Source organism: Heteronotia binoei, chromosome 1 (genome assembly GCF_032191835.1).
Source record: "Heteronotia binoei isolate CCM8104 ecotype False Entrance Well chromosome 1, APGP_CSIRO_Hbin_v1, whole genome shotgun sequence".
NCBI lineage: Eukaryota > Metazoa > Chordata > Lepidosauria > Squamata > Gekkonidae > Heteronotia > Heteronotia binoei.
The window spans coordinates 226305264-226412932 of NC_083223.1; the positions used below are offsets into that span (position 1 = coordinate 226305264).

General features: G+C 43.6%; 1 protein-coding gene across 1 annotated transcript; it reads left to right on the top strand.

The window, feature by feature from the left end:
• The first annotated feature begins 6671 nt into the window (after window positions 1-6671).
• On the top strand, window positions 6672-100947 carry ACSS1 (acyl-CoA synthetase short chain family member 1). Its single transcript, XM_060248854.1, has 14 exons — window positions 6672-7020; window positions 25517-25613; window positions 33906-34105; window positions 40062-40237; window positions 43653-43805; window positions 62226-62373; window positions 64124-64261; window positions 72300-72392; window positions 83651-83763; window positions 90250-90376; window positions 93034-93161; window positions 94103-94166; window positions 95436-95554; window positions 99757-100947. Exons 1-14 carry the CDS (start codon window positions 6672-6674, stop codon window positions 99931-99933), a joined length of 2082 nt encoding a protein of 693 aa, XP_060104837.1. The 3' UTR covers window positions 99934-100947.
• The last annotated feature ends 6722 nt before the right edge of the window (window positions 100948-107669 follow it).

Below are 107669 nucleotides of genomic sequence, written 5' to 3' on the forward strand. Positions count from 1 at the left end.
ATAAATTTTGTTCCAGATGACACAAAATTATTCAGGGTGGTGAAAACAAATGACCATACAGAGCTCCAGGAAAATCTCCACAAATTTGGTTAGTAGGTAACAATATGGCAGATGTTTAATGTTTTAAGGTGATGCACATTGTAACTATAAATCCCAGCTAATGTGGTCTGAAGTTGCTGAGGGGAAAAGACCTTACTAGATAGGTCAATGAAAGTGTCAAGCCAGTGTGCTGCAGTAGTGAAAAAGGCAAACTCTATGTTGGAAAGGAGCTGAAAATAAAATAGCTGATATTATAATGCCCCTATATAGATCTATTGTGTTTTCTCATTTGGAATACTATGTGCAGTTCTGGTCAAAAAGGACATTGCACAACTGGGAAAAGTACAGAAGATGGCATCTGGAGCATCTTCCCTATGAAGAAAGGTAGAAGAATCTGGGACTTTTCAGTTTAAAAAAGAACTAAAGGAGGACATGATAGAGATTGATAAAGCTATGCACAGGGCAGAGAGAGAGTGAGTTGCCAAAGAAAACTTTTTCCCCCTCTCCCAAAAGGCTAGAACTTGAGGGCATTAAATGAAGCTGATAGGCAATAGATTTAGGAGATGTTGAAAATGAGGCATTTGCTGCTAGAAGTTGTAGAGATGGCGACATAGCTTTAAAAAAGGGTTTTAAAAGGGTTTTGACAGATTGATGGCAGAAGTGGTCACCAGCCTTGGTAACTAAAGGGAACTTGCATATTCAGATACAGTAAACCTCCGTATCCCATCAGGGGAAGACCCTGGCCTCTATGCCCTGTTGTTGTGTCCAGGTTGGCCACTATGTGAGACAGGATGCAAACTACAAGGACCACTGGTCTGATGCAGTAGGGCTCTTCCTATGTTCTTAGTTAGGAGTACCAAGAAGACTAAAGCCATTAGCAGACAAGCTGATTCAGGTGAAAGAAAGCCTATTTCAGGAGTATGATGGAAGGGGGACCTTTTGATATGCTCACTGAAAACTACAGAAACATATCACTTTACATTTGGACTCATTGACCAACAAGGCTCAGTGTACACCAGGGTGGGGAAATGCTGTCAGCATTTTAGGCTGCAATAAGAGAAAGGAGGTAAGACATGCTTCATAAGCAATAACCTATCTGTGGAAAAGGGGGGGAGGGGGGTGGGCTCCCTCTTGGGTATCCTGCCCCCCCCCTGGGAAAGTGTATGCGCAATACATAGCCTCTCCTTTCCCGGTGTAGTGAACACCACGTGGTCACTGTCCGGCTATGCCTGGCAGATGGTCACTGCAATGGCCTCTCCTGCATTACTGCATCTGTGGCAACACCTTCCAGCTGGTCCCCCCCGTTTCTCACAGAGTTTGCCACGTCATGGTGCGACCGAATGTCCGGCGGTATAACTGGATGGGCAGGCTGGGCTCACCAACCTCGCCAGCCAAGAGAAGGAAAACTCTAACATCAAACCCGGGCAGATAGAGCTCGTTAATGTATCACCTACCACCTGGAGGACTCGCTGCCGGCATCCTGGCTTACTGGGCCATGGCAGATGACCCCAAGGTGAAAGGGTGGAGCCAGTACCGCGCACACTGGGCTTCACCTAAAAATTCCTCTGCGTAGGCCTGAAGGGCATATCGACATCCACAACCCACAACACACCAAGTCCTGCAGCGATGGGCAAGGGGCGAAACGGCAGGTGGAAGATGCCACTGGAAGCCGCAGTCCCGATCCTGCATGTAGGCGGTTCAGGGTATTGGTCGCCTGATGCTGACCTGGAGCCGAAAGCATTTTTCGGAAGCACTAGGGACAGCACTGCTTGCTCCGCACGGAGAGGGGCCTAGAAAAGGTAGCCTAAACAAAGCTCGTCTCCCCCACCCCAGTTGGCTAGCCGCGGTCAACGGGCATCCTTACTTGTGGTCAAAAAATAACAACAAAGAAAAGGCATGCACCTGCCTCACAAAGTGTGCAAAGACTAAAGCTTGCGTGTTGGAACATCAGAACCATGCTTGACACAGTAGACAGTGGTCGCCCTGAATGACGCTCTGCTCTAGTTGCCCACGAACTTCTCAGGTTGAATACTGACATAGCAGCTCTCAGTGAGGTCCGTTTCCCTGAGGAAGGTAGTCTTCAAGAACACGGTGCTGGCTATACCCTCTACTGGTTGGGTAAGTCAAAGGCTGAGAGCCGCCTTTCTGACGTTGGCTTCATGGTCAGGAACTCCATTGCCTCCAAACTCGAAAACCTGCCAACAGGTCACTCAGATCGCATCGTGTCCATGCGCCTCCCACTTCAAAACAAGCAGCATGCAACACTCTTCAGTGTGTATGCCCCAACCCTTCAAGCAGATCCTGCAGAAAAGAACAAGGTCTATGCTGATCTACGCAACCTCGTACGGAAGACCTCTACAGAGGACAAGGTGATCATCCTTGGCGACTTCAATGCCAGAGTAGGTAAAGACTCGGAAGCCTGGAAAGGAGTACTTGGCAAACACGGCATTGGCAACTGCAATGATAATGGGCGCCTCCTGCTAGAATTCTGCACGGAGCACCAGCTCACCATCACCAACACTATCTTTCAACAGAAGAACAGCCTGAAGAGAACCTGGATGCACCCACGGTCCAAGCACTGGCACCTTATCGACTACATTCTGGTGCGCCAGAGAGACCTTCGATATGTCTTACACACCCGAGTAATGCCCAGTGCGGAATGTCATACGGATCATTGTCTTGTACGCTGCAATCTCTGTCTTCACTTTAAACCCACACCCAGGAGAGGAGGTATCCCTCGGAGGAAGTTTCAGGTTGGCAGCCTTCAGTCAGCCGAAGTTAAAGCTGCCTTCCAGGCAAAACTCCAGTCAAGAATTGAGGACCTCAGTTGCCCCACAGACCCTTCTCCAGAAGCACTCTGGGAACACCTAAAAACTACCATCCTGTTGATCTCTGAAGAAGTCCTCGGGTTCTCCACAAGGAAGAACAAGGACTGGTTTGACGAGAACAATCAAAAGATCCAAGAATTACTAGCGAAAAAGAGATCTGCCTACCAAGCACATCTTGCTCACCCCTCCTGTCCCGGCAAAAAAGCAATCTTTCGCGCTGCATGTAGCAACCTCCAGCGCAAGCTTCGAGACATTAAGAACGAGTGGTGGACCAAGCTTGCAGAGAGAACCCAGCTGTATGCAGACACTGGTGATTTAAGAGGGTTCTACGAAGCCCTGAAGGCAGTATATGGCCCATCATATCAGGCTCAGAGTCCCTTGCGTAGTGCAGATGGCCAAGTGCTCCTCACAGACAAGGCATCCATACTGAACCGGTGGTCGGAGTATTTTCAGGCTCTCTTCAGTGCCAACCGCGTAGTTCAAGATTCAGCAATCCACCTCACCCCACTTTAACCAGTGAAAACAGTTGGATGAGATCCGCACCCTAGAAGAGACTGTTAAAGCCATCAAGCAACTGAAAAGTGGCAAGGCAGCGGGAGTTGATGGAATCCCACCAGAGATCTGGAAGCATGGGGGCACAGTACTACATAGCACACTTCACAAAGTACTTGTCACCTGCTGGGAACAAGGCAAACTACCACAGGACTTTCGCGATGCAATCATCATCACTCTACATAAGAACAAAGGGGAAAAGTCAGACTGCTCCAACTACCGGGGGATAACCCTGCTCTCCATCGCAGGCAAAATCCTTGCCAGAATACTCCTGAACAGACTGGTGCCCACCATTGCAGAAGAACTCCTCCCAGAGAGCCAGTGCGGCTTCAGAGCTAACAGGAGCACCACCGACATGGTATTTGTTCTCAGGCAGCTCCAAGAGAAATGCAGGGAACAGAACAAGGGTCTATATGTGACTTTTGTTGACCTTACCAAAGCTTTTGATACCGTTAGCAGGAAAGGCCTGTGGCAAATCTTGGAACGTTTAGGATGTCCCCCAAGGTTCCTCAGCATGATCATCCAGCTACATGAAGACCAGCGAGGCCAAGTCAGACACTGCAACGACCTCTCGGAGCCATTCCCAATAGGCACAGGTGTAAAGCAAGGCTGCGTTCTCGCGCCAACTCTCTTTACGATCTTCTTTAGCATGATGCTTCAAAGAGCTGCAGTAGATCTAGATGATGACGATGGTGTCTATATCATCACTCTGGAGAGCCAGTTTGGTGTAGTGGTTAAGTGTGTGGACTCTTATCTGGGAGAACCGGGTTTGATTCCCCACTCCTCCACTTGCACCTGCTGGAATGGCCTTGGGTCAGCCATAGCTCTGGCAGAGGTTGTCCTTGAAAGGGCAGCTGCTGTGAGAGCCCTCTCTAGCCCCACCCACCTCACAGGGTGTCTGTTGTGGGGGAGGAAGGTAAAGGAGATTGTAAGCCGCTCTGAGACTCTTCGGAGTGGAGGGCGGGATATAAATCCAATATCTTCTTCTTCTTCTACATTCGCTATCGCACCGATGGCAGCCTGTTCAACCTGAGGCGACTAAAGGCTCACGCCAAGACAATGGAAAAACTTATCCGAGAGCTACTGTTTGCTGATGATGCTGCACTCGTCTCCCACTCGGTATCAGCTCTGCAGCACATGACGTCCTGCTTTGCAGAGGCTGCCAAGCTATTCGGCCTAGAAGTTAGTCTGAAGAAGATAGAAGTTCTCCACCAGCCTGCACCCTAGGAAGATTATCACCCTCCCTGCATCACTGTGGGTGAATCAGTTCTGAAGACAGTCCAGCAGTTCAGCTACCTGGGGTGCATCATCTCCTCAGATGCCAAGATCGACAAGGAGATTGACAACAGGCTGGCAAAGGCAAACCGTGCATTGGCCGACTGCACAAAAGAGTGTGGAGCAACAAGCATCTGAAAAAAGGCACAAAGATCAATGTTTACAAAGCGGTTGTGATGACAACCCTCATCTACGGCTCCGAATTGTGGGTTTTATACCGTCATCACCTGCGACTCCTTGAGCGCTTTCATCAGCGCTGCCTTCGCACCATCCTCAACATCCACTGGAGTGACTTTGTGACCAACACTGAAGTCCTCAAGCAGGCGGAGGTTACAAGCATCGAGGCAGTGCTGTTGAAGACGCAGCTGCGCTGGGCAGGGAATATTTCTAGGATGGAAAACCATCGCCTTCTCAAGATTGCTCTGTATGGCGAACTTTCCACCGGCCATCGAAATAGAGGGGCACCAAAGAAGAGGTACAAGAACTCCTTGAAGAAATCCCTTGGCACCTGTCGCATCAACCATCACCAGTGGTCTGACCTAGCCTCAGATCGCAAAGCATGGAGGCACACCATCCACCAGGCTGTCTCTTCCTTTGAGAACGCACGCATAGCTGGTCTTGAGGACAAAAGGAGATTGAGGAAGAATCGCACTGCTACAGCACCAACCCCAAATCAGACTTTTCCCTGCAGCCACTGTGGCCGGATCTGCCTGTCCCGCATTGGTCTTGTCAGCCACCAGCGAGCCTGCAGCAGACGTGGACTACTGCACCCTTCTTAAATCTTCGTTCGCGAAGTCAAGCCGAGAGATCTGTGGAAAAACTCTGATGTAATTATGGAGGAAGTTGCACTAAATTCTACAGCAGTAGTGTGAAGTAAAAACTTGCAGCAATTGGGGCAACTGCTCCCACTGCCCTAAGAACCCTGTGCCATTGGTGGGATCCCAATTGGCAAAACTGCAGAAAGGAAAGTGTTAAATCCCACCCACTTTCTGGCTCCGATCCTAATTAGGCCGTACACAACAATTTTTTCTTTCTTTCTTTTTTAAAAAAAAGGCAAAATACATTAATAATTTGCAATCCTGGGAGGGAAAAAACCTGGATCTATTTTCAAAACGCTTTAACCTTAGCACACACGCACATTTCCTCTGTAGTGAAACTCCTCGCACTGAGGCTTTTAAAACACTGCATTACGTGAAATTTTCTGCAGTAAATTTTTCCTCATCAGGCACAAACCTAACTTTTCTTCTTACCTCGCATTTTCAGAAATCCGAGCAGAGTAAGAAGACTAGTTTGTGCCCGGTGAGGAAAAACCTACTGCGGAAATTTTCCCATAACGCGGTTTTAATAACGTCAAATGCCTGTAGTGAAATACTTACTGCAGAAACGCTACACGCTTGTTTGGCCTCTCCTGCTGTTTTGCTTCCTTTGTACGCGTGTTTATGTTTCCCCTCCCTTTTATTTTGCGTATATGCACATAAGTGTTAGTCACGCCAACAGTATTGTTGCGGTAAGAAGAAAAAAACCTGACGGATGGCCTGGACACACAGGTGCTGCTGTGAACGGGGCTGAGTGGGTATTTTCAAGACGCAGTCTTAAAAACCATTCTTCTTTTGAAGCCTCAAAACGCAACAAGTAATAAGAAAAAGGCAGCTGGGGATTTCTGTTTAAAAGGGAGGGGGAAGGCCAGAGCAAAGCCATGCTCTACAGCACTTAAACATTCCAGAGCTCTTTTTCGTAACCGCCGGCAGGCAGCCTCTGTGGGGCAACTCAACCGCCGCTTCCCTTCCCTCAGCTCCCTCCAGTGAGCCGAAGCGCGCCAACAGCAGGGCGCGGCAGAGCGCAGGGCCCGCCTCAGAGGAGCCGCCTCAGCCTCAGCCACAGCCAGCAGTTGCCAAGACACTTCGCGTTCTGGGAGGCCGAGGCGGCGCTCTCGCCCTGCCCCAGGTCTTCGTAGAAGGACTTCTCTGCGACAGCCTGATGGCAACACCGACGGTGCGGACGTGCCTCCTGCGTGCCCTGAACACACAGTCCCGGCGGAGATTCTGTAGCCAGCGTCGGCCAAGCGGATGCTGGCCGCCTTCCTTTGCCCGCCTCGCCAGCAGTAGCAGCAGCAAGGGCGGAGAGTGCCGAGGCCGGCCGAGCGCCCCCTGCCTGCAGGGGGACTACTGGGAGTTGCAGGAGCGGGCGCTCAGAGAGCCTGGGCTCTTCTGGGGGGCGCTGGCGCGGGAGACGCTGCTGTGGGACACCCCGCACCACACCGACTGCGAGTGGGACTTCGCTAGGGGCCACGTCCGCTGGTTCCTGGGCGGCCGCTTAAATGTGGCGGGTAAGAAACGCCCCTTTCCTTGGCTGAGTGAGGGGCGAGAAGCGTCCTGACGACCCCTCGACAAACACCTTCTCTCTTCACACTTCCCCCCTTCTAGTTCCCCATCTTTCAGGCGTCTTGCCGTGCTGTCCTAAGTGGGGTTACACCCGTCTAATTGAAGTCAGTGGGCGCTGTAAACTACAGGGCGTAGTAAACACAGTTACAGCATAGATACAGCCGCAGTAAAGGAAGTGCAAGAATTTGAAAGTGAAAAGTGGCTTGACTTTGTCTAATTTCTGGGAAGTCCTATCCAATTTATGTGGAAACCTTGCCCTCAAAGCTCAGATATCTCATGTGTGCTGAATGATATGCTGGTTACTTTCTAGCAAAGACTGCTCCATTGCTGCCACCCTCCCTGCAGAATTATATTAAAAGGATGTGAAAAATGCACAAGTAAAAAGGTTGTTTCTAATGTTACATTAGTTTAGTTTAGAAAATGCCACAAATCTTGATGCTGTCTCCCCCGCCCCCCCAGAGAAACTGTAAGGAGTGCTCATCCTGTCTAAAAAGTGGCAGCATGTCGCAGTTACAAAAGTATTTGTACGTGTTATGTCTCATTTTATACAAATTGCTGCAGTTATGGAATGCTTTCATTCCCTGGATGAGTGAGAGGGTCGTTTACTTTAGCAAGCTCAGGGTGGGCGCACAAAACATAATGGAATAAAAAGCTGAGGTCCAGGTCATGGGTTCTGTTTCTGTGCTTGAAAGCAGAGTACATGTTTTAAAGGCATGTTCTGTCAATGCCTTCTAGCTAAAAGCATCTCAAATAGCAGGACCTCTCGATCTCCCCCCCTCCCCATTCATTCATTCATTCATTCATTCATTCATTCATTCATTCATTCATTCATTCATTCATTATGGCCTTAAAACCAGCATACAGTTTAATCCCTCCAGATCTTTTTCTGACAGAAATTTATGGAGAGGTGCTGAGTTAGTCCATCCGATAGACTGGCATTATAACACATCTGCCATATACAAGCTAGTGTGATCTTATAGCTAGCATAAGGCATGCTGGATATAAGGTTCAAATCTGTGTTCAAATATAAACTTTTAATATGGGAAGTTACTGTCTTTCATGACTTTTATGTTGCTTTCCCTTGTACAATTAATATGCAGTTAGTTATTCCTTTTGGTAGATCCATATATTCGTCTTCTAAGTGTATTTGCAAGGAAAGTATATTTTTATGTCCTCAGTCAAGAGTTCATTAGCTTCAAAGGTGTGGGGGAGAATAAAATGTATTCCACCTTTTGAAAAGTGGCAGGAATTTGAAATTTTAGTCGGGGGGGAAATAAGTTACAGACTATTATGTGGCTGCTTCTGCAGCGTTTATGCATGTTCTTAAAGTATATTTTGTATTAGGTACAAATACAGTCAACAAATTAGTTTACCTTTTATCTTGACATCAGGTTTAAGCGCTTTCCAGTACTCCTCCAATTAGGCACATTGTTTTATTTTATTTTATCAGATTTATATCCCACCCTCCCCTAACGGGCTCAGGGTGGCTAACGACAGTTAAAAACCACATAGAATACTTAAAAACAATATACAATAAAATCAATTCTACACATTTTAACCATAAAATCCAAAATGCATGTTGGTGTTTCTCAATATCTATATTTGTTCAGTGGGACTGTCAGTGCTGTGGGACATTTGCTACCTCCCCTTAACTACTGAAGGCAAGCTTAAATAGTTCGGTCTTACAGGTCTGGCCGCGGAACTGTGGCATGTTTTCAGGGAGGGCATTCCACAGACCGGGGGCTATTGTTGAGAATGGTCTGGTTCTAGTGGTGGACAATCGAACTTCTTTCAGTCCAGGAATCTGGAGATTTTGGGACCCTGAACATAGTGCTCTCTAGGGCACATATGGGAAAAGGTGGTCCCGAAGGTAGACAGGTCCCAGGCCATATAGGGCTTTAAAAGTTTTAACCAGCACCTTGAAATGAATCCGGAATGCCACAGGCAACCAGCACGGGCCTTTTCAGTTGCGGCACCTGCACTGTGGAACCAGCTTCCAGAGGAAGTGCGGGCCCTGCGGAACCTTGACCAGTTCCGCAGGGCCTGCAAGACCGCCCTTTTTAGACAAGCCTATAATGACATCGACTGCTGAGTTGCCTGGTACAAAGAACCGCCATCTATAATATTATCTAAACTAGCAGAACCAGCAGCAGAACAGTCTTATTGCTGCCAGATATATATATACATATAGTGTAACTTAAATTATGCATTTTTAATTTAACTAACTGGTTTTTATATGTTTAATTTTAATTGTTAAATCTAAAGTTTTATTATTTATGTTAACGTATGAGCTGTTGTTAGCCGCCCTGAGCCGCCTAGGCGGGGAGGGCGGGATAGAAATAAAAGCTATTATTATTATTACGTTTCCAGTGCAGGTTGGATGTGCTCCCGTACAGGTAGCTCCAACAATAACCTGGCTGTTGCGTTTTGTACCAGTTGCAGCCTCCGGAATTGAGTCAAGGGCAGCCCCATGTAGAGGGCGTTAAAGTAGTCTATTCTTGAGGTGACCGTTGCATGGATCACTGTTGCTAAGTCGTTACGCTCCAGGTATGGAACCAACTGGCTTATCTGCCTAAGATGAAAAAATGCAGATTTGGCAGTGGCTGCTACCTGAGCCTCTATTGTTAATGAAGGCTCCAGGAGCACCCCTAAGCTCTTAATCCTCGATGCTGGCACCAGTGGCATCCATCAAAGGATGGCAAAGGGATCTCTCTACCCAGGCCGCCGCGACTATGGCACAGGACCTCTGTCTTCACTGGATTCAATTTCAGTCAAATCTCCCTGAGCCATTTCACTATGGCTTGCAATGCCAGGTCCAGATTTTCTGGGGTGCAGCCAGCCCGGCCCCCCATCAATAGATAGAGCTGGGTGTCATCTGCATACTGGTGACAACCCAGCCCATATCTCCGGACAATCTGGGCAAGGGGGTGCATATAGATGTTAAACAACATCGGGGAGTAAACCGGCCCCTGAGGCATGCCACACACAAGTGGGTGTCTCTGGGATGATTGCTCCCCTATTGCTCCCCTTTGTCCCCGGCCTTGGAGAAAAGAGGTAAGCCATTGAAGGGCAGACCCCTGAATCCCCACGTCGGTGAGGTGGCGGGACAGTAGCTGATGGTCGACTGTGTCAAATGCAGCCAACAGGTCTAACAACATCAGCACTGCCAAGCCGCCCCGATCCAGATGTCTCAAAAGAATGGATCTAGCATGGAAGCGTCATCCAAAACCCCCTGTAACTGTGCTACCACTGCCCTCTCAATGACTTTACCCAAAAAGGGCAAGTTCGACACCGGCCGGTAGTTTGCCAATATGGCCGGGTCCAAAGATGGTTTTTTGAGGAGAGGGCGAACCACCGCCTCTTTAAGGGGCATGGGAAAGGTTCCTTCAGTCAAGGACCTGTTGATAATCTCCTGCAATGGGATTCGCAGTTCCGGTCGGCAAGCACGCACCAGCCAGGATGGACACGGATCCAAACTGCAGGTAGTGGGACGCATGGTACAGAAGACCGTCAATTTCCCCCATGCTGAGTGGAATGAAATGATCCAGGATCAAACCAGAAGACATGCTCGGAGCCTCGAGTTTGCTTACTGTATCAGAATTAGCCGGGAGGTTGTAGCAGAACGACAGGACCTAATCTGTGAAAAAATCTGCAAAGGCCTCACAGCCAATCTCCAATTCTCTATCATTTGGTTTGCTCTGTGGCAAGCTTGTAAGGGTCCAAATTGTACTAAATAATTGGGCCGGGTGAGAATTCTCAGACGCAATCTGGGTTGCAAAGTAAAGTTTCTTTACGGCCTTGACTGCCAACTCATAGGACTTCATAAACAGCCTATTAGATGTTCTGGTCGCCTCGCCGCAAGCATGCCACCATCGCCTCTCGAGTCGCCTAGAACATTGTTCTAAGTTCATAGTTATTTTTTAAAAAGAGTTCATTAGCTTCATCATCATAGTTCTTTTTTGCCATTTGATGATTCCTCTTAAAGCTGCAGTCCTGCAGTCCTAAGCTCTGCTCATGACTGGAGTTCGATCCCTGGCGGAAGCTGAGTTTTCAGGTAGCCGGCTCGGGGTTGACTCAGCCTTCCATCCTTCCGAGGTCAGTAAAATGAGTACCCAGCTTGCTGGGGGGGAAAGTGTAGATGACTGGGGAAGGCAATGGCAAACAACCCCATAAAAAGTCTGCCGTGAAAATGTTGTGAAAGCAACGTCACCCCAGAGTCGGAAACGACTGGTGCTTGCACAGGGGACCTTTCCTTTCCTAATTTTAATGCTGTTTTTTTGACTTGATGCTGCTTGCTTTGGACTCATAGAGGTAACAATAAAATATTATAAATAAGTAAAAAATGAATTTCCTCAATACGCGAACAGCAACTATGTCACTATTATGTCACTATAAAGCAATACTTTATTCTCAACTTGCATTTTTGGAATGACATGTGAGTTGTGGTTGCACAAGTGCCACAGGACACCTTTTAAGTAATATCTGTGAAAATCCCAGTGATTTGCAATATAATCAGGGCTTTTTCTGAGCAGGAACGCACAGGAACGCAGTTACGGTTGGCTTGGTGTCAGCGGGTGTGGCCTAATATGCACATGAGTCCTTGCTAGGCTTTTTCTACAAAAGCCCTGTGTGGAACATTGGTGATGTCAGGGGGTGTAGCCTAATATGCAAATGAGTTCCTGCTGGGCTTTTTCTATGAAAAAAGCCCTGAATATAATATTTCCCTTCAGTGCCTATGGCATGCATTCATCTATGTAGTGATATTAGCATACATGGTGATTTACAAACTGATATAAGCGAAAGGCAAATTTCTGTGCCATATTATTTAGAATTAATTTTAGATGTTTTGGGAAGAGAGGAAAATAGGGAGAAGAAAGAGGGAAAGCAGTGGGATGAATATGAGCAAAAGGAGATGTATAAGATTAGCTTAGATGCTGGCATCATTTAGATGCCATGATCAGCTGTGGTTAATAAACTTTGGTTTGATCTAACCCTTTTAGCCATGTTGTCCAAATGAAGATGGCCAAGGTGCCAATCTAGGTTTTGTCACTGATTTGTTAACTTGATTTTCTGTGCTAACTCTGTGCTAATAAGTGGCTTAATGTGATATTTGAATTCACAAACCAGCTTGTTGAGCAGCATCACCCCTTGTGGTTGCCTGCTTGCAGGCACAGTAGTACAAATGAATGAACTTTCTAGTTGAGTAATGTGAGAGTATTCAAGAAGCAGAGAAACCAGGCTTTACAAACAAATGGGAATGCCATTTAACAGTAATCCATCACCATTTCAGAAACTATATGAAATGTATATAGTTAGTATAATTACTAACAAATGTATAGCTATTCTAGTAGTTAGTGTTAGATGCCTGAAGTGAGAGGCAGATCAGGCTGAGTACAGTTGTGCAAATCAGGAGTTCAGGCAACCAGACACAAAGTTGAAGGGCACAGCTAAAACAATGTATGTTTAGGTTAGACCAGAAGTCAGAATCTTTGGGGGCCAGTCCAAGGTTTAGTAGTCAAAGCATTTTATTGTTGTAGCCATAGGTCATAACAACCCAGCAAACCCCCTGAAGTATGCAGTTTACTTCTAGCCAGGGCTTTTTTGGTAGAAAAAGCCCAACAGGAACTCATTTGCATATTAGGTCACACCCCCTGTCACCAAGCCAGCTGGAACTGCGTTCCTGCTAAAAAAACCAACGCTCTGCTTCTAGCCATAAAAATTAAAACATTAAAAATACATAGCAAAATACAGTACTATGAACAAGATTTAAAACATAGATAATAAAACAATGTGACACAATGAGACTATAACTTGGCCAAAATTCTTGTATGGGTGGCTGTAGTTATCTTCTTCCTTATTTTTATTGCTAAAAAAATGAGAGTAGCCACCTTAAGGGTAACATCTGGAATGACATTAGCCAATAAAAATTTAATACATCCCTCTTCTGATATAAACTTTGTGAGAAATTGATTCATCAGTTTATTTTGAATGGGTCCATAAAATGGACAGGATAGAATACGATGAACAATATCTTCTATCTGATTGGTACCACAGGAACAAAGATGTTGATCCATGGATATTTTTTTAAATCTACCGTGAAGGTATAAGGAAGGCATGGTTTGTAAATGGGCTTTGGTAAATGCCTTTCTTAGAGGGGCACTTGAGAGGTCAGCTAAATAGTGGGAAAAGGATTTATTTTTCTTGAACTGGGGATACCAGACAGAGAATTTAGATTGACAGATCAGATTGATGTCACGAAGGTTTAGTAGAAACATGCTTGGGGGAAAGAAAGTAAACCAACCAATCTAAAACTTCCAAAGGGAGTTTAGAGTTCTAGTATGGGGCAAAAATTAGACACATCAAGTACACTTTTGTCTATATTGATGTTTTTAACTTTGGGCCCCTTACTAGAATTCTAAACTTCCTTTGGAGCTTTTTGCACTATATATTTATAGAGGGGTGTTATGATACTGGCTGATTTGTTTTCAGTCCCCTTCCTAATAATCCCCAGCATAGCATTTGCCCTTTTTATTGACGTCACACACTGAGTCAACATCTTCAGTGAGTTATCTATCACAACTCCCAAGATCTCTCTCCTAGTCAGCTACTGCCAGTTTGGACCCCATAAATGTATATTTATAGTTAGAATTTTTTTCTCCAATGGGCATTACTTTGCGCTTGCCCATTTTGAACCTCATTTGTTATGTTGATGCCCATTCTCCCAACCTTAACAGATCTCTCAGGAATGTATCACAGTCCTCCCTGGGTCTCATCCCCTGAACAACTTAGTGTCATCTGCAAACTTATTTACTTCACTGCTTACTTCCAACTCCAAATCATTAATGAATAAGTAAAAAGCACTGGGCCCAATACCAAGCCCTGTGGTACCCCAGTGTTTACCACTTTCCACTGTGAAAACTGTCCATTTATACTCACTCTCTGTTTTGAGAGTGTTAATCCACAAGAGGACTCTTGATAAAGTTCCTCATCAAAGGCTCCTTAGTAAACTCAGCAGCCATGGGATAAGAGGACTTGTCTGCTGAATTTACTAAGGAGCCTTTGATGAGGAACTTTATCAAAAGCTTTCTGGAAGTCTAGGTAAACAGCATCTACTGGGTCACCCTTGTCCATAAGTTTGTTCACCCTGTCAAAGAATTCTAAAAGGTTAATGAGACAAGATCTTCCCTTACAGAATCCATGCTGATTCTTCCTCAGTAGCTTTTGTTCATCAAAAGTCAACAAGGAAGACTAATAAAGTTTAATTCTGGGTATAAGTGAGAACTGAATGTGTACTGAGATAAGAACCCAATATCTCCGTTAAGCTCTGAGGATTCCATTATCCTGAGTGTTGTAATAACTTTTAATTCAGCAGCCTCTCATTCCAGTCTGTTTCTGAAATTCCTTTGCAATACAAGTTATTACAACACTTAGGACAATGGGACTTCCCAAGGCTACAGAGATATTGGGTTCTTACCTCAGTCAGTCCTCACTTATCTCCAGAATTAAAACTTTGCAGCTCTTAAACTTGCTGCAAGCCTTTTCCACCAAAAAGCTTGCTGCAAGTTTTAGCCCTAAAACTTTCCTTTTTTTTAAATTAGCAACTGTTCAAAAAATAACAAAGAGAGAATGAAGTTTTAAATCCACTGTGACTCATAAGGTAAATTCCTTTAATTCTTCCCAAGGGAGATAGTGTCCCAAAGTCCATGTTAGCTGTTGCTGCAGTGTCTTTCACCACCACAACAAAAGGGATGCCTTACCTGATCTATATATTCAGAAAAAGCATCAACTACAATCATTCTTGGATGAACTAGTGCATAATATAGGTTAGCAGTAACATGATTGATGCTACTGCAGTTGACTGTCAGAACTTGTATCTTTGCTGCTGGTCCTCTATAAGGTGACCAATGCTGTATGGTAGTTTTATTGTGGCTTGGAGCTGTATTGTTACTGAACCAAACTGACTCCATGTTGTAACCTTTGCTTAACCCAGAGTGCCTGAATAGTAATTAACCTTGCCCCACTGGTATCCAAAATATTTGGGGCTGTAGAATGAATTATGTCTTGTCGCTGCACATTCTCACACTGGGACCCTTTGAAGCCGAACAGCATGGCCTTCGGAGTAGGGAGGCATCCTCTCTACTGATAGTGATGGTGAGAAGACAGCTGCGCCCTACAATGTGAATTGTGGCTTTGTGAGATGTTTGCTTTACGTGTATAAAATCAAGCTGATGCTGGCTCTCGCCATTACTGTTATCTTGCCTTTTCCAGCACCTAGTTCTCTTCAATAAAATCCTAGCTTTGTAACTAAGTATGGGATCCGTTTGACGTTCTTGAGTTCTGACATTATAACAGTAATCCCATTGTTCATGGCTTATCTGTACTGGAGGCTTGGCTCGATGGCGGCAAAAGTACCAGACGACGGAGAGCCCACCACCCCATCGGAGGACCCGCCGCTCGACCCAAACGTGACGGGGGTCCGACGCAAAATTAAGGTTCCAGCGCCCTTCTCGGTCGACGCCGCCTTCCCGGCCCCGCGAACCTGGAGCCCGCGGAAGTCCACGGCAGCAATCGACGCCGCGGAGCAGCGGTATCGAAGCATGTTGGGCGAAGGAGGGGCAGGAGACGACGACGAGGGCCAGGCGGAGGGCACGGAGCCCCGAGGGGGGGAAGACCCGATCCGGACCCTCCGCAACGAATTATTCGATTGGGTGCGGGAAATCCACGGCGATGTGCACCGTTCCCGCGTGACGATGGCCGAGGAGATGCAGCAGAACCTGGGCGCTATCCACGACCAGCTCCGCACTTTGCAAACCGCGGTCCTGGGGATACCGTATGGAGTGTTGCCACTGGGGCAACCGCCTGTCGCCCCGCCGGCCCCCGCCCCGCAGGCTCCAGCTGCCCCGGCGCCGCCGGCCCCAGCGGCCCCAGCGGCCCCGGCACCTCCGGCTCCGCCGGCTCCGGCCGCCCCGGCACCGCCGGCGCCGCCCGCACCAGGGGCCCCGGCCGCCCCGGCGCCGCCTGCACTACCCGGTCCGATCCCGCCGGCCCTACCGGGCCCAGCACCGCCGCCTGGGGTGCCGCGAGCGCCAGGAGGGGCCGAGGGACGGGGAAGAGAGCTGAAGATTACGTTCGATGGGAATCCGGAGGACGTGGAATACTTTACTATTCAGTGCGACACGTTTTTCACCCACTGGGGCGCCGACTACCCTACCGAGGCCAGCCGAGTGTACCACATCGCGTCTCGACTGAGAGGGGCGGCCCGCAAATGGTATGTGGGGCTTTTCATGGGAAGAAAGCCCGAATTAGCTACCGTGGCAGGGTTCCTGCACGCGATGCTCCGCCAGTATGGAGATCCCTTGCGGGAGGAGAAGGCGGTCGCGGCCCTCCAACGCATCGAACAGGGCAACCGCTCCACCCGCGAGTACGCCACCGAATTCCTGGGGTACTGTGCGGCAGCGAGGGGATGGAACGAGGTCATGAAATACACCGCGTTCATCAACGGGTTGAATCCGAGCATCCTCGACCGCTGTTACAGTCAGGGAAGGCCCGACACGCTGGTCGGCTGGATCCAACTGGCCGGGGAAGTGGAGACCAACCTCCAACACGTGGGGATGAGGAGACAGCAACTAGCGAGGAAGGGAGCCAAACACACCCCAACTAAATCTGAAGGGAAGAAGGCTCCGACGACCTCCACCCCGTCTCCCGCCCGCAAGTGCTTCCAATGCGGGGACCCAAATCATCTTGCTGCTAACTGCCCTGGGAAAGCGGGATCCACACCACCCACGGCGCGGCCAACCACCCCGGGCCCGAAGAAGAAGAAGAGCAGCCGATCGAAGGAGCCCAGTCGGGGCTCCGTCGCCACTTCCTTGGCGACTGACGAGGATTTTACCACCAGCCTGGCGGCAGTCGAAGAATCGACCGAGGAGTCGGACGATACCGAGTCGGCGGGAAACGACAGCGACCTGCTTTAATGGGTGCCGCAAAGCAGGTCCAACAACAGCCGGCACTCCTCACGGTGAGAGCAACTGGGGGTTTACTTTTTATGGCCGTCACCCTCCTTAACCCGAACCTAAAGAGATTCATGCACGCCCGAGCGCTAATCGACTCAGGGTGTAACAGGGACTTGATCACCCCCCGCCTAGTTGAGGCGCTGGGATTAGCCACTTCGCCCCTGCCACAACCGATGCAGTTCCAGCAAATGGACGGGGGGCCCATGAGAGGGGAACCATGTACTTTAGAAACTCAGGCGGTCCCGGTAGGGACTGAGGAGCATTGGGGAATTGAGACTTTCGTAATCGCCCCCTCCTGCTCTTTCGACGTGGTAGTAGGCTCAGCTTGGCTCGCCCGCCACCAACCCGACATAAGGTGGGAGGAACAGCTCGTCCGGTTCCCGGATTGGAGGTGCGAGCATCACCACTGGCGCCCCGAGTGGGGGCCGCACGCTCCCCCCCAAAACATGCGGGCGTGCCTCACACTCGAGGAAGTCGCCTCCATCCCCAAGGAGTACCGAGACTTAAAGCTGGCATTTAGCGAGAAGGAAGCGGATGAGCTACCGCCCCACCGCCCTACAGACTGTGCCATTGAGCTAATCCCAGGGCAGCAGCTTCCCAAAGCGAAACTGTACTCCATGGGTTGGGCGGAGAAAGCTGAACTCCGAAAGTTTTTGGACAAAAATCTAAAGCGTGGCTTTATTCGACCCGCCACAGCTCCCCATGCCGCCCCTGTCCTGTTCCGAAAGAAGAAGGACGGGTCTCTTAGGCTTTGCACAGATTTTCGTGCGATAAACGGGATTTCCATGTCCAACGCCTACCCGATCCCGTTGATAAAGGACTTATTAAACACCGTAGCAAAGGGGAAAGTATTTACCAAACTCGACCTCCGAGACGCATACTTCCGCGTCCGCATCAAAGAGGGGGACGAGTGGAAGACAGCCTTCAACACCCCACTGGGACAATTTGAGTACCTTGTCATGCCGTTTGGGCTACAGGGAGCCCCGGGTGTTTTTATGAACTTTATTAATGAAGTGCTGCGGGACTTCCTGTTCAAGGGGGTGGTGGTGTACCTTGATGACATCATTATCTATTCACAAGATCTAAAGTCTCATGTGCCTTTGGTCAGAAAAGTGTTAAGCACCCTTTGTAAACACAAACTGTATGCCAAATTGTCAAAATGTGAATTCCACAAGACCGAACTGGATTACTTAGGCTTCCGGGTGTCGGGGGAGGGATTGTCCATGGACCCCGCAAAGGTCCAAGCGGTGTTAGACTGGGAACCCCCTCGAACCCGCAAGCAGTTACAAAGTTTTATCGGGTTCGCTAATTTTTACCGCGACTTCATAAAGGGGTTCGCCACGGTCATGCTCCCTCTTACAGAACTCCTCAAAACTAAAGGGAAGGGTGACGAGGCTAAAAAACCCGGCGCACGCCTAACGTGGACGCCTGACTGTCAAAAAGCTTTCACTGAGCTAAAACGCCTCTTCACCTCCGAACCCGTGCTGGCTCATCCCGACGAACTTAAGCCCTTTGTGGTCCAATGCGACGCCTCCGACGCCGCTGTAGGAGCCATATTAATGCAGAGGGGAGAAAATGGGGTGCTCCGACCCTGTGCCTATATTTCCAGGAAATTTTCCAATGAACAAAGAAACTGGTCGGTCTGGGACAAAGAGGCATTTGCAGTCATGTTTGCCTTAAAAACCTGGCGCTCCTGGCTTGAAGGAGCGAGAGTCCCCTTCGAAATCTGGACCGATCACAAAAACCTGGAAGCCCTCACTGGGCGTCGCAAAATGACTGCAAAACAGATCCGGTGGGCAGGCTTCTTTGCTAAGTTTGATTTTGTGTTGAAACACATCCCGGGCTCAAAGAACTTTTTAGCGGACGCCCTCTCCCGCCTGCCCCAACACGACAGTCTCAGGGAGGAGGTGGTGGACTCACTAATTTCCCCCTCAGCCATCGCGGGGGGGGGTCACCACCCGCTCCGGTAAACAGACCAACCCACCGGACTTAGAATTACTTTCTCGGTTCCTCTCAGAGTACAAACAAGAAACTGACCGCCCCCCTAACTTGGTCAAGGCCGAGAACGGGCTCTGGTTACATAATGAAAAAATCTATGTGCCCGATCCCCTCAGGAAGGAGGTTTTGGACCGCTGCCACTCAAGTCGCTTGGCCGGCCACTTTGGCTATGTCAAAACACTCAACTTGCTCACCCGCCAATTTTGGTGGCCGAAAATGAAAAAAGATGTTTCAGAATTTGTACTCTCATGTCCCACTTGCCTCATGGCAAAACGAAGGGGGGGCAAACCTCCGGGCCACCTGGTTCCCCTCCCTACAGCCACCCGACCTTGGTCGGTAGTCTCCATGGACTTCATTGTAGAGCTCCCGCCCTCACAGGGCAAGACAGTCATCTTGGTCGTAGTCGACACCTTTTCAAAGCAGGCTCACTTCATTCCTTGCAAACAGTTACCTACAGCCAAAAAACTTGCCCAGCTCTTTTTCACTCACATTGTACGCCTACACTCATTCCCAGACAAGGTCATTAGTGACCGCGGAACGCAGTTCGTTGCCAACTTCTGGCGGGAGTTCTGCAAACTAGCTGGCATTGAGCAAGGACTGAGTTCTGCCTACCACCCCCAGTCGGACGGACAGACGGAGAGGGTTAATGGCCTTCTAGAACAATACCTCCGCTGTTTCATTAATTTCCAACAGTCCAACTGGGTAGATCTCCTCCCCTTTGCAGAATACGGCTACAACAATAGCCTCCATAGCTCAACCAAAACCTCCCCTTTTCAAATCATCAATGGCTACGAGGGCAAGCCGTTCCCTACGCTCGCCCTCCCAGCCAGCCCATCCCAGCCAACATCATGCCAACAATGGTGGGAGGGACTTCGTGAAGGCTGGAAGGGAATTCAGGAAAACCTGGAGGAAGCGAAAAAAGCCTACAAAAAACAGTTTGACAAAAAACACTCTCCGGAGTGGGATCTGAAGGTGGGGGATACAGTTTTCCTGTCGACAAAGAACCTTCCCCTTCCCCAGTCCTGCCGCAAACTTGCACTGAAGTTCCTAGGACCTTTCAAAATCAAAAGGGTGATAAATAAAGTAACGGTAGAACTCGAACTACCCAAATCACTAAGTAAGATCCATCCTGTTTTTCATTGCAGCTTGCTTCGGAAAGACCCTGGTGCTACGTCCTTCCATCCCAGGGCCCCACCGCCCCCTCCGACGACAGTGAGGGGTCAGAGTCACCATGAAGTCCAGGAGATCCTGGACTCCAGAGTCAAACGGGGGAAACTGTATTATTTGATCAGGTGGAAACACTTCCCCCCGAGCTGTGACGAGTGGGTCGAGTCTCAGAATGTAGTGGCACCGCAACTGCTGAAAAAGTTTCACCTACTGTACCCGCACAAGCCCAAGGCCGGCCCCGCGGGAGGGGGCGCTTAGGGGGGGCAGTATGTCAGAACTTGTATCTTTGCTGCTGGTCCTCTATAAGGTGACCAATGCTGTATGGTAGTTTTATTGTGGCTTGGAGCTGTATTGTTACTGAACCAAACTGACTCCATGTTGTAACCTTTGCTTAACCCAGAGTGCCTGAATAGTAATTAACCTTGCCCCACTGGTATCCAAAATATTTGGGGCTGTAGAATGAATTATGTCTTGTCTCTGCACATTCTCACACTGGGACCCTTTGAAGCCGAACAGCATGGCCTTCGGAGTAGGGAGGCATCCTCTCTACTGATAGTGATGGTGAGAAGACAGCTGCGCCCTACAATGTGAATTGTGGCTTTGTGAGATGTTTGCTTTACGTGTATAAAATCAAGCTGATGCTGGCTCTCGCCATTACTGTTATCTTGCCTTTTCCAGCACCTAGTTCTCTTCAATAAAATCCTAGCTTTGTAACTAAGTATGGGATCCGTTTGACGTTCTTGAGTTCTGACATTGACATAACACTAGAATTGTATGTTCTGTATGACTAGCCCTAGACAATGCTCGGCTTCCTTCATTATAATTATCTTGAACTTAAACTGGAAAAAGCTACAGTGAAATAATAGGGTGACATTTTCCAGAAATGCCGCACGGTCATTTGCATTTTCTGCCTTTACAAGTTAATATTCTACAGGGCAGGTGCCCTAAATAATTACACATAGGTGGTTTATTATGAGAATCCATTGGAACAAAGTAACCACATTGAAAGTCATTGGTCATGACCTAGTGCAGCAGTCAGTGCTGCTGGCAACTTTCATTTGGTTTAATGGAGCTTGTGGTGGATCACTGCCTCATGGATATATTTTTGTTAATATTCACAATTGTTTTAGTCCCACTTAAAAATGTAAGAAGAGCCCTGCTGGATCAGACCAATAGTCCATCCAGTTCAGCATCCTGTCTCACACAGTGGCCAACCAGTTCCTTGGGAGGGCCAACACCAGGGCATAAAGGCTGAGACCTTTCCCTAACATTTCTTCCTGGCTCTGGGATTCAGAGGTTTAGTGCCTCTGAAGGTGAAGGTCCCCCTCAGTCACCATGGCTAGTAGCTATTGATAGATTTATCCTTCATGAATCTGTCTAATTAAAACTTTGTATTCCTGTGGCCATCACTACATCTTCTTGTAGCAAATTGCACATTTTAATCACTCTTTATGTAAAGTAGTATTTTCTATAACACAATCCAGTGCACACTGAAGTGGGCCAATATTTGGCAGATTCTAGTGGACCTTATGTATAAGTTAATGACAGTGAAAGGGCAGAGTAAAAACTGTACTATAAATAACTTATGCCACTTTTCATAAACAGTTTGATTTATGAAAAGCTGGTACAGATAGCTTCTTAAAACATAGTTTAGCTAAAAGAGAATTGCATATGAAAATCCTTTATAAGCAAGTCTTTGATTTCATTGTACAAAATAATATCGTTAAAACCATTTAAAAGTTAAAAATTTGGGGAATAAAAAGTTAGTGGAGCCAGTTTGACTGCGTGGCCATGTAGAAGATGTATATAAACGTTTTAAGGTATTTTGAACAATGAGTGTGGCTTGAATGATTAAAGGAATTCACTGCCACTGTTGTTTACTGAAGTTTTTTTTTTGTTAAGAGCAGCCTATGTGGAATCATAGACCTCACTCAGAAAATATTCATTGCAACTTTCCCATAGAAGTAATGCATGTTTTATAAACTTGAACTTGAACTACTTGTAATAGAGACTTTCTTAGGAAAATTTAAAGAAAGGATTGTCTGGCAAGCATATTATATTTCTAGAGCTCAAGTTCATATTTACAGAACAGCCTTTCGGTGGGAAAAATATTCATAGATATTATGTAGCTGCAGACGGGTGAATTACATGATATCATGCTGCAGAATCTGATGGTCAAACTTCAGTCATGATTTTATACCTATAGAGAAAATTTTTGAAAAAATTCGCAGCTTTCCCACCCCATGTTGTGATAAAGCTGGGCTTCTTAGTACGGGGGTTTTCCAAACTCAGTAAATACTAGGGAGAACAACCAGCAGCGTGATAGGTGGGGGAAAACCCACACAGTTAAGAAACCAAACTACATCAAGTTGGTGTGGAAAAGCTCTAGAGCAGTGGTGTCAAGCATGTGGCCCAGGGGCCGAATCAGGCCCCCAAGCAACTGGCTGTTGTCTGCTTCCACCTCCCTCTCTCTTGCTTCCTTCTACATCACAGCTTGCTTTGCCAGGCTTGCTCAGTTGCCCAGGAGCTACAGAGCAAAGTCTCCATTTTCTCCATTGACTGAGGCTCCTCTCTTGTTGAGGAAGAGGAGAGGAATAGCTTGCTTTGCCAGGCTCTCTCAATTGCACAGCAGAGCTATTGAGTCAAGCCTTTCTTCCTTTTACTGGCTGAGGCTACTCCCTCTCCTGGTCCCCTGGGGAAGGAAGGAAAGAGCCAGAACTTCTTTTGCCCAGTTCCATGCCCAGCACGGGAGAGTTACAAAGAAAGCACCATTAAAACCAACAAGCACTAATGTTTTAAACATGTTTTTAAAAATCTTTGTCTGTGTCCTCTATAAAGTTTATATCTCTGCTACCTGGCATTACAGGACAAAGTCTCATTTATGTCAGATCCGGCCCTCATGAGTTCAGCATCCCTGTTCTAGAGTAATTCTGCTATGCTTAGAAACTGAAAGGGAATTGCATATGTCTTTCTATACTGACAGGGCAGAACTTCCTTCAAGGTGCTATTTACACTGCTTTTCTTCAACAAAGTATTCAGAATGCTTCTTTCACATGATCTGCATGACTTTCCTTTCCATCCTTGTACAAATTTTGTTCTTCCATTGTCTGTTTGCATTCCTCTGCCTCTGTTTTGCGATGGACTCTTATATTTTTCAAATGGTAAATACCCGGGCTTGAATTCAGCAGGAGCTCACAGGAGCACAGCTCCTGAACCTCCAGCCAGGGTCTGCATGCAGTGGAGAGTTCTCTCCCGGCTGCACACAGATCTCAAGACATATGCAAATGAGATATGTTACTGAGCTCCTGCACCTTTTCCCCTACAAAACGACCCCTGGTAAATACATTAGGTCGTTGTATTGTAGTTGAGACTTTCTGAGGAAAATTAATAAAAAGGTTTGTCTGGCAAGCACATTATAGAGCTCAAGTTCATGTTTTTTTAGTGGGAAAAATGGGGGGTTTAGCCATCTTCTGGGCATGGAGCAGGGGTAAGTGGGGGCATAGGGAAAAGGCATTTGTGAATTCCCTGCATTGTGCAGGGATTGGACTAGATGACCCTGGACATCCCTTCCAACTTTATGATTCTGTGATTAGGTAGATGTTATTGCTGCCATTTTTACTTCTGGATAACAGAATTTTAGTTTTTGGGGTTTAGAATGGTAGATGTTCTTGTAAACTGCAAAGGACATCAACAAACCTTTACTGGAAGCTGGTCAGTTTTGGATATATGTTTGTATTGTATTGACATAATATATGTTTGCTGAATCTAATGGAGTTATGCTGATGTTTAGCTGAGAACTCATGTATGGGTTCTTATTGCCTGTACAATGCAATCTAATTTATTTTAATGAATATTGAAATATTGGAAACATCTGGATTATCAGTTTAGATCAGTGGTTCCCAGTATTGTGCCCATGGGTGCTGTGGTGCCTGCCAGCACCTTTGCTGGGACCTGACAAGTATTTTTAGAAAGTGGAAGGGGCCAGGGGCTTTTCTCCAGCAAAGTTTCCAATTGGCCATTGGTGATTTGAATGTGCAGATTTTTAAAAACTGTTGCTTTGGCAGCAGCACATGACTCTTCATTGTGTGACTGTAGGTGAAGCAGAGAAATAACGAGGTCCGCACAGACTTACTGGTTTAAAGTGAGGTTTACCTTATGGTACCATAAGCAGAACCCAGTCGGGCATGGGCCCCCAGAATGACTGTGTTAAAATCATTCTGCATACAGCCAGTTTTATTCACACAGAAAACAAGCAGGCAGGCACCCAGGCTTATCTGATTCAACATTCCCCACCCTCTTGCAACTCCTTTTAGTACTTTTCCGTTCCTCCTGTCTCATTCCTTTATCAACTCCAGCAAGAAGCTTCTCAATGAGGCCCCTTTGTCTTATCCTAATACACATCTGTGAACACACACCCACTGAAGACGGTCTGTGTTTCTAATGGCAGTTTTACAACAGACTCCTCTGTTTGAAGACAAAACATATTTTTACTCAATATGACAAATATTATTATTGAGGTATTAATTATTCAGGGGCTCTCCTTCATAGGTAGCCTGCAGCAGCCATTTTGTAGCTTCCTGCAGCTGCCATAAGTTCCATGTCCTACAGCAGCTATTTTTGTGACTATACATAGCATATGGTGTTAGAATTCCAAAGGTGCCCATAGATTTAAGGTTAAGGACTCCTGGTTTAGATGAATAGGACTGCTATTTATTCAGGGTCATGTTATAACCGGGTGATTATAGCTGTACAGCAACTTCTGAACATCCATGCTAGGACAGTAACAATTTTACTGGGTGAAATGCCAAGCATCAATTCAAGCAGCCAAAAGCAAACTTTCCAAACAATAAATAGTTGTGATTATATAACTCCTTCCTAATGATTTACTATCATTCTGATCCAGAAAGGAGATCTGTGCTTGGAAGGAGCTCTACTCATAGATTCTCTTTCTGCATTGAGAACTATGCATATAGATTTGTTGTGCATCTGGATTCAGATGCTTCCCACCTTCAGTGTTCCATGTTTGGATGGGCATGTACTTGCTCCATCTGTCAGTTTGGAATATGCATCCCCATGCACAGAGTCACAAGTTAATACCTTGCTGGCTTTGGCTAGATCTGGATTGGGCCTATGTGTTTAAAAATGTATACGTTTAAAAAAAATGATATTGCTTTTTTCTAACAGCACACCATAATTAATGCATTAGACAGTTTACCTCATTAACATATGAGATGCTATGATTTCTTTATGATTTGTTTATATATAGTTAATTGCTTGGACCAGCATGCACATCATTCTCCAAACAGAGTGGCTTTGATCTGGGAAAAAGATGAGCCTGGCACTGAAGAGAAAATTACTTACAGGTATTGTATTGTGCTCTCACTTTACTTCAGAAAGCATCTTGTAAAGCAACTGGTCATACTTATTGCCAGGTAAATTGTGTAAATTTGTTCACCTTTCTTGAAAATGGCCAGGCTAGAGAACATAACATAATTTAGAAACAGTGAAAGTACAACAAATGTTTTAGCAGTGTAGTTCCTAAAATTATATTTGAGGATTGTTCTTTCCAGTAAGGTCTGCCATCAATACCCCCTTGTCTATGGCATCTTCAGCAAGAGTCTGGGCTCAAGTTTGTACAGTGGCTGCCTCATTCCTCTGAACAATTTCCTGGAAGGGGTTAGGGCCCTCCCCTATCTATTTTTCAGTGAAACTGTTAGGGAGAATTTTGTGGACATCCTGGATAAAAGGAGGCATATAGTGTTTTTATTTATCATTTATTCATTTACATTATTTGTACTTTCTCAAAGAGACCCAAGGCAGATTACATGATGTAAATCAATGGAATCAATTGGATAATACACCTAATAAGGACTAGGAATTGCATTAGCACCAGGAGAAGGAATTGCAGGATTTTTAAACCCAGCTGTTGTGTGAGCAAAACATAAGCATTAAATGTGACTTGTTCAACAATGTGGAGCATGGTATTACATCAGAAGAAACAGAGTGCATTTTCCTGGACCAATGAGTTATCATGTAGCCCTGTTTCTTTTATAGGAAATTCCCACCTGAATGATTCTGTTTTACATAATTTGTGTAATGCCAAGAGTTTAGGAGTCTTCTTGACCTCCACAGGCAAGTCGTTCTACAGGGCCACTCCAAAGAAGGCACATATATGGGCAGCTGTTGATTTTGCCTATCTGCAGAACAGCACCTGCACTGCTCAGATGAGTGAAATTGTCATGAGCAGACATAGATGGAGAAGTTGTTTTGCAGATATGACAGTCCAAGACCTTGAAACATTTTGTATATAATAGCCAATACCATGAATCAATAACTGATGGTCAGCCAGTGGAGTGATTGTAGAGTGCATGAGCTACGCATACTCCTGATGATAACCAAGCTATCAAGGTTTTTAAATACTTTGTTACCTGCTTTGAGGTTCTTGGGGAAAAGGTGAGCATGTAAATATTTCAAATAGAGATGGTGAAGTTGAACCTAAAATGCTGGTCTAATGGTGGGCTCTTTTAACCCCTTAATCTGCTCCCTTTCTGGAGAGATGGGAAGCAAGTGGTGTCATGGGTCAGTCAGGGCTCAGCAATAGTTAGGACTCCTCAGGAGAAGAAGACTCCTCAGGAGGAGATGAACTCTGTGTAGCTAGTCTTGAGTTGACAGGAGAAGCTGAAGAGTAGGAAAAGGAGCTGCAGGCTTGTCAGGATTTACAGCCAACAGCTAGTGCAGAGCCACTGACATCCTCCAGCCCTGATTCAGTGGGTGAACCTCAGCTGGCTGTTCCCAGCCCAACAGTATCACCCACACTCTTAGAGTGCCACAGGTGGAGGCTGAGAACAGAGCTGCAGACAAGATGGCAAAATGCATATCTCCTGGTCGGATGCCTGCTGCTTGCTGATAACAAAGTTGAATAGTTTTAGGATTGCTTCTGAGCAGCTGGCTGCAAACATGACTCTTAGGCATGAGGCTATAAAAATCAACCAGAAAAGGCTGTTGTGTGTGGATGCAACATGTATGATAGATGCTAAGCCAATGCCTTGCCTGATTTCGAGACCCCTGACCTTGAACTGAACAACTCTGCCTTGCTTGACTTCTGGACCCTGGACTAAATGACCCTGCCTTGCCTGACTTCTGGCATCTGATAATTGGAGCCTGCAAGCCAGTACAGGTTGCTGGATAAGGGTCATACTAGGGGATACTTTATCAGGAGATACTCCTATTGTTGGAAATTTTATTAAGAGGGCTTCTTGATTGTTTTATCTGATGGCTGGGTATTATCTTCGAGATCTGTTACGCATTCTAAGATGTTTGCTAATGTCTCACAAATGCTTACCATCCTGATCTCATGGAGTCACAAGACAAGACCCTAGATTGTATAGTTTTTTATGGGGTTCAGATTGCCTCCCCATGCAGTATCATTTTATTTTATTTCGTCATGGATTGCTGACAGAGTCTGGAACTGATCAAGAGAGACTCTCTCCTGTACCTTGGTAGTGTTTAATTGTCCTGGGCTTATTGGGATTGGGGGTAATGCATTACTTGATATCCTTCTTGGAGGTTGCTGGGTATCTTGGCTTCCATTGTCCTATCCTCTCTGGGATTTGATTTTTCCTTGTTGACAGCAACAATATGGGATGTTAGTTTATTTTCTTATTTGATATTTTGTTAAGTATTTTAAGGTAAGAAAAATATTGAGAAAAAAATTAATAGAGGAAATGTATGTTTTGTTTCTAAGGGACATTGGAAAGTGTTGTTATAAATGAGAAAACCCCCCCAAACATTTCATTTCCACAATCTGCATGTATTCAAATATGATATAGGGTTTCATCCAGAAGATAGGTTGTGTCTGTTTTACAAAGAAAGCATGGGATTTACAACTGAAATTGAAGTCTAATATGTTAGTGTAGGAGTGTGCGTTTGGATGTACCTGAGCAAAAAATCTACCTGAAAAATAACTTACTAGTATTTATGTGAAACAAGAATGTATTGCATTCAGTGACTGTGATTTAATTTTATGTGAAGTATGATCCATTGGCTTTCTTGTGCTTATTTCAAACGCTTGTTCATTCTTCCATTTAACTAGTGGTAAGAATATGAGAGAACATAAGAATATAAGAGAAGCCTTATTGGATCAGGCCAATGACCCATTCAGTCTAACACTCTGTGCCACACAGTGGCAAACTCCGCCCCCCAGGTGCCATCAGGAGGTCTATCAGTGGGGCCAGGACACTAGAAGCCCTCCCACTGTTGCCCCTTCCAAGTATCAAGAATACAGAGCATAGTTAGCCCCAGACAGAGAGTTCCAACAATACGCTGTGGCTAATAGCCACTGATGGACCTCTGCTCCATATGTTTATCCAGTCCCCTCTTTTTTGTGGTGTGGTGACCAGAATTGTACACAGTACTCCAAATGAGGCTGCACCATTGATTTATACAGAGGCATTGAGATACTGCCAGGGGACCCCCCAGGGGGCGACAGGGGCATGACACATACCATTTGCAGATAGGTAGAAGTCCTATCTAGAGCACTAAGATATACTGAAGGGAACTGAAGATACCTTGTTTATTCTTAGTAAGAGGTCAAATGTCTTATGTGCAAGGTTATCTAAAACAGGACAGAAGCATGCAAGGTATTCTTGGATACATTTTTTGCAGAAGGAAGCAATATGAATTCCCTAAATATAGTAGTAAATAAATAAATTCTATGTCTGTTTTTATAGCATGATTTTAATAATGCCTGTCATTTAATCAACCCAAGTGTTATAAAACAAGTTGATTTCTCTGAGGAGTTGACTTTACACTCAGCTGTTGCTAGTCAGATGGCAGTTATCAGAGACATTGTGTGAGAGAACAAGTAGGTGACCAGTAAGATAAAACAAGTTTGTTTCAGGTGTGGAAGGAGAAAATCAAGGTAAGTCTACATTCCCTAACAAAAAAGCTAGAGGTAAATAATCAGAACATGTGACTTTTGATTATTTGTTGCGTCTAAACACATATGTTTGAGTGCTTGAAAAGTACATAATCTTTATTTCCTACTTATGTCATCTGGGGAAATATAAGAGGATGGTGGGGAGGTGATTGCCTATTATTATTTTGAATTCAATATGGAGGGAGGTGGTTCATATAGGATTCCATTGGGAGGCACTTGTGGTGATTTGTTGCAAGGCATCATCTAAATACATAGGCAAACACTTTCTCATACTCTTATCCAGTCCCAGAAACACAGGTTGTGTTTCCAGACACCATTTTACTGCAGTGACAGAACTTGGTATAAGTGACCCAGTGGCCACTGAAGTGATTAAGGCTGGTGATGTCTCAGGTGTTGATAGTTAGCAAGTCTGGTGGTATTTTAGACATGTGGTATTTCAGTCATGTGATGCCGGATTTCCTGTTTGTTGAAGTTTGTAACTGCTTCTGAGCATTTAGGTTGCAGCAGCAACTGGGGCTATATTTCCGGTTCTTGTGCAGTGCAGTGCCAAAACAGATGTGATTCTGAACATTCTGCAAATGGGGCTCCTAGAGTGCTCTCTCTCCTCCTCCTGTTTTCTCTGCAGCCCACCCTGTCTTTCTCTTTGTGATTGAGGAGATGTGATTGTGATTGAGGAGATGTTGAATGGGAAAGGTAGGCAGAAAAGGCAGCCAAAGTTTACTACAGTGTTTAGAGATCAAAGATTTCAGGTTTTCACGGCTGGTAACATCATTAGGGTTTGTAGAATCTTTCGGGATCAAGTGCCGTGTTCTACTGGAGAAAGTTTTCCTTCCAGACGTTTTGTTCTCAGCTGCGGAGAACATCCTTAGTGGCGTTGCAGCCGGAGCAGGCGAAGGTCTGAGCGAAGGTCTGAGCGCCGGAGCAGGCGAAGGTCGGAGAAGGTCTGAGTGCCTGCTCCGGCTGCAATGCCACTGAGGATGTTCACCGCAGCTGAGAACGAAACGTCTGGAAGGAAAACTTTCTCCAGTAGAACACGGCACTTGATCCCGAAAGATTCTACAAACCCTAATAGTGTTTAGAGAGTTACTTTTCAGGCTCAGAAAGACCTGTGCTGAAAGTTAACATTAGCTACCAAAGTTTTAAAAACTGTGTAGCATAGCAATTGTTTTGCCTTAAGAGGCTCTAAAATGTTGAAAAAGCTAGCATCTGTTCTCTCTGCTAAATGAAAATAGCCTCATCTGGCAATCAGTCAGAATGGAGAAAAACCAGTAATGCCTGTGGAGGAATGTTCAGTTGACAACCCATCTGTTATTGGACCTTCACTTGGGCTTTGTTTTTGTAAACAGCAGATGAAGTGATAAACCTGTGCCTATGGTATTGTCAAGGGGGTAGGCAGGGCAGAACCAGACTCTAGCCATGTCCCCTAAAGGCAGGGAAGATGTGCCTGCCATGAAAAGTGGTCCTTTGAAAACATATCCAACTCACAACTGAACAGTGACACCAGACATCCTAGGAATCCCCCCCATCCCTGGCCCAAAGGATGTTTGGCTTGCCTCGACCAGGGCCAGGGCCTTTTCAGCCTTGGCCCCAGCCTGGTGGAATCAGCTCCCTGTGGAGATCCAGGCCCTACCTGATTTGTTGCCATTTCGTAGGGCCTGAAAGATGGAGCTGTTCTGCCGGGCTTTTGGTTGAGGCAGCGGGCATCCTTATTTCCATCTGCTTGGCTTCCCTTGCCTGCCATGATGCTAAATTATTTTATCTTAATTTATTATTTAATCTCTGCTGTACTGATATACAGAATGTGCCCAATGAGAACCACCGCCTTTGATATATGTGTTGTTGTATTGTATTTTATGGTTTTAGCTTGTAGTTTTTCATTGTTTTAACTCTTGTTGTGATCTGCTCTGAGCCTGCTTACAGGAAAAGGCAGAATACAAATTAACATAAATAAATAAATAATCAGACAACTGCTTTTTTGGCAACTGGGTAACATCCAGGAAGCAGGTACTCTTCTTTGATGCAATAGCAGATTCGGGGAAGAGGAAAAGCCAGAATTCATTCTCTTATTTTTTCTTCATCAGAGACCGGAGGTGGAGAGAACTGATGTTTATTAATCTCCAGTTTGGGATTGAAGTTCTTCTGGAATTTCAGTTGACTTCCAGACTACAAATATCAGTTTCCTTGAAGGAAATGGTGGCTTCCTAGGGTGGACTGTATAGCATCACATCTCCAGTGAGCTCCTAGCATTGTCAGCTGAGCACTAGCAACCAGCAGGAGACCCTGGGGGTGGGACAACAAAACAGGTGTTGCTCCAGTGCTGCAACATCACTTCCTATGTATACTGCAGCAGGGTGATACTCTAGCATTCACCCCAAATTCCACGGGTTTGTTAATTTTTTAAGAAGTTGAATAATTGACTGTTTCATAGAGCTGTTTTAACTTACCATAGTTAAGTAAATGCAAAATCTGTACACATTAGATTTTTAATCTAAGCAAGAAAGCATGCTTCCAATAAAGTATTATTTTGTATATTTGGACTGAACCAGTGTCTCTAAAGCTATGAATGTTGATAAAATGACCTTGCTCAGTTCCACAGGGCCTGTAAGACAACCCTCTTCCGGTTAGCCTACGCCTGACTGGGAAATAAATGTAGCTTATTAGACTTCTGTGACTCATATGGTATAGATTTAATGTTAAAATTTTAAGGTTTTTAGGTTTTTAAATGTTTTAACTTTTAAATGTAATAATTTTGAACTCTGTTTTATTGTTTTATTGTTTGTTGTGAGCCGCCCTGAGCCACTTTGTGGGAAGGGCGGGATATAAGTTATAGAATGAATGAATGAATAAATAAATAAATAAAAAAATCAAATATGTCAGACGTCCCCAACCTTTTCACACTGTGGACACCTTTGGAATTCTGACACAATGTGGTGGGTGCAACTGTAAAATAGCTGCTACAGAAGGTGGAGCCAACACAGAATGTCAGAGAGCGAAGTTATGTGTAAGTCTAATAGTAACTCTTCATTGTTTCAGGCACAAGCTCTATTTAACAGGATGCTTTTTAATATGAATACATACAGTGAAGAATCCTTGTGCTGTGATAGCAGCTATTGCTGAAGCAACTTCTTAAAAATCTGTGTGACTGACCAGATTTCTAGTGGCCCATCCAAAGCCCTGCTGTGCAAAAGCCCCACCTGGCCCTTCCCACTTTCTAAAAACCCTGGGTGAGAACCAGGAAAACTGTTGGCAGGTGCCAGGACACTCACAGGCACCACATTGGGGACCCCTGCAGTAATTTTATGTCAAAACACAGTATTATTATTATTATTAAATTTTATTTGTATCCCGCCCTCCCCGCCTAGGCAGGCTCAGGGCGGCTAACAACATTCAAATAAAACATTATACAGTATACAATAGTAATAATTAAGAACGACATTAAAATTATACAATAGTTAAATACATATCTTAAAACCATTCTAGTTTATATAATTTATAATTTAACAGCAGCAGAGGTGTTCCGGGCGCTATTCTATCTGTTTACATATTTACATAATGGCAAGGATCACTATAGAGTTACTTTGTTGGATCATCAGTTTGGCCATCCTTTGTCAGCAGTCTGGGAAAGCCTGCCTAAAGAGAATGGTCTTACAGGCCCTGCGGAATTGGTCTAGGCTTCGCAGGGCCCGCACCTCTTCCGGGAGCTGATTCCACAGGCATGGAGCTGCCACGGAGAAGGCGCGTACACAAGTGTTCTGTAATTTCGCCTCCCTTGGCCCAGGGACAGTTAGCTTGTTCTTCCCTGCTGACCTCAGTGCTCTTTGGGGCTCGTATGGGGAGAGACGGTCCTTCAGGTAGGCAGGTCCTCGACCATATAGGGCTTTAAAGGTAATGACCAGCACTTTGTAGCGAACCCGGTATGTAACTGGCAGCCAGTGCAGTTCGCGCAGCCTTGGCTGTAAATGCTCCCATTTTGGGAGTCCTAATAACAGCCTGGCTGCTGCTTTCTGCACTAGCTGCAGCTTCCGGGTTTGACACAAAGGCAGCTCCATGTAGAGGGCATTACAGTAGTCCAATCTTGAGGTGACCGTTGCATGGATCACTGTTGCCAGGTCCCGGTGCTCCAGGAAAGGGGCCAACTGCCTTGCCCGCTTCAGGTGAAAAAACGCCAACTTGGTAGTGGCAGCTACCTGGGCCTCCATTGATAGTGAAGGCTCCAGTAGAACTCCCAGGCTCCTGACCTGGCATGCCGCTTTCAGCGGCCCACCATCAAAAACCAGGAGAGGTATTTCCCTTCCCAGAGCGCCGCGGCCCACGCAAAAGACCTCTGTCTTCGTCGGGTTCAGTTTCAGCCATAGTCGGGTTCAGTAGATTTCCATAGTGCAGAAATGTTGATTTCTGATACATAATTGAGAATTGTTGTGTCCAATGAAGTCTATCAAAATAGAAATTTAATTAAATTTTAGACAATATCCTAAATTATTTGCTTCTACAATCCAATGTGTACTGTTGATCTTTTTAGACCTAATCTACTTCAGAATTTATAGTCTTATCACACTATTATTAAAAGGAAATTTATATAGAACAGAGTTAAATATCGCACAGGTGAGAACTACAATAGATGGTTGGGCTAGCAATTGTATATTTTTCTTTGTAGGTCTAAATCTTTTTCACTGAAACACTGTTTACCAAAGTTAAATACAAACATGTTATGTTTCAGGGAGCTTCTGGATATGACCTGCCGTCTTGCTAATACCTTGAAGAAAAATGGTATTAAAAAGGGGGACCGAGTCGCTATCTATATGTCTGTGTCTCCACTGGCAGTGGCTGCTATGTTGGCTTGTGCAAGAATTGGTGCTATTCACACAGTGGTTTTTGCTGGATTCAGTGGACAATCCTTAGCAGGAAGGATCAATGACTGTAAGTAATTTTTACAATGCTGGGAAGGCTCATCAATACTTCTAGTATGACTTCTTTCCATGGTCTGCAGCAAATAAACCTTCATAGAAAGTTACTGATGCATTTTTAGTATATTTTTTAGGCTCTGTGTGCTGTTTGTTCCATGCATCCATTGTGCATTTCTTTTAAGTATGTGGACTGTTTGTCATGAGTCATGTGCCTCCAGGCTCAACTGAAGGGCAGAGGATTGGATTATTATTGTTGTTGTTGTTATCATTATCATTATTGCTTTTTTGTAGCAGGAACTCCATTTGTCATGTTCTCAGGGTGCAGGCAGGCAGGAGTCCAAAGCCAGTCCAAGGTCAAAGTCCAAGAAGTCAAGCAGGAGCCAAGTCACCAATGCAGAATCACAAACTGGAATCAGAAGTTAATGTCCAAAAGCCAAAAGGTCAGGGTGCCAAGGAAATCAAGCAGGTCAGGATCGGGAAGGAGCGTGGATGCAAGCCAGAGAATAGACTTGTTGCTTCCACAAGGTTACCAGGTCCTGGGGTGGGAGCTATATGGGAGTCTCAATCAGCCTGCTCTCTGGGTGGCAGTGACTCTGCTAGAACTCAGGGCTGAGAGATCTGAAGCATCGGCGTGCCTCATGTCTTCGCTCTGAAAGTTCTTTCCGGAGCCTGCTTTGAACTCTTGAGATGGGAGGAGGAGAGCTTGGAGGAGATTGATTGTCAACATCTGACACTGGTGCCTGGAGAGTGATTGATGGGCCAGCTGCTGTTTGTTCAGCTGAGGAACTGGCTGGCAACTCTTCCAGGTCTGTTAACCCTTCCAGCTCCTCCTTGTCAGGGCTCATGATACCTTTGCATATTAGGCCACACACCCTGATGTAGCCAATCCTCTCACAGTTTACAGTAGGGCCCTGTACTAAGAGCCCTGTAAGCTCTTGGAGGATTGGCTACATCGAGGGTGTGTGGCCTAATATGCAAAGGAGTTCCTGCTAAAAAAAAGTCCTGATTATTATTGTTGTTGTTGTTTCAATTTATATCCCACCCTTCCTGCCGAAGCAGGCTCAGGGCAGGTTACAAGAAGAATTAAAAGCAATTAGATAACATTAAATACAATAAAATTAATTAAAATATCAGATAGCTCACTAAAAACCAATTAACAGTGCCTCAATAGACATGATCATCCAAATCCATAGGTCATTCAATTCCAAGCACCTGGGGGGGGAGGGGGAGTCCAGATAAAGAACTACATCCACTGCCTTAGGTAAAAGCATGGTGGAAGAACTCTGTTTTGCAGACTTTGGGGCTGGGGATCATGAGAAGATGTTGGTAAAGACCACTGGGACTCATATAGGGAGAGGTGGTCCCAAAGATATGCTGGCCCCTGGCTGGATAGGGCTTTAAGGGTAGGCTTGGCAGGGGTCATGATCCCCAGAAAAGCAGCACACTAGGCACAAATGTAGATCCAAGCAATGCTTTATTGTTGTATTGGGGCTGTGGTTACATTCACTCTGCCTCTGCTGCAAGGTGGCAATCCACTCTTCCACCATCGGCAACACTCATGAGTGTAGTATTATGGCTTTAAAGGCTTGCCCCAATTGTTGGCCCTTCCCTCAGAGCCTCATTTCCACTCACTTTCCAACCTAGTTAGTCTCTTTCATGTCAAAGGGCATGTCTTCTCTACCCAGGGTTGCTGACACTGTGATCCAGCCATGCTCTACTGAATACATGTTGGGCCAGATCCTCTTGACAAGGATCTCCTGTGCCCGTGACCCTGAGCTTCACCACTCAAGGCTGATGTTGAGGGCATAGCTTGGCTGCTACTCCTGTGGACCTAGGCCCACCTGGGCCTGACTGGTCCTCCTGTTGCACTGTTCTTCAACATGGACAAAAATTTGTTAGCCTTAGTGAACACTGGAGTCGTACAAAGCCTAAAAGTCATGCAAATAGGCTGTGATCCAGTGAACCCTGTTCATAGTTTTTCCTCAATAACAACAATATATCCTATGGTTGCAACAGCACCACAACAATCAAAATATATAGTTATCATATATACCAGGGGTGGCCAACGGTAGCTCTCCAGATGTTTTTTGCCTACAACTTCCATCAGCCCCAGCCATTGGCCATGTTGGCTGGGGCTGATGGGAGTTGTAGGCAAAAAACATCTGGAGAGCTACCATTGACCATCCCTGATATATATTATAACCACAGTGACATTAGACAGAAGTTCAAAGTTTTACTCAACGTATGAATCTTTCAAAGACAAAGAAATAAGGTTCTTCCTTCCCATACTCTTATTGTATACATCATACAACAATAGAGAACCATTAATTGCACTAAGGAATCTAAAAACATGGCGGAAGAGCTCTGTTTTGGAGGCCCTGTTTCTGCAGCAGATCCTGCAGGGCCCTGATCTCCAAGGGGGGCTCATTCTACCAGGCGAGTCAGATATCTCTGGAGCTGGGGATCACCAAAAGATGTTGGTAAAGACCACTTGGGCTCATATAGAAAGTCCATTGATATAGGGCTCATATAGATATAGGGCTCATATAGAAAGTCTATTGATATCGAATAGGAATCCTCCATTTTGAATGCTGACGTGACGTGTTTCCTAGATAATTTCCATGTTTTGAAGAGACACCTTCTAAGATTTCACACTTTTAAATCTGTAAAGAATATACAATAAAATCTCTCAGCTTGGCTTCGCGAACGAAGATTTAAGAAGGGTGCAATAGTCCACGTCTGCTGCAGGCTCGCTGGTGGCTGACAAGACCAATGCGGGACAGGCAGGTCCGGCCACAGTGGCTGCAGGGAAAAGTCTGATTTAGGGTTGGTGCTGTAGCAGTGCGATTCTTCCTCAATCTCCTTTTGTCCTCAAGACCAGCTATGCGTGCGTTCTCAAAGGAAGAGACAGCCTGGTGGATGGTGTGCCTCCATGCTTTGCGATCTGAGGCTAGGTCAGACCACTGGTGATGGTTGATGCGACAGGTGCCAAGGGATTTCTTCAAGGAGTCCTTGTACCTCTTCTTTGGTGCCCCTCTATTTCGATGGCCAGTGGAGAGTTCGCCATACAGGGCAATCTTGGGAAGGCGGTGGTTTTCCATCCTAGAAATATGCCCTGCCCAGCGCAGCTGCGTCTTCAGCAGCAGTGCCTCGATGCTGGTAACCTCCGCCCGCTTGAGGACTTCAGTGTTGGTCACAAAGTCACTCCAGTGGATGTTGAGGATGGTGCGAAGGCAGCGCTGATGAAAGCGCTCGAGGAGTCGCAGGTGATGACGGTATAAAACCCACGATTCGGAGCCGTAGATAAAATACATGCAATATATAAGCAAAAACAGTGCAAAAAGCCTCAAGGTACCAAAAGCCTTTCAAGTACCCACCAACCAATAATGTTGTATGATGTATACATTAAAAGTATGGGAAGGAAGAACCTTTCTTTGTCCTTGAAAGATTCATATGTTGAGTAAAACCTTGAACTTCTGGCTAAAGTCACTGTGATATTGTGATTATAATATCTATGATAAATTATATATTTTGATTGTGTATTCAATTTATTCAGTGCTGCTGCAACCACAGGATATATTGTTGTTATTGAGCCTTGATTACTGTGTCTGGTCAAGTTGATATTTTGCCAAAGTTTTCCCTCTCCAGTGTATTTGTCTGGTCTTTCCTCCTGCAGTATAGTTGTATTTCTGAAGTACACTTCATGTATCTCTTTTCCTCTGATGATATTTGTGTTCTTATGCACAGCCAGAGAGTTTTAATTTTGGGCAATTATGCAAGAGAATTAATAGATTAATATTAATTAATGGTCATGGATACTCACATAGTAATTGTGGTGTCATAATGGTTCCATATAAATTGGTGAAATGGCATGATATAATTTTGGATGCATGGAAGTGAAAAGGTCAGCGATAGAGATGCTCTGAATTTTGCAGTAAACCTGTTCAGCAGCAGTGTGTTTGAAACAATCAGATTGTGAGGCAATCAAGGATATGCTGGTGAGCAGTTCTGCAGCTGTCTGTTGGTCAGAAGCTAACTCACAGCTGATCAGAGAATCATCTATGAGTTTGGATCTGATATCCCAGTATTTCTCTGTATCCTTGCCTTGTTGTACTGGGACACAGCAAAGCTTGTGATGGTGGGGCTGAGAAGCTGTTTTCAGTTTATGGAGGATCAGTTGGAAATGAGCTGTTGAATCCCCCTCCCAACAAATTGCTACAGAAATTGGCAATCAGCTTTTGATTTCCTATTGTAAAGGAAGAAGAGAAAGAGATTTTTTTCCTCCTTTTTTCTGCTGCCCAAGCTGATATCTTGGTGTAGGGAGAAGGGGAATCAGTCGGGCCCCTGATCACTTACCCTCCCCGAAAGTTGCTGCATTTAAACAAATCTAAAATGCAGCAGAGTTTTCAGAATGAAAGATTGGAAGAACTTGACTTCCTGCTGCTCCCTCCAGTCAGCTTTGAGTTCGCTTTCGATTCCCTTGCTCTTTAAAAACTTTTTTGGGTACAAAGGAGGAGATCAGAAGCCCATCTGGGAGTCAACTTCTGAAGGGTACAAATAGCCTATTCCTGCAAATTGGTGTGAACAGGTTGTGAATAGCTGATCAGGCTGCTCATTAATTGGCTAATGGATTGCCATTTGTGAGCAGGACATATGAACATATGAAGCTGCCTTATACTGAATCAGACCCTTGGTCCATCAAAGTCAGTATTGTCTTCTCAGACTGGCAGCAACTCTCCAGGGTCTCAAGCTGAGGTATTTCACACCTATTTGCCTGGACCCTTTTTTGGAGATGCCAGGGATTGAACCTGGGACCTTCTGCTTCCCAAGCAGATGCTCTACCACTGAGCCACCGTCCCTCCCCTACATGAATTGAACTGGGAGGTGTTTGAGCATCCCCCGTCAGCATAGAAAATTTGATTAGGCTCATATTAAAAAATGTGAATTCGGAAAGCAATGAGGTCATGGACTCCTCATGTGATACTATTTTCACAAATAAATGATCTTGCTAAAAGTGACATCAGAATGACTCTCAGTCATGCACTTTATTCCTTCTCTTTTCCATAACAAAGCAGGAATGTCTGGTACATATATTTATTTACACAGATAAATAGGTAGATAGGCCTGGTATACAGATGGCTGGGAGAAAGGCAAATGTATAAATAACTAAATACAACTAAGCATTTGACATATAATGTGATATATTATTGCTAATTACATTACACAAGAGCTTGCCCTTGAATCTGATCTGGAAACTCCAGCTGGTTGCAGCAGAATACGGTGGTGCGCCTGCTTGCTGCAGCACCTATGTGGACACGCATGTAACTGGTGCTCTGCCAGCTGCACTGGTTACCAATTGAGTACCGGATCCAGTGCAAGGTTTTGGTTCTGACCTTCAAAGCCCTTAACAGCCTGGGACCAACATATCTGTGAGACTGCCTCTTCTCATATACCCCCTGGAGAACCTTACGCTCCATGGATTAACATCTGCTAGGAATCCCTGGCCCAAAAGAAGTCCACTTAGCCTCAACCTGGGCCAGGGCATTTTCTGTCCTGGCCCCTACCTGGTGGAACAAGCTCCCACTGGAGATTAGGCCCTGCAGGGACTGTCACAGTTCCGCAGAGCCTGTAAGACAGCCTTGTTCCCCAAGGCATTCAACTGAGGCGGTGGACATTTTTTTATTCTGTGGCCTCCCTGCTGCAGGGACCATGATGAAATAACTCTGTCTAGCCATTTATCTATACCAGCTGGGGGATGTATGAAGGAGTGGAGGCAAATGATACCACCAACTGCAGAATTAGAGTTTGTTTTTAGATTGTTATATTGTTTTATTATTGAATCTGATTTTAACCTTGTATTGTTGATTGTTGTTGCCTGCTGAAAGCCCATTTGGAAAGGGTGGGCTATAAGTTGATTATAATAAATAAATAAATAATATTCTGTTGCTACATATGATTTTGATTGCCAGCTGAATGCAAAGCAGTTATCACCTATAACCAGGGACTCAGAGGAGGACGGATTATAGAGCTGAAGAAGACTGTGGATGAAGCTGTAAAGAACTGTCCAAGTGTCAAGTGTGTCTTTGTGGCTCAGAGAACAACTAACAAAGTCCACTTGGGGAGTCATGATATTCCCCTTGAAGAAGTATGTTGATGATGTTCAGTGTACCTCTTTTAACCAGGTACTCATGTAGGGCATGATAATGTTTTATCTCAGTAAGGTTTAGGATGGATATGATAGATGAGCTGAAACCTGGGGTTGGATTTTTCAAGTTAGGCAAGTATAGGGAGTACCTTCTTATCCTCCTAGTTGCAAACACAACTAGAAGTGCAGGCAGCATCCCAGAAAGAAGCAGCAGCCTTTTCACATTGTGAAACTTAGCACATTGTGCAGGTGTACTAGTGCCAAAGTGGTCATCGGCTTTGTAACTTGTCTAAGGACTAGTAGTCTTATTTGTGCATACTATCTGCCCGTTCTCCAGAGTTCTTTAGCCTCAGATGTCCCTTTCTATAGGTTATGCTAGGCTGAGGAAGACTTGCTCAAGACTTGTCTGCTTGATAGCTAAACAGATTTAAACCTTAGCTTCCCATATCCAAATTCAGTAATTTTGCTAGTTCATCACAATTGTGAATTAGTGTTGTATTATCTCCTAAATTAGAGCTGTCTGGTGTCTCTGTAACTTTCCATACATTTTAAGTAACTGATAGTACAATATTGTTTCAAATTACAATTTTGATTTGATTTTTTTTAAAAAACAAACTTACTCTCTCTTGCCTAGGTGCCGCTGGTACCATCTAGCAAATAACTGCAAAATGCAGCTAATAAATCTTGCTTGTTTTCATTGATTTCTCCTAGCATTATTGAAGGAGTCATTTCCCTGTTTGTGTCTTTTAGGCATTTATGTAAAATAGATTTACATATTACTGAATTGTACTTCTATGATAATGCAGGAAAATGACAGGCCATAAGACCAGTTCATATAACATTTAAATGCTTGGTAGGTCACTTGTTTTCTGCACTGCCTGACCACCTGGATTCCCATATGTTCAGAACAACATGGCCCTAATGAGCATACTGTAAGGAGCATTAGAGCGCACTCCTAAAAACAAGCAAAAGTGAGTGAGCAATTGCAGTATTTACTGACAGTGGAATATACAGTAGCTGATAAATATACTTATGATGAATGTACCTGAAACAGGGTGCCCAGTTTGGACAGAAAGAAAAAAATGCCCCCAAATCCCTTTATGAGATTTGGGAGTTCATGCTTTCTTCATAATATGTAGCTCTGTATCTGGACTATTCAGCCTAGCCATGTGAGGACTGGAGGAGGGAAGACAGCAGGTCTCATATGGAGTATTTTGCATAAGAACTGCTGTATTTCCTTCTAAAAGTATTTTTGATCCCATTCTTCAATAAGAATGAAATAAAATTAAGTTTGTGGGTGAAATGAATAAAAGGAGCACTAGCTAATGCCATTATATCGTATATCAGCAGTGTGTGAGTGTGTGGAGGGGGGCGGGGTAGGGATTCTCCAGCATCATGTAGAAGTCCATGCATCTTTAATCAGATCTTTGTGTGGCTCACAGAAATTTTTGGTTTTTTAAAATATTAATTCAACAATTTATAGTGCAATACTAAGCAGAATTTATCCTTCTAAATCCATTTGTTTCAATGGATTTAGAAGGATGTAACTGCCTAGGATTGCAATATTATCCTGAGGTGAAGAATCACTTATTATTGTTTTAAAAGCTGAGTAATTATCTAGTTCCTTTTAATTTCCTTTCTAGCACTTTGTGGTAGCTGGCATTTAACTGTATTCACCATAGGGTAAACTTTAATATTTTAAAATATGGTTTTGATCTGTCTAGGAAAGCCCATCTTTCTTTTCACTATGGTATTTTGTTCTTGCTGAGATTTTAGATGAGCTTATAGGTGCGTGCCTAGTTTCAAGTTTTACATTCTAGGTTTCTGAGATAAAAAGATAAGAAGCAAGCATAATACAGCATGGGAGAGTTGTCTTTGCACCCCAGCATTGTAGATTGCATCATGCAGACTTCATGGCTTGTGGTCAAACTAGATGCTACATTTTACACTGGTTGGGATATGGGTACCTGTCCTGACTTGCTGTCACACAGAAAAACTGGGTATCTTACTGCTTTGTTCTTGAAAGGAAACTGTCCTTCCCTGCAGGAGAAATGCTACAGGAGGAAAGCCAGAAGCGCCTACTCCAAAGTGCTCTAAAAGTTGAATGGAGTGCTGTTGAAGCAAGATGCTATGTTCTTTTGTGTGACAGTGAGTTGGGACAGACATCCATATCCTGATCCATGTAAGATGTAATGTCTAGTTTGTGTATAAAGCTTGACCTGCAGGTGGTTGATAAACTGGATGCTGGATGTGCTTTGCACATCTGAATTCCAAAGAAATCTCCATGTAAGCGTGTCCTAAAGCTGAAAACTATGAACCATTTTTTTTTGAGAGGTAGCTGGTAAACTGCTCCCTATCAAGCCAGCTGTGAATGTTCCTTTATCTGTTGTGAATAAAAAATGGCTGTTATCTATCTGTCCGTCATTCTTTATTATGGTCATTTGATCAATCATATAAGGCATTTACACATAAAAAGTTCAAGAGGTCATGGAAACATTTGTCATATCTCACAGGAAATGTGACTATGGAGACTGCAAATTGAATGTGTTCTGGACAGAGGCAAACATTTATAGAAGTTAACACCTGTATTTCATTTAAATCTAAAGGAGAACAGGTGGTGTCTGTTTTTCAGAGCTTGCATATTGTTTGTTTTGCCTTCATAGAGCCAGTTTGGTGTAGTGGTTAAGTGCACAGACTCTTATCTGGGAGAACTGGGGTTGATTCCCCAATCCTCCACATGCACCTGCTGAAATGGCCTTGGGTCAGCCATAGCTCTCATAGGAGTTGTCCTTGAAAGGGCAGCTGCTGTAAGAGCTCTCTCAGCCCTACCTACCTCACAGGGTGCTTGTTGTATGGGGAGGGGAAGGTAAAGGAGATTGTAACCACTCTGAGATTCAGGGTATAGGGTGGGATATAAATCCAATATCTTATCTTCTTCATAGCTGGGGTCTTGTTCTTTTGAGTAAATTAAAGCAATTGGAGTATTATCCTAGGCTTTGGTTAAAAACGTTTTACAGGACACTTATGAAATTACAAGTAACTGCCCTGAGCTCTGGTATGAGATGGGCTTGGCCACATTCCCCTCCAACAACAGTGCAGCTGGTCAAGTCCTAGTAAACCATAAGCATATCTGGGCTCAATGCTTGTAGCAATTTCCATCCAGCAAATTTATGGCTCTTGGATGGAAGCTTTCAACATCACTGAGCCAGCTTGGGACAGCAGCAGTGGTAGCTTGGATTTAGCTGGGTCTGAGGAAACTGGGAACTGTCAGCATAGTAGCATACCATAGTTGGTTTGTTTTTACCACTGTATTGGCACAAGAAATGAAACTGTAACTCTGAACCTAGACATTGCTTTAATTCTAAGACAATTAAAATGGAAAAAGTGCTTTATATACTTTTTTTTTCTTTTTTAGGAGATGGCCAAGGAGTCCTCAGTTTGCCCCCCTGAAATCATGGACAGTGAAGACGTGCTTTTTATGCTTTATACCTCAGGAAGCACAGGGAAACCTAAAGGGATTGTTCACACCCAGGCTGGCTATCTGCTTTATGTTGCTTTAACACACAAGGTATTGAATAATCATATCTACAAGGAAAGACCAATGGGTGTTTTCTGAAGGATTTTACTGGGTTAGCAGAGTGCTCAAGGCACACAATGCAGCACAGTTGATCTGGTTTGTTTGTTTGTTTATTTATTTTTTGCATTTATATCCTGCCCTCCCAGCTGAAGCAGGCTCAGGGTGGCTAACAACATCATTAAATATCCACAATAAAACAATAAAACCATGAAGCAATAAAAACAATTACGGTAAGATCAATTAAAATTAACAATTACACTTTAAATATTGAACAGATTTTAAAAACAGTTTTGGTGCTAAGTTCCATACCATGATGTTAAGCAGCTCTGTACTTTAGTTGAAGGCCATTCGAAAAAGTGTTGTTTTACAAGCCTTGCGGAATTGGGCAAGGTCCCGCAAGGCTCTAACATCAGGGAGTTGGTTCCATCAAGTGGGGGGCAGCAATAGAGAAGGCTCGTTCTCTGGTAGCCTTCAATCTGGTAGTGTGCTGAGAAGAAACAAAGTTATAGATGAAGCCTCTTTATCTTTGCAAAAGCCAGTATGAGTCCTTTATTGTAAGGAACTCCATTGTAGATAGGATAGAGTAGAGACAAGATTCTAATCTAGTCTAACTAGCTAAGATGGATGGAGATGTGGGAAGCTTGTACCGCCTTCATGGTGTCAAGATGGAAAAGTGTGGCATAATGTGGAGAAAAGGTGTCAGGCTGGAAGGAAGATTCCCTTAGAGTAGCAATCTACACATCAAAAGGATAGCATCAGAGCAGTAAAAGGGAAGGATGATTAGGGTCCTGGTCTGTCTATGTCTCAACTCTCTGTAGCCCCCCTCTGAAGTCTAAGAGTCACCACAAAGTCTTTTACTTCCAACCCCCCCTCTCGAAGTCTTGTGACTCAGCCTACAAGAGTCATCTTTCTTAGAGATTCAAAGCAAATTCTAGGGAGTGGCTTAATGAGAACATCTACAATAATTTCTTTTGGGGGGCAGTAGGCCAGCTTGATAATTTCTTCTTTTTGCAGCTTTCTCACGGTGATACTTTATGCCACTATGATTGGTACGCACATTCACATCTTGTTCAGACAGATAAATGCAACGTTGGTTGTCTTCATGGATTATATGGGTTGTGGTACATACATCTATACCTAGATCTATCAGTAGCTGATGTGGCCACTGTATTTCTTGGCAGCCCTGTTCAGCTTCAGTGGTAGATACTGCAGCTATATCTAGCTTCTTACTTGACCAGCTTATAACTCCCCCTCCATAGAAAACTATGTGAACACTGGTGGATTTTCTTCTTTCCATGTCTTCTCCCCAGTCAATGTCTACATATGCCACTTAGGCTTAAAGTGTGCAGTACCCTTTATGTCAAGGGTGTCAAACATGCAGTCCAGGAGCCGAATCAGGCCCCCGGAGGGCTCCTATCAGGTCCCTGAGCAACTGGCTGTCATCTGCTTCCTTCTCCCTATATCTTGCTTCATTCTGCATAACAGTTTGCTTTTCAAGACTTGCTTATTCGTACAGCAGATTACTAAGTCAAGCCTCTCTTTCTTCTATTGGCTGAGGCTCCTTCCCCCCATGGGCCCCTGGGGAAGGAAGGAAAGGGCCACAACTTCCTTTGCCCAGTTCCCTGGATCCCATAGGAGACCAATGAGTGCTATCATTTTAAGCATGTTTTAAGTTTTTTTAAAATATATATTTAAATGTGTTTGTGTCCTTTATAAAGTTTGTATCTCTGCTGCCTAATTTTAAATAGGTACACACATGGCCTGGCTCAATATGGCTCAGCCCAACCTGACATGGCCCGGCCCAACAGGGTCTCATTTATGTCAGATCCGGCCCTCATAACGAATGAGTTCGACACCCCTGCTTTAGATGTCTTACAAGTCTCTGAATTGCATTCCAGTCTTTGTTGGTGATGCAGTCTTTCTGCATAGTAATCATACTGCAGTGCTAACATCTAGCCTAGTCAATATGCTAATATAGAGAAGCTTACCTAGTGCTTCACAATACCTGTTGTTAGGTAGCTCCTGATATCATCTTGTTGTTTTATGTAGCTTACTTCCATCGGAGTTGGTGCAGAATAGGCATCTTTCATTCTCAGGTTCTTTATCAGTTCTTTGATCTTTTACTCTTGGGTAATAAGAAAGCTTCCATCTTCCTCTCTCTGTATTTGAATGCCCAGGTAGTGCATGATGTTGCGTAGTTGCTTGATTTCTTCCACTTGCCATCCTTGTGCTTGGTGTACAGGCAGCAATCAGATTAATTTTTCTTGAAGATTGCTTGAAGTAGCATCTCATTCAGTTTCTAGTTCCAAGCTCTAGCAATCTGCTTGAGGCCAGATATTTTTCTGAAGTTTGCATACAAGTCGTTCTTTGCCTTGTTCTATAAACCCAGGAGGATGTTGCATGTAAATGTCCTCTTCTAGTTCTCCATGCAAGAATGCAGTCTTCTTGTGTAGGCATTCATCTGACCTTGTTGTCATGCTCCATCCATCTCCATTCAAGATGGATGAAGCATGACAACAGGGGCAGGTAATTACTCTTAACACTCCATAATGGACACATCTGACACATTTATATTTTTTCCTAGAATTGATCTAAACGATGATCTTATAAGCTTAGCTTGTTATTCCTGTTTGCATCTGTTAAAACATTTCATTATATTATATGCTTGAATGCTAATTTGCTGTTCAACTTCTGCCATATACATATGGACTGGTAAGTCTCATTCCATCCTGTCTGATAAAATGTGTGTGCACTTGAAAGCTCACACCCTGAATAAAACCTTGTTGGTCTTAAAAGTGCCATTGGACTCTATGTTCTGCTGCTTCATACCAACATGGCTGCCCACCTGGATCTGTCTAAATGGTGTTTTATTATTGAAAATGATTATCAGATGCAAGAGCATCCTTATTTTGCTTTGTTCTTTTGCTGTTCTGAAAGTCAGCTGAGATTTAGGTGTGAGCTTTGTCCTGGAAGAGAACCAGAGAGACAGGGAGGGAGGGGGGGAGAGGGATGAAAGAAGTACAAGTTATATGTGTTCCAAACTTTATTTGGTGTGTTTGACTTTGAGTAAGATTGAGGTGACAGAGTCTACTCGTTCAACTCATCACACTCTGTAAAATTTATTGCTATTTAAGATGCTAGTCATTTGCTATAATTTCTTTTATCTAACTTATAAAGAGGGGATAATAGAGATGTATATGCTTTGGTATATGCTATGTGATTATTTAAAGAGCCCCGTGGCATAGAGTGGTAAGTTGCAGTATTGCAGTCCAAGCTCTGCTCACGACCTGAGTTTGATCCTGGCAGAAGCTGGGTTCAGGTAGCCGGCTCAAGGTTGACTCAGCCTTCCATCTTCCAAGGTCAGTAAAATAAGTACCCAGCTTGCTGGGGTAAAGTGTAGATGACTGGGGAAGGTAATGGCAAATCACCCTGTAAAAAAAGTCTGCCGTGAAAATGTGATACAATGTCACCACAGAGTCAGAAATAATTGGTGCTTGCACAGGATACTACCTTTTTTTAATATGATGATTTGATAAGACTCCAGTGATTTGAAGGCTCCATTAGGTTGTCAGTCAGGCCCCCTGGAAATAAAAAAAAAGGGTCAAATAGAAAAATACTTATTTTAAACAACTGCAAATCAAATGTACATGTCACACTGTCCCTCAGTAAGCAGTTGTAACCAAGATGAATCTCTAATAGTCATTGTCCCTCATCAAATAAAAAAGACCTGATTTTCCTGCTTTTACAGTACGTCACAGAAGTGAGTACACCCCCTCACATTTTGTAAATATTTAAGTATATCTTTTCATGTGACAACACTGAAGAAATGACACTTGGCGACAATGTAAAGCTGTGAGTCTGCAGCTTGTATAACAGTGTATAATAGGACATAGTAGGCTCATTGCGAGGGCAAGAAAGTGAAATTGTAACAGGTAATGAAGAGAGGGCGGAACTGCTCAATTCCTACTTTTCCTCAGTCTTCTCTTCTGAGGGAAACGGTGCTCAACATGGCAAAAACAGAACATATAAGGAGGGTATGAAGTTTCAACCTAGGATCAGCATAGGGGTAGTACATAAACACCTAGTTTCTTTAAATGAAACTAAGTCCTCAGGGCCAGATGAATTGCATCCAAGGGTTCTAAAAGAGCTTGCGAATGTAATTTCTGAGCCTCTGGCCATTATTTTTGAGAATTCTTGGAGAACAGGAGAGGTGCCAGAAGATTGGAGGCAGGAAAATGTTGTCCCCATCTTCAAGAAGGGGGAAAAATATGATCCGGGTGACTACCAACCCATCAGATTGACGTCTATACCTGGAAAAGTTTTAGAACAAAATATTTAGAAAGAATGGTTGTGATTACTAAGAGTCAGCATGATTTTCTCAAGAACAAGTCATGTCAGACTAACCTGATCTCTTTTTTTGAGAAAGTGACTACCTTGCTGGATCAGGGGAATGCTGTAGACATAGTTTATCTTGATTTCAGTAAGGCTTTTGATAAAGTTCCACATACTATCCTTGTTGACAAGTTGGTAAAATGTGGTTTGGATCCTGTTACTGTTAAGTGGATCTGTAACTGGTTGACAGATCACACCCAAAGAGTGCTTGTGAATGGTTCCTCATCCTCTTGGAGAGGAGTGACAAGTGGAGTGCCTCAAGGATCTGTCCTGGGACTTGTTTGTTCAACATCTTTATCAGTGATTTGGATGGAATAGAGGGAATGCTTATTAAATTTGCAGATGATACTAAATTGGGAGGGGTTGCAAATAGGGATGTGCAAAAAAAAAAAATTCGGAATTACACGGATTCGGAAGTACACGGGGAAAAAAAATTCGGATTCCCCATGCACTAATGAATACCGTATTCGGAATAGCCGCATATACGGTAGATGCACGGCTATTACCGAATATACGGCCCTATTATACCCTATGGGCCATTGAAATCAATGGCAAATAGGGTATATTTGAAGCCGCATGGAGGGGAGGGGGTTTGAGATAGAGCCCCCAAATTTGCAGGGGACCTGCAGGGGACTCTCCCCTCCAAGCCCCCCAAGTCCCAAAAAGATTGGGCCAGGGGATCCCATTCCAGGGGCACCCAAAGAGGGTGCCCCTATTCCATCATTATACCCTATGGGCCATTGAAATCAATGGCAACATAGGGCATAATTAGAGGCTACTGGGGGGCAGGGGGTTTGAGGGAGAGCCCCCAAATTTGCAGGGGACCTGCAGGGGACTCTCCCCTCCAACCCCCCCAAGTCGCAAAATGATTGGGCCAGGGGGTCCCTGTCTTTGGGCTCCCCAAAAGGCCCATTGCTAACAATGATGGGGAAAGCCCAATTAGCCACTTCCTCACTGTAATTGTCGTGGGAAAAGTGGCTCTGGGGAACAGGGGGTTTTGAGGAGAGCCCACCAAACTGCTGTGCAGCTTCAGGGCACTGTCCCACACAAAACCCACAAGGCCAAAAAAAAATTGGACCAGGGGGTCCAATTCCTGGGGCACCCAAAGCCAAACCTAACCACATCAGAGAATCTCTATAGGACCCACATGCACTACATCCCTCTATCTACTCTAACCCTGCAGGGCAGGCCTGGAAGCAATATAAAACCCAGTTGTAAGTTGTAACATCACTGCCACACAAAACACAATCTGCTCAAGGTCTGCTCTGCAGACCTGGCTGCAGCAAACCCAGATGCCAGCTCTCCAGCCCTGCCCCAAACAACACGGGGAGACCTGGCCAACCACAACAAACCTACTGGTTCTGGGTCTCTCACCCAGGTGCCAGCTTCCCTGCCACAGAACACACAATCTACAGATGCCAGCTCTCCAGCCCTGCCCCAAACAACACGGGGAGAGCTGGTCAACCACAACAAACCTGCTGCTTCTGGGTCTCTCACCCAGGTGCCAGCTTCCCTGCCACAGAACACACAATCTACAGATGCCAGCTCTCCAGCCCTGCCCCAAACAACACGGGGAGAGCTGGTCAACCACAACAAACCTGCTGCTTCTGGGTCTCTCACCCAGGTGCCAGCTTCCCTGCCACAGAACACACAATCTACAGATGCCAGCTCTCCAGCCCTGCCCCAAACAACACGGGGAGAGCTGGTCAACCACAACAAACCTGCTGCTTCTGGGTCTCTCACCCAGGTGCCAGCTTCCCTGCCACAGAACACACACAACCTACTCTATAAAAACAAGAAAGTGACCCAGCCCACACACACCCTCACCAACCCCCACACCAACCAGAGGCAATTTAAAAAACCAAAACAAAACCAGCAGAATCACAAAAGGCCAAGTGTTAAAAAAGTGGCCTTTTCACCAACAAGAAAATTAGGCCAAACAGCACCCCCCCCAATAACCTGAAGATAAAAGTAACACAGCAGCAAAACAACACAGCAGCAACAAATCAAACAATGAAACAGTAAAAAACTCAACTTTTAATAATACAGGAACTCCCCCCCCCCCCAAAAAAAACCCTTCACCCTAACCGCAAGAAATCCAAGCCACCCAAATCAGGAGAAGTAAAAGGGCACTGCACTTTAAAAAGTCCTCTCACTAAATTAAGATATGGGCAAATTAGCAAAAAACCCCCACCCCAGGCCCACACCCCCAGCAGAACCTAACCCCCAACCCCAAATAGGCTACTCACCCACCCAAATCTGAACAAGTAAAGGGACTCTAGTCCTTTTACCAACAAAAACTAAAACAAGAACCCCAAAACTCTTACCTTGTCTTCTCTGAGTCCAGGGAGGTCTCTGGTAAGGCAGTGAGACAGCAGCAGGCAGGAGCTAAAGCCAAAGGCAGCAGCACACAGCACAATCTCTCTCACACCAACTCACACCACATACACCAACACAGCAATGCAGGAAGACTCCTTAAAAAGGTTCTCTGGCCCTACAGAGAGCAATTTCAAAAAATAGCACTGCTCTCTCTGATTGGCCAGAGAACATTGCTTACTTGGATACCCAAGTAAGCAAAAGATCAAAATAACAATGTAGCTGATGGCTGGGCCATCAGCTACACAGTACACAACAACAGCCCTGCAAAGCATGCATTTACAATGCATTTTGCAAATGCATGCTTTGGATTGGCTGCTGGGGCTCCTCTTCCCCCTCCCCCCCTCCCTGTTCGCCACTAAAGGCGCCAAAGAAAGCAGCTCCTTTGAAGCTCCAGAAGCTAATTGCCGCCTTTTGAATTGACAGCCGCGTGTGCTGCTTACGAATAGCTATTCGTAAATACACAGCGAGTCTATTCGGCTGCTGTATAATGGGCTCTTATGGAAGTCGGCTGCAGGCTATTCCGTATGCGGCCGAATCAACACTGATTCGGCTGTAAATACAGCTTGGCCGAACCGAATGCACATCCCTAGTTGCAAACACAGAAGAAGACAGAAGCAGGATACAGGATAACCTTGACAGGCTGGAAAACTGGGCTAAAATCAATAAAATGAATTTTAGCGGGGATAAATGTAAAGTTCTGCGTTTGGGTAGGAAAAATCCAATGCATGGTTGTAGGATGGGGGAGACTTGTCTTAGCAGTAGTATGTGAGAAAAGGATCTAGGGGTCTTAGTGGATCATACGCTGAACATGAGTCAACAGTGTGATGCGGGGGCTAAAAAGGCAAAAACAATTTTGGGCTGTATCAACAGAAGTATAGTGTCCAGATCACGTGATGTGATGGTATCGCTTTACTCTGCTCTGGTAAGACCTCACCTGGAGTATTGTGTTCAGTTTTGGGCACCACAATTTAAGAAGGATGTAGACAAGCTGGAACGGATCCAGAGGCCGGCAACAAAGATGGTGAGGGGTCTGGAGACCAAGTCCTATGAGGAAAGGTTGCAGGAGCTGGGCATGTTTAGCCTGGAGAGGAGGTGAGTGATATGATCACTATCTTCAAGTACTTGAAGGGCTGTCATATAGAAGATGGTGTGAAATTGGTTTCTGTGGCCCCGGAAGGTAGGACCAGAACCAGTGGGTTGAAATTAAATCAAAAGAGTTTCCGGCTCAACATTAGGAAGAACTTCCTGATCGTTAGAGCGATTCCTCAGTGGTACAGGCTTCCTCAGGAGGTGGTGGGCTCTCCTTCCTTGGAGGTTTTTTAACAGAGGCTAGATGGCCATCTGACAGCAATGAAGATCCTATGAATGTAGGGGGAGGTGTTTGAGTTTCCTGCATTGTACAGGGAGTTGGACTAGATGATCCTAGAGGTTCCTTCCAACTCTATGATTCTATGAGTGTAAATGTGCTGTCCCCTCAAAATTACGCAGCACACAGCCATTAATATCTAAACTGCTGGCAACAAAAGTGAGTACACCCCTAAGTGATAATGTCCAAATATTTTGTCAATAGTGATAATGCCCAAATTGTCAATATTTTGTGTGGCCACCATTATTTTCCATATTTTCTCTCAACATGTATTATCTTACACCCAGATGTGCGACCACTGCCCCAGTATTGCACACAACGTGATACAATTTCGACGCCTGCACCTGACTCTGCACTTTGTCTATCCAGCACTTTACTCCGCACTTTATCCAACTTTAGAAGACCTTGCACAGACTAGCATGACAGCACTTTCCTTTACAACATTCTACCTCCATCCACTTACGTTCTACCATTTTATACTACAAATTTTAGTCAATTAACTTGTTTGATTAGTTATTGTTATATTGATTGGGTCTGATTTATAAAAAATTTTTTGGCAAATTAATTGAGGGGGTTATCAGGGTGGGATTACATTTATTTATTGCCATTAGACTTAAAATACGTGTTTTTTACCAATTAATATAAAGGAGACTATGGGGCGGGTTTAATCGGGTTGATTTGGAAATTGGGATTGGTGGGGCGGAGTGGACTGGGGAGTATTCTAGGGTAGTGCTAATAGGCACTAGTGGTGGTGGCTGTGACAATAACTATCACCACTAACGGGATGACTGGCCTAGGGATTTCAGTGCTCTTGGGGAGGGGGAGGTATGGCGGTGGGAACAGACAACGATATAAGGGAAGGGGACCGAGACCACTTAGGGTTCGATCACCTTCCAGTCTGCGTCCCATCCCAAGGGTGACAGATAGTAGGGTCAGGTCAAATGACCCGCCTCCGTCGTTGGTGTTATGCAATGCCAGGTCCATTAATAATAAGACCTCTGTTCTTCAAGAATTTTTACTCGAGCAGGACATGGACCTGGCTTGCGTGACCGAGACCTGGGTACGAGAGGGAGATTCAGTGGCCCTCTCTCAAACAGCTCTCCCGGGTTACTCAGTCTTTCACCAATCGCAGACCAACGGGCGGCGGGGGGGGGGGGGAGGAGTGGCGTTCATACGTGAGGCTTACTCCTTCAGGGTGCTCCCGGCTCCAAAGATCGAGGGCATTGAATGTGCGGGTCTGGCGTGGGAGGTTGGAGAGGGGTTGGAGATTTGGCTGGTGTACCGTTTGCCTAGCGCACCAGCCAACGCCTTACCATCCCTGCTCAAGGCCGTGGCAGGCTGGGCGTTGGAGCACCCAAGGCTGGTGATCCTGGGTGACTTCAACGTCTATGCTGATGACCCGGCCTCTAATCGGGCAACGGACCTAGTGTCATCCATGGTGACACTGGGACTCTCTTAATTTGTTGCAACCCCCACTCACCAGGCTAGGCACATGTTAGACTTGATCTTTGCAGCCGGAGTTATGGTAAGCGATGTAACCACAGAAGCGGTGCCATGGTCGGACCACCTTGCTCTTAGGGCTCGTATGGACGTTCCACTCCAAACCTGCTTAGGCGATGAGCGTATTATGGCTCGCCCGTGGAGCCAAATGGACCTGGAACGGTTCCAGATGGCTCTACAGGATCCCTGGCCCTCTGGCGATTCTCTTGATGGCCTGACTGAGACCTGGAATAGCCAGCTCTCTAGGGCCATCGATGAGATCGCACCTCGACGCCCTCTGCGATGTCGGACTAGGCTAGCTTTGTGGCATAACCCGGAATTACGCCAGCTGAAACAGGGCCTCAGACGGCTAGAGAGGCGATGGCAGCGTACTCGCGAAGAAGCGACTGGAGCATCTTATAGGGAATTTATGAGGTCCTATAAGATGGCAGTCAAGGCTGCAAAGAAAACGTACTTTGCGACTAAGATTGCGTCTGCAAATTCGCGCCTGGCACAATTGTTTAGGATAATTCAGAATCTCACTACATTGCCACAAGGCAAACCAAACGTTAAGGAATTAAAGACAGGCTGTGAGGCTTTTGCGAAATTTTTTGCAGACAAAGTCCAATCACTCCACCATGACTGCCTTGCCATGTTGGATACAGTATGTAAACTCAAGGCTCCGTGCTTGTCTTCTGGTTTGATCCTGGATCATGCCCCCTCAGCTTGGAGGAAGTTGACAGAATCCTCTCTGCTGCATGCCCAACAACTTGTGATCTGGACCCATGCCCCTCCTAGCTAATTAAAGCTTGCCAGGAGGAGCTAAGATGTCCTAGACATCATAAATAGATCTCTTTTGGAGGGTCTTTTTTCCAACCCCTTTGAAAGAGGCAGTGGTCTGCCCCCTCCTGAAAAAGGCTACATCAGATCCAGCCGAATTGGCGCATTACTGGCCGGTCTCAAACTTGCCCTTTTTGGGCAAAGTTATTGAGAGGGCTGTGGCGTTGCAGTTGCAGAGTTTTCTGGATGACGCTTCCACCTTAGATCCTTTTCCATCCGGCTTCCGCCCGGGCCACGGGACGGAGACAGTGTTGGTCGCTTTCATGGATGATTTCCGGCGACATCTGGATCGAGGCAGTGTGGCGGTATTGCTGCTGTTAGATCTATCGGCAGCATTTGATATGGTCAATCACCAGCTGCTGACCCGCCGCCTCGCCGACGCAGGGATTCAGGGGTTAGCCTTACAGTGGCTTTCCTCTTTCCTTGAAGGGCGGGGACAAAGGGTGGCGATTGGGAGTGAGCTGTCACAGAGGCACCTACTTAATTGTGGGGTGCCCCAGGGGGCAGTTCTCTCCCCGATGTTATTTAACACCTATATGCGCCCCCTTGCCCAGATTGCCTGGAGGTATGGGCTGGGTTGTCACCAGTATGCTGATGACATCCAGCTCTATCTATTGATGGGCGGCCGAACTGGTGACGTCCCTGTAAATCTGGACCAGGCGTTGCAAGCCGTGGCTGATTGGATTAAACTGAGCGGGCTGAAATTGAATCCAGCGAAGACAGAGGTCCTTTGTCTAGGTCGCAGCGGTCCGAAAGGAGGGATCTCCCTTTCAGCTTTTGACGGGGCGCCATTGGCACCAGTGCGCGAGGTCAGGAGCTTGGGAGTGCTGCTGGAGTCTTCCTTGACAATGGAGACCCAGATAGCAGCCACTGCCAAATCCGCCTTCTTCCATCTTAGGCGGGCGAGGCAGTTGGCCCCCTTTCTGGAATGCCGCGACCTGGCAACAGTGATCCATGCGACGGTCACCTCGAGGCTAGACTACTGTAACGCCCTCTACATGGGGCTGCCCCTGTACCGAACTCGGAAACTGCAGCTAGTGCAGAATGTAGCCGCCAGACTGCTAGTGGGACTACCTCGGTGGGAACATGTGCGGTCTAGGCTGCGGGAACTGCACTGGCTGCCAATTGTCTACCGAGTTCGTTACAAGGTGCTGGTTATCACCTTTAAAGCCCTATATGGCCGAGGACCTGCCTACCTCAGGGACCTCCTCTTTCCATATGTTCCCCAGAGAGCACTGCGTTCCAGCTCACAAAATCTCTTGGAAATCCCTGGGCCCAAGGAGGCCAAATTAAAAACAACCAGGGAGCAGGCCTTCTCTATAAAGGCACCCCAATGGTGGAATCAGCTACCAGAAGAGGTGCGGGCCCTACGGGATCTTAATCAGTTCCGTAGGGCTTGCAAAACCGCCCTCTTCCAACTAGTTTTTTAAGATGAACCTGGAATTATCATCAAGCCATATTGTATATACTGCGACTGTAGCACCTTTATACTGTTTTTAGATTAATGATTTTAATGTTAATTTATATATTGTATAATTTATATTGCTCTGTTTATTGATTGTATTATTTTGTTTTATTGTTATACCATAATATTTTATATCATGCCTTGTAAGCCACCCTGAGCCTGCTTTGGCGGGGAGGGCGGGGTATAAATAAAAACTTATTATTATTATTATTATTAACCCTCTTGGTCATAGAGTTCACCAGAGCTACACAGGCTGCCACTGAAGTCCTCTTCCACTCCTCCATGAAGATGTCATGCAGCCCCAGACCATGACATTGCTACAGAGGTTGAAGGGATGGGGGGTCAGCCTGACAGTGCTCAGACCATACGCCACACGCTGCATCAAACTGGTCTGCAGGGCTGTTGTCCCAGAAGGAAGCCTCTTCTAAAGACAATGCACAAGAAAGCCTGCAAACAGTTTGCTGCAGACAAGCAGATTAAGGACATGGATTTCTTGAACCATGTCCTGTGGTCTGATGAGACCAAGATAAACGTATTTGGTTCAGATGGTGTCAAGCGTGTGTGGCGGTAACCAGGTGAGGAGTACAAAGACAAGTGTGTCTTCCCTACAGTCAAGCATGGTGGTGGGAATGTCAATGGTCTGGGGCTGCATGAGTGCTGCCGGCTCTGGGGAACTACAGTTCATTGAGGGAACCATGAATGCCAACATGTACTGTGAGATACTGAAGCAGAGCATGATCCCCTCCCTTTGGAGCCCGGGCCGCAGGGCAGTATTCCAACATGATAACGACCCCAAACACACCTCCAAAATGACCACTGCCTTGCTAAAGAAGCTGAGGGTAAAGGTGATGGACTGGCCAAGAATGTCTCCAGACCTAAACCCTATTGAGCATCTGTGGGGCATCCTGAAATGGAAGGTAGAGGTACACAAGGTCTCTAACATCCACCAGCTACGTGACGTCGTCATGGAGGAGTGGAAGAGGACTCCAGTGGCAACCTGTGAAGCTCTGGTGAACTCTATGCCCAAGAGGGTTAAAGCAGTACTGGAAAATAATGGTGGCCACACAAAATAATGACACTTTGGGCCCTATTTGGACATTACCACTTAGGGGTGTACTCACTTTTGTTGCCAGCAGTTTAGACATTAATGGCTGTGTGTTGCGTAATTTTGAGGGGACAGGACATTTATACAAGCTGTAGACTCATTACTTTACATTGTAGCCAAGTGTCATTTCTTCAGTGTTGTCACATGAAAAGATATACTTAAATATTTACAAAATGTGAGGGGGTGTACTCATTTCTGTGACATACTGTATACCCCAGTCAGTACTTTATAGGCTTACTGATGGATGATGGCTTGTTTGGCCTGAGAACTTCCTGTTGATGCTGATGAAGAACTGTCTCGGAATCCTTAAAAGTATTCCTTCTGATCCTGGTGAGGCATTCTTAGGGTTGCCAACTCTGTGTTAGGAAATTCCTGGAGATTTGGGTGGAGGTTGGGGAGGGCATGGTTTAGGGAGGAACCTCAACAGGGTATAATGCCACTTAGCCCACCCTTCAAATCTGCCTTTTCCCCAAGAGATTTAGCTTGAAGAGCATCTCCAGGCCCCATGTGGAGGTTGGCACCTGTAGCCCTTCTTCCAGTCCCTTCACACAGATGCAGCTCAAGCTCTCTTCCTGGCCTATCTGTGGTTTTTCTCATTTTAAATAGTGACTTCTCCTTCTCACTCACCATCTCTTCAAAGTCCTCCACTGGTAGCTTTGTTTTCTTCTTCCTCCTCCTGAAGATCATTTGCTTCCCAACTGTCTTCCAGTTGCTTCTGTAGTGCCTCAAGGATTGCCATCCTCCAGGCCTGGAGATTTCCTGGTATTGCAGTTCCAGACTATAGAGATCAGTTTTTCTGGAGAAAATGGCTGCTTTTGAGGGTGGAATCTATGTCACTTTATGGCTGAGGTCCCTCCCCAAAGTTACTCCACCCTTCTAAGGCTGCTCTCCAAATCTCGAGGAATTTCCTAAACCAGAACGTACAACCTTAGTGCCTCTCTTCTTCCTCTGTGACCTATCTCTTATACAATTCTCAGGAGAGTTCTGCTCAATCCACTGTTGACACTTGGTCCAGCCTTATTGTGCCCTTGTTGTACATGATGGCAGAATATAGGTAATTTAGCTACTCAACATTTTATTTTATTTTTGTCCTGGTAGCCTTAAGTGTCTTTCTGAGCTACCATAAAACTACCTTAATAGTGCAAAACCCCTGAACTGGATAGTGCAGGCTAGCTTGATCTTGTCAGGTCTAGGAAGGTTAGCACAGTCAGCTCTAGTTAGTACTTGGATGGGAGACCACCAAGGAAGTCTAGGGTTGATACTCATAGGCATGCAGTGGCACAACACCTCTGAACATATATTTTCTTGAAAACCCTACAGGGTTACTATGGGACTCGATTGCAATAAAATATAGTCTCTGTGGTTGTGTTCCTGTAGCTTGTGTGCTGTCAGTGTCTCAAGCAGAGGAAGTCCTTCCCTATGATAAGGACACAGGAACCTTTATTGATTTTAAACATGCTGCTGCTGTTTATATTTGTATATGTGTTGGCTGTCTGTGGCTAATCAAGCTGAAAAGAACACAGGGGCTGTATTAATGATTAATTGCCTTTAGTCATTTATGAAAAACATATGAGCCAATTAGTTCCTGAACTTTTTCATATTTTGTAATATTTTGACTAATTGTCTGTTGGCAACAGTCCATTGCCCTACTCCAGGAAGGGAAAGCTGTATGGCTTTTTTTCCTGCCATCAAGTCACAGCTGACTTATAGTAACCCTGTAGGGTTTTCAAAGCAAGAGAAGTTCAGAGGTGGAGGTTGTCTAGTATCACCACTACTATTTATTTTGGCAATGGAAGTATTAACTATAAAAATTAGAAAAGATGTCAGGATTTCTGGGATAAAGAAGAATACAGGATGAAAAGTTATGTGGATGATGGCATTATATAAGTAACAAAAACAAATATTTCTCTTAAATATACATATGTAACAAATAATTAGATTAGAACTTATTCCAGCTATAATTGAATGAAAGGAAGACAGAGATAATGGTACCATCAGCAAACAAAGCAACAGAAGAGATAGAAAAAATAACAGAACATGGTGTTATGTAAAAAATCAACAAAATATTTTGAGAATATATGTTAGGAAAAATTGATAATCTTCTAAAAGACAATTACAAAAAAGATTCGGCATGCATTATTGAAAATGTACAAAGGTGGGAAAGATTGAAAATGTCATGGCTAGGAAGGATTTCTGCAGTTAAAATGAATATTTTATAAATTTTTAAAATTTCAAATGTTAACAATTCATATAGATCAAAAGATCCTAAAAAATGGCAGAAAATTATACACAACTTTGTATGGACCAAACAACAAGAATAATATTTAAAGCATTACAGGATGGGGAAAAAAGAGGCAGTTTAGCTGTTCCAAATATCAAACTATATCGCCAAGCAGCTGCAGTAGCCTGGGTGTCGGACTGAATTACAAATTCAAATCAAAGGAATGTTAAATTGGGGATAATTGATGTTAAAGAAGGAATGCATAATTACTTATGGACTAAGAAATCATTAAAAATTCAAACACAAGATGGTAGTCATATTTTGAGAGATTGTCTATTAAGAATGTGGTTTCAATGTTAGAAGTAGAATAAGTCTGCCAGCCTTGTCATTAACGTATCCAGTTGACATTTACTGTGGTAATAGTACAAGAAAGAAATCTGACCATATAACTTATGAATATATAATAAATAAACAAGGAAAAATAAAATCCTGGCAAGCAGTTCAAGATATGGTTGTTATACCATCAGATGGTATCCAAACTGAAAGAAAAAAGAGCAAAAGAAGGAAGTGAAAAGAAAACAAATTTTGCACAATTAATCATGGGAGATTTAAGAAACCTATTTGGAAACATTTACAAAATTTATAAAACGGAGCAAGTAAAAACTGTATGATAAAATGGATGCAACATTTTGGAGAAAATATAAACATGAGAGTGAGAAAATCCATGGACTAAGGAAATAAAGTTTACTGAATGTCAAATATTAAGGGAGAACTGATATAAAATGTTCTTTAGCTAATATATTACTCCTAAAATACAGCAAAAATAAATAAAGATTATAATGACAAGTGCTGGAAATGTAAAAACTCAGATGCAACATTTTATCACATGGTGAACATGAAAGAAAGCTAGAAAATATTGGCTTGTGATACATGAAATGCAAAAGATATTAAAACTTAAGTTTTCAGTGGATCTGAAAATACGTTATTAAATATCTTACCAAGTAATATTACAAAAATACACAGTGAATTATTTAAGTGCATGATGATGGCAGCAATAGTAATATTTGCAGCAAAATGGAAGGCAGTTAAATGGCCAGACCTGAAGGAATGGATAAATTAAATGAACATGTGACAATGGCAAAATTAACATATTTTATACCTTATAAACTGACTTTAGAATTTCATGAAAAATGGAAAGTGTTCAATTATATAGCTGAAAATCAAGAACAAAATTAAAAACAGAGACTGATAGGAGTTATATAATATGTGTTTATAATAAAATGTTAATAGATATGAAGATAGATGGGAAAGATAGAATAAAGATATCTAAATAGAGGTGAAATATTAAATGCAAATTTAAGTTCTATATAAGCGTGTGATTCTGAATATAATTATAGTTTAGATTTTATGTTTTCATTTTTGTAAATGGAAATAACTTTAATTTTTTTTTAAAGTTCAGAGGTGGTTTGCCATGTCCTGTCTCTACGTAGCAACTCTGGACTTCTTTGGTAGTCTCTCATCAAAATACCAACCAGAGATAACCCTGCTTAGCGTCTGAGATGTGTTGAGATTGGGCTAGCCTGGGCTATCCAGGTCAAGGCTAAGGCTATATGTACAGCTGATTTATTTAAACATTTCTATTGTGCCTTTCAAGGCAGTTTACAATAATAGAAAAATGTTCAGTTTAAAACCAAAAATCATAGATAATAATTCCCTATGGTGGTGGCCAAACTGAGCTCACCCATTGGCTAATGGGTGCATTTCATGCACTTGACAAATAATTGGCCCATCATGGGTTACTCAGCGTCTCTGGCCACCCATTGGCTGATTCCCCTGCCCGGGACTATTGAAGGCCTGGAAATGTTGAGCAAACCACCAAAACAGTCTTACCTCAGAAACAGACACATCTCCAACTCTTCTGTGTCCTCTCTGTCAACCAGCCTAATGAAAAGCGTCACTGGCAACAGACCTCTGCCGTGCCATCAACGGCCCACACAGATAGACTCACAGCACACACAGCCTCCGAGGGCTGCAGAGATAACCAGGGAACCATCACTGCCATAATGCGACTGTAGCACCTCTTGAAGATCTCCAAAGAGGGGCCCCCTTGTCCATTCCACAGAGCCATGATGGAAAAGGCTCAGACTGTAGTCATTGCCAGATGGGCTACCCTAAGTGGTGGTATAATCAACAGATGGCTGGCTGCCTGATGACCATAGTTGGCACACAGGGGCATATGGAAGGAGGCAGTCATTCAAATGCAGATGTGTACCAGAATCTGACATTCTCAGTACTAAAAGTGCACCAGACACCAGATTCTGTATTTACATAGTGAACCTGTGAAGCTGATCCTAGAATCATGGGTTAGGGTGCTGCCTTAGAAGTTTCACTTTAACAGCAGGCAGAGATGGTGATGCAGATATACCAGTCTCACAAAAAATAGCTTAATTAGACAGATGGAAGTACAGATGACTCAGCCTTCCATCCTTCCGAGGTCAATAAAATGAGTACCCAGCTTGCTGGGGGGGGAAGTGTAGATGACTGGGGAAGGCAATGGCAAACCACCCCGTAAAAAGTCTGCCGTGAAAACGTGAAAGCAACGTCACCCCAGAGTCGGAAACAACTGGTGCTTGCACAGGGGACCTTTCCTTTCCACGTACAGGTGAAGTAATTTATTTGGTTGGCTAAACACATACACATGAATGCATGCATGCACATGAGCCAGACCTTTGGTTTTTCAAGGTCAGTCTTGTTTCCAGGGTCTTTTTGCTACCTAATCCTTTTAAATACAGATGCTGGGGTTTATACCTGGAATGTTATGCATGTAAATCAGATGCTGTGCTACTGATCATCTACCACTGAGCCATGTCTCCAATGAGTTTATTGCTATTATGGAGGGGAAAACTGTTTTTGAAATTACAGTAGTCCATAGCAGTAGTAACTGCTAGTAGAAACCATGTAATTTATCTGTGCTTGGTTAATTGCATAAATATTCCAACCATGAATCTGTAGGATGGAGAAATTAAGTGACTGATATCTATATCTGTTCCATTTTTTTCACCACATGGGGGTGTATTATGTAACTGATTTGAAAAAAGCCAGAAACATCTGTCAAAAATGAATACATAAACTTATCCTGATTGCTTTTTTGTTCATCTTTGCAGTATGTATTTGATTACAAGCAAGGCGATGTTTTTGGCTGTGTGGCTGATATTGGCTGGATCACAGGACACAGCTATGTTGTATATGGGCCCCTCTGCAATGCAGGCACCACGGTTCTGTTTGAAAGCACACCAATTTATCCTGATCCAGGTGACTTCAGAAGCAATTGCAGATATAATATATGGAAACACTATTGAGTAAAAGAAGGCTACATGTTCTGAGCTAAAGCTAACCGCTATAATTGGAGTGAATATTCAGAAAGGGAGCTTGCATGTTGTTAATCTTTACTGTAGCTGTGTTTGCTGCATACAGAATTTACAAACACACTATCAAACATTGCTTTTGTTAACCAAGGCTTACAATTACAAAACCTTTCAGTACCTGGTATATTACTTTGCAATATTTATATAACTAGCAATTGACAGAGTGAATCTTAGCGTGTTCTTCACAACAGGGAATCCTGTCAAGGCAGTTTGTCTGTAATATATTACTCTGTATGTGGCTCTTCAGTACACATTCTCCATTGTGGCTTGCACCATATGGAATGTATACAGTAATGGATTTATTGCTTGGTTTTGTTCCACCAAGTGCTTGAGGTGTGCCCAACTGCTGCTTCAGCTCAACAACCCAAAGTGAAATGATGAGCTAGCATGGCAGAGAAACCATGTCAGTGTTTGGGGTTGCAGCTTGGTTTCAATCAGTTCTGTTGTATATGAGCTAACTGTTGTCAATGTTGAATTAAACTGTCAAATTGAAACCCATTGTGATTGATTATGGATAGCTGAATTTCATTATTTAGGTTTTAGGTTTAGGTTTTATTAAATTTATACCCCGCCCTCCCCACCAAGGCAGGCTCAGGGCGGCTTACAACAATCATCATAAGACAATAGGAGACTAACTCGTTAGTACAGCATATTAATAAAATCACTCAAATTTAAAACAATTTAAAACCATTGGTGTTAATAACATCATGATGTTATTCAAGTTTGATTCTGATGTCATTCAAGTTCAATGACGTCAGTATTCCCTAGATTCCTCCTGCAGTTATATCATCAACATAAATTCATTTGTTTGGTTCTTTTGAAAGCCAAAATACCTTCAAATGCATTGGCTACTAGGGATGGTCATGAACTGGGAAAATTGAAGTTCGTGAAGGTTCCCTTTAAACGGCTTTTGCAAGTTGTGCTGCTACCACTGCAGCAGTGTGACTCACAAGTGAACTCAAAAGGCATTTAAATGCCTTCTGAGTTCCCTTGTGAATTGTGCTTCTGTGGCGGCAGCATGGCTTGCAAATGCCATTTAAAGGAATCTCTAAAAAATTAACTCAGAAGACATTTCTGAGTTCACTTGCAAGTTGTGATGCACTGTGGTGCAGCTTTCAAAAGCTATTTAAAGAGACCATGGTAGTACTTGAGTACATGGTAGTACTAGACCCTAGTAGCCAATGCATTTGAAAGTATTTTGGCTTTCAGAACCAAACAAATGAATTTATGTTGATGAATAATGAAATTCAGATATCCACGAAGAGACCATGGTCTCTTTAAATGCTTTCTCCAAGCCCTGCTGCCAGCATGTCTTCCGACACAAACCACACAAAAACCTCACTTGGGAGGGTCATGGCAGCAGGATGGCATGAACCTTAGTTCATGAATCATGAACTGATCCTAGTTTGTCATGAATTTATGTTTGTGAGCCAGTTTGTGCCCATCCCTAATGTCTACTTTTTTTATCTGGCCCCATCTGTAATTCCTTTTGCCTATAAAAGCAGATTTCAGTTTTACGATGGATACCTTTGAACAGTCATAAGCATTATAGAACAATATTCTTACTCTGCATAAAATATTCTGAGCTTGCATTGCTAAGGAGTTCATGTCACAGACAAATGTTTGGATCTTTGCAGGTCGCTATTGGGAAACTGTACAGAGGTTAAAAATTAATCAGTTTTATTGTGCCCCCACTGCATTGCGATTGCTACTGAAGTATGGAGATGAATATGTGAAGAAGTATGACCGATCTTCTTTAACTACCCTTGGATCAGGTGAGGATAGGAAGTGTAAGCTTGCTACCCTCCATCAATCTATGTAACAGGAAAAAGGGGAGACCACAGTAAATGGGATAGGCAATAGAAGTTAAACAACTACTGTGATGGTAAACAGAATATAATAACCAATTAAAAAAACTCTCATCTATTTTAATGCTCAACATTTTAAAATTTACAAACTTCGTATTATAATAAATATTCATTCATATATTTCATATTGTAAATTAGGCATACTTCATATTCCAATAGAGGTCCAATATTAACATTTCCATATTGCAAAAAAGTCATGTTTCATATTGTAAATTAGGCATGCTTCATGTTGTTAAAGAGGTCCAATATTAACATATCCATATTGCAAAAAAAGTCTGTGAGCACCCGGATATAGGCCCATTTCATCAATAGACTTCCTCAGGAGTAATGCCTTTCTATGTTTTTTCAGGAGTAACAGCCATTAGTACTGATCCATGTTCATGATTCTTCTTATTACATCTTTACTCTCAATCTGGAATAAACCAAGATAATGACAGAACAAGATAGCACACAGCTGAACGGAACCATATATGAGGCATAGCCAGTTCAAACTGATTCATTCAACTTCCGGGGGAGGAAAATGTCGAGCTGAGCTGCTTCTCATAACGGGAGCAGGCTGGAACGTCTGTTTGGGGTAGTGGAAGGCAAATTAATGCCTACTGCCTACCTTTCTCAGTCAGAAATTAGTCCAAGATATGCACAGGAAACTTTGAGGAGATTTACCTTGGCTAAAAGAGAGTCCCGGGGGGGGGGCTCCTTTGAGGGGTCTCCGGAAAAAGTTGCATTTTCATCATCTGCAGAAGTTTTCAGAGATTTATTTGACATAAGCTCGACAGAATCCTAACCTTCTTGGACATTGCTAAACATCTAAAGCTATGCAAGACCGATGGGAACTTGGATAATTGGAAGAGAAGGTACAGATTACTATCTTTCACTCCGGAACTATTTACAGTTTAATGGAGTAAATTTAAAAGGTGGGAAATGAAAATCTAGAAAGCTTGGAAGAAGAAGGGAGGAAGAGGTGAAATTTGGACTTTGTAAATATAAAGGATAGTGCTAAAAAGTGGAAAGGAATTTATTGTTTGGTCTACTTGCGGTTTTGAAAAAAGAGCACCATCATCACAGACTGTCAGACACTGAAAAGCTTTACTGTTATGATATAAGGCTGTGTTTAAACTGCAATAAGTTGCTTGACCTAACTGACTCCATTTTCTAACGCTTGCTACTAACCCCAAATAGAAGTCTTGCATATCAAAGTAGAAGTGAAACTGTTACGAACCCCGCTGTGAATTCCTGTCCTTGGTACTAACAAAGGCAACAACCCTTTGAAGATAAAATGCCTCAGGGGTAGCTAGCCGAGCTGTTCCTGTGAGAAAGGGAACCACAATAAGATAAGGGAAAAGAACATGTGAAATGTATCACTGTGGTGTGGGAATGTAGTTTTGTTTAGAAAGCCTTTGATGTACTCCTAGTTAAAATATCTATGCTCCAAGGAGAGAGCATCAGTTCCAATGTATCCATGCTCAGAACCTTTGGATTATCAAATAAAGTCTTAGCATTGTAACCAATAGAAATCCGCTTACTTTGAAGTTCCACTGTCTGACACAGACCTGCAGCATATTCAAGCAATATAGGAAGTACATCAAGTATCGTGAGATCTCCTTACCAGTGTGAATGAGACTTCGTGGCAAGTAAAGCAGGAAGTAGCAGATGGAAAACCTACTCTAGGAATACAATACCATTGAGAAATAGCGGCGGCTATTGCTTGGAGGTCAAAATTAAAATAAGGTTTTTTAAGTGTTCGGGACATTAAAAATTGTTGGAATTAACTGAGAAGAGGACAAGAAGATAAGTACTATTGGACATATTATTTGTGTGGACTTTAGAAGTTTTTAAAAGGGAAAAAAATTGTAAGGAGCAGCAAAAAGTCGCGACCGCCATTTTGAAACATTTAAAAACTTTAAAAATAAATGTCTTGACTTTGGGAGCTTGGAGGACGGCAAAATTAGGCTTGTTATAAAAGGCAAGTCCTACTCTCTTGAATCTAATAGTTGAATTTGAAATTGGTGAGGTCCAAATTTTCGCTATTTTTTAAATGTCAGAACACAAGCAACCAGGTACAAGGGCTACTTCATTAGAAAAAATGCAGGACCAATTAGAAGCAATGGAGGGCAGAATGATGAGAGGTATGAGAGAGATGATAACTGAATCGAAAAAAGAAATTATTGAAGAGATTAAAAAGATATGGAGGATCTCAGAAAAGAAACAGAGGAAACATCTATGAAAGTGCAGGAGGTAGAAGACAGAATGAAAGTATATGATTCCACCTTGTTGAAAATGCAAGAAAAAGTGACAATCCATGACTGCAAATTGATGGAGACTCAGATACGTCTGAGAGGAGTACCTGAAAAGGAAGATGGTGATCTAAAAGAGTATATAATAAAAAATAATTGCAGAATTTTTAGAGGAAGATCCTGAAGAGACTAAAAATATGTATGACTATATGTATAGAGTGAACTCACTTTATGCCAAGAAAAATAACTTACCAAGAGATGTTGTTATAAGATTTATGACAAAGGAAATTGTGGGAAGGATCATGAATAAAAACTTTGAAAAGACATTGATAGTGGGAGGCAGCAGAGTAAGAATCATGAAGGAGCTGCCAAGGCAAGTGATAAATGATAGAAGAACATATAAAAAATTGACAGAAAAATTAAGAGATAATGGAATAAAATTTAGATGGATAATACCTGAAGGTCTGAGCTTCGAACTTCAAGGGAAAAGAATCACAATTACAAATGCACAGGAAATGCATAGATTTTATGAAGAAAATAAAGAATTTGCATCATGATGGATTACAAATTATTGTCTTGGAATGTAAATGGACTAAATTCACCACAAAAAAGAAGGGCAACATTTCATTGGATTAAGAAACAAAACTGTAATATAATTTGTTTACAAGAAGTGCATATTAAACAAAAGGATTACAAATTTTTATGGAATAAACAATTGGGACTAGAATTTTTTTCATTGGCTGAACAGAAGAAAAGGGGAGTGATTTTTTATATTAAACAAGAATTGGAGCCAAAATTAGTGTTTAAAGATAAAGATGGGAGATTTGTAGCAGTAGAAACAATATTAAATGGAAAGAAAACGTTGTTATTAGAACTGTATGTGCCTAATGGTGCAAAGGATTTTTTTTTAAAGACATTATACAACAGCTTGATGAACTGACCTATGACCAAGTTTTGATAATGGGAGATTTTAATGGAACAGTTAAGAACTCATTGGACAGGTCTGGAGGGGGGAAAAACAACAGTGAAGAAGGAAAACTGCCAAAGTCTTTTTTTAAATTGGTTAAACAAGAAAATCTAGAAGATATATGGAGAAAATTTTAACCCTGAAAAATTTAACCCTGAAAATCTAGAAGATATATGGAGAAAATTTAACCCTGAAGTTTGAGACTATACTTTTTTTTCAGCAAGACATAAAACTTTTTCTAGAATTGACATGTTGTGGGGAACTAAAGATTTAGGTCTTATAACAAGGAAAATAGAGATTTTACCTAAAATTGGCGCTGACCATAACCCAATAATGTGGATTACAAAATTGTCCAAGAAGTTGAGAAGATGGAGATTGAATGAAGATTTGCTACAGAATAAAAAAAACAGTGACATACCTAGAAAATGAAACTAAAGCTTTTTTCCAAATTAATGATAAAGAGGATATAGACTTTTAGACGGTCTGGGATGCTTATAAAGCAGTAATGAGAGGAATATTGATTACTTTGAATAATAAGGACAAGAGAGTAAAAGAGAAACAGTTGTTGGATATTCAAAATGAAATAAACAGTTGTTGGATATTCAAAATGAAATAAAGAAAAAAGAAGGGGAGCTGAGAAAAAGGCCAGGGAAAAAGGGAAATTACAATATTTCAAACTCAAATGAGACATTTGTTAAATAAAGAAGTGGAATGGAGTTTGAAAAGATTGCAGCAGAAACAGTGGCGTAGCTAGGGCTTTGGGGGCCCAGGGCCCAAGATTTATGTGGGCCCCCCATGTGTGTGCACGCCTCCAGAAACAGGATATGATGTCACTTCCGGTGATGTCACTTCCACAAGATGGCCACCACTTGCGAGGGAGCCCTGCTGGAAACAGGAAGTGATGTAACTCCCCCCAAATGGCCACCACTTGTGGGGGGGGACAGGAAGTGGTGTCACTTTGGGGGCGGCACCCCCCCCGATGGCACTGCTGGTGCGATCTAGGTCATGTGATTGATAACCTGATTACCCCACCACACCATGTGACAGGGAGAAATGCCACAAGCAGCCTGCTGGCCCAGCTGTTCCCCTTGTGCCCTGTGAAAGGCAGACTATAAATAAAATAAATAAATTTAGTTTTTGTAATCTGCCTTAGTTTTGATTCAATTATGATTCATCTTTCTTCAAAGGTGAAGTAAATAAATAACACTGACAACAGAATAGAAGTATCCTCACAGATCAAGGTCACCATCAATTGGACTCAAATATGGCCAGTACTACTAATCCTGTGCCCCCTCCGGCTCCACCCCCAAATATCCAAGAATTTCCCAACCCAAGCTGGCAACCCCAGAGTCAATGCTTTTCAAAGTGGTCACTGCTTTAAATGCAAAACCACTTTTGTTAAGGTGGGGCAGCAGATAATTAAAAATAGTTTTCAATGACAAAATGAAAACATGTTCTAATTAATACTTGAGAGTAAATCTGGTTGTCTGACATCTTTGAGCACTGAATATTCACTCAAACGCAAGACATTCCCACTCAGTATAAGAAAAGAGTGGGTTGTCACCTACAATTTAAAAACAAAACAAAACTTGTGTATGACATTGGCGAGGAGGATTGTTTTACATTCAGGGTCATCTATCTTTCAAGTAAATCCGGGAGGGGGCTAAGGACCATTAGTCTTTACAACACTAGAAGCTGTCTTCTAGATGCTTACAGACAACATGATGTTATCAAGGGAGATGTGTGTATTTTTAAAGAACCCACAGAGGGCAGAAAATGCTGATTGGCTGAATGAAGGGTCAACAGAAAGATAACGAAACCAGTCTTGAGAGTGGACTGTGAGGCGTTATGGTGTGTGGTGATACTGGATAGGAAAGCGCGGGATAGACAGAATCCAGATGAATCGCCCCGAAATTACATGTGGATTTGGCCTTGGTAAATGTGGGGAGATGCGAGTAACAAGCATGCCAATTCCTCAGACTCTTCGGCGGTCTCCGCATTAGTTACCCGGCATTCTAAATACCAGAAGTCTTTGTGCCTCGAATGATTCCAAATGATTCCACCCCCACCCCGGCCGCTTCGTCCGATCGTCCACCATAGGGAATAAAAGGCGACCCACTTCCCAGCACTTACCGGCTTTCCGGGCACCGCAACAATTTTATTTGGCAAATCAAAGCCTTCCCCCTTCTTGCACGTGGTGCAGACTGTTCCCCAAAGGGGATGCTGGAACTTGTAGTTTCTGCTCTAAATCCGACATGGTAGGATCTCTGGGGCTTACAAACTCCAAAGAACTACAGTGCCAGAGCACTGGACGATCTCACTGAAAGGGAATTGGTGGTTAGGGATATTGCAGCGCTCTCCTATTTGCCAGCAAATCGCCGTGACACTGCCTCCACTAACACTTTTTTGTACATCAGCCTTTGAAATAACCTACACGCATCAGCAACTGAACTGCCTCTGGGAGGTTGGTTCATCTCTGTTGTGAAAGAACAGGACAAACTACTCCGCCCTTCAGTCTTCTTCAGAAACATCATTTCCCAATCAGCCTCCTTAAACGGTCGCCATCCGGCAGAATCATTGGCTGCCCTCTCAGCATGGCACATGGTGACACTTAAGATCGGTTGTTGTCCTTTTTTAACACCCTCCATTTAGCACTGGATTGATACATTTAAAGCAGTGTTTTCTGTCTTCCACATTATGGTAACAGAATAATTTTCATGGAAATGTGCTAAAAGGATGTACTCTAGACTTCTCACATTACATTTAATCTCATCCTTCCTCCAAGGAGTTTAGGGTGGCATACATTGTTCTCCCCTCCTCCATGTTGTCCTCACAACAAACCCTATGAGGTAAATTAGGTGGAGTGAGTCGTGACTGACCCAAGGTCAACAAGCAAACATCATGGCAGAGGATCTGAACCAAGATCTTGGAGATTCGTGTTTGACAGTCTAAATGCTAGACAATGCTGGGTCTTCTTCCAGAGGAGGCACGTCCCGCCCGACCCCGGCCAGTCAGTCAGCCAGTCAGGCCGGCGGTTGCCGTCCACTCCCCTCCCCCCGCCGCGGGAGAAGCCCGAGAAGGAGGCTGGTGCGCACGCGCGCCTTCTGAGGCGAGGGAGCGAGAGAGGAGAAAAAGCGACGCGCCTTTCCCGCGCTTTGCTTTCAACTCGATTGTGTGAGAGAGAGGGGAAAAAAAGGGGGAGGGGGGGAAGGGAAGGGAACGAGGAGCCCCGACGTGCGCGCGCCCCTCCCCACCACCCCCTTCTTCCGCCGTGCGCGCGCGCTCCCCCTCGCTGTCGGGCGCCGCGCCTCCATTCTTTTTCTCCCCCCCCCTTTCAGCGCAGCAACATCACGGCCATTGTTTGGGGGCCCCCTTGCCAACGCGGGGACCCCCAGACCTGGGGCGACCCGCCCCCCCCTCCCTACGCGTCTGAGCAGAAAACCTTTGAGGGAGCAAATAAACCGGGAAAGTATTTGGCTTGGCAACTGAAAAAGAAGAGAGAAAATAAAATTATTAATAAAATTGTGGTAGATGGAAGAGAAGTGGTTACCCAAGAGGGAATAAAAAGAGATTTTTTTAAAGTATTATGCCAAATTATTTAAAGGTGTTAAAATAAAGAAAGAGAAAATGGATGAATATCTACAAAAGATAAAAATAGAGCCCTTAACTGAAAATATGCGAAAAGTTTTGAATGATTCAATTGAAAAAATAGAAATTGAAGCAGCAATCAACGCAATGAAAAATGGAAAAGCACCTGGGCCAGATGGATATACAGCTATATATTTTAAAACTTTTAAAGATGAGTTAATACCAAAATTGCAGAAGTTGATGAACACGATAAGAATAAAAGGGAAAATACCAAACACATGGAAGGAAGCTGTTATTTCGTTGATACATAAGGAAGACAGAGATGTCACAAATGTCACAGAGATGTCAGCAAGACAGAAGTCAAGGCACATTGTAATGTAGATGATCACTTTTGAAAGTGCAGCATTACTAGATCTTTTGCCCAGTGTAAAATCAGCCAGAATTCTGTTGTCTCTTCCCCCCCCCCCCAGCCTCACCCCAACCTTGATCCTATGCATATTTACTCAAAAGTAAGTCCCCTTATGCTTATGAGGCTCACTCCAAAAAGGCCTGAGTCACACCTGCAGAGGAGTTATGGTTGCCAGCTTCCTGGTGAGGCCTGGAGATCTTATGGAATTACAACCAACTTCCTGGCTACATAGATCAGTTCCCCTGGAGAAGATGACAGATTTAGAGGGTGGTGTTATAGTGCACTGATGTGTCTCCTCAGACTCCACTCCCCAAATTACCAGGAATTTCTCAACCTAGAGTTGGCAACCTTGAGGAAAGTAAAGTGGTAGAATCGATGGCATCATTTCAGCCAGCAGATTCCAGCTTTGAGCATTCCTTTGTGTGAAAAATTCCATTCAAATACAATGTTAGAATAACCGGGAAAGGCTCTATGTCCTTTCTTTGCTTACTCTGCTGGTTTGATTTCCAGGAAGGTTTTTTTAAACACAGGGGAGCCAAAATATGATCCACCTTCAGTGTGAAATGGCACAGTCCATTCTACCACCTCAACATTCTGCCACTTCAGTCTCCTTCTCTTCTTCTTTTAGATGAAATAAGCCTTGCTCTTTTAGCCATTTCTCGTATGACTTGCTTTATAGAGTCTTTATCAAATATAATTTTTTTTGCAAACAATCAGAATTCTTCCTTTACTGTTTTTGGATTTTAGTGGGAGAACCGATAAACCATGAAGCTTGGCAATGGTTCTATGATGTGGTAGGAGATGGACGGTGCACCCTTGTGGACACTTGGTGGCAAACAGGTAAAGCATGGCTGCAAGTAACATTCAGGAAAAAAAAATCAAGCAATATCTTGGGCATGTGCTGTTGTTTATTGCCCTGTTGAGAGAAACTTGTAAAAAGAACACACCATTGGTAATTCTTGAGATTTACAGGATAACAATGTTTGTCTAAAATGTGTGCCAAGCAGAGTCTCTGTGATGTAGATATCAACTACTTTCAAACCTATTTAACTGTCATTCCTGACTACTAAAGTGCTCTGGGTAATGTAGTTGTAAAAGGGGACAGTTCTAACAAGGCATTTGTATCAGCCTCTATGTTTCCACTTCTTGGAGTTCTTTATAAAGATGTACCTTTAAGTAACCACCTCATCTGGTTCTCCTTCGCTTATCCATAATGTCTAGTAGAACATATCTAATTTTGTGGTCTCGAAACATTCTGCATTTTTAAACTTTTGTTCTACATCATCAGCTTCCTGCAGTGGGGAAATCTGCCCTTATCAAATGGGCATTTTTGTGATTATATCAGCAGTATCTCTACCAGTTTCTGTTTTCCATATAAATTATACAGTTCAGTTTGATGTTAAATCTGTTTCTACTGAGTGCCAATCTGTAGTAAGTTAATTATGTGGGCAAAATTTATTTATTTGATTAATTTTATATGCTTACATAGTTGTTCTGACTTTATGTAGGCTCAACCCTGCACACTGGGGAGATGGGGAGAGAGCCAAGAGTTTATTTAGTGCCCTGTCTAACCAGCATGATAGCCCTGTCTAACCAGCATGATTAGCAACTAGCTAATCATACAGTAGTATCTCATCCAAGATGGAAAGGAGCTATTTATGTGGTTAAGCTCTTAGGCATGGTACAGGATCTGACCATATGAATGGAAACTGTGTATGTAGGATTTGACCCTATTACAACCCTGTGCAAACAGCTAGTGGTGTTAAAGACAAGGGTAAGTTTGCCTGGTAAATGGGGAGGTAAGTGCACTCCTGCTCACATGGAGCTACCTCATACTGAATTGGATCACTGGCCTATCAAGATCAGTATTGTATATTCTGACTGGCAGCCACTGTCCAGAGTCTCAGACTGAGGTCTTTCACTTCACCTACTACCTGCTATTTTTACCTGGAGATACAAAGGAGTGAACCTGGGACCCTCCATATCAGGGGTGACCAATGGTAGCTCTCCAGATGTTTTTTGCCTACAACTCCCATCAACCCCAGCCATTGGCCATGCTGGCTGGGGCTGATGGGAGTTGTAAGCAAAAAACATCTGGAGAGCTACTGTTGGCCACCCCTGCTCTGTATGCCAAGAAAATGCTCTATCACTGAGCCATACCCCCTTCCCAAATGGTTCTTTCTCATATAATTTCTCATACCATGTGCTGTGCATTGTCCACGGTATATAAGCCCATGCATGCATACATTTTTGTTTTGCTACTGCTCATCCTACCTCTGTAAGTTGTTCTTTTGGTAGACACATACTAATTTTTCCTTATATCCTGCTAATGCTACTATTATGATTCCTGTCCCTCCAGCTACCATGTTGGAGATTTTCAAATGACAGTATTTAATCCAAATTAACTTTGCTTAGTCCATTTTTCTTTAAATTAACAGGTATCAGCAGCTGAACAGTTATACAATATTTCCTTGTCAGAGTAGTTATCCTCACAGAGGTTTGACTAAGCATAGTCAACATTAGAAATGCTGGAGTGTTGTAAAGGGGTGCTTTAGCTTGGAGAAATGTCGGCTGCGGGGTGACATGATAGAGGTTTACAAGATTATGCATGGGATGGAGAAAGTAGAGAAAGAAGTACTTTTCTCCCTTTCTCACAATACAAGAACTTGTGGGCATTCAATTAAATTGCTGAGCAGTCAGGTTAGAACGGATAAAAGGAAGTACTTCTTCACCCAAAGGGTGATTAACATGTGGAATTCACTGCCACAGGAGGTGGTGGTGGCTACAAGCATAGCCACCTTCAAGAGGGGGTTAGATAAAAATATGGAGCAGAGGTCCATCAGTGTGTATTAGCCACAGTGTGTGTGTGTGTATATATTTGGCCACTGTGTGACACAGAGTGTTGGACTGGATGGGCCATTGGCCTGATCCAACATGGCATCTCTTATGTTCTTAGGTATCCAGGGTTTTTTGAGTACTGATTTTTTTACAAAGAAATAAAATAATATGGTGCTATGACTGCTGCAGGTAAAGGGACAGAAGTTAGTATGGATTAAATATTATAATTCCGCATGACAATCATTTTCTAATTTTAGAATAAATTAGTGCATTTAATGAATGTAAGAATTTTGTTAAGTATTTAAAATATTAGACTGTTGTTTCATTATTAACTCTTAAGTGAAAGTTCATCTTTTGTTATGATTGAAGATTTTTTTTATTGTAGAACAAAGGTAAATGCACATACTTGGAAGTTCATATTATTTCCCAGTATCTCATTGGGATGTTCACTTCTAGTGTCATTAGCCTAATGCTCTCCTTGTTAGGAATTTCTGTTTGAAATTCTATTTCTTTATCTCAAACAGTGCGATGGATCACTGGATCAAATAATCACTGAAAGGCATTTAACATGAAAAAACAAAAACATATTTATTACTACAGGGAAAGGGTACTGGGAGATGAAAATGACAAACACTATAGAACTACATGCTTACACTAGAAGATCATGTGCTTAATGGAGATTACTTCCTCCTTCTTCTTGATCTCTTTGCCTGAACTAAGGAAGTCACCTGACTAACTGACCAAACAAACAAAACAGGTTTTCCCACTTCTAGACCTTGATTGACAGTAGTCAGTATCTTCTTCCTAGGTCATGCAGACAACAGGGAATCAGGCACAGTGTTAACCCTATAATGACTGGAACTTTAGAACATTGCAAAGAACATACAAAACAGATACATATCTCCAACACCCCTTCTCAGTGCCTAATGTGCAAGTCATTATACATTCAATAGTCATTACTCATTATTCACAGTAACATTCACATCAACTAGATCAGGGGTGGCCAGCGGTAGCTCTCCAGATGTTTTTTGCCTACAACTCCCATCAGTCCCAGCCATTGGTCATGCTGGCTGGGGCTGATGGGAGTTGTAGGCAGAAAACATCTGGAGAGCTACCGTTGGCCACCCCTGAACTAGATTCATCATTTCACGTAAACGTTCAAATCTAGCACAAGGTAATGGCTTTGTAAGTATATCAGCTACCATGGCTTCTGTACAACAATATTCTATCTTAATCAGCCCCTTCTGGTGTAGATCTTTCACTAGCTCACATTTAATACCAATAGATCTACTTCTACTTTCTCCTTTACATATAGCAATACAAGCTTGATTATCTTAAAACATTACAATAGGTACAGGTTCTTTTATCTTGAAGTCTTTCAGCAGATGAAAAATCCATTCAAGTTCACTGCAATGAACTTACATGCAATGAACTGCAGTCTTATTCAGCTTTGGATCATAGACTCTATAGCCTTTTCCCAATGAGGGATATCCTACTATGAACCCAGTCTCAGTCCTTGCATCAAGCTTCCCTATATTTTCTCTGGGAACATATGCATTGGTTTTGCTCCAAAAGTTTTGATATGCTTAAGTCCTGGCTTCTCGCCAAACCAAGCCTGGAACGGAGTAATACCTGTTACTTTTGAAGGTATTCTATTGTGAATATACACGGCTGTATTTACAGCTTCAGCCCACAGCCTTTAGGTAATACAGAATGCATGAGCATTGCTCTGGTCATTTCCTGTAACACACGATTAAGTCTCTCTGCACTCCCATTCTGCTGTGGAGTGAGTCACTTTGTGTTCAATTCTTTCTGCGTTCAGAAATTTCTTAAACTCATTATTGCAATATTCACCACCTCCATCTGTCAGCAAGCTTTGAGGTGCACGCCAAAATCTGGTTTTAACCATGGCAACATATTCTTTAAATTTATCAAGAGTCTGATCTTTTGATTTGAGCATATGGACAGTGCTATATTTTGTCTTTGCCTCTGTGAAAACTAAGAAGAATTTATTTTTCGCAATCGAGGCTTTTATAGGCCCAATAACATCACTGAATATTGTTTCCAAAAACCTTTCATTATGCACACTGCTTTTTCCACTGAAGCAAGGTGCAGTTTCGTTTGCTCTCAGACAAATATCACATCTTTCCTTGGATTTATCAAAATGCACAACATCAAGTCCACAATCCTTTAGCAACTTCTCAACACTCTGTATGCTTCTGTGTATTAACTTTACATGCCAAGCATAAACACATTTCCTATGGTCACACTTTCTACCTTCAGTCTGGCAAACAGTCTTTTCCACAACATCAACAGCATCTGACCTTTCACTTAAGTCCATAATATAATGAGCTCCATTTCTTTCATCCAGTTTAAAACTAATTCCAGAATTTTTCTGAATAATTTCACCTTCATCTCCTTTATCAAGATAGACAGCATAATTATTTCTTATAAGCACTTGGCTTGAAAGTAAATTCTCAGTTGATTCAGGTGCATAAGCTACATTTTTCAGTCTTACTGGCATTAAATCTCCATCAGTGGTAAGCAATTTTATTTTGATCTCACCCACACCACAAACTTGTAAGGGTTTCTGGTTGGCACCTATCATTTCAGGTCTCTCACTTTCATCCAACTCTGAAAACATGCCTTTATATCGACAAATATGCATAGAAGATCCACTATCAATCAAAAATCTTCCTCTTTCACCAATAAAATTCATATTATTCACATGCATGGTACTTTCTCTGTTCCTTTCTTTGTTCCCACCTGCGCCATGTGGCTTGGAAAATTTCTGCTTTAAAAATTTCTGGCTGCTATTATTTCTATGGCTGCGAGATGGCACCCGTGTTCCCTCATTTGAAACATGTGGTTTAACATTCCTTTGTTCAGTGTCCTTGTCCCCAGATCTGGAGGGTGCTTCCTCCTTGACAGCATTTAACAGGTCTTCCAGACTCAAATCCTTTTGCAGTCTCAAAATCATCTTAATTGCCTTGTAAGTACTGGGTAGAGCTTTCAATATAATTGAGATAAAGTCTTTTTCTGCAATAGCCTCACCAAGCTTCTGTAGTCTGGATTGCATGCACATAAGTTCCTTCAGACGTTTAGTCACATTCTTCCCTTCTTGCACTTGAAAACCAAATATTTTGCCCTTTTAATCATGAATAGTGCTTATGTGAGTTTTGTTATATTTATCTTTAAGGCATTCAAGCATTTGCTTTGCAGTTTTAAGAGTGTGCAATTCAGGAATTTCATATGCCTCAAAAGATTCTAAAATGAGAGTTTTTGCAAAACCATCTAACCATTTAAAATTTGATTTTTCTTGCTCATTCTCAGGGGGGTTTTCAAACAAAACTTGTTCAACTCCATAAATCTCAAGTCTTTGTGTTAGGAGCGAGGGTTAAAAGGCTCCAAAAATTCTCTTTCTAGCACATCTGAAGCTTTTAGACAAAAGTAGCAGCATTTCCAGATTGAGACAATCTGAATTCAAAGCTCATTTAAGTCAAAACGCTCTCAGTAATGGCAAGAGAAAAAAAGACGTTTTAAAATTGAGGCTTGTCTGCACAGCATAGCAGCTTTTTGCCTATTGCTTTCTAAATGCTCTCAAAGGCGATCCAGATTTTTAAAAAAAATCATTTAGTGTTCAAAAAACAGTCCATGCTATAAGCTACCAGCTTGATGGCAAAAACCAAGAACCATCTGCTCTGCTATCAATTTTGTTAGGGATTTCTGTTTGAAATTCTATTTCTTTATCTCAAACAGTGCGATGGATCACTGGATCAAATAATCATTGAGAGGCATTTAACATGAAAAAGCAAAAACATATTTATTACTACAGGGAAAGGGTACTGGGAGATGAAAATAACAAACATTATAGAACTACATGCTTACACTAGAAGATCATGTGCTTAATGGAGACTACTTCCTCCTCCTTCTTGACCTCTCTGCCTGAACAAAGGAAGTCACCTGACTAACTGACCAAACAAACAAAACAGGTTGTCCCACTTCTTGACCTTGATTGACAGCAGTCAGTATCTTCTTCCTAGGTCATGCAGACAATAGAGAATCAGGCACAGTGTTAACCCTATAATGACTGGAACTTTAGAACATCGCAAAGGACATACAAAACAGATACATATTTCCAACACTCCTGACATCTCAAATCACCTTGTTTATTTTCCTCTGCTGCTATGCTTTGAAATGCTCAGCATGTGCATGCACACACACACACACAACTTTGATTTTCTTCTAATACTCAGTGTTTCCATTAACGTTAATGTAATAATAATAATTAAACGTCATCAAGTCACAGCCACTTTATGGCAACACCTCAACAGGTTTTGAAGGAAAGAGATGAGCAGAGGTGGGTTGCTGTTGCCTTCCTCTGCATACCAACCCTGGTCTTCCTTGATGGTGTCCCAACCAAGTACTTATTGTGGCTGACACTGCTTTGCTTCAAGCTCTGACAACTTGTGACAAGCTCATGCTAGTCTGGGCTACATGCTACTGTTTCCAATAACTTCTCATTCCCAACCCAAATTAAGTCTAAGTACATGAATTTGCTCTTATTCATCCTGTTACTTTTGCCTATTCCTACTGTCCTGCTGTTGTTCTCTGTTGTCTTCCCCTATTGTTCAAATTCAGGTGATCCTCTTTATAGATTTTTAAAACAAAATGTGGCCAGTGGTACTGTGATTTAAAGGGAAAAGCTAGCTGGAGAAAGAGGTTAAAAAAATTAAAAATCCCCTTTCACCCTAATGTCAATATCCTACTGAAAATGTACTTCCCAGCCTTTTGCTGTTGAAGAATATTGGCAAATAAATGGAATGAACCGGAGAAGGTTTTATGGGTTTCTCTCAGAGCTGTTCTCTCAAGAGCAGTTCACTCAAAGCTCTCTCAGCCCCACTTACCTCACAGAATGTCTGTTGTGCGGAGAGTAAGAGAAGGAGATTGAAAACTGCTCTGAGACTCCAAAGGGTGGGGGATAAATCCAACCCTCCCCAGCCGCCTCCACATTTTGCAACAGGAAAATGGCACAAGAAGAAGGGTTAACCCCCCCCCCGCATGCCAGTGATTCTCCTTCACATTGTAGATGAATTTTGTAAAAGAAAAAACCCAAAAGTGTATTAAAGAATAGTAGAACATCGGGGGTCATTTTGTAGAAAAATAGGTGGTAGAACTCATTAGCATAACTCATTTGTATATGCTGCCTCCCCACCAGCCAAAAGCAACCCGATGCAAGAAAAGAGAGCCCCAGGTGAGCGAGGCCTGCTTGGGCTGGCTAAAGATCCAGCCAGCCCAAGCAGGCCTTGCTCACCTGGGGCTCTCCTTGCCCCCCCCAGTCAAAAGGCCAACAAGCCAACCACTGCCCAAAAGCACATAAGAAGTGGAGAAAGGGTTGTGCGGGCTTCTCCAGGGGTTAATGAGATCTGCTGGGGGTGTGGCAAAGCTCCTGGTGGCTGACTGGTTGCCTCCTCTCCTAATTCAGGGATTGTTATGCAGCTGCACCTACTATTCAATGGAAGAGGGAGGAGGGGGGCTGTGAGAAAGCTGCAGAAGCTGTGCTCCTGTGAGCTCCTGCTGAATTCAAGGCCTGGAATTTATACATAACATCACTTTCTGTCCTTTGATTGTAAACTGTTTAGGGCAGGGATCTTTTTATTTTTTGCTTATGTCACAATATATAAAAGAATTAATTGTGGTGGTGTTAATCAGCAACAACACTGGTGAATATTTGCAACTTAAAAACAATTTTATAATTGCAGAAAACAGTGATTTTTGAAACAATTATTTTTTTTAAAACAAAACCCAAAATAATCTCTCAAAAGCTGGTTACTCTGTAAAAAACAACTGTATAAATTCCTGTGAGAAGATTTATTCTCCTCCTTGGGTACAAGTGGTGCATGGGAAAAAATAATATAAAGAATGCAGGATGTGCATTGATTTGATACAGTGTTAGCTCAATTGCACATCTCAATTTAAAAATAGCTCATTAATTGCTCTTTATCCTCTCTGGAACATTGCTCTCTGAAGCAACAGTATGCCACAAGATAATCAACTTGAACAAGCATAAAGATTAGCAAATCAGGCTTACTGAATCCATTTGGAAGCATTTGGGTGAGTGGATAAGTGAGAGGGAGATTATGAGAGAGTAAAATTAGTATGGTATATGTACTGCATATAATGGAGAGCTTGTTGTACAAATGGTAAGTGTTAATATGTTTGGAAAGTTTAGTCAAGCTTTGTTCAGTAGTGTAGTCTTCAGAACTAGGTCGTAGTCTTCAGAACTAGGTATCCCAGTACTCCCATTAACAAGGTAGGCCTCTTGAGTAAATAACATTTAAGACTCAGAACTTTAAAAATTTTAACTCTTGGTGACCCCATATGGTTTTCAAGGCAAGAGATGTTCAGAAGTGGTTTGCCATTGCCTGCCTCTGCAGTGTCCCTGGTATTCCTTGGTTGTCTCTCATCCAAATAATGACCAGCATGGACCCTGCTTTGTTTCCAAGATCTGATCAGATTGGGCTAGCCTGGGCTTTTCCGGGCAAGTCTCAAAAGTGTCACCAAGTAATTTAAACATGGATATTATATGAACTCTTAGAATTCAAGTTGTAACTAGCGTTCCATTTTAAGTCCATTTTTGTGTGATTTTTTTAAAAAGCGTTGGTATGGTGTGTGGCACTGATGTTCTGTAGCTCATTGTTGTTAACATAACTCATGTAGATCCCATAAATAATGTAGGTACAATTTCCCCAATTTTGCAGTTGTGGACCTAAGGTGAGAAACAACTCCTGTTTTTATGCATGTGATTTAGGGGCCAGCTATGTGTTATATAAGGAACCTCAGCACCATTTTAAGAATAAAAAGCAGCTTCAGGGAGGGCAGCTTAATGCAAAGCTGTTTCCCCACTGCTACTTCTTTGCTCCAAATCTTATGTACACACCCTCTTCATTTTCACCTTGGATAAGGTATTTTACTGTTGACAAACCTGCTTTTTCTACTCCCTGGGAGGGCAGATTTTGAGGGGAGAAAAAGCATATGGGGGAATGAGCCCCCCTTCTGGTTCTTTTAAATGATCTCACTTTACACACCTTTGTGTATAACATTTACTTAGCTCATTGAGCAGTCTGTAATGCTTCAGCAGTCTGTAATGCAAATATAAAAGCTAAATTGGCCAGAATGTTCCACTGCAAGTGCACCTGCTTCAGACAGCTGACATAGTTTTGCTGATGCTTTTGAGCAATATCAAGGCTTTAGTTATACCAGAATCATCTTCTGGGTAAACCCTAAACCAACAGTGACTTTTGTTCCAATGCTACTTAAAACAAAGAACTGTACGTACATCTGTACTGTGAACATAGGTAATGGTAGTAGTTGTTTCTAAGAGAAGGTGGAAGAAAGGGCAAACTTTTGTGAGCAGTCCTGAGGCTACAACTCTTTTCTTTGAAATGGGCAATTATGTGACCCCTGTCCAGGTTTTGATATGACCTAAAATAGAAATATATTGTATATATTTACTAGATTGTTACAAGAAGAAATAAGATAATGAAGGCAATATCTTAAATGTGCAGGAATTGTATTTTAAGGTATTTCTCAAAGATACGTAATTAGAGAAAACAACTATTAATTCTGAATTCCTAAATAACTTTCCCATTAACGTATAAGCCATATAGGAGCCCTGACCTCCTTAAACAAAAAAGATGGTGTATTGCCAAGTAGAGCAACCCTTTCCTTTTCTTCAGCATTCAGAGGGCAAGCAAGAGGCAAACTCCCTTGATTGCATATGAATAAGTTAGACATTTACCATTCGATCTTCATGTAAATCTTTGCTTTCAAAGGAACAGCATACATTTATGCCAACTGGGATATAGTTTTTATTATTAGTTGGGCATAATAGTTCTGTAGTTTTACTGGTGTTGCAGGGGTTTTTTTTCTTCTGTATCTAAATTAGTGTTTAGCTGTAAAAGATCTGATTAAGGTTGAAATCTCTGATCTGATTTAACATCCTGAACAGAAATGAGGAAGGAATGATTAAGAGGCTTGGTCCTGAATTGGAAATAATCGCAGAATGCCCATAATGGGTGGGAAGGTCTAATCCTATATAATAATAGTATTTTAGCCTCATAAACCGCTTTTCAGGCAAATGATTCAAAGTGCTGTGAAAACAGCACAAGGAGGCATTTTCTATATTATCCTTGCACTTCTGTCATTACTTCTGAAATTACTTGCTAAGTGGGTGAAATTGGGTTAAATATCATTTTCTGGAAAGCTTTATATAGAGAGTAAAGATTAGGACAAGGAGCTTCCTTATCTTGTTACACAATAATTGATGTCTACAGGTCCTTCAGCAGCACTGCAGAGAAGGAAATTGCAGTGCTAAACGGACTTCTATTCCTAACTCTGCATAGGATGGCATTGTCAGACTCATTTTTGTTGCTACTGTTTTTTTGTTTTGCTAAACTTTTTGTATCTAAACTTTCAAAATAGCTTGGGTGCCAATGTAGGCAGAATTATAGGACATTTAGATTCAGCATAGCTAGTTGTAAGATGCTACAGTAACTGTATCACTTATTTAATATTTACATTTATCATGAAATACTGAAGGGCAGTACCAATATATGATGAATCCCAGATATATGTCTTTTTGTATATCTCCAGAAAAATTTGCCTTGGTCCTAAGCCATGAAAATTACAAACAAACAACAAAGAGAATATATTGGTGATAAATTTGCTTTCATTTATTATGTTTTCCTTACATTTTGGTTGCTTCTACATGGAGCTCCTGCTCCACTCTCCATATTTCCCATCATAACAGTTTTTCTTTGAGTTTTTGTACAACTTTGTTGTGCAAAGTTGTTTCCCTAAACCTTCTGGGAAGTGGGTTTTGGGAAAGTGTGGGCAAAGGGGGTTGATTTTCTGCACCTCCTTGCCAAAGTTGGTATCATTTTACCTTGTGCCCACTGATATATATTCCTACAATTTTTAAAAAAAAAAACTGGTAAAAAGGGATAGTGGTTGCAAGGGGAAAACATGAATAATATTTCTTTTCAGAGAGACTGTTGGCTCTGCAAAGGCCATTTTGTTTGCAGAATTAATGAGAGCAAAATGGGGAATGGTTCCTATGTGGAGTAGCTTAGGTTACAGTCTATTTTTACTATTGATGGCGGATCTATTACTGTTTTTAATGGGTCTAGTTTGTGCCTTTTGTCAGAGAGTGGTGGGTACATTAATTTCAATTTTTTCTTTCCCTGAAATTCTTACAGAAACTGGTGGCATTTGTATTGCTCCTCATCCTTCAGAGGAAGGAGCTGAGATTGTTCCAGCTGTAGCAATGCGGCCATTCTATGGCATTACCCCAGTATTGCTGGATGAGAGGGTGAGTTGAGAACCTGCAAGGTTATAACAAAAATGCAGTGACTTTAGTAGAGATACTGCTTCTGAGTTTATATTGCTCATTTCTTTCCCAGATATCTAAAACATTTTAAAAATAACTTCTAACACATTATTATTTGCACCAATGAAATCTTGGAAAAAGTGTGTGTGGGTGTGTATGGTCTGACATATTTAATTAAATAATTGGTCCATCTAACTCAAATGCATCTCAGAATCCACAGTAAATAGTGGCTTCTCAGCTATCTGGATCTGAAAAAATGGAAGCATTTGTTTGGTTGGAGTACAGTCCAGGACAGCAGAATCACTTCACTTCCATATTTGGGGAGCCAGCTTTATCTCCCTCCTCCCTTACTGATGTAGAGAGTGGGGGGGGGGGGGAAGGCTAACGAGAGAAATATTTCCATCTCTTCCATTTCTTTTTCTCTAAAGCTGCAAGTCCTAAGAAAACCAAAATCACCTTATCTTCCAGTACATTGTTTGTTTTGATGATCCGCAGATAGAGAGTAGGGGCTTTAGGGAGAACTACCAAAGATCCTTAAGGAAAAAAATAAGGCAGTGGAAGGCTTCTCCTGTGTGGCAAGTAAATGTTCCACAGCCCCAGAACAAGAAAAGTAGAGTTACCAGCCTTTGCACAAGTGGAGAAGATTATAGTTACAGGAGCCAGCACAAAAGAATTTCAAAGAAATAAGGTCCAGGAACTCAGGGTAAGTCCAGAATAAGAATCCATGGCTCTGACTGAGTTAAGGGGGGGAAGGGCATCCCAGAAAGGTGACAAAAATAAACTTCCTCCATTCCTAGAGCAGTCTGGTAGGCTAGGAGACATTTGGGAAAGGTTACCAAAGGGTAATCAGCTCACCTGGTTGCTTGATAGTAAGTACTAGATTTCGCACTCAGGAAGACTTGCATTTGCTGATGAAATTACCATAGTTACTATAATATAGTGGGTTCAAGGCAATGAAGAGGCGAGGTGGTAGTGATCATAGCTCTTTTTATTATCACAGCATAGTATAGGGCTGTGCTCTCAGACTGACTACTGAGCCAACAGGGCCAACTATATATACACTCAGGGTCCTCGCGCTAGCATGTTATTGGACCATTCAAACCAGCAGGGGGCATGTGATTGGAGCAGGATAGAAGGGTTTTGGATCCTACTGCCCATTGTTCCCGAGTCCCCAAGCTCAGTCCTACAGGCTCCAATGAACCAGGGAAGAACACCATCCATTATACACATTTCAGATCACATATACAACATCCCTTCCCCCCAAGTTTGCAAGCCTAACAGACATAGTCCCTTAGATAGGCTGGCTTACGATGCTCCCGCGTGGACCACTTGAGCTCCAGAGTGGGTGGAGGAGCAGTCATGGTTTCCGCAATGGCGAGCAGAGGGACTGGCGATGTGGAGCTTCTGGCCGGTGGTTCCTGGGTCCCAGCGGCCACCAGCTCTGCCTGAAGGGTGGGAGCCAGGGCCTCTGACTTGGCCGATTCGGTCAGGGGAGGAGACGGAGCAGCAGGCTGGTCGTCAGGACTAAAGTCCTTGACCTCTTCCTCGGGAACTTCACATGACCACAGCTAGTCTATGTGCCACCTAAGGGCAGACCCACCGTCTCTGGCTACCTCATACATCAGTGATCTGAGGACCCAGGTGACCCTTGCTGGGATCCATGTGGACCCCCCCTAAGTTCCTTGCCATGACCAGGTCCCCTGTATCTAACCTCCGGGGCACCCTAATAGCCTCTGGTACCTCCTGGAGGTCCAGGGCCCGGTCTGGGTGCAAACAGTCCAGTAGAGTGGACAGTCATTGGCCCATTAAGAGCTCCACCGGGTTGTGGCCGGTGGCGGTGGAGGAGATTGCATGCTGGGCCAGTGAGGCAGGCTTCTCTGTCCCCATAAATGATGTGGCAGAGCGATTCCTTTGTTGTTCACACCATCCTTTCGGCTTGGCCATTGGTGGCCGGATGAAAAGGGGTGGACCTAATATGCCTTATTAAGTTTCAGGCGCAAAAGTCCTGGCACTCGACCGAAGTGAACACCATTCCATTGTCCGAGACCAGAGTGTCCGGTAGGCCGTGTGTTGCAGTGTGTTCAGTCCAGCCACTAAGGCCTCCTGATTGCTAGATGAATTGATCTTTCCCTTCCCTCTTCCATGCTATTTTTCTCTCTGTTGTTTCTGCACAGACAGTGTTAGCCCCTGAAGGTCCTGCCCCATCTTATCTTTACAAAACGCAGCACAGTGCCTTCATCCCCTGTACTAGCACCGGTCGTTTCCGACTCTGGGGTGACGTCGCATCACAACGTTTTCGTGGCAGACTTTTTATGGGGTGGTTTGCCATTGCCTTCCCCAGTCATCTACACTTTCCCCCCAGCAAGTTGGGTACTCATTTTACTGACCTCGGAAGGATGGAAGGCTGAGTCAACCTTGAGCCAGCTACCTAAACCAGCTTCTGCCAGGATCGAACTCAGGATCGTGAGCAGAGCTTAGGACTGCAGTACTGTAGCTTTACTTCTATTGTTTCTATACAGACAGTATTAGCCCCTGGAGGTCCTGCCCCATGTTATCTTAAAAAAAAACCAGCCCAGTGCCTTCTAGGAACTTGTTAAATTGCCACAGAAACAAACAGGACGGACTGAACTTAACTGACAGCCTGAGCAGCTTCAATGCCACAGAGTGGGCTGGGGGGGTGGGCGGCGGGGAATTGCTTTTGCTGGGAAATCCCAGAGGACCTGACAGCCTGGAGGGGCAATGCCCCTGCAAGGAAACCTGTATGTGTGTGAGTGAATGAGCCCTGCTGCCTCCCCCATAGTTTACACCCCTGCTCTGAGCAATGCATGAGACCAATTCAAAACAAGCATCTTGACATGCTACAGATGCTTTCCTATCTTGATGATAACTTTTTATTGTTATTCTAATTTTATGATAATGGCCAGAGGAAATAGTAGCTGAATAGATTTAGGTGGGCACCCATGTTTGTCTGAAGCAGAACAAAGCTTCAGTCCAGTGGTACCTTTAAGACACACAAGATCTGCTTGTGCTGTGTAGAGAACTATGTAGAGAACTGTGTAGAGAATGGTATAGTTGATGTTGTTAGGTCCAGTGACTGTGTTGTTTGGGTATCTGAGGCAGCAAAACTGGCATCTTTCCCTTCCCAAATTAACCCTGGGTTTACTTGAAGCTTGGTCCCTTAAATCCAAGACAACACTCTAATCACACTGGCTCTTCACTCCAATGAATGCAATATGATACTATTATCTCTTAGGGCTAGCATAACTAATTATAGCAGCTGAGCCAGCCATCTAGCAGCAGTAGAAATGTGAGAATGCAGGTCTCCTTATGCTACAAAATAAATTCAAAATTTGCAGTTGTGGGGGAAGTTTCTCATATTTTATACATTCTTTAAAATATTAGTCGCCTTTCTACCTTATAAGACTCAAGGTGGCTTACAATGCAAATATTAATAAAATGCATCTTCAGAGATCAGCCATGTTGGTCTGCAATAGAACAGCTAGATTTGAATCCAGCAGTGACTCAACAAGATACCTGACAAAGGGAGCTCGGACTCTCAAAAACTCATACCCTGAAAATTTTGTTAGTCTCTAAGGTGCCACTAGACTTGAATGTAGCAGTAAAATATATAAAACCACTAGTTATAATCAGTACTTATTTTATATAATTAAATATTTTATATAATTATAATTGATTATAATTAAAATATTTTATTTACCAAATGTTTTTCTTGTCCACCCCCAACACTTCTTTCTGCACTTAAAAAAAGATCTTCTGTGTCTGTGGACAGATTATTTTCACCACATATTCTATCTTTAGCAAGCACATCAGTTAAATCAGGGGTGTCAAACCCATCTGTTATGAGGGATGGATCTAACATAAATGAAACCTTGTTGGGCCACGCCATGCATGTCATAAAATGTAATGCCAGGTCGCAGAGATATAAACTTTATAAAGGACACAGACAAGCACAATTAAAGAATTTTTAAAACTTAAATCATTCTTAAAACATTAGCATTCTTTCAATGTTTTGTTTATTTAAGTCTCTGATAACTGATGCCTCTTGTTCTGATTACATCAAAAACTGGAGACAATGTTTGTGTTGTAGCAATCTTGAGTATGCTTCTCAGCTATGCATATAAATGCAAACTTACTTTTGATTTATTGACATTCATTACACAAAACTCATGGTCAATGCTCTAAGCTTAAGACCCAGGGGAAAAAATGAAATGGCTGGGCATTGTGAGCATTTGTACATAAGCTGCTTTGTGTGCTGGTCAAGAACATGTGAAGACACCATATCACAGACAGAGGGCTATGTATCTGTCTAAAAAACCATATATTTATTTATTTATTTTTATTTTATTTATTCTATAATTTATATCCCGCCCTTCCCACAGAGTGGCTCAGGGCGGCTCACAACATATAGTTTTCCCCAGAGAAATAACTACAACTTCTGTTTGCCAGTGCGAAAATAGAGAGACAGCCATGTATAGTGGTCGGAATCAGCCTACAATCTGGGAAGCCTAGGTTCAGAATCCCCTTTCTGCAAAGGAAATGTATTGAGTAAACTTGGTCTGGACCAGGGATGGTCAAACTGTGGCTCGGGAGCCACATGTGGCTCTTTCACACATATTGTGTGGCTCTTGAAGCTCCCACAGCATTATTGGCCAGCTTGGAGAAGGTATTTGTCATCTCTTCAAGCCAAGCCAGCCAAGCAGCTTGGAGAGTGCAATTAAAGTTAAAGTTGCCTTCTTGCCACCTCACCCTCTCCCATCTATCTTCCTTCCTTCCTTCCTTCCTTCCTTCCTTCCTTCCTTCCTTCCTTCCTTCCTTCCTTCCTTCCTTCCTTCCTTCCTTCCTTCCTTCCTTCCTCCCTCCCTCCCTCCCTCCCTCCCTCCCTCCCCCCCTCCCTCCCTCCCTCCCTCCCCTGCCCTTCCCTTCCCTTCCCTTCCCTTCCCTTCCCTCTCATTCTGCCTTGTCATGTGGCTCTCAAACATCTGACATTCATGTTTTGCAGCTCTCAAACATTTGATGCTTCTTCGATGTGGCTCTTACGTTAAGCAAGTTTGGCCACCCCTGGTCTGGACACAAACTCTCAGCCTAATTCTCCTCACTGGCTTGTTTTTATTTCTCATCTAAATAGTTCACATTGCTTTCCTACTGAAAGAGACTGGATTATGAGGGCATAAATACTGTGAAAAAGAAGAGGAAAACCCAGTTGCACCCAGAGGAGCCCTGGCATAACGAACCCAACAAAGCTCTCTCTCTCTGTAGCAAGGCAAAAAGATCATATCGTGAATAAAACTTCATTGGTCTTAAAAGGTGCTTTCTTTGTATCTCTCCCATGTGATTGAGAAAACTGGGCCAAACAAGCTCTAGCTCTTTCCCTCCCCAGGGGATGAGGAAGGGGAGGAGCCTCAGCCAATGCAGAGAGGCTTGCCTATCTATCGCTTCTGTGCAATTGAGATTGCCTGGTGTTTTCCCCTCCCCTCAGCCAGTGGAGGGAAGCAGGGCTGGATTTTGGTGGGGAAAGGAGCTAGCTTGCCCTGGGCACCACCTAAGGGGGTGCTGAATTGGGCACTCTCTGTGCGGGCAGGGGGGAGCAAGTCAGCAGCCCCACATATTGGCTGCTTTTGCCACCTCTCTCTCTTGTGAAGAGGTGAGGAAAGCAGCCCTGCACCCTTCCCCGATCTGCCTCCCTCCCCATTGAAAGACCTTAGGAGACCTTGGGTTGGGAGGGAGACCTATCTGCAAGGCAGAGAGGTGGTGAAAGCAGCCCTGTGCCTCCGATCTGTCTCCCCTCCTATTTAAATGGGGAGGGAAGCAGATCAGCTCCATGAAAGCAGCCCTGCACCTCAGATCTGCCTCCCTCCCCATTAAAGACCCCGCTGGACAGCGGGCTCTTTAAATGAGGAGAGAGGCAGATAGGCTGCTTTTATCCCTTCTCTTCAAGGCAGAGATGCGCAAAAGCAGCCCCGATGTTCCCCCTCTCCCAGGGGGGGAGGCAGCACTCTAGCACTAATGCTTCCCCCCACACACACACACACACCATTTTTTGAGTGGGGCGTATTTTTTTACTCTTGCCCTTACTCAAAAAATATGTTGATCTGGCCCTGGAAGGAAGACAGGCTTTCCTCTGTAGCTCCTGTGTGATTGACAGAGCCTGGCAAAACAAGCTGTGATGCAGAAGAAACAGAGAGAGAGAGAGAAATAAGACAACAACCAGTTGTGTGCTGCCTGCATACAAGTCCTGTGAGGGTTGGACCCAGCCTGTGGCCCACCCCTGAGTTAAATGCTGTGGTTCCCTTGCTAGTTCCTGTGTTGATGTTCCTGATATTCTTACTTAAGAGGAGAAATAGAATGTAAACACAGACCATATAGGCCAGCTTCTGAGATATTTCTGATCTTGGATATATTTTTGTTTCACAGCTTTATTGATATTTGTTTTTATACTTGGGCCCACAGGGAAAAATTATAGAAGGCAACAGTGTCTCTGGTGCTCTCTGCATTGCACAGCCATGGCCTGGTATAGCAAGAACCATCTATGGAGATCATCAAAGATTTATAAAAGCTTACTTCAAAACCTACCCAGGTGAGAATGATAAAAGGAAATGCTCTCAGCAGTCTCCCTACATAAAGGAAGTGATAGTTTAGAAACGTAAAGATTTGGAAAAACTTGCCCTTAGGAATAGTTCATAGAAGAATCTGATGCACAAAAGGTGCCTTAGAGGAAAATGTTGTAGAATGATATAGACCATCTGAGGGTAGATTTTGTTCATGAGAGCGATTTAATCATTTTCAGGAGCCTTGGAAACTACTAGTCACTAAATGGTGGCTCAATGGGTGAAGCAAATCACAAAATGGCATCTTGAACAGAAATTCAGCATTTCAGAGCAGGCCTGTAGTGTTCATGTTAGAAAATCTTTCCTCTATTTCCCCAAAGCAAACCATCCCCTACCTCCATCAGTAACCAGTGCTATCAAAATCTGGAGGCCCCTAGGCAGTCAAAATCTCAGGGGCCCCTTGCAAATTATCTCAGAGTTGGAACGTCCACCCCGCTGCCTGCAGCCCTTGCTGCAGCTTGCAGGCACTTTCCCAAAAGCCCCCTTGACAAAACTGTGGGGGAGAGACAGAGAGAGGCAAACTTGGTGACTACACCAGCAGCCACTGCACCAGGCAAGTTGGGCAAAGAGCGGCTCAATTGCTGGCTGTGTGTGCAGGCTGGGAGGGCTGCAAGCATGCAGGGGGAAAACTGGGGGGTGGGGAAAGCCAGCCTGGGGCCCCTTAAGGCGTGGGGGCCCATAGGCCAGTGCCTACTTGACCTTAATGTAAATCTGGCCTTGACTGTAACAGCTACAGAAAGAAAATATACATTTTCCTTAGAAGAGGCAAATAGCTTTGATGCAGGGCAAGAGGATCACCACATGCTTCTTTCCCTTCTGGAGCAAGAGAGCATGTGAAAAAGGAGAAGCAGTGGGAAATGATGTTGTTATCAGGCCTCGGATTCAGATTCAGTAGGAGCTCACAGGAGCACAGCTCCTGAACCTTTCTGAGGGTTCCCCCTCTTCCTCCCCACCTACCTTGTCAATTGAATAGTAGATGCAGCTGCATGACAATTCCTGGATTAGGAGAGTGGGCAGCCAGCCAGTCACCAGGGGCTTTGCCAGACCCCCAGAAGCCCTCATTAACCCCTAGAGAAGCCTGCACCACCCTTTCTCCACTTCTTATGTGATTTTGGGTGACGGGTGGCTTGCTGGTCTTTTGACTGGGGGTGGGGGGTAGCCCAGGAGAACCCCAGGTGAGCGAGGCCTGCTTGGGCTGGCTGGAGCCAGCCCAAGTAGGCCTCACTCGCCCGGGGGTCTCCTTTCTTGCATCAAGTTGCTTTTGGCTGAGTTATGTTAATGAGCTCCGCCATCTACTTTTCTACAAAACAACCCCTGGTTGTTAGTTATTTTTCCATTCAGAGCAAAGCTGTTTGCATGTGTCTTCCCCTCATGAAAGAGAAAGAAGAGAGAAGCTGCTGTGTTAGCTTTAAAGGCAATAATAAGAAAGTGATCATGACAGCACTGGAGGAAGGGAAAAATACTGTCAAGAAGCAGATCTTGCTGTGAATGTACTATTGATGCTGTGTAGTTTTAACTGTTGCTCTGCTACTCTTGCTACTTTACTGTTCTCCCCTGGACTACAGAAGGCCTGCTCAGACAGCTTACATTCCTCCCTAGTCTGTGAGGGCCTCCTGTTACTTGTTGTAACAACATCTCCCAAGTTTCATTTCCAGAAAACTGTCTCAAGAGGGAGCTTCACTCTTCTTCTGCGAAATGCTTTGAATCTTAATTCCCACTTTATGAACCCACCAAAAACCTGCTTATGTAATAACAGTGTATTTGTTGGAGGAGCCCTGTGGCGCAGAGTGGTAAGCTATAGTAGTGCAGTCCAAGCTCTGCTCATGACCTGAGTTCAATCCTGGTGGAAGCTGGGTTCAGGTAGCTGGCTCAAGGTTGACTCAGCCTTCCATCCTTCTGAGGTTGGTAAAATGAGTACCCAGATTGTTGGGGGTAAAGTGTAGATGACTGGGGAAGGCAATGGCAAACCACCCGATAAAAAGTCTGCCATGAAAATGTCATGATGCGACGTAAGTCCAGAGGTGAAAACAACTGGTGCTTGCACAGGGGACTACCATTTTTTTAAAAAAAAAATAATTGTTGGGGCCTCCTTGCAAGTGTCAGTTCTTCCAAGAAGTAACTTGTCTGTAACATGTCTCAATAAAGAACCTTATTTGATTTACATCATAGAGGTATGCTTAATGAGAACTGTGTAGTACTTGACAAATACTTGCTGGAACTCTTGATTCAAGAACACTGGTCCTTTACTGTTCCCTGGTACACATACCTATATCATGCACATGTTGCTAAATATATGGTTGCCGTTTGAATATTAAATTTTTAGATGTGTACACAATGAACCATAATGGATGAACAGGCTCTAAAGTTGATATATTGTCATTATAATTAGAAATGAATTGCAATAACTTCTGTGCAAGATAACACAGTATTACTCTGGAGCAGTGCCTGTTTCAGTGCTGTGATCTTGAACTGTATTAGCATCGTTTAATACCTTGGATGGATCCTCAGAGGATGGTGGAAGACAGGAAGGTCTGGCGTGACTTTGTCCATGGGGTCACAAAGAGTCGGACTCGACTGTGCAATTGAACAACAACATACCTTAGGACTCTCTCTTATTATTTCACAGGTTACTATTTCACAGGAGATGGTGCTCACAGAACCAAAGAAGGCTATTACCAGATAATAGGGCGAATGGATGATGTTTTGAACATCAGTGGACATAGACTTGGAACTGCAGAACTTGAAGATGCCATGGTAATTATTAGTGCAATAAAGAGGTTCTTCTGTGTAGCTCCAGTAATTCACTGATTAAACACCATTGACTATTAATGAGCAGGACTAATTTACAAAACCTTTGGTTTTACAAATGAGCTCACACCTGCAGGTTTATCACTCCTGAATGTATCATTGTGATAATACTTATATGCACAAATGAGCCATTAAGTATTACTCACCACAGGGGAGATTTTTATCATTCTACATCAGCTCCAGTACCATATGTCAATTAAGCTAATTTGCACATCATCAGGTTACCAAGATTAAGATCTGTTTCTTACAAACTGTTGATGTCGAATACTTGTGTGTGGGCTGTAGGATCTCAGATTGCCACTGGGAGTTCATGTAATCAAATGCACCTTCATGTGAAGGAAAATTCCTCTATAACTTGTGAAAAGTATTTAGCCCCACACCCATGCTAGTTTTCATGCAGCCCTCACCTGCTGTCTGACGTGATAGTACTGTTGAGCCTTTCTTTATTTGCATGTGAAACTTGGCTCAGACTTCCTGGTTTCATTAAATTTCAGTTTTGTGATGTCTGATTGCAAGTATACGGGAGTGTGCTTCCCACAAGCTGAGCTTCAAAACTGGAGTGAATCTGAGGCTTAGTATCCCAGTTTATCCTGTGTTGGATGGGATGGGAAGGGACAAGACAAACTGTAATTCACTCACACTCCCACATTCAAATGCCATGGCATCTGGGGCCTTGATCAAGCCAAGAACTTTAGAATTAAGCTCTGGGAGGTGGGAAGAGAAGAAAGCACACCAATAAACTGTGCTTATGCCCATTGCATTTAGATCTTAAGTCTGTTTCATGAAGCCTGGTATGCTTTCTCCTGTACTGTTTGTGAGAACTGAATCATTTTGGGATCTATTCATATAATTTAAAGGTTAGAATTTCTTGCTCATGTGTTTAAAAGGATGAACATCCTGAAGTACCAGAAGCAGCTGTGATTGGTTATCCCCATGAGCTCAAAGGGGAGGGTAAGTGAATACAGTGATTTAAAATCCATTATCTAAATTAATTTCATTTTTAATCATTACTTCTTTAAGGCCTACGTATAAACAAGTATGGTTAAAGGAGAAACAAGTAAATTGATTCTTTTCAGGTTGCCTGTGTTGCTAGTATGATCATACCTGCAAAATCAGGAGTAGCAGATTAATAAACTTTTAGTACATAAAAATGCCTTTCCTTCAAAGAGTGAGTAGAAGCAGTACCTAGAAATGAAGCTTTGCTGGAGACAGCTTATGAGTGTTTTTAATTTCAGTGGGCCTTACAACTTGGTCTAAGAATTGTTGTCTAAGAAGCAGTGATACTTTAGATTTCCTGATTCATCTCCCCACCCAAATTAAAGAATGGAATAAGTTATTACTCAGTGTCTTAAAGAACCATAATAGCTTTTGCTTCTGAAGGTATTTTCAAGTAATCTTCTTAGCATCACTTGTGAATTTTATACATTTTAACATCAGGACTTTATTAATGGGAACATCTGTTCATTTCTGACTTTCTGTTTTGCATGAATAACATATAGCTGCCCTGAGCCCGTCAGGGGAGGGTGGGATACAAATGTAACAAAATAAATAAATAAACAGAAGTTATGTCTTGGGAATGAAACATCACTCTTAGCTATACATGAACATTTTGAAAATATCCTTAGAACCAAAAACACTGAGATGAGATTGTTATGCTTTATTGTACTGAGTAATAATTATCTTATATCTGTTCTGTGGGTCTAAAACAGTGGCTCCCAATCTTTTTGGCACCAGGGACCAGTTTCGTGGAAGACAGTTTTTCCACAGACCAGTGGTGGGGGTGGTGCTGGGGGTTTTGCCATCCCAGGCAGCCCCCCCACAGCCTGTCCCTGCCCCCCATGGGGGTCTTTAAATGAGGAGTAGGTGAAGGACACTGCTGCGCTGCCCCTTCCACCTGCCTGGGACTGGGCAGTTGAAAGAGGTGGTGCTTTGGAGTGGGTCCCAGGCGAGCAGAAGGGGTGGCCAGGGCTCCTCTGTCTCACTCCAAGGTTGCCTCAGTTGGAGTGAGGCCGTGCTACTTCTTTGGTCCACCTGGGTCCTGGGCAGGCGAAACAGGCAGTGTGGCACCTCTGCTTTGCTCCGTGGCCGAGTTGCTAACAGGCCACAGACTGGTGCGAGTCCATGGCCTGGGGTTTGGGCCCTGGTCTAAAAGACTACCCTGCACTTTTTTGAAAAGCAGTTTAATGTAAAGTAAATGATTTCTCTTTTCCTTTCTTTCAGCTGCATTTGCTTTCATAGTGCTAAGGGATGACACTGCTCATCCAGAAACGGTTACCAAAGAGCTTAAAGCAATAGTTGCTTCTAAAATAGCCAAGTATGCTGTGCCTGATCATATTCTGGTAAGTTTTTCAAGATGATAATCAAAATGAGAACAATCACATAACCATTTGCCAATATCATGTTTTTTTCCAAGTTACTTCTCAAAATACCAACATGTTTCTTTGCAGGCAGTTCCTAGGGCAAGACCTAAACAGATTATCCCCAAACCAGTTATTTTGTGTTCTTTGTTTGGATCCAAAGTACTAATTCCTACCTGCCTTCTCCACCTCTAAAATGGGGACAGCTCTAATAGAAGTGGGACAATGTAGTAGCTGGCCCCTCCTTTTGAAGAGCTGTAATTCAAGCCCATATATATAAGTTTTTTAAACTGTTATATTGTCTCACCACTTTGACCTGATAACCTCTGAGTTGGGAAGATGGCACTATTCCAGTGTTTCCCTTTTGCAGGGTTGTGACCCAGTACCAGGCCACAGAAGCCTTACTACAGGGTCACAAGAAAAGCCAAAGCTAGCCCCGCCCCGTCTCTGTGTTGTGCAGAGAGGAGCTGGGCTGCCTCTCCTTCCTTCTTCCCCGCTCCCAGTGTTTTAGATAAAAGCTAGCATCCACTGGCACTTTAGACCCATGAAGTGTTCTTCAAGGTATGAGTTTTCATGTGCCTTGCAGTATGTTCTTTTGGGGAGATTTCCCCAGGAGGCCTGGGCGGCAAAGAAGGGGGTGTGTGTTTTTTTCAGCCGGGAGGGATGGGGAGTGGGCATTCCAGTAGCTTTTTTTTTTTTTTTACCAAACGACACCTGGGCAGAATTTCTGCTGACTGGGGTCATCTGATGGTGAAGGCTCGCTTTCTTTCTTTCTTTCTTTCTTTCTTTCTTTCTTTCTTTCTTTCTTTCTTTCTTTCTTTCTTTCTTTCTTTCTTTCTTTCTTTCTTTCTTTCTTTCTTTCTTTCTTTCTCTGCAAATGATGCTCTGTCTCTATTCTTGGTGCTGGGAGGGGGGGAAGCAACAGTGGGAGGGCTTCTAGTGCCCTGGCCCCACTGGTGGACATTCTGGTGCTTTTTGGGCATTGTATGAGGGAATTTTGGACTAGATAGTCCACTGGCCTGATCCAACATGGCTCCTCTTATGTTTATGTTTTTTCTTTCTTTGTCTTTCTTTTCCTTTTCTTCCATCTCATTCTTTTCCTTTCTTTCCCTTTGTCTTTCTTTGTTTCCTTCCATTTTTACTGGATGAAACTTTTCTGTTCATCACATTGTTGTTGCAGACATAGGAGCTCTGCCAATGAAAAGTTGGCACCCCAGTTGTAGCCAGGTGGCCTTCTATGAGATTTCTGTGTGAGTGAGTGAGAGTAAGAGATGTGGGGCAGAAAGAGATTATTAGAGATTACTGCGGTATATCTCAACAGCACTGGAAGAGATGGTACTATGAACTTGGCACCATTTTACTGGTCCTGCTTTTAACAGCTGTCTGACACCAAAATTAAACTCCTCCTGTAGATATTAAAAAGGATGAAAATAGTTCACTGGCTAAGTATCTGCACAACAGGTTGCTTTTAAAGTCATGGGAAACACAGCCAGTAAAAAGCTGCAAGCCCCTCATAAATATCCTTTTTGGGATAACTGTGGAAAAGCTTGTATGAACTTCATATAACTTGAAATAATTTCATTAGTTGCAATACAATTCTCTGCTACCTTTCACAGCAATTTCCCCATGTTTCAACCAAAGAAAAGTATGAAAAATAGCTGTTGAAAGATTTTCTTGAAACCAAGCAAGCTTGGTTGTAGTTTGAGCCAGGGTTCCAGTAGCAGCAGCTGAAGAAAGGGCCTACTAAATGTGTCAGCATATTTTGAGGTAGAGCAGCTGCCAGGGCCCAGTGTGGGTGGTACACAGTGCTGCCATTCCTGGTGGCAATGGCAACAGCACTCCTAATTGCATACACTGGCCAGTGCTGTTGAGGATGGGATGTGTGGGTGGTGCAGGCAATTGAACATGGGCATTGGGAGTTCTTGCAAGCTGAAGAAGAATACACAAACAGATATGTGCATGCAGATGTGGGGGTGAAAAGAGAGGACCGCCCACTTTCCACTCCCATTTTGGCTCAGCATGAGTTTCAGAGAGATTTTTCTGAAAATGAATTTACTTCCGAAGAAGAGGCAGGTTTGGGGGAATGCCCTGGAAGTGACATCACAGGAAAAGGTTGAGTTTTTGTTCATTGTGCCCCGGAAGTGACATCAGTTGGTCCTTGACACCACAGGAAATGACATAATTCCTGTCTCCCGGCTCCACCCCCAAAGTCTCCTGGCTCCACCCCCCAAATTTTAGTGGGCCATGAAGGAGAAGTGTAAAAAGTAACTGGGCTACGGGAAAGAAAAGTTTGGGAAACCCTGCACTATTCTTTACATCTCAGAATATATTCTCCTTTATTGTAAAATCATGGTTCTTTAATTGTTCCCTCCTTAATTCTGTCCAGGGCTTTTTCTTAGCAGGAATGTACAGGAATACAATTGCAGCTAGCTTGGTGTCAGGGGTGCGGCCTAATGTGCAAATGAGTTTTTGCTGGGCTTTTTCCACAAAAAAAGCCCTGATTCTATCAGAACAAACAGCAATCCCTGTGGAACTCATGATCAAATGCTGCTGCTACTGCCAGGAGGAAAAGAAGAGTGGCAGAGGGAGAGGGAGGCACTGAGCATCAGCAGTGTTTGGGCCGGGAATTGGAACTGAGCCCAGGCAGCCATGAGCTGCTTCCCATCTCAAATGCTGTTAGTGCTCAGCAGTCCCATGATCAGAATCAACTGGCAGAACTGGGAAAAGGAGACTACTGGGATACAGGGGCTTACTGTGGAAGTCAGTGTTTCCTCTTAGTCCAAACACCGTTGGCACTCAATGCCTCCTTTCTCTGGCTACCCTCCTCTATACTTCCTGGTAGCAAGGAGGAAGAAGGGCATCAGGAAGAGAAGGCGATGGTTACAGCCCAAACACCACCAATGTTCAACCCAACCATTGCCTTCTTATCTCTCCTGGCAGTCCTCCCCCTGCCAGGCACCCCTGCCAAAAGCATCTTGGACATTGTTTGGCAACCCCAAAAATTGTGGCTGAGATCTCACAACGTAATTCCTGAGATTCATTTCCTTCCTTTTTTTTACTGTCAAGATTTTAAAATCCCCCTTGGGTCCCTCACTCTAGTTTTTAGATTTTTCTGCAAAGCTGGGAATTCCAGGTTTATAGAAGTGTTCATCTTTTCTGAACAAGGCCTTATTTAGTGAGTTTTTAAATCCACACTCTGCCAAGTATATATATACTTTGTTGAATCACAGTGGGCTTCATTAGTATTTATGCATGACTTCACATTGTTAAACCAGTGTTTCTGTTGATCTGCGCCTGTACTGTGTGTGAGTCAGAATAACAGCAAGCAGACCTGCGTTAAAATCCCTGCTCTGCTATGAAGATCTGAATATCCTTGGTCCATCCATTATTTCTCAGGTTAACTGACCTTACAGTTGTGTTGTGAGAATAAAAGGGGGTGAGGGTAGATTAACTACATATGCTAACTGGGATACAAAATCTAATATGTGCTTACAAATACATAGATGGATTTCTAAATATTCCCTGTACACCGTCACTACTGTTTGCTCAGTCTCCAGTACTTTTTAAATATGGCATAATATGAGATAAATCTCATTCAGATATAATATTAGATGTTTCATGGTTATGTCTTAAGTACTGTATATTTGTAATGCAATGGCTCCAGGGTGTAAAAAGTTGGCTTGATCATAACTAGTATTTCTTTCAGTTTTTTTCACCATGTACATTATTTGCTATCAAAATATCAAAAAGTCTCTCATGAGACCTTAAAAATCAACAAATTCCATGTGCTTTCAGGGTTTGTGAGCCATAGCCCAGTTCATTAGACAGCTGAGTGTAAAACTTCCTGCATCTGTCAAAGTGAGCTTTGGCTCATGAAAGCTTATGCCTTAATAAATTCATCAGTCTTTCAGGTACCACAAGGCTCTTTGTTGTTTGCTACTCCTTTGGAAATTATTTGCTATATATTTCTGGCTGTGAAACATACATAGGAATTATGTCTGCAACATATTTGTAAAGTATACAGGTGAAGTGACATTTTTTGCTCTGTGTTTTAGAGTACATAATTTTTATGGGATTAGGTGTATCTTGTATATATGTTATATTTAAGCTATGTGGTGATGGCTATAGATAGGAAATTCTTCAGTATGACCATAAAGCATACTTCTTTCTTTCTGGTCAACCAGGTGGTAAAGCGCCTTCCCAAAACTCGATCTGGGAAAATCATGAGACGATTGCTTCGGAGAATAGTGACAGGCAATGCCAGTGACCTTGGAGATATCACCACACTGGATGACCCCAGCGTCATCAAAGAAATACTTGACACATATGAGAAATACAAAGTTAAGCATCCTACTTTATAACAAGGAACCATGGAAATTTGCTGTTAGAAACTGAAGGAACAAAAGTCACATCATTGGGTTTTGTTTCTTTCTATGAAGACCAGAAGATTATCCTCCTAAAACCATCCAATAGATTAGAATAGTCTGCCTCTAACACATACTTCCATGTGTTGCCTTTCTTTGTCCATTAATCACCATAGAAGATACAGTTCAGAGAAACATACTGAGTCTTTAACATATTGAAGATTGCACTAAAACCATAATTGTGGAACCTCTGAGCAGCAAACATGACTTTAGCCTTGATATCTGTGCCCCAAAGAAAATAGGAAGCTCCTCATTGAGCTTTTTTAAATATAAAAGAGAAAACACTCTCTGAATATTCCTGACTATTTAGGTAGATTGAATTTATCATTGTTTGAAGTAATTGGATTTTCAAGCACTCGCAATCACAGATACAGATATTTGTATTTCTGTTTTAAAAGATAATGCAATTTTCTCATTTTTAGTTTACTGATTTTAAAACTTTTTAGTCATGCATGCATAGTTGTGAAAATTAATTGGCTGACAGATCAAGCGGAAAAGAAGGGATGGTGAATTGTTACAAACTGTAGTGCCATTAGTTGTGAATTCTGAACTTGACTCAAATATCCTGTTTTGTATGAAGAAAATCTTGACCTTTTCTTCAAAATGCTTTGGGATTTGGGAATGAAAATGCGCCCTGAGTCATCCCAACATGTAGTCTGTGGCAGTTGTTTTCATTACATCTCAAACCACTGAAAGTTGTATTGTGCCATGATCCTTTTTGGGTGATCATTTTTTTGCTACACAAAAATCAGGGAAAACAGTGAACATTTTCCCAATTACTGCTAAATTGCACTTGTGACCCATATAGGTTTCTTTTAAAAATTGCATTAAAAAGACAGAAAAGCCCCTTCATGTTATCTGCAAATACATTAATATGTGAAAAAAAAGTCTTGCAATGTGAAAGGATGGTGTCCAGGGAAATCTGTAATAAAAGCCAGGAATGAACCAGCATGTCTTGATTGCCATTCCAGTTTTTTAATTAGAAACATAATGATACTGTCTCTCTACTACAGGGGTGGCCAACATTAGCTCTTTGTCAAGCATGAGATTTCAAAATAACCAGTCCTTGGATTTTGAAACAAAGTTAGGTTTATTGATAATCCATGTGGCTCATTAGAGCTGAAGATTGGGACTGATACTTTGTAGCACTAGAATACATGCTTTAAAATGGCACATCAAAGGTTCTATAAACAATTCTGCATTCAGGTGTGAAATTCACACTCTGGGTTCCTTATCTATATTGCAACTAGCACGTCCTGGGTTCAGGCCTGGCTGGGCCTGGGAACAAGTCCCAGGAGGTCTTATCTTCAAAGAGGACATTCCTGCATCTGTTAGTGAAAGCGAAAGAAGAAAGGTGGGGGCTGCTACTTTGATGTGCTCACATTTTAACTTTGGGTTAGTAACAACTCTACAATCTGAATTCTATAATATAAAAGTAACAATTCTAAGATCTGGCTTCTGTAATATAAAATGGGTATACAGTGCTTGACACTCTCTAGATGTTTTTTGACTACAACTCCCATCAGCCCCAGCCATTGTCCATGCTGGCTGGGGCTGAATGGAGTTGTAGGCAAAAAACATCTGGAGAGCTACCATTGGCCACCCCTGCTCTACTACATTTGTTAATGGAACTGTGCTTTCAGAGGATTTGAGGAATAATAGCTTTATGTGGCATTTCTCCTATTTTGTGAAAGCAGGCCCAGCGCTAGGGGTTACCACACCCCATGCCGAACCCCACGTCCCACCCCAGAAGTGACATCATCAGGGCATGTGAAGCTTGACTGCTTGGCCCACCCCATGCTTGGCCCTCTTCTGCTTCAAAGAGAGCTGGAAAGACCTCTTCCTGGCTCCCTCTGAAGCAGGAGAGGGCCAGGCGAGGCTGGGAAGGCAGCAGGCATGCTCAGATCCGGGCTCTGAGGGTGCTTGCTGCCACAACCTCTGACTTCGGTGAAGTCAGCGGGCGCACTCAGAGCCAGGTTCTGAGTGTTAGAGAATTTGCACGCAGCAGAAGACACTGAAGAAGAGGGTCAGGGAACACAGGAATTAATAGACAAGAGAGACAACTGTATGCAACAGTGGAATATATTTACCAGGACAGTATCCAATATTCAAAGTCGTTGCCAGGCCAAAGTCATACACAGTAATCAGTTCACACTACAGTAGATAACAGTATACACCAGTAAGTATACTGTATACACAGAATGATCCAAGCACAGTAGCACAGGACCAACACCAGCAGTGTTTGTAACGGTATGTAACACAATCCTTTCCAACACTGAGCATGCTCGCTGCCACACTCCCTGACCTTGCTGAGGCTTTCTAAGCCTCGGTGAAGTCAGGAAGACAGCAGGTGCAGGACGTGAGGAGAGGATGGGTCTTGTGGAGCCCCTAGCCCAGGTGGTGCCCTAGGCGGCCACCTACTTGATCTACTCCCACATGCCGGCCCTGTGTGAAAGAGAGCTTCTTATAAAAGAGATTGTCTCTATCATGGACTATTCCAACAGAACAATGTGTCAATTTTTAAACAGATATCCTACTAATAGTAAAATGGCATGAAAGCCGCAAAATCAGGCAACTCCAATAGTGATTCTTTTCTTGTCACTCTGTCTAACAGTAAAGTGGCTAGGCCCTGTATTGATCACTAGAGCAATGAAGCTTGGACCATATAAAAATGGTAGGCATTTCATTTCTACATATTTCATTTCTACAAATCTAATAACAATGGCCACATAATGTGTTGAAGGAGACAGATAGACATTTTTGAGAAGGAGGATATTGCCTTAAGAATAGCTATCTGAAGACAGACAAGAAATGGCACTAAACAGGAGAGAAAGTGCTGGCCTCACCATCCTGTCTGTCTTCTTGCTGCCTCTTCATGGTCTTCCTGCTTCTTTGTATACCAGACATTGCCTGTTCCAACACATCCAACTATCCTTTTTTTCTGTCTCTTTTCTAATTAATGGTTTTTTAAAATAAAGACTTTTTTGGCTTCATTTAGTACAATTTACTTCTCTAAGATATTTATCTTAATCTATTTTCTATGTGCTAGCTTGTGCAAGTGCTACAGAATTGATTATAACAAAGGCGTCAAACTCATTTGTTATCAGGGCCAGATCTGACATAGATGTCACTTTGTCGGGCCAGGCTATGTATGGCATAAAATGTAATGCTGTGTACTAAATATACAAATGTTATGAAGGACAACAGCTTGTAAGCCGAAATGCCCTCAAAACTGAGGTTGGGGAATTGGCAGGTGGGCACTTGACTTTAAAAAGGATCAGAGTCTATTTATACAGGCTTCATGTCCAGAAACTATTGCTCAAATATGCCAGGGACACTAGTTAAGTAAAAGCAATTTGAATTTATTCTAGAAAATATAGATCTCACACACAAGATAAAATACTCATAAAATCATACATACAGTCCTAAGAAAATTAGAGACATAGAGAAACACATGGGTAAACGAATAGGGTGATAAGGAAGGCTCCAATGGCGACGAGCGAGGACGAGGGAGAGCGGACCCGAAACTAGGCCTTAGAATTGGGGATGGATCTAGACAGCGGAATTGGGATACTGCTAGAAGCACACCTGTGGGTAGCTAGGCCACAGGTTATAAGGACTACCTTGAGCCCTCGGGATGGGAGGTACGAGGGAGGAGGAAAGTGGTCAGCTGGTGCATGACCTCAGAAAAAGGGGAGGCTCCACAGTGACCATAAGGGCTGGATTTGTGCGGTAGCCAATGGCTGGTTTGGAGGGGACACCTAATTGGCTGCCTGCTCCTGGCCAATGAGGTCTTGGCACTAGTTACCTGATTGGACCTCCAGGTAACAATGGGCCAAGGTGGGATGCTCCAGGGTAGCTGTCAAGGGAAAGAAAGGGTGAAACTACTGGGGTGGAGGTACATGGGAGTGGTTGAACTTAGCTGCAATGGTGACAATAGATGGCCAAATTGCTGCCTAAGGTAACACCCGGTCTATACAAAGACACTTGGCTCAGGGTGGAGATGGCCTTTCTCCTCCTCAATCTTCCATTGGCACCAGTCTTTGTCTAGAGTTCTGTTGGACAAAGACTGTGGTGGTTGGACAGTTGTCCACGCCCGGGATAAGCTTGATTGCCATATGTAAAGGTGACATCTGGCGAGTACATGAGCCATTTGCTTCGCTGGAATGGAGTCTGGCATGGTAGGAAGATAGCTGCGTGTAGTGTTAGCCTCCCACGGTGGATTCCTTGGTCAGTGCTGAAAACCGCTCGCCTGGATAGTTCCTGGCAGCGCAACTTCTTCCACTCCACGGCCAAGATGGACGTCACACGGTGCGACGGGAAACCATCTGTTCTCCTGGTTAGCACTCTTTCACCGGTTTCGAGTGCTATAGTAGCATTATGGCTGCTGGTACGGTACAAGTCCCTTCCATGCCTGGTTAGGCAAACCCACACTCTCTGGCCAGACGTGTATGAGTTACGTCTCCAGGCACTCTGGCAACCAGGCTGGTGACTACGATGTTCTGTAAGGGGGGTTTTCCTCACAAGCTGGTAAGCTCTAAGTTGGTGTGTCCTCACTGCAAGGCCCCACGGGCTGTGCGAGTAGAGGAAAACCAGCATGGGCAGACTGAACAGCCAGTTGTGCAGCACTGGGCAGATACTCCCACACTGCTTGAAGAAGGGGCAAACCCCTTCCTCAGCCTGCTTCCACTGCCAGTGCTGTGAGCCCAGGCCCCAGAGTAAAAAAATGAAGCAGTTGGGGGTTGCAAGCTCTCCCTTGCCACTGAGCCACTATGGAAGGATGCTGAGAAGACAGAATGAACTAACCCAGGCATGAAGCCAAGCAAAGCCCGATAAACTTGAAACATCTGTGCAGCAGGGGCTGCCTCCGGCCAAGGCTGTCAGGTGATCCATGGTGAGGCTATGCTGGGGGTTCAAGCCAGCGATCATTGGTGCTGTGGCAGCTGCCCAAGGCCAAAGAGCACCGTTGTCTGATGGGGGAATGGACATTGCATGCACAAGGCTGTGTATGTGGCAGAGGCCTGAGGCTGCCTAGTGACCAGTATAGCCAGAGAATCTTGGCACTACCCAGCCTACAGCTGAAGGCTGCCTGGTGTTCTATGGGGGAGGAAGGCCCAGCTACTGAATTGCATGTTTGATGACAGAACTTGGCCCCTGATGTGGAAGAAACTGCCAAAGAATGCCCCCCATGAGCCAAAGCATAGTCACTACATGGGTGAGTGTGAATACAGTGGCACTGGCCACCAGTCTGTGCCCCCTCCCCATGTGCAAATGCTGATCCCTGCAGCCATCTGGGACAGCATCCCTGGAGCTGCAGGTCAAGCAGAGAGATGTATGACCCTAGAGAGCCAGTTTGATGTAGTGGTTAAGTGTCTTATCTGGGAGAACCAGGTTTGATTCTCCACTCTGCCACTTGCACCTGCTGGAATGGCCTTGGGTCAGCCATAGCTCTGGCAGAGGTTGTCCTGGAAAGGGCAGCTGCTGTGAGAGTTCTCTCAGCCCCACCCACCTCACAGGGTGTCTGTTGTGGGGGAGGGAGATAAAGGAGATTGTGAGCCACTCTGAGATTCAGAGTGGAGGGCGGGATATAAATCCAATATCTTCTTCATCTTCTTCTGCCTTGGAACCCTGAGCTGGAATCAGTGTGGCTGTGGCAGTTCCCAACTTACCAGTGAGGCTGACACTGAACTGAAGGGGTTCTGCTTGACTACCACAGACAAGGTTGTTCCATCATGCTGAAGCCACAATCAGAGTGGCTCTGCTCACCCCAACCCCCTGCAGCTGCTTCATGTTTTTACTCTGTCACATCAGTTACTTGCAGGCCAGATGAGAACCCTGAGCAGTTATAAGGTATTTTCTAGGGTACCTACCCTGTGACTTTGTTTTTACTCCAGTACTGTGCTAGGACAGTACAGGCTCAAATCTAGGAATTTTTTTTGGAGGGGCACCATGGGAAACTAAGTAACAAAGCAGAAACAATAGCGGGGTCAGCAGGGGACCAGAAGAGGATGTGTGCGACAGAATTGGGAACGGATACCTCCCCCGTGGCCACTGCCTAGATATGGCCCTGGGACAGTTTCTTCTCAGTGAATCAGTCTAGATGTTCTTAATATTATAAGTAGTGGTGGTAGGTTACCAATGTGTTTTCCAGGGAACTCTGGGTCTCAAAAGAGGTTCCCAGCAAGGAAAGACACTTTTTCTACTTTGGAGGTTTTTAAGCAGAGGCTAGATGGTCATCTGACAGCAATGCTGATTTTGTGAATTAAGCAGATTGTGAGGAGGGCGGGAAGGGTTTTTATCAGTGCTGAGTTCTTGTTGCCCTTTCTTACACACCCAGGAAAATGCTAATTGCCACTCTGGGGTCAATCAGCGATTTTTCTCCAGGCCAGTTTGGCAAGGAATCCTGGTCATTTTTGCCATCTTCTGGGCATGGAGCAGGGGTCACTGGGGATGTATGTGTATGAGGGGGTATATGTGAAGTTCCTCTGTTGTGCAAGGGGTCAGACTAGATGATCCTGGAGATCCCTTCCAACTCTATGATTCTACTACAGCACAGAGTAATCAACTTTTTTTCTCTTGTGCCTTTAACAGCTGCATGACAGGCAGACATTTAGCAGGCAAAAAATGTCCCCTCTCTAGTGAAAGTATGTTAGGGCAAGCTTCAGCTCCTGCTTGTCAAGTAGTGTCTAAAAACGCAGGAGCGCCCAGCCAGAGAGAAGTTGGCAAGCCCAACGAATGGGAGAACTTGTCTACTGCCAGCATTAGTTTCATCATCTTATAGAGAGAGAAGTGTGCTGACACAACATTCAGGCATGGTTATGCAGTCAAAGCCGGAAGCAATCTGCCCACAACAAAACGCTCAAGGAGCCTAAGATTAATATCTTATGAGTTTTCATAAGAGGCTTCTTGGAAAAAGACAAAGTGGAAGCTTGATGTTTTAAATAAACTGCCAAATCTAGTTCTGAGAACAAAATGTCCATGGTTATTTATTTATGAAATAAAATCCTTTAAAAAGGTAAAGGGGGGGGGGGGGAGACACTTGAAGGGTGTTCCAAGGAGAAGGTATAACATTCCCTGTTACCTCAACTCAGAGCCCTACGGAGCTGCGCATATTATTTCATGTATTACGATGCCTTTGTTGGGTCTGCGCGATAAGGAAAACAGAAGACGAAACTGGTAGCTCTTGAGAGCTTTGCTTAGTAGGGAGGACATCCGATTGAGCTGTGTGTGGGGGAATTACTCTGAAACAAAACCGTAAAGCTACCAGCCTACCTACGCCTGCTTGGAATTTTGCTGGATTCCTCTTGCCGTTCTGGCGAGAAATCAAAGGCGTCCAACTGTTATTCTGTCCATTGAAATACGCTACCTTCTCCCGGGGCAATCTCATAGGTCCTAAGCACAGTAGTGCTCCAAGTATTGCTTAGATCCCAGTGAGGGCCTCGGTCGGAAGTTGAGCATTTATCTCCTTCAAGCGGAGAAAAGGTCACAAGTTAATGGCGAGGGAAACGGACTCTGCCCATGCTCAGGAGTCGGTTCGCCTTCATGATTTTAACTTCGGGAACTAAAGAAACCAACAAACAGCCTTTGTGCAAGCCGCAATGTCTCCCACGGAAAAAAGGAAGTCTATTTTCTTGGCTGCTTTCCATGCAGGCAACTCCGACGGTGATTGGAAG

Coding starts and splice junctions, on each gene's coding strand:
- ACSS1 (XM_060248854.1), top strand. CDS start 6,672: ATGGCAACACCGACGGTGCGGACGTGCCTCCTGCGTGCCCTGAACACA. Junction 62,374..64,123: donor ACCAATTTATCCTGATCCAG/GTGACTTCAGAA, acceptor GGATCTTTGCAG/GTCGCTATTGGGAAACTGTA. Junction 83,764..90,249: donor CAGTATTGCTGGATGAGAGG/GTGAGTTGAGAA, acceptor TTGGGCCCACAG/GGAAAAATTATAGAAGGCAA.